We start from the raw sequence: 120,112 nt of genomic DNA, 5'->3' as shown, positions 1-120,112 counted from the left end.
GCAGGACTAAGGAATATGTAGAAAGATGTGTCAGAGGTATGACCCTCTTTAACCCTCCTCCAGTTCAGTTCTAGTGGCTGTCAGTCAGTAATCACTAAGCATTTATTCTGTGCCAGGTGACTATGCCAAGTGTTGGGCTCCAAAAAAAGGCAAGACAGCCCATGCTCTGGCATCTAGTCTAATGAGAGATATTCAAGAGAATAACAAGAACGGACTAGCATCAAGGGGAAAGCAGGAAAGGATAAGAGTGGTAGAAAGAATTCTGAACTTTTCCATTTGTAATCTAAGAGCATTGGTTTAATAAATGACTTCCTCAATCCCTTCCCTTACTCAGTCTTTAATTGTGACCCAGTGTTATGACTAGTATAAGATGTCAAAATCTGTCCCAGTTTTGGAAAATTCCCCAAGACTGGGTTTCCTCTTCTGGGGATGTGGTGAAGGGGGCAGAAGAGAGTTGGATATGGCATGCAGCAAATTTGGCATAGAGTATCAAAAAGCCTGTACTCCCCACTATAACCCTGCAAATCCTAGGCTTTAATTGGTTACAGTTCCTTGACCTCCATTAAGGACCCTAGGATTTGGGGGCCAGCCTGAGCTGAGATGATATCCAAAGAACAAGAGTTTTAAGCTCTATCTTGACTAGCAAGTTAATGACTTAAGTGTTTCCATCTGTGGTTTTGTCCTCCAAATCTGAATTGGGTGTGGGGTTCAGGAGAAATAAACTTGTTGGAGAATGGTTTCTTTTTGTTGTGCCTTTTTTAGTTGAGGTGGGGGGGAGAGAAGGGAATTCTGAGTTTGGGAAGTGCTTGTTATCTGTCATCACCAGCAGTTAGTCCCCCACCATCTTTCCCTATCCCCCTACATCTTTAGTTGTTTGTCTTGGTCATACTTCAATACCTCAAGTGTCCAAACTATAAGCTAGTGATTAGATAAAAATTACAGCTTATTGTCCATCTGATGGTCTACTGTACTAGACTGTAAAGAAACTTAGAGGAATACAAAAGAAAAAATGGAGTCATTGCCCTTTTATATCTTGCAACCCTGGGGAGATAAGACATTTAAAGAGATAGAAGTAAGATCTAAGTGCCATGATAAAGGTAGAAGGGGAACATTAGGGGTAAAGATAGCAGGAAATCTTGGGGACAAGAACAGTGAATACAATTTGACAGAAGCCTGGGACATACAAAGGGAGATGAACTTGAAAGATGAGTGCTGTGTATATAACTTAAATAAAATTTGTTTACTGTCTTGGGGAGGGGGAGATTTGTCTTTACATATAATTGGAAAAATAAAGCATTAGTAAAATTAAAAAAAAAAAGATGAATGATGGGCTAACAGTGACCAGTGAAGATTTTTAAGCAAGGAAACAATGTGAAGAGAACTTTGTTTAGGAAGCTCTATAAGATCATACTAGAGGTTATCTAGTTCAGTCTCATTTTACATGGAAACCTCTGAAGCCCAGATAGGTTGAGTTGTCCCAAAGAGGCAGTTAAATGGATCTTATATCTAGGGATTCCAAATACAATCCTTTTCCACTGCACTGTGCCTCTGATCCATCTTGCAACTGTTGGGTGGACTGGAGGCAAGGAGACTAGGAGGAGAGGTGAGATGCCCTGAACTCAACAGATAACTACTGTTGAGAAAACTTGTGAGTAGAAAGAAGGCAGATTGTTGTGAGGGGGTTAAGTAAAGGTTGGTGAGAAACCTGAAGTATTCCTTTTTTTTTTTGGAAGACAATGGGGTCAAGTGGTTTGTCCAAGGTCACACAGGTAGGTAATTGTTAAGATCAAATTAGAACTCATGTCCTCCTGACTGTAGGGCTTGGGCTCTATTTATTGCAGCACCAAGCTACCCCCCAAAGTGTTTTTTAAAAAATCTCTTTAAAAATTGATTCTAAGGGATGGCTAGGTGTTGTAGTGGATAAAGCACCGGCCTTGGAGTCAGAAGTACCTGGGTTCAAATCCAGTCTCAGACAATTAATAATTACCTAGCTGTGGCCTTGGGAAAGCCACTTAACTCCATTTGCCTTGCAAAAACTTAAAAAAAAATAAAGTCTAAATAGGGGAAAATCTGAAAATGTTAGTGGGAAAGAGCTAGCAAATGTTCTGAGATAGGGATGCTAGGAAATCACTTTCATTTTCCAATATTTCTTCCCCCTTCCAGAGGCTAAAAACTTATGGACAAAATGAACCACTTCAACTGAATACAACAGTATATGCAAATTTCTTACAGTACCCTACCTTTAAAAAGAGGAGTTTCTTTGACATATCCCTTCAGAATCATGCATGGGTCCCTGTAACTGTTTGTTTTTTTTCTTTCACTTTTATATTGGTATATATTTGTATAGTTATGGTTATTGTGCATGTTGCTTCCCTGGTTCTGCTTATTTGACTGCATCATTGACATGCTTTAGTTTTCATAGTCATCCTTTTTTATGGAGCAGTAATAATCCCTTATATTCCTGTATCAATTTTACCTGTTCCTCAATTGATGAGCACCTAACTTATTTCCAGTTTTTTTATTACTTGTTCCAAAATATTGGTGTATATTTGAACCTGTCTGATATCCTGGGGTAAGTCCCTAGTAAGTGGCATGTGGATATGTCAGTAGGTAAAGACATTTTGGTCATTCTTAGCATATTCCAAAGTACTTTCTTGAGTGGTTGAGCTAATTTGCAGATTCACTAGCAATTCAAGCTTGTCTTTTCACAATTAAGAACTATAATTTATTGGGTAACTAGGTGGCACAGTAGATAGAGCACTGGCCTTGGAGTTAGGACAGGAGTTTGAATCCAGCCTCTGACACTTACTAGCTGTGTGACCTTGGGCAAGTCACTGATTGCCTCGAATCCAGGGCCATCTCCAGTCTCCTGATTCATAACTGGTTACTGGACCCAGATGGCTTGGAGGAGAAAGGGAGGCAGGTGACTTAGCACAGCAGCCCCCCCCCCCCCCCCCCCCCAGTTCATGTGGCGTGACACTCCATGTTATGGCATCACCTCTTTGATGTTATGCTCTTCTTTGAGCACGAAGGACAAACATCACTATAATCGATGAAGAAAGGTGCTAGAGTAGGTGGAGTGTGGAGTGGCACAGCAGTTGGAGAATGGGAGGGGCTGCAAGTCCTTTTCCAGCTTTGCCTGTTTCAGTACTATCTGTCCTTTGAGACCCAACATAAAACCAATCTCTTCCACGGAGTATCTCCTAGCCAGAGAAGGGTCCATTCTACTGCCAACTTTGGACCTTAACAGAACCCCAAACAAGTGACTTGTGGGAGGCCTGGAGGCAGGATTAGGCTAGGCAAGATGAACTAAGCAAACGTAGGAAAAGGGGCCTGTCCCCGGAGATTCTCCCGTGGCCTTGTGGGAGTCGGTGCTGCTTGCAGGGAGGGACCTGGGGGTCGCCTTGAACCTCAGTCATTAGACGGGGCCCGAGGAGCAAACAGCGCGGTTGCCTCACCCCACCGTCCTGCATGCTTATTAAATTTTCAAAAAGATGCCGGCCGAGTGGGGAATTTGACAGCAGGCTCTGGGCATCTGGAGGCGCACGGGCCCGAGGGGCCCTCTGCCCCCACACTCCTCATTTTGCAGATGGGGAAGCTGAAGCTCAGAGAAGTCCCGGGCACATCTCCGTCCAGTGTGCAATGCGGAATCCGTTTGCATTTCTGAATCTGGATTTAAAATGACTGAAAGAAGCCGCAGCCAGCGCCGCAGCGCCGAGCCTCATCCCCGCACACGGGCGTCCCGACGCGCCTTCCTGCGCAGCCGGAACCACGTGTCGCCCGGTGTGGTCGGGGCCGGAATCAGTTTCCTGTCGGAAGGGAGAAGCCGGAGGCCCGGAAGCGGCCCGGAAGCGTCCCTCCGCGCTCCCCCGTCACCCTTTCCCGCCCACCCCCCTCTCCCGGCTCTGGAGCGAGGCCGAAGCCCAGGCCGCCCCCGACACTCCTTCCCCAAGATGGCAGCCAGGCCGGGCCGCCGGCGGCGACTGTTGCAGCTCCTCATGCAGTTTGGTACGGTGCTGCTCACGCGGTGTCCCTTCTGGGGCTGCTTCAGCCAGCTCATGTTGTACGCTGAGCGGGCCGACGCGCGCCGGTGAGCGAGCCCGCTCGGCCACCGTAGGCGGGCGTGCGGGCGGGGAGGGAGGGAGGGGGCGGTGCGGGGGGCGGGGGCGGGGGCGGGGGCGGGCGGAGACCCAACCGCCGCCGGGGGCACGCGTGTGCCGGGGCCCGCGGGCCCGGGACCCGCCCGGATGGAGGGTCCTGCTCGCAAGCGGGGGGCCTCCCTGCGCGTCTGCCCGGCCCCCTCGGCCGCGGCCTCCCCGGGCGCGCAGGGACCCCTGTTGGATGGGCGGGGCCGTGGTGCCCGGCAGAAGCCTGGCACAGGAACTGCCGGCTGGGCATCTCGCAGGACCCCGCGTTACTGCTCTGCTTGCCCTTCAGGAAGCCGGACATCCCAGTGCCCTACCTGTACTTTGACATGGGGGCCGCCGTGCTCTGTGCCAGCTTCATGTCCTTCGGGGTGAAGCGCCGCTGGTTTGCGCTGGGAGCTGCCCTCCAGCTGGCTGTCAGCACCTATGCGGCCTACATAGGGGGCTATGTTCACTACGGAGACTGGCTTAAGGTGAGTGGTGCCCTCCTCCTGAGGGCAGTGGGCAGAAGCAGCCCCTTCTGGGACCTAGGTGAGTGGGCGCGGTGCTCAGTCAGTCCCTGTGGGACCCATGCTAGGGCCCTTGGGAATCGAGCAGGGGCACATTTGGTATCTATAGTCAGCCCCCTCAGTGGTGTTCAGTAGAAGGGAAGATGGCTTTAGGAATCATGCTGGGAGAAGTGGGAAGAGGGATGGGGAAGGGGAAAGACTTCCCAGGGAGGAAGACGTGTGTTGGAGAGGAGAAATCGGAGAAATCGACTGTCTTGGGAAGGACAAAAGTGGAGCTTTGCCCTGGAGAGTCTTCTTTGGATAAGCTAGTTCTGATAAGGTTTCTCTTCTGTTTCCAGGTCCGAATGTATTCCAGAACCATCGCCATTATTGGTGGTTTTCTGGTGTTGGCTAGCGGGGCGGGGGAGCTCTATCGCCAGAAACCACGGAGCCGCTCTCTGCAGTCCACAGGCCAAGTGTTCTTGGGCATCTACCTCATCTGTGTGGTAGGTCAAAAGGGTTGGGATGGATCTTTCCATCAATATCCAGTCTTTGGAGAGGGAATTCCAGTTAGGTGACCAGGGTTGGGGCTTCTCCACATTTTAGTGGAGCTTTGCCTGAATTTCTGGAGGGTAGTTGGCATATTGTCCTATTCTAGGAGAGGACAGAACATCCTAAACCCTTGAATCCTCTCTCTTCAGCAGCTTGGCCTTTTAGTCAGCTTTTTAAGTGATTCAGGCAAAAATGTTCCTGCTTGCTTGGCTCTCTTTGTTCCTGGGATCAGACTGACTGTTGAGGGATTTCTTTTAGATCTGCATTGACTGCAGAAAAAAAGTTGATGCCAACCCTAAGTTTGCTTTAAAAAGTTGCTTCTTATCCTCATCCCAGCCTGAGCTTAGATTGTGCTATAGAGAATTTTAATTCAGTTCAGGGACCCACATATGGACTGACTTATATGAGGTTGTAAGTGGGGTAATTCCAGACTGATTATTCTCTGGGGCAATTACTGCTGATGGGTCAGCCTCAGAATTCTACACCTTTTACTCAGGAAAGTTGGAATATTCAATAAACATTTATTAAGGACTTACTCTATGAAATGCCCTGCAATAGACACCAAAAAAGAAAAAAAGAAAGAAAACCTGGTCCCTAATGACCTGAACCTTATGACCTAGGAAGGAGACAAAACATAAAACACTATAAGGTACATAAAAAAAGCTTTAGAGTGGGTGGGTCAAGAAAAGCTTCATTGAGGGGTAGACACCCTCTAGCTAAGCCTTGAAGGTAAGGGTGATTTATCAAGAGCACAGATGGGAGAGGGCGTTCTAGACTCTACTGGGGTTGAGGGATGGTGGTGGGAAGAATTGTTTGTATTGGGCATAATGAGAAGGCACAGGGGTGGAGATGGGAAGGCATGGCATATATTAGAGTCAAACAACTGTGTTGAAATATTTTTGGAGGAGTCCAGACCTGTGATTTCATCAGCAAAAGAAATTCTTGGTGTGGAGATTCCCTCTACCTATACAGATTACCAACACTTGTAAATTATAGCTATAGTGAATGTATAGGACACAGAGCTAATAGAGATCAAAATCAAGACTTGAAAAACCAAGTCTTCCTCGTTTTCTCTCCACTTTTATATTTTTGTTAGCTGACATCAAATTTTGTATAAGACATTACTCCTGTTTTTGTTGAATGTACAGTTTGGTTTAGTGATAAGGCACAAACAACGGAACAACTAGCCATGCTTCAGGGACGTCTGATTTAACTAGTGATTAGTTTACTGCTTCTTCTGATCTGCAGTCACTCCTCTGTGGCCTAGCAGAAAGTATTATCCAGTCTCTGGAAGAAAGATTCATCCTTGTATTCTTCATAGGATGGGTTTCTTCATATTTAGTTAGGCAGTTCCATGACCATCCATCCCCAGGCTTGTGAAGGCCTCCTTTTTGGGATGTTTCTGTGATTTTCCAAGATTTTGTTTTTAAATAGTATTTTTCCCCCCAATTACATGTAAAAATAATTTTTAACATTCATTTAAAAAATTGAGTTCCAAATTTTCTCTCTCCCTAAGACAATAAGCACTTTGAAATAGATTACATATGTGTAATCATGTAAAAATTTCCATATTGTTCATGTTTTAAAAGAAGAAATAGATAAAAAAACGAAAAATAGCATGCTTTGATTTGTATTCTGACTATCAGTTCTTTCTCTGGATAATGAGAGCATTATTTTTATCATGCAGCCTTTTTTACAAGATTTTCTGATTCTTTGAGCTGTTTAAGACCGAGTTTCAGAGAATGTACTGATTGACATTGATTGGGAAATCCCCTTCTTGAGATACTCCTCCAATTGTTGGAGCCACAGGTCTGGTTTTTTTTTTTTATTTTTTTGCTTTCCATTTTTATTTTATGTAAAGTCAGCTTAAAATGAAACAGTTGAAAGAAACATGATAAAGACAAACCACAAAAGCATCAGGTACAATAGCTAACAGTTATCACTTTGAACAATGAAGAGGCAAAATAACCACTTACACTCATTCCTCAAAATCTCCAAAAGCTATATGATCTTTGTACACACAGGTCTGGTTTAAAAGACAAAGTATGTATTTAGTGCCATCTCTTGCCTCTATGCCTTTGCCATGATTCTTGGAATGCATACTCAGATGCCTCACTATGATCCTCTGATTTCCTTGAGGGAACAGCTCAGTGTTCATCTTCTGCAAGACACCTTTTCTTGTTTAGCACTTTCTGCCTCTTAAAATGACTGCGCATTCCTTTTTTATACTTTGTATTGACATATCTGGGTACATGCAGGATTCCCTCATCCAAGGAGGATGTAAACTTCTTTTGGGCAGGAACTATTTAGTTTTTGTCTTTTTGTCTTCATAGTAAACACTTATTACATGTTTGTTGAATTGAATTGAAATATATATAAAAAAGAAGGGGTCTCAAATACCAGCCTCAGAAGGTTGGGCTTGATGCACTTGCCAGTGGAAATCACTAAGGTTTTTTGGGCAGCAAGTCATGTCAGTTTTGTACATGAGGTTGATTCCTATGGCAGGGGCAGGTAAGATAGATTGAAGGAGACAGACACTAGAGGTAAAGATAGATATCTGTTAAGTGACTATCACTTGATATCTGGATTGTGGGAGAGAAAGTGTCAAGAGTATATGAGTTTTGGGGCAGCTAGGTGGCACAGTGGATAGAGCACCGGCCCTGAAGTCAGGAGTCCCTGAGTTCAGATCCCACTTTAGACACTTAATAATTGCCTAGCTGTGTGACTTTGGGCAAGTCACTTAACCCCATTGCTTTATTTTTTTTTTTAGGTTTTTGCAAGGCAAATGAGGTTAAGTGGCTTGCCCAAGGCCACACAGCTAGGTAATTATTAAGTGTCTGAGACTGGATTTGAACCCAGGTACTCCTGACTCCAGGGCTGGTGCTTTATCCACTTCACCACCTAGTCACCCCTAACTCCATTGCTTTAAATTAAAAGAGAGAGAGAGAGAGAGAATGAATGAGAGAGAGAGAATGAATGAGAGAGAATGAATGAATGAATGAGAGAGAATGAATGAATGAGAGAGAATGAGTTTTGTGTGTAGCAACCAGGAGAAAACCTAGTACTTACAAGGTACTCATTAAGGGTGGTTTTCTGTAAAGTCATGTTTTAGAGATGTCGAGGATGAAGACAGGTTGCTATTTAATTTGGCAATTAGGAGATTATTAGTGACCCTAAGAAAATAGTTTTGGAAAGAATAGGGAAGAGGGAACTCCAGTTGCAAGGAGTTAAGTGGATAATGGGGGAGTGAAGAATTCAAGTAAATTTAGACTTTTTTTTTTTTTTGAGGTTTGTTGGTGAAAAGGAGGAGAGATTTTAAGACAACAAGAATCAGTGACTCTCTAAAGGGGTGATCAGTAGTTGAATTTGATATAGAGGGGATAGTATTCCAGTTAGGGGTAATATTGTGTCTCAGAGACTACTGACCTCCCCCTGCCCTCGCCCCAGGCTTACTCCCTCCAGCACAGCAAAGAAGATCGCCTGGCATATCTGAATCACATCCCAGGAGGGGAGCTTACACTTCAGCTGCTCTTCATTCTTTATGGTGTCCTGGCGTTGGCCTTCCTCTCTGGCTACTATGTGGCCCTGGCTGCTCAGATGCTGGCTGTGCTGCTACCTCTCATCATCCTCCTCATTGATGGAAACATCATCTATTGGCACAACACTCGGCGAGTTGAGTTCTGGAATCAGATGAAGCTCATTGGCGAGAATGTGGGCATCTTTGGGGCTGCAGTGATCCTGGCCACAGATGGCTGAATGGTACTCATTAGGGATGGGGTGAGAAGGGCAGATTTTTTTTGGGGGGGGGGTACAGGGAATTTTCTTCTACAGGCTGTTTATTTATGCTTTAAAAAAAAAACCAAAACCAAAAATCCTTTTGTGATGATTGGTATAAAAAGGGTCTTTACCTTGACCCCCTAGGAAATGCACTTTAAGAGAAAGGAAGAAGCCCTTGCAGTTGGAATGGGGTGACCCAGGAAGGGAGTATTTATTTCTGGAGAGGAACCTCTGGGAAGATCAGGAAAGGATTCTGGCAGGGGAGGTGGGTAGAGGAAGGGAGAAGCTAGATGGGGCAGAAGCAGACCAGAAGAGAAGCAGAGACACAGAAGAAGATAAGAACCAGATGTATATATTTCTTTTTATACAATATCCAGTATAGTTAAGCTCTTGAAGAAAGCATTTTGATAATGGTATTTGTGGGGGGTGGAGGTAGGGGTGGAACAGCATGGACCAGACTCAAGAATAGCCAAGGAGACTGATCCAGCCCAGTTTTAAGTTTTATTTGTGTTCTCTGGATTTCTGGAGAAAACTGTTTCTATCACTCCCCTTCACCAATTCGCTTAACGTTTCTTCTTGACCGGGCTGGGTAAGGTGATTCAGAGCATGGCTGTTTTCCAACCTATTATTTCCACTTTAATTGAAGCCTTTTTCAGGTTCCACCACATCTTTGTTCCAAATTTTGAGGTGGGTACCCTCGGGGCAAGAGCACCTTTCTCCCTTTCATTGTCCTTGCTTCCCAGTCAGCACACACCTTCCAGAAATAAATACTCTATACACATTTATGGGTTTGCTTTTCTAGTTTTCCTGCAGGCGCCTTTGATATGATGTACTGATTTTATACCTTAGATTATCTCTTCTAGCATTAGCCTCCCACTTTGCCCTCTTTTTTTAGAGATTGCATGCTAAGATACCTCTGCTTACAACTTTTGGTTCTAATCCATTCTTGTTCTGTAGTTAAGTTCTTCCTGATGGGCCACTTTGTTTTTTTCTCCTACAATTCAAATTAATTCCCCCACCCCACATTTTCCAGCCTTTTTAAAAAATAACCATTAAAAAATTTATGAAAGAATATATGGATACCTGATTTCTTGTGTAAACAAAGAGTTAGGGACTTATTTCCATCCAGATGTGCAGGAAAGGAAGGTTGACAGTGCCAGGGATGGACTCATGGCCCTTGCCTCCTCAGTGTCTATTTGCTGTTGACAAATAGTCCCATCCTCAAAAAACCAAAATCCAGCCTGTCATTTGAGTAGATGGATCTGCCTTTTCCTTTCTCTTTCAGCTGATATTGGAAGTTGATGTTACCTTAACCCTTCTTAAAGGGTAAATGTTAATTGCTCTGGAAGGGTGGTATAGATCTTGAGCTTTAGAAAGAGTAGGACCTGCTACTGTCCTGATTGGGCAGTGACTGTTTTTTGGCCTGAAGTCACTAGGAACTGTAGAGAGGATCACTTCTGCTCTTCCTTTTTCCATTAGGATTTTGTTTTCTTTATTACAATGCTTAGAGAGAGGGCAGGAGTGGAATCTTCCAGTGGTCAGCAGAGTTTAACTTTGAAAATACTCCCAGTTTGCTATTTTTCTCCCCAACTCCAGGAGCTTTTTTTGGATCCTTTTCTCTCAGGATTTTGTTCTGTCTTGTCATCTCCCTCCCCCTCCCCAACTTCCTAATGCCAATCCAAGAGCTGAATAAGCCCAACATTTAAATAAGTCTCAAGAAAAAAAAACTAGAGCTAAAGAAACGAATCTTAAGTGTGAATTTTAGGAGTGAGAGGCGAGACTAATATCTGGGGACAGGAAACCTCATCACACATGGAGATGGTCATTTTTTTACCCACACATTGGTTGTCCTTGGGTAGAAGTCCCAACAGGATCACGGTTCCCAGAGAAGATGGAAAAAAATAGATACTACTTGGTTTGGAATTTCTGGCAGATTTCTGGCCAGTTTCTCTGCCAGCAAGTCTGGGCCTGCCTCCTAACTTCCCTGGGACCACCGCTTCAGCTTGGCTCTTGGCTGCACACTCAGTTGGGCTGCGCCAAAGGGCTGACGAGTCCTGTCAGCTGCCTGGGTCAGAGGCAGGTTTGCAGAAGGAATCGGGCAGGCCCTTGGCATGGTTAACAAGCTCGTAGGAGTCCCGGATATCAGACAGGCCAAACCAGAAGAAGATCCACTGTTTGTTGGAGAAGCTGCCATCACAATTCTTAAAATACCTGGGGTGGTAAAGGAGTAGTGGTTGGACATGTCAGTGAATAGGGTCACTGCTCTCATTCAGGCTAGTGCCATGCTTCAACTAGGAGCTGGGTTTTTGTTTTGAAATACTAATGCCCCCTCAATATCTTGGTTTAGCCTCAGTGCCTCCCTCCTATCTAGGCAGGTTGTTCCCTTGAACAATAATTCTCTTGCTTCTTGCATGTGAGAAAGAATCTAGCAGAACACAGCCAGGAGCGAGGGGCAGGGCAGAGCCAGGTAGAAGCAAGATTAGGGTAGGAATTCTTAACCATTTTTGGTGCTATAGACTGATCCTGTCAGTAACAGTCTGGGTAAACCTCTTGACTCTTTAGAATCATGTTTTTAAATTCATAAAATGCAGTATATTGGATTACAAAGTAAATCTGTTAAAGAATACACAGACCTGGTCTAGAAGGATGGAAAGGAATCTTATTTGGTGGAGGAAATCGTTGAATTAGTATTAAAAAATCTCTCAGATGCTGCAAGTTTGTGCATCTGCTATTCAGCCACACACACGCACGCGTGTGTGTATTCCAGTACCATACATATATAGTATGCTTCCTAGAGGCAAAAGCTTTGAATAGAGCTAGAGTTTATTAAGTAGGAGAGTGAGTATCACAGTTGGGCTTAAGGTAGGAAGGAGTAGGACCTGGGGAATCAGAGGCACTTGGTTGCTTTCTGAGAGGGTGAGTGTAGTGTTCAGGAAAAGTTTAGCTGAGAGGGGCCAGGAGCAGAATCCAGACTTCAGAATCCAGAGATCAAGCTGGGAACAGGCTGCCAAAGTGCCTAAATATAGGTTTCTAGGCATAAGGCATCACAGTGAATATTTTCCCTTTTGCTACATGAAACTGAATTTTGTAACTATCTTGTAAGCACCAATCACTTTAGAGTCTGGCCCTTAAGAAATGTCATTTCTAGATAAGTCTATGAATATGTTGTTCCTTTCCAATAGGGATGTGAAAAGAAAGGGGATGGGTAGATGCTATGATCTCTGGAGAACCCTTGAGCTCTGGAACTGCAATAAGGATGCCTCTCTTGGCATACAGAAATGACATTGGGGTACCTGGAAGGGATGAAGGAAGTCCAGGCCATAGGGTCAATCTGAGAGGCTTGCCAGTTCTCTGATGGCAATAGTATCTGCTGCTTGAACCTGGAGGAACTATTATGGGTACAGTAGCCCATGGTATCACCCATATATAATATAGTATAATCTTAATGCATTAGGCCCAGAGGCAGGAAATTGATTCTAATTCCTTGTCACTAACTTGCTGTGTGACAATGGTTTTCTGGTATTTTGGAGTTCTTGTTGGTCAAATAATGAATCTGGACTAATTGATCCATCTAGTGTCTCATTTAAGAGTTTAAATATAAACAGTGCCTACCAGGGGTTGATGGGATTGGTGACACGGGATCGCCAGAAAAGTCGCTGCAAGTCCTGCCGCATGCACTCCCATAACATTTGGCCTGAGCCCTGGCCCTTTCGACTTGAATTCACCACAAACTTGTCCAGGTATGGGGTGCCTCCCAGAACAGGTTCAGTGGTCAGGATGGCTGCAGCATTGTACCTGGGGCCAGGGTGAGTGAGACAAAGTCAGACTTTCTATCCTTATCAACCTCAACCTCATCAGAGCTTCTTGGTGCGCTCCTTTTATTGGCCTGTGAGGCTTGTCAACATTTCCCAGGCTTCCTCAGATCAGATTCTTTACAAAGACAGTCCTCTATCTTTCCGCTCATTCTCTTTTGCCTCAGCCCCTTTCCAATACCTTCAGGAGCCCAGAATCTAGGCATAGCATGACTGCCTTGGCTCACCCTTCAGAATAGTAAATGGAGTGCAGCCGTGGTCGAAGAGAGGCCAAATAGTCATCCCGAAGCTTCTTGCCAAAACTTGCATTTACAAGATCTACCAGTCGTTTCTGATCCAGCTTCTCTAGGCTTTCTACTCGAAGCATCCGGTCAGCATTCTTAAAGAGGGTCCCTGACCCTGGAACAAGGAGATGACAGGGGCAATTAAACTGCCTACTTCCCCCTCTTCCTCCAAGGCTGCTCCCCTTGCTCTGTTATCTACTCAATGGACTACTGATTTTTCCTAACTCCTCCAGCAAGCAAATGGAATATGATGCTGATATAGCCTGAAAAAGCATCTCTCCTTAACCCCATTTCCATTTTAGTACAGCTTATCTTCCCATTACAGGATCTCCTCATGCTAGTCACTGCTTCCCCCCCCCCCCCTTGGGTTCATAGGAATTAACTAGAGTGGGAAGTTAGTGACCAAAGGAGTTCTGCCTGGTGTGTTGCTATTCATCATTGTTTGCCCGTCTTATGTGACCACTGGAATTCTGTAAGTATCACTCATACCCATATTTGTTTTTTATTTTTATTTATTTTTGTTTTTTTAGGTTTTTGCAAGGCAAATGGGGTTCAGTGGCTTGCCCAAGGCCACACAGCTAGGTAATTATTGTCTGAGACAGGATTTGAACCCAGGTACTCCTGACTCCAAGGCCGGTGCTCTATCCACTGTGCCACCTAGCTTCCCCTCATACCCATATTTGGTAGATCTTTCCTCCCTAGCTAGGCTTACCCTTGTTGCTGAAGAGTTCTGTGAGCAAGGTATTGGCAGATGTTATAACAGCTGAGGAGTCGTGGGATAGCCGGCCCAGCACATCCACAATAAGCCGAATTTGCTGCCTCTCCTTGCTGCTCACCCACTGGGCGTTTGTCACTAAGTCCAGGTCAGCCGGCAGGTTCACATTACTCAGAACCTAGTGTCCGGAGAGAGCATGACAACGACCCTATCGCTAGCTCCTTTCTCTGAGCTCCAATCTTTCTCAGGAACTTTCCACATTGATCCCTCCAAGTGATTTCCCAGTCATCTTATTGATTCCTTTTTCCATGGTGTACCCCCCCCCCATTCAAGGCTAGTCACATGATATGACAACTAGAACAGAACCAAAAGAACCATTTACATACTAATGAAAGACTGGACATGTTGGGGACTTTGGTCTTGGGTAAAGCATTTCCCTTCGTTATGAGACATGGTTGTCTTGTCGGTTCAATTAACATGCTTTTTTTTCTTTGTTATATAGAAAGGTTTGATGGGGACATAATATAGGATGTTAAAGAAAATGACTAGCATAAAAACAAAAAGCAATGAATAACTTTAAAAAAATTTAGAGGCTGGTCTGATCTTAAGTTTTCTACATGTCAACCTGACTCAGGGTGGGGTTCTGGGCATCCCTGAACCCATAGGAAACAAGTGCAAGGTGAGACATGGGAAGTAAGCAAAAGGGGCTAGACAAGGAACAATCCAAATAAGTTGTTCACTTTGGTGAACAGCTCTGAGCTGGGGATCAAGACCCAAGTTCCTGAAGTTGAGGTGGGGTGAAAAGATAGAAGAATGGAGATTTGGCAAGATGGCTGCAATCTACCTTCTGATTGGCATCCCGGAGGCCCCCGGCAGTGTTGAGGAAGATGATCTTGGTAGGCAAGAGAACCTTGGCTAGAGCAGCAGTGACCTCCAAGGAGTTGAGCAGCACAGAGCGACGGGCACCTGTCTCGCCAATAGGACACAGGATGGGGATGCTACCCGACTCCAGACACCATTTTAGCAGGTCTGTCTCCACAGAGACAATGCCACCATAGCTGCAGGTAAGAGTTGCAGTAGGGGCTCAGCTGTCTGGGGTTCCATGACTCTGGGAGCAGGAAGCACAGATGGGAAAAAGATCAAGCTCCTCTGGTGTGTGGGGAAATGGCAGGCTGGCAGGTATGTGGGCTTAGGAAGGGAGGGTCCTAGTTACCTGGTATGGCTTTGCAAAGTAGAGCTAGAGAGTGATAACTGATAGGGGAGAGACCCAGCATCCATGGACCTCAGAGGGTGGGGACTATATCTTTGGTACAGAGTCATTAGTGCTGGCTAGTAGGAAGGAAGCTTGAAGGTGCCTGGGGAGCAGTGGGTGTGGAAATGAAAGGTCCTTACGTGGCCTGGGGGGCAGGTTCAGCAGCGCTCAGCACAGACCCTGCCCCAAAAAAGGGCACAGCCGTGGCTGCGTTGTGGCGCAGGGAATCCACAAGGACCTTGCAGCTCTGAGCCATCTGGGCCTTGGCCTCCCAGAAGGAAAGGCAGCCAGAGGGTGCAGTGGGTGCTGGGAGTCCAAGGACCACAAGTGGCTTCATGTCCATCCGTTGCAAGAATGCCAGGGCGAAGGCCAGGCTTAGAACCGCCTCTGTACACCTGAACACAGCTTCATCCACCTTTAGAGGAGGAGGTGATGAGAGCTTTGAAGATGCCCCCTCCCATCCATTCTCACTCTTATGAGACCCAGTGTTGCTACTGCTTTTGGGATCCTTGATGTCTGAACCTTTCACTGTGTAATTCCAACATCCTCATTTCTCCAGATGTCTATACACCAGCATCCTCATACCTACATTCTCTCCTCTGCTGCTGTCTGTCAAGTTGTCCATTGCCATCTATACCTCTTTGTCCTGTCCCCAGTCCTTGGTGTCTCTCCTTGGAGTTCTATCCTCCCCCCAGCCCATACTATAGCCATTGGGTCCCCTTAGTATATCCCTAAGTCTCTGGAGGTTTCAGCTGCATCTTCCAGAATTCTTCCCTTTTCCTCCTCCCAGACCATATGCCAGTCCCCAGGGCTCTGATTAGTCTTGCACTTCATTCCTGAACTGCTGCTCTGCCCTTCGGTCTCCCCACCCCCCAATCTCATCCTCCTGTTCCTTCAACATTCCCCTCCCCCTTTAGAGGTGGCCTTGGACCCCATAGGGCAGAGTAGGTGGGGCACTGGTTGGGGGTGGGCCAAGGGCAGGCAGACTGTTGTTCTGTCCTGTTTTTCCTTTCTCAATTGCCAGTGCCTCTGAATCCAACCCCTTTCCAGCTCCTTCCCAACACCACTGGTTTCTGTGTTTCTCACATGGTGTCCTCTAGTACTTACCTGCTGCCTTACTTCTCCCTCCATCACTACCCTAACAGTCAGTGGTCGGCCAAAGAGATCTCTCAAGACGGACCTGCAGCTGGGATACTTTTCTACCTCCCTCACTCGGCCCGTTTGCAGGGGCCAAAGGTGCCCTGCACTCAGGTGACTGCACTAATGCCCCATGGCGACTGTTGTCTCCAAATAGCCTGTTAGGGGACAGCCTCCTTCCCTCTTCCAGCATAAGCCCCATCAGTTTTGCCCTGTTGGCCCCAAGCAGAGAGAAGCCAGGGTTTCCTGTCGCCAAACGCCAATGTCGGCTCCTTCTCACCTCGATGATGGCAAAAGGTTTGTCCGCCGAGTCGTGGGTGGTCTGAAACTGGGTGAGCCAGTGCCTCGCCTCCCCGGGGCTGGCCCCGCACTCGCTCAGGAACGCCTGGATGTCCCGCTGGACCAGCGAGCGGCTGGAGCGCGGCGGCGGGCTCACGGCGGGCGGCGGGCTCACGGCGGGCGGCGGCGCGGGCCGCTGGGCCTCGGAGCGTGGGGGCGGCAGGCGGACCCACCCCCGGAGGAGGGCCCTTGTCCCCTATCGCCCCTCCGGAACCGCGCTCGGCCTCCTCTCGCGGCAGCTGGGTCCGAACCCGGGCGGTACTGAGGCGGCGCCCGGGGCTGGCGCCCCCGGATCCCCGGCGCCTGGCGCTACTGTTGAACCCGCGGGCACCCCCCAGAAGCCGGAGTCGCGCACTTGGCCCGGCCCCTGCTCCTATCACCGCAGCCGCTGCTACTCCGGCCAGGGTCCGAGTCCCCGGAGCTGTCGCCATAGCAACCCCTTTGTCCCCCCCAGCTTGCCACAGTATGGACCCGGTACCGGCTCCCAGGGGACTCTTAATCCTCAAGGGGGCGGGGTTCAGGTCTGGAGTACCTGGAAGGCGGGGTTCTCTGCTGAGTTGGGGTGAAAGGCGGAGCGCCGATCCAGCTCCGGTGACCTATTTGGGGCGAGGTCAGGAGGCGGGGCCGGGAGAGGGGCCACGCGGGTGTCCCATCCCCGGCGCCCCTCCCCCCGAGGCAACACACAACCAAGTCCTAAGTCATGTGGCCCCTGAGATAAGGCGGGGGACCGGGGCTGCCTTTGATCCGCTGCCAGAGTCGGTTCCAGGAACTGAACCGGAAGGGAGACTGGGTCAGAAAAGCCTGGCGGCGGGGTGGGGTCGAGGGAGAGGAGATTGAGGACAGGTGCGAGAGGAGCTGGGGGTCGAAGGGGTTAAGGGAGAATTTCACAATTAGAGAAGATTAAGGGGAGACTGGGAATTGAGGACTCACCTGTTCCTGTGGACCGGGGGGAGGGGAGCAGAGTGCAGAGAGCAGAGGACTGGGACAAGGATTAGGACAGGAATCAAGGATAGGGAGGGGAGAAGGGAAAAGGATGTGGAACACAGGGAATGAGGAGCGGACCAGAGGAGAATGGCGGGGCGGGGGTGGGGGGGATTCAAAGATCAACTCTCTCCAAAGTTCTGTGGGCCTCCACTCTTCCCTGGAAGTCCGAATTGTCTGGCTGTGGGACGGCCCCCCAGGTCCTACTCTCAAAGGCTGAGTGGCTACTAGAACAATGACACGAGTCATTTCCTAAATCTCCCTGCCTTCCCCTGGTAAACATAGGTTCCAGTTTGTATTTCTATCACTTGCTGTCCTCACCTGGAGTTTAGGGAAAGGGAGGGAGAGGAGGAAGAACCATGTGGTACTTCTAATTAACTGGATTTGATTTTTCCTATTTCCTGCTTGAGAATTCAGGGAGTTGAGTAAATCATCAAGGATTTAGCTGTTAATGGTTTGTTCCCATTCTACTCATTCTCTCTCCCTTTTTCTTTCTCCCTCCTTTCTGCCCCATCCTGGCCCCCAATATACTTAGAATCAACTTGCTCCTGACCCAGACACCCATAATACTGACAATTTTGCCCCTTCCTTAGCCCTGGCCACCTCCTGCAGCTATTTCCCCCTTGTCTTAGAGGCACAGTCTGATTTATTCCCTTCCCCTGCCTGACAAACCCCACCCAGCTGGTCTGAAAACTTAGACTAGTCTTCTTTTTGAGAGTTTTGGCATCAGGTATTCCACTGTATCAGGATCCTCTTCTCCCCCTTTTCCCCAGAGTCCTGAGTCTCCCAGAAATATAATCACCTTCAGAAAGCCATTCTTGAATCCCTAAACCCTCCTTTCTTTCCTCTTCTCCCCTTGACAGGAATTCTTTGCAGTTCCTCATGCTTTGAAGACTCTCCCTCTTTCTCTCCACTTCCAGGAAGCCTTGGCTTCCTTTAATTCCCAGCTAAAATTCTTCCCTCTTTCTACATGAGGCCTTTCCCAATCCTTAATTCTAATACTTTTGTTGATTTTATTCTATGTATATAACTATAGTCTATGTACATGACTTGTTCATACCTAATTGCTTGTTGTCTCCCCCATTAGTGAACTCCTTTGAGAACGAGTCTACCTTTTGCCTTTCTTTGTATCTCCAGGGTTTAGGACAGTACCTGGATATATCTAGATATATACATATATAAACATACATACACAAATGTGTATATTTGTACATCTAATGCATGTGTATGTATTTATATTTTGCTTAATATATTTATTGACTGATGTCAGTCAATTGCCAAGACTTTATTAAATACCTACCATGTGGCAACCAGTGTGCTAAACTTCGGGGACACAAATACAAAGGTTGAAACCATTTATATTCTTAAATAGCTTATGTTCTAACAGAGACACAAGTATTTATGTCTGTATCTATGGGCAGCTAGGTGGGGCAATGGAGAGTACTGGGTCTGAAGGCAGGACTCATCTTCCTGAGATCAAATATAACCCAGATACTTACTAGCTGAGTGACCCTGGGCAAATCACTTTACCCTGTTTTGTCTCAGTTTCCTCATCAATGAGTTGGAGAAGGCAATAGCAAACACTCTAGTATCTTTGCCAGTAAAATCTCAAATGAGGTCATGAATAATCAGGCAATTAAAAATGATTGAATACACATATATACATGCATACACACTTAGATTATATCTACATATATATATTCATACTCATCTATGCACACATATGTGCAAGATAACTATAAAAAGAAGCTAGGTGATGCAGTGGACAGAGTACTGAGTTTGGAGTCAGAAAGTCCTGAGTTCAAATATAGCCTCAGATATTTACTAGCTAGTCACTTAGCCTATTTGCCTCAGTTTCTTAAACTGCAAAGTAGAGTTAATAACAAAACATATCTCTGTAAAGTGTTCAGCACAATGTATGGCAGATATTTGATGCCATGTGAGTATTAACTATTATTATTTTTTAAATAATCATTTATTTTCCTAATTACTAATGTTTGAGAAGAAGACCATGACATCAGGAAGGTAATAACATGAGAAGCATATGAATTGGATTTGAGTGAGGGGCTGCTGTGCTAAGTCACTAGCTTCACTTTTTCCTCCAGAGCCATCTGGGTCCAGTGGCCAGATATGAATCAGGATGACTGGAGGTGGACCTGGATTCGATGCAATCAGGGTTAAGTGATTTGCCCAAGGCCACACAGCTAGTAAGTGTCAGAGGCTGGATTCAAACTCCTGTCCTCCTGATTCTATCCACTGTGCCATCTAGCTGCCCAATTACTATTATTAAAATAAATGAAAATAAATAGAAGGTTGTTAAGTAAAAAGGAATGGAAGCACTAGTATTTGTAATCTGGAAAGGCTTTTCATAGAAGGTGGTACTTGAACTTCCTCTTTTTTAAAATAATATTTTACTTTTTTCCAATTACATGTAAAGATAATTTTTAACATTCATTTTTCTTAAAATTTGTGTTCCAAATTTTCCCTTTATTCCCTCACCAAGACAGTAAGCAATTTTATTTATATGTGTGTGTGTGTGTCACACATATAACACACATTTCCATATTAGTCATGAAAGAGGAAACAATTTATAAAGGGAAAAAAACACACCAAATAAAGAAAGTGATAAATGGTGTGCTTCAATCTGCATTCAGATTCCATCAGTTCTTCCTCTGGATGTGGGATAGCACTTTCCATCATGAGTATTTTGGAATTGTATTGGATTGTTGTATTGCTGAGAAGAGCTAAATCATTCACAGTTGATCATTGTACAATGTTACTGTTGCTGTATACAATGTTCTGGTTCCACTTCAATTTGCATCAGTTTAAATCTTACAAGTTTATTTCTGAAATTTGCCTGTTGAGCTTCATTTAAAAAAAAAAGTGAGGAATTCAATTGGGGAGGGGAGTAAGGGAAATTTCAAATCTATGGAGGAAGATAAAGGCTTAGAGATGAATGATGGAGTGATTTGTATGAGAAAAAGAGAGAGAAGACCAAGGGAAGTATTGTGTAATGAGGTTGGAAAAGTACATTTTGGGGTCAGGTTATTAAGGATTTCAGGAGGAAATCTTTGATCTTAATAAGCAGCCACTGGGTTTATTGAGTAGGACATTAACATATACAAATCTATGCTTGAGGAAAATCACTTTTGCAGCTGGGCAGAGGAAAGACTGGTGTAATGAAAGTTGAAGGAAGACTGCTTAGGAGGTCAATGCCTGGTCTAGTGAGAAGTGATAGGGCTTGAACTAAGTAGCTGGAAGAGTAAAGAAATGGGGTTGGATGTGAGAGCTGTTGAGCAGAGGAAAAGAAGGAAGGAAACATTTATTAAATGACTAATATTCTAGGCACTGAGTACTTTCAGATATCTCATTTGATCTTCACAACAACCTTGGAAGTAGGATGCTGTTATTTCCATTTTATATTTGAACAAATGGAGGTAGACAGAAGTTAATGACTTGCTCAGGATCACAAAGCTGGAGACCAGATATGAACTTCCTGACTTTAGGCCCAGTGTGAGAAATCTAGATTAGGCAGAAGTATCAAACACTAACATTCCCAATTACTGTGGAACCAGGTTAAAATGAAATTGGGAAATATTTAATGCAATAAATAAAAACAAGATAAAATGAGAAAAAATTACATTTTAAAATGAAGTCAACATGTGTCTGACAGGGTCCTAATATATGGATTAGTGACTTCATTTGTATTTGAGTTTGACACTATTAAGGTTAGGGACCTCAAGACTGTAACAATGGTGTTCTTTCAACAGAAATGGGAAAGTTTGGAAGTGGGGGACTAATAAATTCTATTTTGGACATGTTGCCTTTGAAATGTCTTTGGATATCAGTTTGAAATATCCTTTGGGCAGTTTCATGATTCCAGACTGAAATTCTGGGGTGTGAATGGGTTATTTAGAGCTGTTCATCATTTGCTTTAGATAATTTAAAATACCTGGGAGTTTACCTGCCAAAACAAACCTAAGGATCAATTTCATCACCTGTATAATAATATGGAAATATTGTATATGGGTAGAGGACCAATATTTTACTGAGTCAAAAAATAATAAAATTCATTTGAAAGAACAAAAGGTTAAGAATATTAAAAGAACTAATAAAAATGTAAAAGAACGTTTAGTGGTACCAGATCTTACACTATATTATAAGGCAGTAATTATCAAAACTCTATGGTACTGGGGCACCTAGGTGGCTCAGTGGATAGAGCACCAGCCCTGGAGTCAGGAGTACCTGAGTTCAAATCTGAGCTCAGACACTTAATAATTACCTAGCTGTGTGGCCTTGGGCAAGCCACTTAACCCCATTTGCCTTGCAAAAACCTAAAAAATAAAAATTAAAACTCTATGGTACTGGCTAAGAAATAGAAAGGTAGCTCAGTGGAACATCATAAACATACAATTTATAGCAGCAAATGACTATACTAACCTTGTGTTTGACAAGTGTAAAAACAAGTTAGGGTAATAAAAATTCATTATTTGATAAAGATTATTTGGAAAGCTAGAAAACAATGTGGAAGAAATTGGGCATGGACCAATATCTTTCACTATTTAACAAGAAAAGATCAACATGGATACATGACCTAGATATAGAGATATTACAAGAAAATTTGAAGAAAATGGAACCTATAACCACTACTTACCTAACAGATTTATGTGTAAGTGAACAATTTATGAATAAATAAGAAATAGCAATGTGAAGTATAAAATGGATAATTTCAATTACATTAACATAAATTAATTACAAAAATATTTTGTTCAAATAAAACAAATGTGGCCAAGGCCATGTGGAAAACAGAGATTTAGGGAAAATATATATATATATATAGGCAGTTTCTCAAAGGTCACCTATCTCATCTATAAAGAACTTTGTCAAATTATAATTTGAGTCATTCCCCAATTGAAAGGTGGTCAAAAGATATGAACATTCATTTGCATTCTGAGATAAACACCCATGAGGTCACTGAGAGTGTAGAGAGAGAAGAGGGTTCCAAAGGATACTTGTAGTTAGGGGCTGGGGTAAGAAGCAAATGATTGATTACAAATGTAAAATGTTTAGTCAAGGAGGATGACCATTGAGCAAAGACCAGGTTTTGAAATTGAGCAATCAGCTTCAGTTGAATGCTGAGGAGAGAATCCAGATCATCAAGGATTGGGAAATAAATGGAGGAAGAAGAAAAATGGCAGACACAAATTTATACATCTTCTAAAGTTTGCCTGAGAGAGGGAGGAGAAATAGCTTGAGGGAATGGAAAGGTGTAGTCTTTTTTTTTTTTTTAAGTATGGGAGAAACTTGGGTCTGGTTCAAGGTAAAAGGGGTCAACCCACTCTAGAAGGTCGACTCTTGTCTTTGTGCCTAGGTCTGTCCAGAGCAGGAATCCAATTTTCCCTTTCAGACAAGGAGCACCCTTAGGGCAGGGACCGTGCTTCCATCTTCACTCTGAGGTCTGGGATTGTTTACCTATATTCAAAAATGAAGGGAGAGGTCATTATTTTCCCTCACCCAATACAAACTCCTTGGGACCAGGAGCTATCCCCTCCCTCTCAGCCAGGAGTTTACTGAAGGCAGAGAATGGCTTCTCTAAAAGGACTAATAATGCCTATTTCCTTGGACTGGGCTACAGCTGTCTCTCTTACCAGATTGGAACTCCACCAGAACAAAGATATCTCCCCTCTCAAAATAAGAGTTTCTTGAGGGTAGAGGCTACATCTCTGTCAGACTGGAAACTACAAGGAAATTTGATGTTTGTTAAGCACTTTCTTCACTATTGTTTGGTAATGTAGGATAAGTATTATTATACAGATGATGAAACTGATCCTTAGATCTAATAACTTGTCCACAAACAAAGCTAACAAATATCCAAGTGGGCCCTTGAACCTATGTCATCTGGCTCCAAGATCAGGGGTCTTTCCACTGTACACTCTACACTTTCATAAACTTATTTTCTTGGGTTTAATTGAATTCCTTCTTCTGGATCAGTACCCAGTGACTGCCAAAGAATTTTCTAAGGGAGAAAATGCTCATTAAGGGGCCTTTTCCTGCTGTGCCCTTACCCCAATGAGTGCATATTGCTTCTGTACCTCCATCCTCCAAAAATGACCCTGAAGCGCCTCTGGTATTGATCTCTATCATGTCCCTCAGTGGGATGGCCCCTTAGTGTCCCCAGGCACAGGGTCTAGGCCTCAGCCAAGAGGGTTGTGCCCTTGGGTAGCCAATGGGAGATAAGGATGGTTCCAGAATCAATGATTAACCCTGGGCAGTTTTCTAAGCTCATAGATCCAAAGCATGCTTCCCCTCACAATATTTTTTCCTTTAGGGGGAGGGGCAGAGCTTGTTGGCCTTAGGGGTCCTTCTTACTCAATTGGTGGGTGGGTAGGTGGGGGATAGACAAAGGGGCAATTTTTCTAGTTGCCAAGGAAAACGTGAGCAGGGTTAGTGAACTTTAGTGGGATTCTCACTCCAAAGCCTGAAAGATAGATTGCTTCCCAAGGTAGTACAGTTGGTTTTCAATAAATATAAACCACAACGCAGTTTTCCTTTGAACCGAGTGTAGGGTCTTAGTTATACAGAGTCTTAAAGCAGGGGTGCTTACTATAGTTCAGAGTCTGAGAGCTAGAAGGACTGAGGTACATCACACACACCTCACCCCCAACCACCATAAGGATTTGGAATGAGAATTGTTATAGAAAGGTGCTATTGTTCAATCCTGGGGAAAGGGGGAGTAAATTGGAACAGATTAAGACCCCAGAGAACAGTGGGGAGAGGGGGAGTGTGTGGAGACACTGACAAGACATCTAACAGGATGTTAGTTCATCTAACAGGACACACACACACACACACACACACACACACACACACACACATACATTCATATTCTCTGTCTCTGTCTCTCCGGTAAAACCAGACAAGACATGCATAAACATACACAGTAGGACTGCATTAAATATCAGCTGAATTTATTGAGTCTTGCAGCAGGGGAGAGACAATGGTACAATGGAAAGAGTGTATATTGGGCATCAGAGGATGTGGTTCAAATCCTGGTTCTGCTATTTCTTACCTGTGTAACTTTGGACAAGTTGATCTCTTTGTGCCTCAATTTCCTTATCTGTAAAGGAATTGAATTAGATGGCCCTCTAAAGTGACAACTTTCAATCTGTGATCCTATATTAAAGGAAAAGAGGAAGGTTGCCACCACTGCCAGATGCTGCACAAAGGAAAAAATCACTACCTCTGGGAATAAGGAATTCTATGGTGACTTTAGTACAGTGTAATTGTAGCTTAAGAGTAGGTCTGGGAGTCAGATGACTGGAGGCTGATGGAAGGGCACCTTGGGCAGTAATGGACATGGAAGAAGTGAACTTTGGAGGAATTTGGTGTATAGAAGGTTGAAGATACAAGATGGGTTGCTAGAAGTCCAAAGTATAGGGATGCTATTTCAAAAAGGAACCCTGAATTTTATTGAAGAAAGTCAAGAAGAAGCTACTGGAGAGAGAAGTCAAGGATGTTGAAAATAGAATGATGGATGGAATAAGACTCTTTGGAGGGGGGGAAAGGAAGGAAATAAGCATTTATTAAGTGCCAGTTATATGCTAGGCACTGTGCTATGCTCTATAAATATTATTTCATTTGTTCCTTAGAAGAACCCTATGAAATAGGTGCTGTTTTTGTTGTTTAGTTATTTGGCAGGAGTATTTGACTTTTTGTAACTCCTTTTGGGGTTTTCTTGGAAGAAATACTGGACTAGTTTGTCATTTTCTTCTCTACCTCATTTTACAGATAAGGAAACTGAGGCAAATAGGATTAAGTGAATTGCACAGGGTCACATAGCTACTAAGTGTCTGAGGCTAGACTTGAATTCAGGAAGAGGAGACTTCCTGACTCTAGGTCTAGCACTCTATCCCCGTGACACCTGATTTGCCCTTATCTCTATTTTGCAGGTGAGGAAACTGAGGCAGAGAGAGGCATAGATGACTTGTTCAGGACCACACAGCTAGTGTCTGAGCAGAAATTTGAATACAAATCTTTCTAACTTCAGGACCAGCAAAGAGTGATGTGTAGAGAGAAATGGTGCTTTTCTGTGTATGTTTTGAATTGAAGAATTGTCTTTATATTTTGAGGGATGCGATATGTATCCATCCCACAGAAGAGATTAGTAATATATTTATATATTAAATTCGTAAGAATAAGGATTTATCAAGCCTTACTAAGAACCAGGAACAATGATAGACTCTGGGGATATGAAGTCAATAAACAATTATTATTCTTAATAATTTTTTTTAAGGAAAATGCTTAATTTTTATTGAGATATTAGTTTTCTGTTGCCAATGGACTAGGGGTTGTTATTACCCAATCTGGTCACATGGGGGCAATGCTAGCCCAGAGTTGGACAAACCAGGCTTCCTTCCCAGGTCCAGGATGAGTGAAACTTTCCTTTCATTACTCTATTTTTATACTATTCCAACATTTAGTCCCCAAGACATGCCTTCAAATCATGAGCTTATAAATGATGATAAAATGATAACCTTGGATAAAATCATCCAAGGCTGTTTTTTAGGGAGCCTTGTCCTTCATTCTCTTGTCCCTTCAATTCTTAGGATTCTCCTAACTATCCCCTATCATTTCCTATTTTTCATCTTCCTTGCCTACTCACTGTGATGGATGAAATCTAAAAGAACTGAGGAAGCAAAGGTTCAGGCTTCTAGTGTATTGATTTATTAAGCAATGCATGCAAATTGCATAACAAATCAAGACCAGGTCTTTTTAGTTTGGCACTGGACTCTGAATACAAGTTTTTTTTTAATGCATTAAAAAAATCAACTAATAAGATTTAAACCAGGATACAAGATGAGGTAATTAGAGGAAAGATTAGGGGCTTTCCAAGTTGGGAAAGGATGAGTGAATTTCCATAGTTGGGAAAGGACAGAGCAACAAGTGCAAATCAGAAATCAGAAAAAGAGATCTCTTCCAAGTATCTGTGTCCAATCAACTGAACAAGGAAAAAGTAACTGATTGACCAGTATGGGCAAGTTTTCAGATAAGACAGGTGGGTTGCTTGAGTGCTTGAGATGTATAATTGTGAGGAAATTTTTTTGCATCAATCTTTGAATCTGAGTTTCTGGTCAGCATAACTGATAGAGGTGGTCCAGCTTCCTTGGCACACGGGGCTAGGTTCAAATAATGCAATAAAGTTTTCTCACTATTCCCATAAATGAATAAAGTTTTCTCAGAAGACAGAAGAACTAGACCCATAATTGAATAGAAAGGGAACTAAGCTAGCTCCAGAATTGAGTCATAATATGGAGTCAGTGCCATTCTCTCCTTTTTGGGACCAAGATCAGTTCTTCAATCTAACTCTAGAGGTACTAGAATTAGAGGGATCCTGAGCAAGTAGATTGTTGACAAATGAGCCCAGAGCCAGTAGAGGGTTAGGGAAAGATATAGGTGCCTGAGTTTCCATCTTCCTAAGTAAAAAGGGCTTCAGTTAAATGGCTCTTGTCCATCTACCTAAAAGGATGTTTGCACACCCATGAGTACACACACGTGCGCGCGCGCACACACACACACACACACACACATACACATACATTTTCCTCTCTCTCTCTCCCCCTCTCTCTCTCCCTCTCTCTGTCTCCAGGAAATCCAGAGACAAGTTGAGATATGCATAAGACAGACATAGTAAGAGTCCATTAAATATTGGTTGAATTTACTAAGTCCTGTAGCAAGGAGAGACAATGTGTGTAGAACTGGGAGTAAGAGAACCTGGATAAAGGGAGAGACCAAGAATTAAATATATATAAAAGAGAATTTTCCTCTCACTCAAAATTAATTTCATTTTATACAATTCATTAAGGTTGTACAAAACTTTGAACTAGGAGCTAGGGATACAAAGAAAATAATCCTTAAACAGCATTTGCCCTCCTGGAACTTACATCCTAGAGAAAGGAGCCGTCTGGGTACATGGATAAGTAAACAGAGGCAATTTGAAGGAGTGAACACTAATGACAGGAGATGAGGAAACTTAGGAAGGCTGGACTTTAGAAGGACTTGGAATAAGCCAAGGTAGACTTGTGGAAGGAAATGGATTCCACATATCGGGGACAGCCTATTCTACCTAACTGTCCATTGCTGTGGACACCATTCAAATGTGACTGTGTATTCATTACTATTCTTATAATCTTGAAGATTATAAAGGAATTGTTTTTCAGTTGTGTCCAACTCTTTATGACCTCATTTGTGGGTTTTTTTGTTTTTTGTTTTTTTTTTAGTTTTTGCAAGGCAATGGGGTTAAGTGGCTTGCCCAAGGAGACACAGTTAGGTAATTATTAAGTGTCTGAGGTCTGATTTGAACTCAGGTCCTCCTCCTGACTTCAGGGTTGGTGCTTTATCCACTACGCCACCTAGCTGCCCCCATTTGTGGTTTTCTTGACAAAGTTATTAGAGTATTTGCCAACTTCTTTCTCCAGCTCATTTTACAGATGAGGAAACAGACAAAATATCTTTTCCAGTTAAGTGCCTCTTCCAGGGTCACACAGTAAGTATCTAAGGCTGGATTTGAACTCACAAAGAAGAGACTTCAGTTGTGATGCTCTGTCCACTTCACCAGTTAACTGTTGTATAAAAGAGTAGGCAGGCAGTAAGTAAGGATACAGTCTAATAAAAAGAAGAGAAATGTTTTTCTATGGAACCTTGTGATGGAGTAGAAAGAGCTCTGGATACTGAGGAGATTGGGTTCAAATCCTGGGTCTTCCATATACTAGCTGTGAGATATCAGTGAAACCATAACTTCCATGACCTTTGTTGTCCTTTACTGTTAAATGGGAATAATCTTTCACTCTTTCCTTTATTGTGAAGAGTGCTTTGCTGAAGAAAAGTGAATTCTTATTGTTCTTTGTCTAAATTGTGTTTTAAAGTTTCTAAAATATTTTCATATCTATTATGTCATCTGGCTTTACAAGAACTGGAGATAGGCAGGGTGAGTGTTATCATTCCTAGTTTACAAATGAAGAAACTGAGACCCAGAGAAGAAAGGGACATGCCCATGGTCACTGACTTAGAATCAGAGTTGAGATTCAAATCTAGCACATTCCTATTATGTAGTTCAAGTCTTTATTACATAATATTTCCTCAAACTTAATTTGTTGCATTATTGTGAGTAGAGATTCCATGAGAGCATTTCTAGGCAAAACATTAAACTTGTTGCACAAAAAGTTGCACAAAAAGATGACATTGAATCTTTTGTTTCTATTAAAAATACTTAATATGCTTATCCTCTCAGGAAAGGGGGAAGGAAGGGAGAATTTGGAACTCAAAATAAAAAAAGAAGAATGTTTTTATATGCCATTGGGAAAAAATTAAAACATCAAGATAAAAATAAAGGAACTAGCAAGGAAATAAACTCTTGAACCTGATGGATTGATTTGCAGGATAATCCTATTAAATTTTTAAAGAAGAGTTAGTATATATACTTCAAAAATTATTTTAAAAAATTGAGAAAGAACTCAATGAGGATCCTTTGATGAGACAATAGTGTAAAGCAGCAGGGAAAATCTATTTGGACCAATGAATGCTGAATGAGAGACAAGAAAACAACTTTAACAGTAACCACAGCAATGTAGATGGAAAGATAAAGTGACACCAAAAAGTAAAGTAATTGTATCAAAATTATCAAGATGAAAGCAGGATATGAATGAAAAGATAGGAAGCTTCCCAAACCTACCTCTTTATGGAGGTGAGAAGTTACACATTACAATGTTTTTGGAATTTTTCAATGAATTGATCATTTGTGCTGATTTTTTTCCTCTCTAAAAAAAGCTATTTGTCTATGGGATATCTCTCAGGGAGTGGAGAGGAAAGGATAGATGGGACACTCTGTGTAAGAAATAGCAAATCTCAAAAACTTTAAAAGAAGAAAAATACATAATGTGTGGGAATTTTTTCAGTATGAGAAATAGGATTAATTTTCTTTATGTTGCTGCAAAATTTTCTCAAAGGAACTTTGACCCAAGTAGCATTCTGTTTCCATATTATCCCCTTCCTCTGGGCCTAGCATCACAGATTTCATCAACATATTTCATACTCCAAAGTGTTCTATGGCCAGGTTAATTTAAGCATCATATACCCTGTCTGAGGCTGCTTCATATAAGAGGGCATAGAACACAGAAATGGTGGGGGAGAGTGAGTGATGCAGGGGGAGTCAGAAGGGAAGGAGTCACAACATTTTTCCAGAAAGAGGTCCTGAGAATTTTGCCTTTTTCATAAACCTCTTTCCTAATTCTTCTTTGTGAGTCAGGACAGTGTGGCCTCAAAGGATAGGAACCAGGACAGTGGGGGCTGGCTCTGTGAGTTCCATAGACTATAGCTACTCCTAATGAAGTTTTCTATCCCAAGAGCCTGGAGTCATTTATTACAGCACCAATGATGAGTAATTAAACAAGAGAGCTGTTGGGACAAAAGGTCTTAATGATTGTCTCATTCCTGGTGAAATTGGTTCCATGCAACCGAAATGTAACTAGATGTACATGGTCATGTAGATAGGCATATAGATAAAGGGACTCAGGAAGATACAAGACAGATAGACAACTGGAGGGGAATGCAGGAATACCTAGTTAGGAGTCCAAAGGACCCTTAAGGCACTGAACTAAGGTATTATCTTGTACAACCCTCTTATTTTTATTGTTGTTTAGTTTTGTGTCTGATTCTTCATGATCCTATTTGGGTTTTTCTTGGCAGAAATTCTGTGGTGGTTTGCCATTGTCCCAAAGCTAAGAAGTATCTGAAGTTGGATTTGAATCCAGGTTCTCCTGATTTCAGGGCCCCAACTCTATCCAGTGTGCCTCTTAGCTGTCTCTTTTTAGTTTACTGATGAGAAAACAGAGTCCTAAAGAGGGAAAACCAAATACCTAAAATCACACAGTTTAAAAAAAATGGCAGAAGTGGTATTCAAACTTAGGTCTCCTGATTTCAAATTGAGGGCATTATTTATGTGTACATGACTATAGAGGTATAGAAATACATCCAGTGAGGAGAGTCACAAGGACACCGAAGGTAGAAATGGATAAAGGCTGGGCTTTCATTGAATTGGTTACATAACCGCATAGATGTGGGCTTTGGAATACAGAGGTACTTCCAGGGACAAGGCAGGTGGTACAGTGCACTCGAGATTTGGAGAAGAAAATCAAAACCTACTTCAGTATGTTTTCTAGGAAACCCCAAAATGAAGTCACAAAGAGTTAGACATGACTGAAAATGGTTAAACCAGAATATTGCAACTGGATTGGGGAAGGCCTGAGTTCAAAACCAGTTTCAGGTACTTAGTAGCTTTGTGACATTAGGTAAGCCACTTAGCCTTTGTCTGCCTTGGTTCCTTAATTGTAAAATAGGCATAATAATACCTACATCCCAGGGTTGTTGTGAGAATCAAATCAGAATATAATTATAAATTGCTTAACAAATAGAAATGCTCTATAAATGTGTGTTCCCTTCCCCATTTTCTGGACATCAAATCTTAATCTATCTCTTTGCACTTCCTACTCCTTGCTTCTGGGGATTTATGGGGACAAACAGGACATGATAGACTTCAGCTACTTGATGACTGCTGTGATTTCTTTGGATACTTTTCAGCTTTTTAGGAGCCATAGGAAATGCTCAATCAGAGAAATATTAGGTAACCCAGAAAAAGAGACACATGTTTAGATGAAGACAACCTTAATTTTCTGTCCTGTTTGGTTGTTTCAGCCATATCTGATTCTTCAAGAACCCATTTGGGATTTTCTTGGCCAAGATACTGGAGTAATTCATCATTTCCTTCTCTAGCTCATTTTAGAGATGAGGAAACTGAGGCAAATAGGATTAAGTGACTTGCCCAGGGACACAGCTAGTAAGTGTCTGAGGCTGAATTTGAACTCAGCAAGTTGAGTCTTCCTCACATAGACCCAGCACTCTGTGCCCTACAGCATCCTCAGCTGCCCTAATATGATGTAAGTGCTAATATAGCCATTATACAACTGAGAATACTGACTTTTAAATAGTTCAAGTGATTTGCCCAGGATCACACAGCTAATAAATATTTGAACTCAAGTCTTCCTGACTTCTGACTTGGAATTCTATCTACTGCACCACCAAGCTGCTTGCCACATGTCCCAAATTTTGATTTGGGAAATATGACAATACATATGGTATTCCTTTCTTTATGCTAGGAAAAGCATTAAGCATGGATGGCAATAGCAGAGCCATGACTAAGGGGCAAGTAAGCACTTGGCACCCCAAAAGAGAAACAGGAAATCTTATTTGCCAGGGGAATCAAATCTCCATTTCTACTACCTCCATGATAGCTTCTATTCATATCTTTTTTTTTATGTTTTTGCAAGGCAAATGGGGATTTGAACTCAGGTACTCCTGACTCCAGGGCTGGTACTATATCCACTGTGCCACCTAACCACCCCTGTTCTATTTGTATCTTGATGAAGATAGGCAGCCTATCCAAGAGCCCTTGGAATTGAAGTGTGACCTAGGCAATGGACCCTGATTAAAGCATCAATTATCCCCCAAAACTGTTGATCATTTGCCTGTCACCTATAAGGGGAGGCAAGTCAGTCAGACTGAAGCACCCCAAGGGAGAGATGGAGGCCAAACCACTATCACCTTGACTATTACCTTCCCTCAGATCCAGTTGGAGATAGCCTAGAGCCCTGAACACTGCTATGATATTAGTAGAGATGACTTGATAGAGGAGGTATTGCCGCCAGCTTTGCTGTCACATTTGAAAAACCAGGGGACATTTCCATATGACTTACAGCTGAAACTTCTTTCTCACCATGTCTTCTAGTCCACTTCCTAAAGCGATTATCCCAAGAAGCATTCCTTTTGGAGATCATAGATTGAAAACTGTTACTGAAGAGATAGAAAACAAAGTTCTTGCCTCTGTCAAATGTTTAAATGCCAGAAACTGCTTAGGGAAAGGATTATTTCTATCTTGTATTTATAACTAATTATTAAATCAAGACCAAGGTTTTCTGGCTTTTCTACTTCTTCATCAACCAGTGTGGGAAATATAATCAGACAGTAAAAGAAACTCTAAGTTTAGGCTTGTGGGAGAATTCCTCTTCATTGTGTTTACTCCAACAGATCTGGAGTAGAAGTGAATTCCCTCTTTGCGCTCTCTCTCTCTCTCTCTCTCTCTCTCTCTGACCTAGAAACTGTCTCTTAAACTTTTTTCTGTCACACTGCTATGATCTTAGCGGTAGAGATGACTTGATAGAGATGTTACCACCAGCTTTGCTGCCACACTCGAAGAATCAGGGGACCTTTCCATATGACTTACAGCTGAAACATCTAATATATTTGGTCTTCCTCCTTAAAAAATGAGATCCTCGAAAGCAGAGACTATTTTAATTTTCTGTTTCTATACACAGTGACTGATTAATGCTGTTTTTATTTTTGCAAGGTAAATGGGGTTAAGTGACTTGCCCACGGTCACACAGCTAGGCAATTATTAAGTGTCTGAAGTCAGATTTGAACTCAGGTCCTCCTGACTCCTATCCACTCTATCCACTGCGCCACCTAGCCTCCCCTGATTAATACTTTTACATTTATTGCCTGACAAGGTGGGTCATACTCTTCCCTGCAGGGACAAGTTCTTTCTTAAGGTGTCTGCCATTCTCACCTTTTATCCTGAGGTGCTTTTAAAGACTATAATCCTGCATAAAACTAAAGTCACTTGCCACTTCTTCTACTTTTGTACCAGGTGAAAATATCTTGGTTACAGCTCTGGTTTGTAATGATTGTAATGATATTTTTATGTAATATTTTAAGGTTTGAAATATCATTTCATTTTAGCCTCACAACAACCTTGGCAGATAGGCACTGTTTTTATTTTCATTTTACAGATTAGGAAACTGAGATGGATGTGGTTAAGTGACTTGCCCAGGCTCACACAGCTAGTAAATATCTGATACAGGATTTGAACTCAGGTCTTTCTGAGTTTAAGTACCATACTCTATGCATTGCATCCCCTAGCTATCTCAGTTTTGCTGTTATATTTGAGTATATGTCTGTCTTAAGTCTTGCCTAATTTTTGTCCCCATTTGATAACAATTATATTATTCTCCTAGCTAACTTCTTATAATAGCTAACATTTAAATAGCATATATTATATACATAATATATAACATGTGTCAGACATTGTGAAAGGCTCTCTTGCAATTATTTTATTTGATTCTCACAACCACCCTGAGATAACTTCATTATCCCCATTTTACAGGTGGGAAAAATAGGGAACAAAAGTGACTTACCCATGGTCACACAGATAGCTGATGTCTGAATCCATTTAAATTCAAGTCTTCCTGATTTCTCAGTCCAATTCTCTACCCACTGTATCCATCACCTAGCTTGCCTTGTAACTGTTATAATTAGACATGACTGTCTTAAATTTTACTTAATGCTTATCCCTATTCTGTGAACTCAATTCCATATCAATGAGCTGGAGAAAGGGATGGTGAACTGGCAGGGTAGAATACATATGTGTGTGGTGGGAGTGGAGTGTGGAGTACTACTAATTCCTAAGAATCCTAGAACAGACTTCCAGAGTAGGAAAGGAACTCAGAGACTGGCTAGTCTAAATCTCTCACATTCAGATTTCTATTAAGAAACTGAGAGGTGGCTAGGTGGCACAGTGGATAGATCACTGGCCCTGGAGTCAGGAGGACCTGAGTTCAAATTTGGTTTCAGGCACTTAATAATTACCTAGCTGTATCACCTTGGGCAAGTCACTTAACCCCATTGCCTTGAAAAAACAAAACAAAAAGAAACTGAAACATTGAGAATTTGACTTAAATAAGAAGGCCTGTAGCATAGGGCAGTGGGGAGGTAGCTATCTTTTTGACTGATCTCAGATCTCTAATCATGGAATGGGCAGATAGTAGTGAAATGGAAGGAGCTTTCAATCAGCAAATTTGGGTTTTAGATTATTCAACTTCACTGCTAAGCAGCTGGGTGATATTGCTCAAATAATTATTTCTCTGGGTCTCAATTTCTTTTTCTGTTGGATGACATTTTCCTTAGAGTCTGTCATTTTCTCTGATATGCTCATTTTTCCCCTCCCTCCAAGATTCCTGTCTGGGTAACTCAGATCCTCATGGGCAGGGAGTATCAGGGGTGGTGATGGTATTGGTCCCACAGTAGGAATTCTAGGTCACTCCCAGTTCCTCTATCCTACCCAATTTGGTCAACTAGCCTGTTATCTCTGATGGGGTGGCTAAGATAAGGATTTTCCGGACTGGGGGGTTAATGAGAACATTGAGAGCCATCTATGAAACCATTCCAGGTGTGGGGAACAGCAAGACGGAAGGCAAGTGGGTGTTTGAGGGAGATAAGGCCAGGATGGGTATATCTCTGGTTCAGCTCTGTACACAGATACCACTTACCTTGGCAAACATATTCCTCTCACCTCAAGAAGTTCAGGGGCTCCATGGGATTTGCACAGGAGACGTCTATTTCCTCTTCCACCCTCCATTCCCCATCCTGGTCAGAGATAGATATCCTTGATTAAATAGGTTTTCAATAGTGGTAAATATCTTGGAAGAGGCCCCATTGAATATTGGGGTAAGGGCTTTGGGGACAGAGAATTATACTTAGACCAGACTCTTCTTCCAGAGACAGACAGAGACAGACAAAGACACACACACACACACACACACACACACACAGAAAAGAGAGAATTTGGGTGGTTATATATATATGTGGGACAGTATGAGTGTGTTTGTGCCCATAGGTTAGTATGAGTTTATTTAATCATATAAAACTGCTCAGGAAATGGTTTGTATGAAAGATAGTACATGCCTGAAGCCTAGATGCTCCAATTGTTGTTTGAATTACTGGGGTCTGACCTCCTGTTTTCCTAGGATACATCTAGCATGGAATCTCTTGGATACGAGAGGCATCAATTTCCTTCTCTGTTATGCCCACCAGAGAGGCCTTCCCCAACCTCCAGAGGGATGGGATCTGGGACTAGGCTTCTGGAGGTGAGGGGGAGGGTTGCCTGGCTTCTGTCCCAGAGGAGAGGTATGTATAGAAAGCCTGAGAGAAAATGAACAGGGACCACTGTTTCTTCCCCCCAGACTCTGAGTATCTGGCGGCTGAAGTCTCAGAGTTGTTGACAGTCAGGTGCGTCCTGAGAATATCCTCTGACTTTTCTTCTCCCACACCAATCTTTTCTCCATTCCCTTGCCAGCAAGCACATGAGGATAATGAGGTTGAAGAGGAGAGTTAGGGAGGGGTTCAGGTGTCATGATTAACAACCTGGCAAACCTGGAGGCCCTCTGTTCCCTTCCCAGATGTCACTGTCATATTTATCCTGGGCAGCCAGCCATGATGCAGATGGCAGGCAATTGTGCTTTTATTTCTCTCCCCCCACCCCCACCCCCACCCCCTTCCCTGATTTCCAGTTGCTGATGGATGAATCTGATCTGATATATAGTCAGGACTAATGACTTTTCCCAGGGGGAGTCAGAACTAATGGAGATGCTAACGAGGAAAAGAGTAAATGAAATGAAGTGGTTTTAATCTCCTCCTCCCTCTCCCAACACATATTCATATCCTGCTCCAGGAGATTTTATCTTCTGTGGGGAAGCAGGTAGAGAAAAGGGTGGAGGGCAGGGAGGCAGATGGATGGGGAATAGCTACAGGGGTTATAGACAGGAGAGGGAAAGAGGGAGAGGGAGAGAGATGAGGAGCAAAATTGGGAAAGAGAAAAGACATGGAGAGGGTGATTAGGAAACATCTTAGAATCAGGGATCTAGACTTGGAAGGGGTGGTTTTATAGGCCATCTGATCCAGCCCTCTCATTTAACAGATGAAGCAACTGAAGTTCTAGAAAAGCTAAATGAATTTTCCTATAAGTGGCAGAGGTGGAATTGTAACCCAAGTCCTCTGACTATCAATCTGGAACTCTTTATACTTTACTACTAGTACATTTCTTCCCAAGATTAGAGAAATCTAGAGAAAGGTAAGGGTAAGAGATGAAGAGAGAAATAGGAAGAGAAATGGAGAAGAGATAAGAAACAAATGGAGAAGAAAGGTAAGAGGTAAGGACAGAGAAATGGAGGAGAGAGATAAGAAGAGATAAGAAATGGGGAGAGATGGTGAAGAGAGAAGAGATGGAGAAAGATATAATTGGAGGAGATGAGAAGAAATGGGAAGAGATGGAAGGAAATTAAGGAGAAAGTGAGAAGAGAAAGAGATTGAGAAGAAAAATGGAAAAATAGAAAAGTGGAGACAGAAAGGAAAGAACCAGAGGTAGGAAGAAAGGAGGATGAGGAGGTAGATCAGAAGAAAGATTGTAAGGATGTGTCTATCTTCCTGTTTTCTTGTCATGTTGCTGCTCTGATTCATGTCCATCTTATCTCTTCACCTCAGCAGCAACAGATCAATAAGTCAGCATTCTTGAGCCAGATTCTTTTTGGTCAATAAAACCTACTTAACCATGGGTAGGCAGATGCTTGAGGACTTAGAGCAAAAGCAGGATGGCAATCACTTCACAGAGAAATAGAGTCTGGCTTCATCCATCTGAAGAGATAAGGATTAGGAATCTCTGAAAGCCCCAGGATACTGCTGAATGGTCATCTGAGTCCAGCCTGCTCCCTGCTAGGACATTTTTTCTTTCTGCTTTGAAAGCCATCAGAAGGCTATATATATTATAATTTTATAATTTTATTTTTTCTCAATTATAAGTAGAGATAGTTTTCAACATTCATTTCTGTAAAATTTTCTCCTTCCCTCCCTTCCTTTTCCCCCTCCCCCAAAGAGCAAGCATACTAATATAAGTTGTACATGCACAATCATGTTAAGTATTTCCATAGTAGTCATGTTATGAATGAAGAAGCAGAACAAAAGGAAAAAGCTACAAGAAAGAAAAATCAAAAATTAAAAAATGGTATTCTTTGATCTACTTTCAGAATGATCTACTTTTCTGGCTGTGGATGTCATTTTCCATCACAAGTTTTTTAGAATTAACATTGATTGTTGTATCATTGTTCTTTATTCCACAATGTTGCTTTTAATGTGTACAATGTTCTCTTGGTTCTGCTTACTTTGCTCAGCAGTAAGTGTTTCCAGGTTTTTCTGAAATCAGCCTGTTTGTCATTTCTTATAGAACAATAGTATTCCATTCCATTCATATACCACAACTTATTCAGCCATTCTCCAATTGATGAGCATCTCAATTTCCAATTCTTTGCCACTACAAAAAGAGCTGCCACAAATATTTTTCACATGTAGGTACTCTCCCCTTTTTATGATTTCTCTATCAGCAGGCATTCATGAAGCACCAGATCCTGTGTTAGGTCCTGAGGGCATAAGAAAAGGCAAAAAACATAGTATTTGCCCTCTGGGAAATAACATTCAACATGTGATTTGCAAATATGATATCTATATTCTTTTCTTGTCTCAATATTTCTACCTCCTATCTCAGCGGAATTACAGTTTCCCGGACCACTCCTTCTTGTCCCAGGAGAAATAGAGTTCCAGGACTCATTCCTCGGTGCTTCCCAGCTTGCTTGAGTAACCTGGTCTTCAGAGAGAGGACTCTTTTTCTAAATCTTTATATATCTAAATTCCCCTTCATCATGTGCCCTGCAGGCCAATTATTCTAGTTCCTTGATTATCCATTGACTGTTAACATTTGGAAAAGACACATTTAGTTATTCCATCTAGCATTTATCTCAATATTCACAGAAGAGGAATTCCTTTCCCCACATTATGGAGAGAGGATCAAGAAGCTAGTGGACAAGGGTGTGAAGATACAAGGAACTAAATTTCTCCTCTTTTCTCTTTCTGGAGTAACTCACTCTTTAACCTGAACTCATGTTGGCAGATCTGGGATTCCTAGAGGGGTTGCAAAATGGTGCAGTTCACTGTCAATGTCTTAGGGCATACACTTCTATTACTCACAGTTCTAGTGCTCAAACCTCCCCAATTGTGTTTCCTATTTAACAAATTAATCAAACTTAAACACCAAAAAAGGGCTTTGTCATATGCACAGCACAAGATAAGCGAATTCTATATGAAACTGTGTGTCTCTATATCAAATGGTTTATTTTTTTTAATACAAAAGTATATACTAAATTCTAAATGTTACTTTCAAAACCATCCTGATGGTTTGTTCTTTCTTCTGAAGTTTCTTCTTTTCTGCTACTTTTTCCTTCTTATTGTCCCATTTCCCTTGATGGTTTAGAGAATACTCTCTCTCCTTTACCATGAAGTCCAGGGTGTGCTTTAGAGAGAGTTGTGCCTAAAGAGAGGAAAAAGTACCATCCCTTCTCTTCACCTCCCCCCCCAGAATGGGGGTCAGTGAGAGGGAGTTTCTTATTAAGCTAAATATCTCCAATTTTAGCTCTCCTTTCAGAGATATATTATGTTTTTGTCATTTTCTTGATCGTCAAGTCTAGTAAATGCATCAAAAACAAAGGATAGGAAATATAGCTAATCTGGCATGACCCATTCTTTTTTTTTTTTTTTTAGTTTTTTGCAAGGTTAAGTGGCTTGCCCAAGGCTACACAAGCTAGGTAATTGTTAAGTGTCTGAGGTTGGATTTGAACTCAGGTACTCCTGACTCTAAGACCAGTGCTCTATCCACTGCACCATCTAGCCACCCCATGACATGGATAGAGTGCTGGTCCTGCCATCAAGAAGACTATTTTTCCTGAGTTCAAATCCAATGAGTTACTTAATCTCTCAATTTCTTCCTCTTTAAAATGAGCTGGAAAAGAAAAATGGCAAACTACTCCAGAATCTCTGCCAAGAAAACACCAAATGGATCATGAAGAGACAAATGTGGGGCAGTTAGGTGGTGGAGATTGAGTACTTGCCCAGGAATCAGGAGGACCTGAATTCAAATGTGACCTCAGACACTTAATAATTACCTAGCTGTGTGACCTTGGGCAAGTCATTTAACCCCCACTGCCTTAAATAAATAAATTTTAAAGAGACAAACATGACTGAAAAATGACCAAATAAGAATCTTTTTTCTGTATACTAATGAATCATCCTTTTAATAGTATGTTCTAGAATTTTGTAACTCAAACTACACTTTTCCCTTTTTATTTGAAAATCATAATTTTGCTCCTCTTCAGTCCTGTAGCTCCTCTGTTTTATCCATTTTCCATAAAGTTTCATAGATTATCAATGATGACTCAACATTAGCTTGGGATATAGTTTTTAGTACCCAGCTGGTTGTACTTCTTGAAAACAGCTGAATATTTTTTCAGGACATTATCACATGTATGGAATGTGGGGTGTTTGACTTCCACAGAATGTAAGGGGAAATTGTTAGTTTACATTACAAAGACTGGAGACTAGTGCAGGTATGTGAGTGTAAGACAAAAGAAATGACCCTGACCAATCATTGAGCTGAGTAAAGTCTCCTCCCAACATTAAGCCTCCTTAACCCAGGGGGAGGTCAAAACTAGCTTCAACTAGCCAGGATTGATCTAGTGTCCTCGTTCTTTTTGCCTATTCAATGAAGTTCATACATATCACTGTACACTCCCCAGGGTTCATTAGTATAATGAGCAGGGCAAGTAAAACATAGGAGTAAATGTGTCAATTAGATTGTGACCCTGACCAATGATTGGCATAAAAGGGAGGAACAAGCCTTTCAAACTGCATATAAGATTGTACGTTGTGATAGTTTGGGGCCTTTTCTCACTAGGAGAGCGGGCCCTTTGCAGAGTTTATTAATAAAAGCTATTTTAATCACTCTGGACTAATTATTTACAATTACAAACCATTGATAACATCACTGAAAGTTTTGGAAATAATAAGTTACAGAATTAAGATACAGAATCCTAACCTAAGCTCCTCAGTCAGATGTCTCATGAACAAGGACAAAGTTATGTGGCCTGAAACCAACCCATCATACCATGACTTATGAACTGAGACCTTCTGTACCCTTCCCTGTGGTCTCCAATGTAAGAGTTTTAGGCTTCAGTTTCATAAGGGCTCAGCTATTTTTGATCCCAGAAATATATCAACTTCTGGGGAAAAAACCCAAGCAAACCCAAAACTTTTCATTTCTATAATAACAATACTTTCCTATGCATTCTTTTCCCTCTCTTCCCTTCCCAGTAAGGGGCATCTGTGGCTCAGGGGAAAGAGTGCTAACCCTAGAATTTGGATAACCTGAGCTCAAATATAGCCTCAGATATTTACTAGCTGTGTGACCCTGGGCAAGTCCCTTAACCCCATTTGCCTCGGTTTCCTCATATGTAAAATGAGAAGGAAATGGTAAAGCTTCTCTAGAAAAACACCATATGGGGTCACAAAGACACAACTGAAAATGATTGAACATCCCTTCATGGGTGTTAAGCTTGTAAGGATAGTGATTGAAAAGACTTTTCATATATACATACTTGGATAATAAGAGATTATGAATTCAATCCTAAATAGACTTGCACTTTTGAATTTTCACTAAAAACAGAAGGGAAGGGGCAAAAGATCAAAAGAAGACTGATAAACATAATGACCTTTGTCATTAATGACCTAGACTATAAGTCTTTGTTTGGGGACTTGATTATACCTTTCTATTGAGGGTGTGGTACCTGCCCATGACAACCTTGAGGAGGGGATTAATAATATCTTCTAGATAGCTGGGATGTTTTTTTTTTGATTGGTTTAGCTGCTGAGGCTTGGACCAAAGTCTGACCATGTCACAACACATGTTCTCCTTCCCCCCATTCAGTAAACTCCAGGGGTTCCTTATTGCCTCCAGGATCAAGCAGAAAATCCTCTTACCTTTCCAGCCTTCTTATACATTATGCTGAGGCATATAGAGTGTTCAGAAACATTAGCACTTCTAGTGGGAGGGCTTGATGTTCATTCATTTTTTTTTCAGGTTACTGCAAGGCAATGGAGTTAAATGACTTGCCCAAGGTCACACAGCTAGGTAATTATTAAGTGTCTGAAGCTGGATTCAGGTCTTCCTGACTCCAGGGCCAGCAATCTAGCCACTGTACCACCTAGCTACCCCCTAGCTTGTTCATTTTGGATGTCTACCTTCTCCTAACTCAACTGTGACACCAAGAAACTGTAACATGCTCAGTGGTCACACACTGATAAACTTTCAGCAGATGGGCTAAACAAGATTGAGGGTAATGGACAAGCCTCAGACCCATCAGTGAATTAGAGCATGTGAAGACTTCCCCAGATAAAATAGGTGAATGAGAAGAATTTGTTCCAAGAAGATGGCTGAAGTGGATTTGTCTTTTAGAGCTTGGTCAAACATCACAGACACCAAGGTCATCCACTGTATCCTGGTCATGTTGACTTGTCCTGTTACTTGACTTTGACGACTCAGGAAGAGAGAGTGCTAATTTTGTGTTCTGCCTCACTTAAATCCAAGAGCAAGTCAAGACATCATCTGGTGATATCACTGCTTCTCTCTGAAAAAAAGATCTATGTAAAGACTAACAGACTATGGGGGTGGGGGGAGGGAAGCAAGAATAGGGGTAAAATTGTAAAACTCAAAATAAATAAAATCTTTCTTTAAAAAAAAAATCTAGGGGCAGCTAGGTGGCACAGTGGATAAAGCACCAGCCCTGGAGTCAGAAATACCTGAGTTCAAATCAGGCCTCAGACACTTAATAATTACCTAGCTGTGTGACCTTGGGCAAGCCACTTAACCCCATTGCCTTGCAAAAAAAAACCCTAAAAAACAATCTAACAATTTCTTTTCTATACATTCTGTAATCCAGTGACACTGGCCTCTTTGCATTTCCTTTTTTTTTTTTCAAACTTTTAAAAAAGTATTAGACATCTATTTTTTGTCTTATATTGTTGTTGGTCAAAGATTTCAGTCATATCTGACTCTTCATGATATCAGAGTCAGGAGGACCTGAGTTCAAATTCAGACTCAGATACTGACACACAGTAGAGTCTTAATAAATGCTTATTCATTTCCTTTTCCCTACTTCACCTAGCTAAGTCTAGAGAAGGGCTCATTTGAAAAAAAAAGCAAAAAACTGCTTCAAACAGCATAAACTATTTATTAGTTATTGGATGACTCCCTTCCTGCTGTATAGATAATCTTTTTTTCTTTTTAGGTTTTTTGCAAGGCAGATGGGGTTAAGTGGCTTGCCCAAGGCCACACAGCTAGGTAATTATTAAGTATTTGAGACAGGAGGGCTCCGGACTCCAGGGCTAGTGTTTTATCCACTGCGCCACCTAGCCAGCCCTAAATACTCTTACTATTCCACCACTAGTCTAAATGCTGCCAGTTCTGAAGGTAAAAGGCTATCCCAGCACATGAGGTTCAGGAGGTCTCTACTCAGACCGCACAGACCAAAGAATATATGGCTGTCATGGCGTTCCCTGGGCAGTCATTTGTTGTTGGTCATTCATTTCAGTAGCTTCTGACTCTGATTGCTCCCATATCTGCCAAGAAAACTCCGAATGTGGTTATGATGAGTTAGACATGACTGAATAACAATCCATAAAATGCACCTTCTTTTTGTTTTTTACTAGAATGTTAAAGTTTTTATATTTGTCAACAAACATTTGTTAAGTTCCTATTCTGTCTCAGACACTGTACTAATTTCTGAGCATGAGATCTTAGTTATTTGAAAACCAAAAGAAAACAATTAGGAATGCTTTGAAAAAATTTTTTAGGGAAGTAGGGCATTTAATCTTTTGCAATTAAAGAATAGTTAAAAATTTAAAAGATATAATTTATCATTATAAAGTAAAATTATATGACATGTTCCTAAATGGCCAGTTTATTCTTTAAAAAGCTATAATTTTATTATTGTTTAATCATGTTTAGCTATGTCTGATTCTTCAGGACCCCATTTGTGGTTTTCTTGGTAAAACAGAAGAATGGTTTGCTATTTCCTTTGCTTGCTCATAAGTGTAGAAATTGAGGAAACAACTAGTAAAGTATCTGAGGCCAGATTAGAATTCAGGAAGATGAGTCTTCTTATCTTTAGGTCATCTACCCACTTTGTCCATAATATATAGTTTAATAACAATCAATTCAGACAAATTGATTTTACCTGTCCAAGCATAAAAATGAATATGCTTTAAGGAATCAGAAATGCTAAGGAATGGATGTTTAGTGTATGGCACAAGTTCCCAAGCTATTATCCAGACACAAAACATACACACACACACACACACACACACACACACACACACACATACACGTACATGTGTATATACAGATATACATAAATGAATATATATATATATATATATTGTAGGCACATATAATTTAAGGGCTACATTAAGCATAATTATTTAATATTGTTGATACATTGGTGTTGGTCAATAACTGATAGAATACCTTATGTATTATTAAGTAAATAGCTCCAATATGAGAAAATTCAGGGCATATATACTAAATATAGGGGAGGTCCAGATGACTGTACTCTCTATGACTTTTGCTTAGGATCAGTTGACTGGCTCACACCATGGCCATCACAGAGGACCAATCCACTGGAGTTCTCATTACAGTTCAGTTTCCTTTGGTAGACAATTCCTTTCTTTGGATTTTTAGGTAAAGTGACCTGATTATTGCATTTGAAAGTTTCTAGAGAACTCTACTAAAATTCAGCAATTACTAACTTTTAAGAGGTAACTTCCACAGTGAGAAGCAGCTTAGAACAGGTAGTGAATAAGTTCTGATATTTAGAATTGGGAATTTTAAGTTCAAATTCTACTTTGCTTCAGTCATATGAGGCAGCTTGTTGTATAGCTGATAGAGAATTGGACCTTAAGTCAGGAAGACCTAAATTCAAATGTCTCTTTAGATACTTATCAGCTGTATGAGCCCAGGCAAGTCCCTTTGTTCAGTTTTCTCAACTGTAAAATGGAGATAATAGCATCTATCTTGCAAGAGATAAAATACTATTTGTTGGCGGGGGAAACACCACTTTGCCGTGTCTGGCTTATAGTGGATGTAATGTGAATGTTTGTTGTCTTCCCTTAATTATTGAATGGTACTGGGCAAATCACTTAACATCTTCATCTGTAAAATGAAGGGAAGAAAAGTTCAAATCTGACCCCAGATACCTACTAATTACATAATATTGGGCAAGTCATTTCACCCAGTTTGTCTCAGTTTCCTCATCTGTAAAATGAGCTAGAGAAGGAAATGGCACACCACTCCAATATCTTTGCTAAGAATACGTCAAAATTACATCACAAAAAGTTAGATACTCTGAAATGACTAAATGAAAAAGACAAAATGAAGGAATCAAATTTGAAGGCTTTAAGGTCCTAACTATTAGGAATGGGCCTGATTTAGGTAAGTACCTTGTTAGTTCAGGCCCATTGGGATAAAATGAGGCATTCCTAAATCATTTGAAAATCAACCAAAGGAGGTTCACTAAGCCATAGCATAAAAAGGATATTCAATATAAATATTCAGCATTGAGTCTGGGTAGAATCTGGCCTCCCTCCTCCTCCATATGGAAGCACATTTGGTCAACAGGATAGGGACTTAGGACTTGTGGAGTCTTGGGACAATTTCTCAAGTCCAAAGGAACTCAACTATGTGGGTGGGTCTTTTTGTGCCCTGTCAGAACAGTAACAAAGACAATATGCTCAGAGACCTGCATCAGGGGAGCACAGCTCAACTCTTAGCTCCCTGGACTAATGAAGTTCTGGGAACAATTTTGCTGCCTTTTAGGAAAAACAAAAACAAGAAAACAGCAAAAAAAAACTGGTCATCTTTCATGGAGGAGAGATTGGGATATTGTTCTCACCACATTTTCTTTGAACCTACTTTTGAAACCTCAAATTTTTTTTTTTTAGGTTTTTGCAAGGTAAATGGGGTTAAGGGGCTTGCCCAAGGCCTCAGGGCTAGGTAATTATTACGTGTCTGAGACTGGATTTGAACCCAGGTACTCCTGACTCCAAGGCCGGTGCTTTATCCACTGTGCCACCTAGCTGCCCAAAACCTCAAATTTTAAATCCATTTTTGTTGTTGTTTAGTTGTATCTGATTCATGACCCCAGTTGGGATTTTCTTGGCAAAGATATTGGAGTAGTTTACCATTTCCTTCTCCAACTCATTTTACAAATGAAGAAACTGAGGCAAATAGGGTTAAGTGACTTTCCTGAGGTCACAGAGTCTATAGGTATTTGAGGTCAAATTTGAACTCAGATCTTTTTTTTTGGATTGAAATTTTATTTTATTTTTCCAATTATATTCATTGGCAATTTTTAAACATTCATACATTTACAAATTTATGAATTCTACATTTTTCTACCACCCTCTCCATGGTTACAAGTATGCTGACAAAAGTTGTACATGAACATTTGTGTTTAACATATTTACAAGTTGGTCATATTGTGAAAGAGGAATTAGAACTAAGGGGAAAGAAAAACCATGAGAAAGGAAGGAAAAACATAAAAGAAAATTTCAAAAAGTGAACATAGTATATACATTCAGACTTTGTATTTTTTTTCCTCTGGATGTGGATGAATGGCTTTGTCCATTGCAAGTCTCTTAGGGTTGTCCTTGATTTCTGAACTGCTGGAACTCCAATCTTCTTGACTCCAGGTCCTGCTTTCTATCCACTGAGCCATGTATTTGCTCCAGGACAATAGGATTCCAGATCTGGAGTCAAGGAAGACCTAGATGGTGCAGTACTAGCTACTCTTTGGTGCCACCTGTAGTATCCATCTCAGTGTAGTGTATGTAAAGCCTCTGATATACTGTGAAGGTCTTCAGAGGCAACATGATCTTGGACTTGGGAAGATCTAGGTTCCAAGACAAACTAGGTATGTCAACATAGACATATCACTTAACTCTCCAATGCCTCAGGCTGTGTGTTACCAATTGGAATGAGTGGAGGCTGATGAATCACATCTATGGATCATTTTTCTTTTTCTTTTTACTAGGATCTTGACCACATAATTTATCTTCTATTTTTTGCCACCATGTTTTGTAACCTCCCACTGCCATTTCTGCTTTCTGGCTTCTGGCGGAGCCAATTTCTTTCTTATTCAATCTCTATCTGCCTTTTCCAGGTAATTAGCAAAGCTTTCCAGGGATGTCCCTTTTTCCTGACTTCAGACTCAAGAATACAGAATATTCTCTCCTCTGTTCTGTCCCCCCTCATATCTTTTGCTGTACATTGTGTCAGTTGCCACCTACATAGTGCCCTCTCACCACCTGCCTGCCCTTATTTTTACAAAAAATAGAAACCTAATAGCTCCTTTCATAGTTCTGTCCAAGAGAAACTGCTTATTCATCTGGTCCAGGTCCTCCTTCTACCTTATATAATGTCCTCAATGGTACACAGCTGTATGTAAAGGGGAATCCCACCAAGGCCAACTATAACTTAAGAAAGAGTGGAGACCCCCCCAGTCCATTTTTAAGGTACAGAATGACTTAGTGTGCTAGCCTGGAAATCAGGAAATCCCACTCTGACATTTATTAGCTATGTGACCAGGGTGAATCACTGAACCTTCTCTGGGTCTTAATTACTAAGTTATTTTTGACAATCAATAAAATAATTTATTAAATGCTCTGGCACTATACTAAGTACCAAGAGATTAAAAAAAAGAAAAAAAATTCCTGCTCTCAGTAACTTAAGATTCTAATGAATATTGGAGGTGATAATATATAAAAAATTTGAACATAAATACAGAATAGATGGAAACTTATTTTACTACTGTTATTAAAATTTTTTAACTGTATCACTTTTTGATTTGATCCCTGATCCCTTTTGATCTGGCAGATTGGTGACACAGTGGACAGAGCACTAGGCCTAGAGTTAGGAAGACCTGAGTTAAAATCTGATTTCAGATGCTTACTAGTTGTGAGACCTTAAACAAGTCACTTAACCTCTTGTTTTCTCACCTGGAAAATAATAATATGAGATAATATTTGTAAAGCACTTGGTACATTGGAAGGTATTCATATAAGTGCTTGCTATTATTATTATTTATTTTAAACACCTTTTTGAAAGTTATAAGCAAGTATCTACACTGATAGGAGGAGGTCCCAGACTGGGGAAATCATGGAACCTTTGAATATTGATTCTGTCTTCTAGCAAGTGAGTCAGGACATGAACAGAAGTTGCCTTTAGGTATATTATCATTTTGTTTGTGGGGGGGGATTTTCTGTGTTCCCTCTTCTTCCAATCCTTGCTTCATTTTGTCCTATTACACTTCAGGATCCCTTCCCTAATTAACCTTGCCTGGTCTTGTCACTTTTTCCTCATCATTTCCAACCCTGGCATACACAGTTAATAGTCGGTCTGCTCTTATTTCAGTGACAGTGTCTGTCCTGACTGGCAGCCCCCTGCAGGTGGGTTCCTTTATCACAGTTCAGATACTAGTACTGGACTGTGCATGGTAGATGTGTTTAATCCATATGACACAACTCACTGATAAAGAATAATTTCCAGAGAATCAGAGTGATTTGACTTGGAAACAGATAATTGAAAGGAGTTGTAGGATTGCCATTGCTGAAAAGTTTTAAAAATAGGACCACCAACAGTCATGTGTCTTGGATGTTGTAGTCACAAACTTGCCTAGGGACAGAGAGCTGTACAATACAATCCTAATTATTTCCAACATTTCTCCCTAGGGGCCGATTGTATCATGAATTAGCTTTAACAATTATTTTTTGATAACTTTATTTCAGTGTAATTAGTTTCTTTAAGAGATCCATGTATTTTATGTATTTAAAAATATTATTCTGAGAAGAGTTCATAGGATAAACTTCACCACAATACCAGGGGGATCCATGATATCCAAAAAAGTTAAGAACCCTTTACTTAGAGGACTAAAGACTTCCTAAAATCTCTTTCTTTTCCCAGAATAGGAGATTAGATGTCAACAAACAGTTCCATCTTCTCAGTCATGTTTAATTAAGAATGTGTTCTGAGTGGATAGGGCAACTTTGCTACTCAATCAAAGGATTGGAAGTAAAGGAGCTTTTGTTTGCTCCAAATCCTCTGCTCATTTACTCTCTTGAAGTAGACTGTCCTTCCCTTTCACTCTTGTGGATTTTCCTCCAATTCTATCTTTATGATTTTTGTTCCAGATATGATTCTATATCTCATCTCAGTCACTGTTTCTCTTTCTATGTGTGTGTGCTTGTGTGTGTGTGTGTGTGTGTGTGTGTGTGTGTGTGTGTGTGTGTAATACCTATCTTCAGTATGTCTTCTTGCTTCTGATCTGTTTCATTTTTTTTATTTTTAAAAATCTGGTTGTCTGTTAATTCTATTGAAATCCTTATCTCTTTCTCCATTTCTCTACTGATTGACAGATACTTGGTTTCTGCTCTCCATTTCTCTTAGTTTATTAGTTCTGTTCATTTTTTCTATCTGGCTGTGTCTTTCTCTCACTTTCTGTCTTTATCTTGATCTCTCTCAATCTATTAACTCTAGCTCTGTCCCTTTCTATCAGCTAGGAGTCTGGTTCTATACACAGGAAGTCCTAGCAAAATGGAAAATGGAAAACAATTATTTTAATATAATTATTATACTTTCTAGGAATTCAATGGCTGCTTTGGTGTCAGATAGATACACACCTATGGTCTCTTTATGTCACCCCACCTTGTTCAAATCTTCCATGGTTCCATAGCAGATGCTGAATTTGCCATCTGGCTTCTCCACATAAGTGGGATTTTCTTACTTAGAAACTAGGAGAAAAGGTTTCAGACTTCTGTTAGTGTGATGCCACTGATTGAATGGTGGCATGATCTCATAAACATTTCTGATGTAATTCTTGTTTTCACCCTAATGTAAGTTGGGATAAATTGAGAAGTGAAGTGAGGAAGTGGAGAGAGCCATCTCTTATTCTTCATAAGACTCGGGGGATATCCCAAGTATCTGAGTACTTAACTCTGTCTCCACTGATGTATTTGAATCTTAGATAGAAAGCATTCTTCCCTTGAAAAGGGAAATATTCTTGGTTCCTCTTGCCATTCATTAGAAATGTAGTGTTGAATTGATGAGCTTTGAGAGTTTGTCTTCATCTCTAAACAATTAAGACTCAAATCTTCTCTGGGAGGAAGCAATGACATTTATTAACAATCAGACAATTAGACTCCTCCCATGAGAAGATAGCAACTTAGTGAAAGTGAAGCAAGACAAGGGTTTTTAAATGACCAAAAGGTATTGTTTTCAAAGGTAGTCCAGGAGAGTTCTATATAGCTTTGATGGAACAGTGCATTTATCCAGTTATTCAGAAAAGCCCATTTACTGGATATTAATGTATGATAATGATATTATATTTAGCTAGATTTTGTCATATTTTCACCAAAGGACAGCAAAGAAAGTTAGTGCCCATGTGCTGTTCTAGGGAAAGTCTCTTCTATGATTTATGGTCCAGGGTTCTGGGTCCAAATTCCACTGTTTTCTAATTTTTTAATTGAGATTTTATTTTATTTTTTCAATTACATGATTTGGTAGTTTTTCAACATTCATTCATTCATTTGTAAATTTATAAATTAAACATTTTTCTACCACCCTGCCCTTGGTGGTGAACAGTATATTATACTTGTACATTTCTGTTTAACATATTTACACATTAGTCATTGTGTGTAAGTGGAATTAGGACTAAGGGAAAAGAAAGAAAAAATAGAAAGGAAAAACATAAGAGAAGTTTTTAAAAAATGAACAAAGTATTCATTCAGATTCTGTGGTGTTTTTTCCCTTCTGGATCTGAATGGCATCATCCATAAAGGGTCTCCCAGGGTTGTCTTTGATCTCTGAACTTCTGAGAGGAGCTGCATCCATCATAGTTGATTAACTCACAATGTTGTTAATTTGTACAATGTTCTCTTGGCTCTGCTTCCTTCACTCAGCATCAGTTCATGTAATTCTTTCCATGCTTCTTTAAAGTCTTTTTTTTTTTTTTAGGTTTTTGTAAGGCAATGGGGTTAAGTGGTTTGCCCAAGGCTACACAGCTAGGTAATTATTAATTGTCTGAGGCCAGATTTGAACTCAGGTACTCCTGACTACAAGGTCAGTGCTCTATCCACTGTACCACCTAGCTGCCCCCACTTCTCTAAAGTCTGACTAGTCATGGTTTCTTATAGTACTCCAAAACATACATATACCATAACTTGTTTAGCCATTCTCCAACTGATGGGCACTCCCTCAATTTCCAATTCTTTGCCACTACAAAAAGACTGCTAAAATATTTTTGAACATTATTTTCCCATTTTTTAATAATTTCTTTTGGATATAGTCCTAGTATTGAAATGGCTTGGTCAAAGGGTATGATCAGTTTAATTGTTCTTTGGACATAATGCCAGATTGTTCTCCAGAATGGTTGGAACAGTTTTCAACTCCACCAACAGTCCATTGTCCTACATCCTCTCCAATATTGATCATTTCCTTTTTTTTTGTCATTTTGTGCTGTTTTCTAAATAGGAGTTAGGACAAGGCATGTTTGCTATTCTCTTCTAATGGGGTCCTATGGGGAAGTCAGGGAATTGGAGTTGGGGTACATTCCATCAGAATGACTAGTCAGACAGCATTCCAATCATTGACAGCCTCTTTGTTCCCCTTCTCTGACTTGAACCTGAGTGGCAGCTGTTTCTGAGAAACTTGTAAAGTTGATTATTGCGCACTGTATATATCTTAGTAGATGGAGAGGGAGAGGTAGAGGAGACTACATGACACAGTGAATAGAACGCTAGATCTGGAGTCAGGGAAAACTAAGTTCAAATGTAACTTCAGACTTTTACTAACTGGGAAAGTGATTTAAATTCTTTTTGTCTCAGTTTCTTTAATTGTAAAATGGGGGTAATAACAATGCTTATTTCCCTCATGGACATCAGTTAATAGTATTTGTGATGCACTTACCACAGTGCCTGATCAGGGTTTAATAAATACTTGTTTCCTTTTGGAGAGCCTCCTTCAAGCACTTCCTCTTTTCCACATGATGTCATGAGGCCACCCTCAGTGTAAAGGGCTTCAGTGATGTCTCCCACCTCTCCTAGTCCCAACCCCAGAGAGTTCTATTCTTTCTCCTTTCCCTGGACTCCAGGGCACTCAATAAATGATGGAATGAGACCTTAGAAGCCTCCTAGGTTGGTCCCTTTTCCTCCTCTGACCCGGTGAAATCTTTCTGGGTAGGGAATTATTTCTGATCAGCTGAAAGTAAAGTCTAGATGGACACCTCTGGTGGGGGAGGCAGGTTTGGCAGGGATGGATGCATATCAGGGCCCTCACCCTCTAGATGCTAAAGCCTAACTACACCTGGGCCTTTCTTTGTTCACCTGAATGGAGCAGCTAGGATGAGAATAGGGGCTCCTCTCCAGAGGGATCTTTGTCCTTGTATCTGTCACTCTACCTTTCTCAGTGTTGGTGAAGAAGTCAGGTGACTGATCCTGTTAGATGGGGAGTGAGGGACCTCCTCCTCTCTTTATTACCCCCCTTTTTCCCCTCCCTCTCTCTTAATCACCCTCTCCTTTCCCCTCCCCTCTAATTTCCTAGACAGTAATATAAACCCCAGGAGGACAGAATCCAGGAGGGAGGCAGCTGGACCCAGCAAAGAGCTAAAACCCTTCACTGGCTCCATTCTTGCTTTATCTCCCTCTTGATCCCAAACTCCTATATTAATATAGTGAGTACTTAAAGAAGGCATAAATAAGGGAGGGTTTGGAGGTAGTGGCAGAGGTGGCCAAAGGAGACCACTATCTCCAAAGAAAATTGAGGGTGGGTGGCAAGGAACTAAGGGGGGGCACTTAGTCCTGAGAGATTAGGAGAGTAATGAGAGGGAGGGATCCAGGTCTAAGACTCCACTATTAGTCAGAGCCAAGAGGACGGAAGACCTTAATAGAGGACAGGGTATTCAGGGGATAGAATGGATCTAGATGATCCTATTGTAGCCCCTGAATCTGGGAGTCTTGCCATGTCTGGTCTGAGAGGGAAATGAAGATGTATCAGAGGCTGCCAAAGTTGTGGTAAGGTTGGCCAAAGAATGTCCTAGCCAATCTCTGACAGGTTATTTTCTCATAAGGTCCTCTCATTCCTTTTTATAACAAGGATTCTGTAGGGGGAGGGTAAGGAAGAGCCAGGGCAGTGATGGGGAGGTGGGCAGGTAAGTCAGCTGCTACACCCCACAATTGTCCCTGCTGTGATTGGGAAAACAGCGAAGAGGGGTATGTGTATTAAGGTGTCTGTTTCAATGACTCCACAAGTGTTTGTTGTTACCAGTATGACCTAGGACCAATTGGAGGGTTGGACTCTTATGATCCTAAAATCCTTTGACCTGTCCTGGAGGGGCGAGTGTCAGCGGGGGAATGGGGAAGGGAGTTGGGAAGGTGAGGGAGGAGATACGTGGTGGGGAGACTGAGTCAACATCTCCCTCTGCAGATGATGACTATTCGGAAGTCAAGAACGATCTCGACTGCAGCGCTTCTGGCTCTGCTGGTCAGCCTAGGGGCTCTGGTGGAGGGCTACCCCTCCAAGCCCAAGGCCCCGAGTGGGGACGCCTCCCCGGAGGAACTCAGTCGCTACTACGCTTCCCTTCGGCATTATCTCAATTTGGTCACCAGGCAGCGGTGAGGGTCCGAAGCTGTGTACCCGGGAGCGGTGTGTGTGTGTGTGTGTGTGTGTGTGTGTGTGTGTGTGTGTGTATGTGTATGTGTGTGTGTGTGTGTGTGTGTGTGTGTGTGTGTGTGTGTTACACTCCCACGGATGCAATCTATACCTTGCACGGTTGAGAGAACACTAAACGAATCGGACAGGATCCGGGAGGGACATACTTTGAGGCCCCCCCCCCCCCCAATATCTCCTCATTTTTGTCAACTCTCACCCATCACTGTCGGGTTCTTGGCCAACGATCGTCCCCCCAAATCACACCATCCAGGACAGCACCACCAAGACTCTCCCTGTGAAGAAAAGGACAAGGGAGGTGGGGGGTGGGGGAACAAGCTCTGAGCCCCTCCCATCATCTGTCTCTTTTTGCTCTGCCTCCAGGTATGGGAAGAGGGATATTATTGAAGCCGGGCTAGTTGAGAGTCTCTTTCCCGAGAGCAGCAGAAACCAGAAGGACAAGTCTGGGTGAATCCTCCCCCCATTCTATTTCCCCCTCCCCTCTCACCATTGGAAGTTTCTTGAAGGCAGGGACTTGTCCAGTTCTCTTTGGTGCTTAAACGCAGGACTATGCACAGGACAGACTTTTTGTAGATTTGGCGAAAACCTACTGCCCCCTTTCCCCGTTTTCCTCTGAAGGACTCTTTCAGGGTCTAGACAATTCATTCATCTATTTTAGGAGCAATCATTAAGTAACTGTATTGTGGAATGGTCTCGTCTAAGCAATAGAGATATGGTCCCTGACTTCTAGGAATTAGAAGGGTCAATCCCGTGCCTCCACCTCCTGAACCTTACCATTTTTCTTCATTTTTCCTTTCCCCAAGACTAGGATTCTGTATTTCTGCAGTGCTGGCTTCCCACACCTCCTAACCCCTCCCAGTCCCCCAGTCTTTTCTTTGACCAGTCTCAGATAATAATCAAAACTTTATCTCTGATCAGATCAACCCCCTATTTAGGAGTCTTCCCCTCCTTCTCAGGTCATACATCCAATCCTTAATTCTAGCTGGGAAATATCCTCCCTTTCAGTCCTCCCCTCCAGGTCAGAAGAGCCTCATGCCTGGTGAAAGTCCCATCTTCTCAGTGATCTCTTTTGCATACAGAGAACTTCCCTCATGCCAGGACATCCTGCTCTGCTGAGCCTCTCACCTTGCCACTCTTGGAGACAGCATCTGGGGGCTTCCAGTTTGGCGAGCTCTAAGTCCTGTACCTTTGGACCTGCAGAAGAGCTCTAGTTGACTGCTTCCTGGCTCCTTAATAAAAAGCAAGTTTCATGAAAACATTGTGTCTGTCTCCTTTTAGTGCTTGGCATTAGTCCTTGCCTGGTCCCCATGCTCCCCATGTTGGAGGAGATAAATGTCAGAGAAGCCTCACTAAAGCAGGTTGAAGCAGGTTGAGGGAGTGGGGACAGGGTTTCAGTGAGAGAAAATTGAGATTGCCCTCAGTCAGTCAGCTGATCAGTGATATTGAACTGACTCTTCAAGGGGAAAGGAGGAAGAAAAATTTGTGTAAAGGGGAGATAGATCTGTCTGGTATTATAAGAGCAGATACTGTAACTATTCCTGCCATCCTTCTTCCAAGCTCCCACTCTAATGGATACAAACATTATTTTTTTTTTTCCTTCTAAGAGTTCTCATAGTTTCACAGAGAAGCCATATACCCAGATCTCAGGGAATGAGAGATAAGGACACACTCAAGTAAACTAAAATTCTGGAAATCAAGGCTGGGGGAATGGGGAAGGGATTAAAGGTAGGACAAATGGAAATAGAGTTAGAGAACCTACCTGGAGGGAGGATGGAAGAGAGAAATTCTGAGTGCTTTAGCCCCTATGGGGAAGAGCTTTATGAAGACTTGGAGGGCATGGGGGATGGACAATAGAATGTCTAGTGAGAGAAACAGAATGAAAGGAGCTATGGAGTAAGAGCTATGGGACTAGGAGGAGGAGGAAAGGAAGTGGCAGTAGATTACGGGGAGCCGGGTGTGGGGGGAGAGGAAGATTTATTCAGTGAGCAATGTGAGCAAATAATGAAGTTCCCTCCTGCAGGAGGAATAATACACTTCACAGCTATTTTTAACTTAAATGATCCTGGGAGACTGTTAAAGTCCTCTTTGAGAATGAAGACAAACAAGAACAAGAATTGTTACCAAGAAGTGAATCACTTACAAACTCATCATCAGTATGAGATATTCAGCAACAGTTCTGAGGAGCATCTGCCCATTGCAACTAACCAGTAGGACCCATATACCATAAAATAGTTTCAAGAATGCCTCTTGCCCTGCATCACAGAACTACTTTCTTTCTTTGAATAAGGAGGAATTAGGAAAAGACCTGTGCTATAAGAAATAATGAACTGGTTGACTTTAGAAAAAAAGGAAAGATTTATATGAAATAATGAAAAATGAAATGAGCAGAATTAAGAGAACATTGTGCACAGTAACAATTGTACTGTTCTAAGAACAACTTTGAATAAGTTATTTTGAGATAATTACTCATATCAACTACAAAGGACCTATGAATAAAAATACTTTCCCATATCCAGAGAAAGAAATGATCAACAGAGGTATATATATAGTATGCTTTTATATAAATATACATTTTTGTGCCTAATTGTGGCCTTCTCTAGGGCAGGGTGGGGAAGGGAGGAAAAATGCATAGTAGACAACAAAGAAAACTTAGTTGGAAGCACAGAAAAGTAGGATAGCTTTGAAAAGGATACATAGTTTTAACAAAAAAAGTAAACACTGTGAAATGGAAATTCATTGTTTTATATTGAATCCTCTTTTTATAGTATGTTGTGAACATGGAAATATTTTCCTTTTTGTCTTTTTTTTGTATTTAATTCAAAATAAATAAATGTTTAAAAAAAATCCAAGAAAATGGAGGGATTAGTCTCTTAGAGTCCTTACCTCCCTGATATTCTAGTTAATGTTTCTTCCAGTCATAACATTTTAGGTTCTAAGATACCTTCCAGCTCATATTTTCTATGTTTTAAGGGTCCTTTCAATAAATTAAACAATCATGAACTCTTTATTAAACACTTCCCAGCACTGGACTAGGCAGTGAGGTTCAAAACTCAGTGGTCTGCATAATTCCTTCTATTAGGAAAGATTTGATATTCCTTTATATGGAAGGAGGAAAAAATGGGCATATATTTATATTTACCAAGTAAATATAAAGAGAATTAAGAGAAATAGAAAATTGTTTAATATGAGGTAGTTTGGGAGAAAGGCTACTAATAATTTGGGGATTAGTAGAGACTTCCACCATGGAAGAGTTGGGACTCCAGATGACCTTGAAGGATAGATAGAATTTGGCTTATAGGGTGGAGCAATGGATAGAACACAGGCACAGGAGTCAGGAGTATCTGAGTTCAAATCCGACCTCAGACACTTAATAATTACCTAGCCGTGTGGCCTTAGGCAAGCCACTTAACCCCATTGCCTTGCAAAAAATCTAAAAAAAAAAAAAAAGAATTTGGCTTAGACTGAAGAGAGGGAAAAGGTTGTTGGGGAGAGAAGGCAAAGGAAACGAGGTGAGAATGAGTGTGATGTACCTGATGTAAACAGTGAAGAAGCAGTCTAGCATTCAGAAAACCATCCCTGATGAGGGGCAAAGGAGTCCCCTTCAACTTCTAGGAAGGGACTAGAGTGCAAAGGGAGCCTTAAAAATCCAGAAAGAGTAGTCCATCTTTAGTCCTGTTGGTATCATTTCTCCTCTTGCATGGGAGGTCAGAACCCCCAACTCAGATCTCCTAATTCCTGGTTCAGGAATCTTTCTACTAAGTATTACTGAAGGAGTCTTGGAATCCTTGAACTTTAGAATGTTGGATTTGAAAGGAACCTTACAACAGAAAACAAAGATCTCTAAAACAATAGATTTTTATTACTGTTTTTTTATATTACCTTAGTTTTTCCCATTACTCTTCCTTCTTCCTCTCTGAGTCATCCAATTTAACAAGTGGTACCCTTTAAAGACAGGAAAAAAAAGAAGTAAAAAGTGGAAAAAAAAACAGCATGATTGATTAATACATCAAAAAAGTCTCAAAATACCTGCAATGTATCTTTTGAGGGATTACAACTCCACAAAGGGCTAAGTTGGAAGGGGGAAAGTAAGAATGTTTTCTCATATCTCTTGTTTTGAGTCCTGCTATAAGATAAAATTTCTTTTAAAAATTTTTAAAAATTTACTTTATTTAAATATAAATATATAGAAATTTAAATTTTAATTAAAATTAAATTTTAAAAAAGTTTATTTATTTCATTAAATAATTATCAATTATGTAAAAATATTTAACATTCATCAAAAATTTTTGAGTTTCACATTCTGAGAGTCTGTGGAGCATATTCTTTTTTAAAAAATTTATATATTTTATTTGTTTTCCAACTACATGTAATAGTGCTTTTAACAATCTTGTTTTTTGTAAGGTTTTGAGTTTCACAATTTTTCTCCCTCCCTCCCTCCCTGCCCTCTTGCCTGCCTGTGGAGCATATTCTTAGGCTTGGATAATGCTCTCTCATGTGGTGAGGCTTCCAGATCATTTCCAGATTCAGAGCCTATCAAAGACTCTGTAAAATGCTGGATGCTAGAAGAGTCTTTTTAGTCCTCTAAGTATGAAATGAATAATAATGGATAACATTTTAGTCTTGGAGTTTCAAAAATTTAGGTTTGAATTCAATATGTGACCCTGGGCTAGTTATTTTGTCTCACTCAGCCTTTGCCCATTGAACTACATAAAAGAAACATGCAAGAAAGAGTTTTTATAAAAAAAAAGAGAAAAATGGGGGAGACTCTTAATCAGTTGGAGAATGGCTCTTATTTTGACTCCTTCATTAATATTTATGTAAAATGAGACCTTTAAGCAGAGGAACTTTGTATAAACCTTTTTGATATTACTTCAATGTCTGTGGTACATTTTTAGCAAAATGTAGTTTCCTTGATTATCTCTTCTTTGTCTGAGATCATGATTCCTACTTCTGTCTTTTTTATTTCAACTGAAGCATAATAGATTCTGCTCCAGTCCTTTTTATTTAAATTTTGTATGTCTTTTTATTTCAAGTGTGTCTCTTGTAATAACATATTGTTAAATTGTTCTCACAGTTCATTCTGCCAAATGCTTCTCTTTTATAGGTGAGCTCATCTCAATCATATTTGCAGTTATACTTGTATGTATATTTCTGTCCATCCTATTTTCTGCTGTCTATCTTTTCTCTTTTTTTCATTTCACCTCAAAGTCTGTTTTGCTTCTGATCACTACCTCTCTTAATTTACCATCTTTTTAAATCATTTCCTCCAGCATTTTCTCTTATCCCCTTTCCCTTCCATTTCCTTATTGTATAAGATATATTTCTATAAACAACTGAATATATATATATATATCTATATATATATCTATATATCTATCTATCTATATATATATATATATATATATATATACTTACCTCTTTGAATACTTCTAATGAGGGTGAGGTTCAAGTATTAGCCTGTACCACCCCTCCCCCATTTTCCTCTTTTTTATAAAAACTCTTTCTTGACTGTTTCTTTTATGTAGGAAAAATTTCCTTACTCTACTTCTTCCTGCTGTCTTCTCCTAGTCCACTCCTCTTTCTCATTCTTTCATCTTTTTTTGGAGACCATTCCAATAAATTGATACACCAGTGCCCTATATCCATATAGGTTTCTCTTAATTGCTCTAATAATGATAAAATTCTTAGGAATTACACAAATGTAAACAGTTTTATCTTATTGAATCCCTTCTGATTTCTCTTTCATATTTGTCTTGTATTTGAATGACAAATTTTCTATGAATTCTGCTCTTTTCATCAAGAATGTTTGAAAGTCTTCTACTTCATTAAATATCCATCCCCCCCCCAAAAAAATTTTGCTGGGTAGATTATTTTTGGTTGTATTCCTACCTCTTTTGCCTTCTGGAATATCGTATTCTAAACCTCTGCTCCTTTAATGTGGAAGGTACTAAATCTTGTGTGATCCTGACTGTGGCTCCAGAATATTTGAATTGATTCTTTGCTTCTTGCAACATTTTCTCTTTGATCTGGGAGCTCTAGCTCTAGCAATAGTTATACTATTCCTGGGAGGTTTCATTTTTTTATCTCTTTCAAGAAGTGATTGGTAGATTCCTTTAGTTTCTTTTTTACTCTCTAGATTTTAGATATCAGGACAGTCTTCCTTAATAATTTTTTTGAAATATCATTTCTAGGTTCTTTTTTAAAATCCATGATTGATTGGTAGTTCAATAATTCTTGAAATGATCTGTTTTTCAGGTCATTTGTTTTTCTGATGAGATATTTCAGTTTCTTCTTTGACTTTTGGTATATCATAGAGTTATTGGTTTTTTCTTGTCCAATTCTAATTTTTAGAATTAGGGAATTATTTTCTTCAGTGAATTGTTTTTTGCATTTTGATTATATACCTGGACAATTCTGGTTCTTAAGGAGTTATTTTCTTCAATGAATTTTTGTGTCTCTTTTACTGTTAGTAGCTATTTTCTTCAATATTTTTTGCATCTCTTTTGCCTAGCTGTTTATTCTCTTTTCTAAATTTTCTTGCATCACTCATTTCTTTTCCTAATTTTTCTTCTTTCATTCTTATTTCTCTCTTTAACTCTTCCAGGAATTATTATTGAACTTGTGTTCAGTTAAATTTTTTCTTTTGATGCTTTGATTGTAGCTGCTTTTATGTGTGTCATCTTTTTTTAAAAGTCATTTTTTTTTTTTTGCTAAATTTTCTAGCCTTTTTCTTGATTTTTCAACTTTATTTAAAAGTTAGACTCTGTTTACCTGAAGGTGGGGAGATACTTTCCCATGCTTCATGTGTTTTTTATGTTGTTCTTTTCAGAGTCTGTTCTGGTAGTCTGTAAGTTTTTAGTGCTTTCAAGTTAGTGTTGTAATCTAAGGAGCAGTGTGATCCCTGTTGTTCTGATCTGCATTCTGGTCTTTACCTAAAAAAAGTTCCTTCCTCCTTGAAGCTATAGGCTAACTTATGTTTGGTTCTTTATTGTGACAGAGGTCCCCTACTCCCTTGTGACTGACCAGAAGTACTCCTCTCTACTCTGGAACTACAACTCATTAGAGGGCACTCAGTGCTAGCTTTATCCAGGGTCAGCAATAGATTCCCCATAATCTTTTTTTTTTTTTTTTTGCAAGGCAAATGGGGTTAAGTGGCTTGCCCAAGGCCACACAGCTAGGTAATTATTATTAAGTGTCTGAGACCAGATTTGAACCCAGGTATTCCTGACTCCAGGGCCAGTGCTTTATCCACTATGCCACCTAGCTGCCCCACCCCCATAATCTTTATGAATCATTGTCTGACTCTCTTACCATCTCTGGGTTGAGACCTCCCAGCACTTCTACTGTTGCTGACATGGGGTGTTTGCACTCTGGAAAAGTCTTCATCCTGGAATCACAAACATCTTCTGGAGGCTAGTTTTCCTAGGCTAAAAAAAAATCCACTCTGACCTTTTTTTGGCACTGTCATTTCAAAATCTGATACACACTTAAATGATGACACTAACATAAAAACAGCTCTAATAATAAAATAATAAAGCCTCAAAGAAAAATTTAACTGGACACAAGCCAAACAAAAATTCCTGGAAGAGTTAAAGAAAAGTAAGAGTTATAGAGGAAAAAATCAGAAATGAAATGAATGATGCAAAGAAATTATTTTAAAGTTGTATGGAGGGAATTTTTGAGAGTTTAGTTGTGTTGCTGCCTATAATCCACTATTCTAAGACCCAATCTCTCCAATTTATATTTTGTCACTTATATTCAGGAAAGCAATCTAAGACAGAAGCTGAAATAGAGTTTTAAGATACAATTTCAAGTTTATGTAGGCCAACATTTGCATTGGCTCATGTTTGAGCAGTTTGTCATTCTACTAGATTGGGTAGGGTACCTTTTCAATGAGAAGTCTGAAAAGTCCATAGGAGAATAATTCTTATATTAACTATTTTATAATATAAATTATATATCAAGTACTTAATATATAACATATAACTTAAATTATATATATAATATAAAGTATGAATAACAATAGTTAGATTTATATAAGTGCAGTAAGATTTGTAAAGTTCTTTGAAAAAGTATCTTAATTTATTCTCACAACAATTCTGAGATGCAGGTGTCATTTTATACTCTTTTTTCAGATGAGGAAATTGAGATAGACAGAAGAGATTTGCTCAGGGTCATACAGCTAGTTACTCAATATTTGAACTCAGATCTTCTTTACATCAGGTTGAGTGCCCTATCCATCTACCATAACCAGGTGTCATAGTGTATAGGGAGTCTCTGGACCTGGAGTAAGGAAGACTAAGTTCAAATATAACATTAGACACTTACTATGTGACACTGGACAAATTAGTTAACTTCTTCCTGCCTCAGTTTCTCTAACTATAAAACAAGGATGATGATAATAGTACTTCCCAGTTGTGAGGATTCAGTGGGATATCTGTAAAGAACTTAGCACAGTGTGTCACACATAGTGGGCTCTTAATAAATGCTTATTTTCTTCCCCTTCCCCACTTTGCCACCCAACTGGACCTAGAGGTTGGGGTCATTTTCTTCAAAAACAACTTTATATTGCCTCCAACCAGGTCTTTCCCTTTGAATAATGTCTTCTCTTTTGTCCTGAATCCCAGACATTTTTTTTTTTTTTAGGTTTTTGCAAGGCAAATGGGGTTAAGTGGCTTGCCCAAGGCCACACAGCTAGGTAATTATTAAGTGTCTGAGGCTGAATTTGAACTCAGGTACTCCTGACTCCAGGACCAGTGCTCTATATCCACTGTGCCACCTAGCTGCCCCCCAGACATTTTCTAAGGATTGACTCAAAACCTTATATGAGTCACTAATCTTTTCAACTGGGGCTCTGACCCTCACTTGGGACCCCTCCTTGTTCAAGCCCATACAGCTCCAGGTCTTTTTGCCTGTCTGCTTGTCTCTAGGCTTCAGGCTGACTTTGCTTGGGCAGTTAGCTTTGGGTTAGATCTCCCCTTAGTGGTAGACTTTGGATATTGCAGGACTTTGTGTTTCCAGGGACACAGGTAGGACCTGGAGTTCAGAAATTTTCATTCACTTCAGTTCCAGAAGCATGTATGAATTGTCTGTGCACAGTATTAGACACTGGGGATGCCCTCAAGGCATCTCTCTGGGAGGGTCTTCCTCTCTTTCTCTTCCAAATTCTCTTTTTGGTTTCTTGTTTTCTTCCCTTCTCCTTTCTCATTCCCTTAACCTGCCTCTCCCCTTTTTATACATAAAATATTTCTGCTCCCTTAAGGGTGAAGGGAATCAAAGAGTTCAATGGCTTCTGTTGGTGGCCCTAGAAATAGCCTATGTTTTTATGGTGACTCAGCAGTTGGAAATCTATAGTCATCCTGAGAGGGGCAGACTAGGGGACTCTTACTCTTCTCCCCAACCCCTGCACCTGAATCCTGTGACCTTTGACTATGAGAGGAAGCTGGGGGAGATGATGAACAGGGTCCTTGGATAGAGAAACAAATACCTTCTCAGGGGAAGACTGCTTCTTCAGGAGGCTGGCCAGGCTTGGGGGAATGGCCTGGAACCAGGAGAGGGTGGTCCCCTAGGTTCAGTTATTGTTACACAGTCTAAGGGCCCATCAGTTTTTCCTTTTATGGCTCTGTCCCTCCTCTTGGTGGTTATTGGAGAGGGGTAGGTTGGTGAAAGGAGAGGGATCATGAAGGTGAGGAGGCGGAGACTTTGGGGAGGCAGTCAGGGAGGAATATAAAAAGGGTAGATTGAGTTGTGGGGAAGACCCCATCTGATCTGAGGAAAGGTACCTTGTACTTCCTACAACAGCAGGTTAGCTCAATTGCCTGCACTCAGGGTAAGTAGGCATAAGGATGAAGAAACCCAGGGGTGATGGTTTTCTCCCTTGGGTTTAATAGACCACTTGGGTAGGGATGCTTTTGTGGGACTAGAAATGAGTATTGGAGGCTGAAATAGATGAAAGAAAATTGGAACTGTGGCAATGGTTCAAAGGCAGGACACAGGGATATTTGGATGTGAGAACCGGATTAAAGAGGACCTTCTATAGAGTGTAGTTCTAGATTGGGGGCTGAAGTTTTTCCCTTGGACCTTCAAGAAGCCCAGTTCTTGCACAAGCTGCCCTGTGTTATGTGATATACCTACCTTAAGGGCTCTGGGGGTGGTGGTGATTAGTGGTCAGTCTTTTGAAGAGAATATGTCCAGGTATGTTCATATATCTTTGAGTATATGTGAAGTGTGCCTATATATTGCAGAGAAATTCTGTATGTGTGTGTGCCTGTCTAACTGTGTATCACAAGGGATGGAAGCCAATATCAAGGTCAGACATCCATTTCCTCTTAAAAGCTTCCTACAGTTTCTCCTTCTTCAGGAAGTCCTCCCTGGAATGAGTCGATGTGGACCCATGTTCTCCCATCCCTGATTCTTCACTTTCTGGGTATCATTTAATCCACTTTCTTTTGCAGGATCTCTTACTGTTGGGTTGCCCACATGTCCATTATTCCTTACTTAACCCAGTGTTGGGGTTAGTCAGTCTGAAGCAGAGCTAAAACTAGGAAATCTGGTATTGAGAACAAACTCCATACAACAATCCTCAAATCAACTACAAGACTAATTCATTTGGGAGAGAATTAAACCTGTTAGGGATGCCAGGGAGGACAGCCTCCTGAAGAAGCACTTTTCCCCTGGGAATATATTTCTGTTTCTCTACCTAAAGACCAGCTCATTATCACCCCAGCTTCCTCTTATAGTTAAGGTCACTGGATTCAGGTGAAAGGGTTAGGTGCTGGGTAGAAAAATGAGATTCCAGTTCCAGGGTCACATTTCCAGGTCAAATTTCCAGAGAGACTGGTGCCTGAAAGATTGGTGAACAGGACCCCCCTGGGGTGAATCATCAGGTTGGGGGGAGCCTGCTACCTTGAAGCTTTCTATTTGAACAAATGATTCTTGCTGTTTAGGTAAGATTGCTACTAAGTATGATTATTTCTACTCTGTTTGCTCAAGGACTGATTATGAGTGCTCTTGGAGCTCTCTGGATTTCAGGGACCTGGATAAAGCCCTGATTGTCCCCCCCCCCCCAGTTATGGCTCTCCATTTGAGGCAGGGAGGGTCTGTGCATGTGTCCTTTGTAATGTACAATGCAGAACCTGGTCATGCACCAAGTACTTTGGAGAGTGAGTGAGGCTGGGTGGAAGTTGAGGGGAGGTGGGGAGATGTCAGAAGAGCTGGGCAACTGGAAGTTCTGCTATTCTCTATTTGGAATGACCATTGATCATTTAGTTGACTAGTGTTCTCTAGATACCCAGGCATCTGGAACATTCTTATATTTCTCTCTCTGTCTCTGTCTCTTTTTGTCTCTGTCTCTGTTTCTCTGTTTCTATTTCTCACCCTTGTCTCTTCTGTTCCTCTTTATTCCCTCCCTCTCATTGAATTCTCCCTTTCCTCTCCTTTCATTTCTCTTTTCTCTTTTCCCTTCTATTCATTTCTCCCTTATCCTGACATCGCATTCTCTTTCTGTCTCCTTTTCTCTCTTTCTTTCCTTATTTAAAATCTCCATTTCTCTTCTGCTTCCTCCCCTGGCCTTTTCTTTCAACTTTTCTTTCATGTTCTTTGTTCTTCAGATGGCTACCTCTCAATATTGGCTCTCTCTTCTGGTCTTTTCCTCCTGTGTGGCTCTCTGGTTGATGCCATGTGCTCAGGGGATTCCACAGGAGCCAGTGTACCCTGGTGATGATGCCACCCCAGAGCAGATGACTCTTTATGCTGCAGAGCTGCGAAGATATCTCAATAAGCTCACTCGGCCCAGGTGAGTGAGAATCAGTAGGATGGGTCAGGGCAGGGCTGGGGTCTGTGAGTCTGAAAAATGGCAAAGTGAGGTAATGAAGCCAGTAAGTTCCTCTTAGCCAGAAGATCTGAAAACAGAAGTTTTTTGTTCAGTACATTGCAGTCTATCTTAGATGGGAAATCTCTGAGGTCCTTTCCAAGTTGGCAGTTCTGGGAATATGCACAGCCTGCTCATCTATGTATGTGAGTGAATGTAAGCATGTGAGTCTGAACTAGTTTACTTAGCAGTGAGACCTTAAAGTTAATGTGAACAGATTTATCCAACTATAGTAAGAAAAAAATCCACAAATTCCCACCAACTCTGATCCTGGGACCAAATGACAGCCCTAACACATTTCTCTATTAGATATACAACTCAAACCTTACCCTTCTGTCCTAGGTAGGGATTAGTAATGTCATTCTCAGATTCAAAGGAGAGGTGGGGTCTATGTGTGTGTCTAGTGATTATATCTCTGAGGTTGTGGGACTATATGTTTGTATGTGTATGAGCGTGGCCTTGTTGAGTGGTGGGGGTGTGAACAGTTCTGGAGCCAGATCAATTTCCCTCCTTACTCTGCAGGTATGGGAAGAGGTCAGTGGGCCAGAGAATCTATCAGGATGGAGTGGATTTCTTGGAATAGATGGTTCTGCTGCAGTATTTCCCAGGTACCTAGTTCCCCTAAATCAGAACTTCTCTAGATGGCAGGGAGGAGGGTTGAATATGTTTCTGTGTCTGTCTGTATGCCCTTCAGAACTAGGGAAGTAAAAGGTATGGAGGAAGGAAGGAGACAATATCAAGTGCAACAGAACCCTCTGGCCCAGGATTAGGGTTCCTTGTAAAGAATATGGGCACATCGGGGGTGGCTAGGTGGCGCAGTGGATAGAGCACCGGCCCAGGAGTCAGGAGTACCTGAGTTCAAATCCGACCTCAGACACTTAGTAATTACCTAGCTGTGTGGCCTTGGGCAAGCCACTTAACCCCATTGCCTAGCAAAAACCTAAAAAAAAAAAAAGAATATGGGCACAGTCCCTGGGGATGCAGATAAGATGTGATGCTAACTGGGAGGGTCCTTGTCTTTCTCACTCACTACCCTGGTACCCTTTCTCTTTTCTTTCAGGACACCCAATCAACTGAAACTTCAGTGCTCCTGGCCTGTCCTCCTCTCCCCATTTCCAAAACTCTGTAGGCTGTTCTGGTTCTAATTCTTATGGGCTCTGTCAGAGGCTGAACCATAGAATTCCATCCTCAACCCTAACACAGGCAAAATAAAGCTGAGTCTAAATCATGGCCTCTTTGTCTCTCTATGGGTTTCTTTTTATAAATAGATTCCTTACAATTTAGATATTATCTGATTTGATCATGAGGTAGACAGAGCAGGTAGAATTCCTCATTTTACAGATAATTATACTGAGGCCTAACAATGGTTAGGATCCTTTCCCAAGGTTTGTCAATGAAAATGTAAGGATTAAAATCCACGTTTCCTTGGAGTCCTTGAAGGGCAGCTATAGAGTAATGGAAAGACTTGGATTATGGGGATATGGGGACATGAAGAAACAGGACTTCAGTAAAGCTCATGAGGTCTATTTTGGGGATATGCTACTGGAACAACTATGCTCCTGAATATACAGAAAACTCCCTCTGGAATCCATTGCTACCTTTCTCAGGTTCAATGTGATTGTGTAATTCATTGGACAAACCATAATCTCGTCTATTGTAAGAATAACTGATTTACACACAAAAATATAGTAATATAAATAATGCACATATACATGCACATACTTACATACAAACTATGCACCAATGTCATATAACCATAAAATATCCAAGATAAAAAAGACCTTTGAGTTAATTTAGTCACCTTTCAGGTGTTTTTTTTGCAGCTAGGTAGCTCAGTGAATCCCTGGAACTCTTAATTTGGAGGCAGGAAAACACGAGTTTCAAACCACCTCAGAAACTTAATAGATCCTAGACAAAGCAATTAATCTTTCTCAACCTTAACTTTCTCAACTGTAAAATGAAGATAATATTAACCCTACCTCCTAGATGAGTATGTGATGAAAGGATGAAATGGATGATATTTGTAAAGAACTTTTCAAAATCTAAAATGCTATATAAATGCTAGCTACCATTATTATTGTATAATGGGAGAAACTGAGGTTTTGAGAAAAGAAATGACTTGTTCAAGATCACACAGTAGTCAGTGACAGAGTTGGGACTAGAGCTCAGGTCTCCTGACTCCATGTCATTTTTTTTTCTACTATTCTATTTATTCTTTGTGTCTCTATCTCTTTCTCTCTGTCTGTCTGTCTGTCTGTCTGTCTGTCTCTCTCTCTCTCTCTCTCTCTCTCTCCCCACCTCTTCCTCCCCATGTTCCTTTCAAGTTATTTTCTTCTTCTAAAGCTAGGTATCTTCTTGACTGAAAAGGAATTATCTTCCTCAAAGCTTGATCTTCCTTCTAATATCTACTTGAAAAATCAATGAAGAGATGAACAAAACTAAAACCAATAGTAGAAACAAAACTTGTATTTTTTTTAGAAAAACAAAAGAAACCAATAAACCATTAGTTATTTTGATTGAAAAAATGAAAACTAAATTACCAATATTAACAATAAAAAAGGAACATTCACAGGAAATGAAAGAGAAGTAAAGATTATCATTAGAAACTATTTTGTCCAACTATATTCCACAAAAACAACTTAAATGAAAGAAATATTTACAAAAATATGAAATATCCAAAAACAAGAAATAGAAAATATAAAAAATTCAATGATCGAGGAAAATAATGAACAAGTTGATAGATGAACTTTCAAAGGGGAAAAAATTCCAGGATCATATGAATTCACAGGTGAATTCTAGCAAAAAATTGAAGAAAAATTAATTCCAATATTAGATAAACTGTTTACAGGACAAGCAAAAGAGAAAAATCTACTAAATTCCCACTGTGACACAAATATGGTCTTGATACATAAAACAGGTAGAATCAAATCAGGAAAAAATCCCAGAACTATAGATTCTTATTCCAAATGAACATAGACACAAAAATTTTAACTAAAATATTAACAAATAGACTCAAATAATATATCCAAAATATTATATACTAAGTCCAGGTTGGATTTATATTACTAAAATAGAATTGATTTATTATTAGGAAAACTATAGACTTTCCTCCCATATTAACAACAAAAGCACAGAATTATATTAAATACAGAAAAAATTTGTCAAAACATTTATCCTAAAAACTATAAAATATAAGCATAAGTGGACCTTTCCTTAAAATAATAAATAATATATATTTAAAACCAAGAGCTCTCATTTGATGCAATGGAGTTCAAGTAGAATGTTTTCTAATAAAATCAGGGATGAAACAAAATGTTCCCTGTTAGCAGTTCTAATTAACATAGTATTATTAATACTGGCAATAAGAGAAGAAAAAGAAATCGAGGGAATAAGCATGGGTTAAAAAATAAATAAGATTTTGCAGATGATATGATGGCATATGAAAAGAACCCCAAAGAGTCAATTAAACATTGAATGAAACAATTTAATCCTGCAAACTTTCAGGATATAAAATCAATACATAGAAATCCCCAGCATTCCTATATAATACTAATAAAGGTTGACAAGAAGAGATGGAAAGAGAAATCCCATCTAAAATTACTACAGAATGGAGTCTCTCTTTGCAGATACACACAAGAACTATCCAAATATGATTGCAAACCACCACAACAATAAAACTCCACTAGTAGATATTCTTGCAATGTTAAGAAAAAAATTGAGGAGGCTCCTAGCACAGCAGTTGGAATTTATGCAGTGAATTCAGGGCAAAATATAGTAAGAGTTATCCAGGATGAGCATATATGAGATCTGCATTGTTGAAAGGAATACCCATAATGAGGAGACTGATTTGAGTATTTCACTATGCAAAGAAGATGAAAATTATCGTAAAATAAAACTGAGTTGGTGTTTTCTCAATTTGTACTGTTAATGCTTTTTCTAAACAGCCTTATCATTAGTAATGTGTAAGTCTGGAAAGGGATTCTAACATAATTTCTCATTTTCATACCTTCATATTTTCTGGACAGTTCCTCATGACTGGTAAGGCTTTTCATAAGCAACAAAAACATGAAGAGTTCATTCTTTTAGAAATATGTGCATCACATTTATATAGCATTTTTTTGCAGTGAAAACTGTCAAACATACCTACAATCTCTAGGTAATGTTTTTCTAGGTTCTCTCATTAACCACTGACATTTCCTATGTTACGCTCTTCTTGTTGTACCCATGATTTTATTGAGATAGGAATGATGAGGTCTATAGCCTCAGCAAACTGGTAAGCAACTTTCTTTTTTTTATTTTTACAGTATTTTAAGATATTTATTTATTTTTCTGAAAATATGAAAAGATAATTTATTTATTATAGTTATTTAATGAATGCATTAGAAAAACACTTTTCTCACTCCCACTCTTCCCTCCCTCAACCTAATCACACTGTGAAAGAAAAATTAGAACAAAAAGGGAGAAACCACAAGAAAGAAAAAGCAAAAAACAAATGAAAAAAACTGAAAACAGTATGTTTTGATTTGCATTCAGATTCCATAGTTCTTTCTTTGGATGTGGATGGCATTTTCCTTCACAGAACTTTTAGAACTGTTTTTGATCATTGCAATGTAATGTAAAGTCTATCATAATTGATTATCACATAAAGTTGCTGATAAGATATACAATACTCTTCTAGTTCTGCTCACATTACTCAGCATCAGTTCATGTAAATCTTTTCAAATTTTTCTGAAATTTGCTTGCTCATTGTTTCTTATAAAACAATAATATTCCATTATATTTATATACCACAATTTGTTCGGTCATTCCCTAATTGATTTACATTCCCTCAATTTCCAATTCTGTGCTATGAATATTCTTTTACATGTGGATCCTTTTCCCTTTTCTGTGATCTCTTTGGGATACAGACCACGTAGTGCTATTGCTGGATCAATGGCTATGCAAAGTTTTACTGTCCTTTGGTCACAGTTCCAAATTGCTTTTCAGAATAATTGAATCAGTTCACAACTCCATCAACAGCATATTAGTGTCCCAGTTTCCCCACATTCACTCCAATTTTTATCATTTCCCTTTTCTGTCATATTAGTCAATCTGGTAGATGAGTGGTAGTACCTCAGAGTTGTTTAAATTTGCATTTACCTATTTAATAGTGACAAATCATTTTTTCATATTACTAGAGATAGCTTCAATTTCTTTATCTGAAAACTGCCTGTTTCCTTTGACCATTGGTCAATTGGGGAATGACTTGTATTCTTATAAATTTGACTCAGTTCTCTTATTTCAAAATGAGGCCTTTATCAGAAATGTTGGCTGTAAAATTGTTTCCCAGCTTTCTACTTTCCTTCTGATCTTGGTTGTATTGTTTTTGTGCAAAATCTTTTCAGTTTAAGGTAATTAAGGTAATTAAAATGATCCATTTTGCATTTCATATCTCTTATTTGTTTATAAATTTTTCTATTCTTCATAGATACAACAAGTAAATGGTTCCTTTCTTTTTTAATTGGCTTATGGTATCATCCTTTAGGTCTATCATGTTGCCATTTTGATCTTATCTTGGTATTAGTTGTGAGATGTCCTATGCCTAGTTTCTGTCATAGAATTTTCCAGTTTTATCAGCATTTTTTGTCAAGTAGTCAGTTCTTATTCCAGTCTTTGGGTTTATGAAAAAGTAAATTATTATAGTTATTCACTACTGTGTCTTGTGAACCTAACCTATTCTACTTATCCATGGCTCTATTTCTTAGCCAGTATCAAATAATTTTGTTAACTGCTACATTATAATATAGCTCTGGTATGGCTAGATCATCTTCCTTTGTATTTTTAATTTTTTTTTATTGATTTAAGGCAATGGGGTTAAGTGACTTGCCCAAGGTTACACAACTAGGCAATTATTAAGTGTCTGAGATTGGATTTGAACTCAGATCTTCCTGACTCAAGGGCCAGGGCTCTATTCACTGTGCCACTTAACTGCTCCTCTTTACATTTTTTTTAATGACCAGTTCCCTTGATATTTTTGATCTTTGTTCTGCCAGATAAATTTTATCATTTTTTTCTAGTTCTATAAAATAATTCTTTGGTATGTTAATTGGTATGTCATTGAATAAGTAGATTAATTTAGGTTAAATTGTCATTTCAATTAACTTGGCCTACTCATGAGCAATTGTTTAGATCTGAATTTATTTGTGTGAAAAGTGTTTTTAATTTTATTTGTATATTTCCTGCTTTTGTCTTGGCAGGTTAGCCTCCCATATATTTTATATCATCTGTAGTTATTTTAAATGGAACTTTTTTCTCTTTCTTGCTGTTGGGTTTTGTTGATAATATATAGAAATGCTTATGGTTTATGTGGGCATATTTTATAGCCTGCTACTTTGTTATAGTTGTTAATTGTTTCAAGTAGTATTTTAGTTGATTCTCTATAATTCTCTAAATATGCCATCATATCATCTGCAAAGAGTGAGAGTTTTATTTCTTCAATGCCTATTCTAATTCCTTTAATTCTATCACAATATTGGATAATAGTGGTGATAATGGATATCCTTCATGCCTGGTCTTATTGGGAATACTTCTAGCTTATCCCATCGCATATCATGCTGATGGTTTTAGATAAATACTGTTTATCATTTTAAGGAAAATATCATTTATTTTTATGCTCTAAGATGGTTTTATTGGAATGGTTGATGTATTTCTCCTGATCATGGTGCATTATTCTGGTGATAACTTATGGTAGTCTCTTTGTTAATATTTTACTTAAAATATGAGTCAATATCTAGTAGAGAAATTGGTAATTTCCTTTCTTGATTTTGGTTCTTCCTGGCTTAGATATCAGCACCATATTTGGGCCATAAAAGGAATTTGGTAGGACTCCTTTGTTTATCTTTCCAAATAGTTTATATAATATAGGTAGTGTTTTTTCTTTCAAGTTTCTGGTAGAATTCACTTGTGAATCCATCTAACCCTGGAGATTTTTTCTTACAGAGCTCATTGTTGACTTGTTCTTTTTTTTTTTTTTTTTTGCTGTTTGAAAAGATTTTTAATGTAACCAAAATGTTTTTATTTGGGGGAAAACTAATAATTGTTTTAAATCTTTTTATTAACCCAAATAAATTCATTATCTGAAATCCAAAAATTTTGTTTTTCCCCCAAAATACATATACATATAAAGAGAGAGCCATCTGAATGTACACTTAAAAAAACCCATAATTTTTCATGTCTTAATATTGTCTTAATATTGTTTTTTAAATTTTTAATAGACACTGATAATGTATCAAAAAAGGGAAGGAAAATGAGTTGCATGAAGCAAGATAAATCAATGGAGTGGTTTACAGGAAATGAATGAAATGGCTCAACTAAACCAACTTGGAATCATTAAATACAAATGTCTGAATGTAATTTCAAGATAAGTGTCAAAATGAGGTAATATATGGTTTGCTTTTAACAGTTGCACGGTTGCCTGTTCATTTAGCTTTCATATTTTAAAATTTGTATGTAATAAAGATTTGTAAATCAAAGTAATAAAAAAGATAAAACAACAAATTTATAAATGTAATCATTTACAATATTAAGTTTATCTTGGTACTTTGCAATCTTGAAATTAATTGAAGTCAGTCATCTGGAGTTAATATTCTTGGTTGAACTTCCTCAATTTGACAAGAAAAGCTGTGTGATTAGATTGACAATGAAAAGGTCTGGCAATGTAGGGAATTGAGCTATATGGGAAACCAGAAAATGATTCACCATAATCATTTTCTTATACATTCTCACTTTCTTCAGTTTCAATTTCCCTTTGAGGATGTAACTTTAAATCTATATTGGGTTTAGGCTCAACTTTTTGGGCTAAAGTGCCATCTTTCCTTTTTGCTGGGCATATTAACCAATCTCTAAGAAGAACTTCTCTTATCTGTTCACATGAGAGTGCAAGTTTGCAGATAGTATTCCTTCTAAAAGTTCAATTACCTGTGTGATATTTGCTAGATATACTGCACATATGCCACCTTGCTTAAGATTTGGATATATAACAGGCAAAGCAATTTGAGGATTTAACATGTCCAAAGCCACCCCATCCAATGTTATGGATTCTATGTCCTCAGCAGCTTTTAAAATATCTTTATTAAAGAAATCCACATTATCTGGCCATTCTTCTACATGACTAATCTTCCATGGGTCCGGCCAGCACTTGTAGTTCTTAGCCTGGTTGTGGTGATCTTTTCTAATTTCAAAACTTTTAACTCGTCCCTGTAATCCAACTGCTTGTGATAAAAATAAACTCAGAACCTGAGCCAACATCCAAAATGATATCGCCTGGTTTGACATTCATCATCATCAACATCATATTCATATCCTTCGGATACGATATTGTAGGCCCTCTTTTCATCAATAATACAAATTCCTCCAGTGCTGGTCTTCTCAGCATAAAATGGTGCCCAACGGAGCTCCTTAGTACCTGGCCGGGCAACTTCCCAATCATTTCTGTGTGGGGGGATCGCACCCCAGTTACTGCTCAATTGCCCTGCAGCCTCCAACTTAAACAGTCTTTGAAATGTGTTTTCGCCTCTTCGGAACTCGGCGTAAAGAAGGTCCCCGGGCTGGAAGGGGTGCTCCCGGGGCCTCGGCGGGGCGGCGTCGCGGCACTCTGCGCGGCCCCTCGTCCGGAGACACTCGCGTGGGCTTCTCCCCGGGCCACAAAGCGCGGCCGGCGGGGGCTGGCACGGAGGGCTCCTCCCGGAGGCTCCCATCCTTCCCCCGAGTCCCGCTCGCTCCCCCCCGGCCCCCGGGGTCCCTGGGGCAGGAGGCGCAGACCCGGCGTCCAGCTGCTCCCGAGGGGCAGCCCGGGCTTCGCCTCGGGCGAACCGGCCGGCGGGGGCCGAGGCCGAGCCCAGCGCCCGGCAGCGCGCGGGGCAGCAAGCGCTTGACTTGTTCTTAAGTGGGATTATTTAAATATTTTATTTCTCCTGTTAATCGGGCAATTTATATTTTTGTAAATATTCATTCATTTTACTTTGTCAGATTTATTGGTATACAGTTGGGGAAAATTGCTTTACATTATTGCTTTATTTTCCTCTTCATTGGCGTTGAATTCAGTCTTTTCATTTTTGATATTGTTATATGATTTTTTCTTTTTAATCAAATTAATCAAAGATTTATCTATTTTGTTGTCTTTTTTCATAAAAACCAGCTATTAGTTTTGTTTGTTAGTTCAATGATTTTCTTGCTTTCAATTTTATTAATTTCTCATCTGATTTTTTAGGATTTCTATTTTGGAGATTTTTAATTTGTTGTTTTTTTTAGTTGCAAGTCCAATTCATTCATCTTCTCTTTCTCTGTTTTATTCATTTATTCATTATTCATTATAGCATTTAGAGCTATAAAATTTCCCCTAGGAATTTCTGTGATTACATCCCATAAGTTTTGGTTTGTTGTCTCATTATCATCCTTCACTTGGATGAAGCTATTGATTGTTTCTATGATTTGCTGTTTGATTCACTCATATTTTAGGATTAGGTAATTTAGTTTCCAAATAATTTTTAATCTATCTTTCCAATGTAATTTTAGTGCATCTTGATCTGAAAAACTTGCATTTAATATTTCTGCCTTTTTGCATTTGATTGTGAGATTTTTTATGGTCTTTTTTTTGTGTAGGTGCCATTTTCTGTTAAGAAAGATATATTCTTCTGTGTTTCCTTTCAGTTTTCTCCAGAGGTCTATGATATCTAACTTTTCTAAGATTCTGTTTAATCTACTTGACTTTTTTCTTGTTTATTTTGTGGCTAGATTTACCTAATTTTGAAAGAGGGAACTTGAGGTTCCCACTAGTTTAGTTTTGCTCTCTATTTCTTCCTGTAACTCACTTATCTTCTCCTCCAAGAATATGGATGATATACCATTTAGTGCATATATATTTCTTCTTGATATTACTCCATTGTCTGTGGGGTCTTTTAAGAAGAGGTAGTTTTCTTCCTTATCTCTTTGAATTAGATCAATTTTTACTTTTATTTTGTATGATCAAGATTGCTACCTCTGCTTTTTTTTTTTACTTCAATTGAGGCATACTATATTCTGCTGTATGTAGCTCTCTGCTTCAATTGTGTTTCTTGTAAACAACATATTGTAGGATTCTAGTTTTTAACCCATTCTGCTATCCACTTCTTTTTTATGGGACAATTCACCCCATTCAAATGATTATGAACTCTATATTTGTCTCCATCCTATTTTCCCCATTTATATTTTTCTCTCTTTCACCTATCCCTCCTCCCAGTCTTTTGCCTTTGATCTCCCCAATTTACCTTCCCTTCTTTCAGTTCCCTCCTTCTTCTCCATATGGTAAAATAATTTTCTTTTTCCCATTTATTTTATTTTATTTTTTAAACCTTTATTTTAATTTTGCAAAAAAAATTGTCATATGTGCAGCAAAACACAAGTGTTCATACTTTAAAGCAATAAATTTCAATTTCAAGAAAGCCTATATAATGTATATTATACATTGAGTTCAAAATTATTCATCTTCTCTTTGTTTTCTTGTAGGTTTTCTTCTGTTCTCAGCTGTGCAATGTTTACTTATATTTTTTCCCTTCCACCTCCTTCCAGGAGAGCTGAGCGCATATATATATATATTTAATATATATATTCATACATATGCATGTATGCATATAGACATAAACATATCTACACCATTATTTATATACTCATATATACATATATATACATATATGCATATATTTTTGGTTTGTGTGTATCTATCATTTTTATAACATTTCCTGAAAAGCTTCTGCTTACTTTGCCCTCTCATTCCTTAATCAACAACCTGTCAAAGAATTCCTCTCTTCCATACTTTTCTAGACCTCTCTTCCCACTGATCTATACATCCTTTAAATACCCTCATATCCTGTTCCCTTATCCTATAACTCATTACCCTCCTTATCCTGTTCTCTTATTTCTTTCTGATTGAGAGTAGGCTTCTTGAGCTACCAGCTCTCCTTCTCTATCTAATTCCTGTGTATCAATTCTTTTTTTTTTTTGCAAGGCAATGGGGTTAAAGTGACTTGCCCAAGGTCACACAGCTAGGCAATTATTAAATGTCTAAGGCTGGATTTGAACTCAGATCCTCCAGATTCCAGGGCCAGTGCTCTATCCACTGCACCATCTAGCTGTTCCCGTGTGTGTCAATTCTTTTCAAACTTCATTTGTATAAGATAGTAACTCCTTTTTTAAAAATCTTTTCCTAAACCATCTTAAGTTCTAAAAATCCTATCCTACTAGTTCAATCAAACCATTACAAATAACAATCTTGGATGTATGGTTTATATTTCCACATATAGATAGTAAACAATTTGTCTTTATTGAGTCCTCATAATTAGTCTTTGATATTTACCTTATATTTCTATTGTTCTTTTATGTTAAATTTTCTATTAAATTCAGGTCTTTTTGCAATGAAATCCTGAAAGTCTGGCAATTCATTGAATGTCTTTTTTGTTGTTGTTGTTGTTGTTCAGGATTATGCTTAACCTTGCTGAGCATGATATTTTCAGCTGCAACCTAGTTCTTTTGCTCTTCAATACATGGTGTTCCAAAATCTGTGGTCTTTTAAAGTAGCTGTTGCTTCTTCCTGTGTAATTCTAATTATGGTTCCACCATATTTGGTTTTTTTTTTTTTACCTTGTTGCTCTCAGTATTTTTCCCTTAAACTGGGGTTTTGGAATTTAACTATGTTATTCCATCAGTTTTCTTTCTAGGGTCCCTTTCAGGTAATGATCATTGAATTTTTTTTCTATTTCTACTATCCCCTCTTGTTCTAACACTTCAAGACAATTTTCTTTATTTCTTGTCTCAAGATTCTTTTTTTGATTGTAACATTCAGGTGGTTCAATTATTCTTATGTTTTTTCTTCTTGGGCTTTTCTCCAGCTTACTGTTATAGTCTCCTCTAGTCCTGGAGGGAGGGGAACTGTGCCTCTGACCAGAAGCTTTGTTCTGGGCTCAATATGTTCATTCCTTTTCCCCTCCAATCCACAGCTGGGGCCCTTCGGCACACTCAGCTATAACCTTCAATTTTCCCCTCTGGCTTAGACCCACAATCAAGGACTCAGTTCTCTTGTAAGAGTCAACAGCCAACAGCAACCAGGTGCCATTGCCTCTGCACTCACTGGGTGTGTGCTGGTTCTTTCTTGCCCAGGACCTTGTCTCACCTGTACAGCTGGACCTGGTGTCCTTAGCAGCAGAGGTTCCATCCTCTCTTCCCCATCTCAGATACCCCACATTGTCCAGGAAATGGAAATTTCTATGACTGAGGCAGAGAACTGCCTCCCAACTTGGCTGTCTCTAAGGCTCACTACTTGCTGTTGTAGGGAGCTAGCCTGGAGGTGTTTGCGCTTTACTCAGGCAGGAGAACCTTGGTCCTGGATTCTCTCTCTTTGGATTTTCTCTGGTTGTTCCAGAAGGAACAGTTTTATTTCAACTTTTAGTTGTTTTTACTATTCTATTTTCACCCCGAGATTTTTTTTTAACTTGTTAGTGGAAGAAATCTGAAGAGTTTGGAATTTACTGACCTACTTCACCATCTTCCAGAATTTCCAGTAAGATAATTTTCTAAACCCAGTTGAGAGAGTATATTATTCCATTTTTGAGCCAAATCCTTGAGAATAAGATTCAATCAATGCTCACACCCTCCCTTTGTTTCCTTTACTATAATAGGTCCTTTGTTCCTCTTTATGTGATATGATTTATCCTCTTCTGCCTCACCCTTCTTCCAATACAATCCTGTTTTTAATTTTAATTGTTTTTTTAATATCATCACATCATAATTAACTTTTGTCTATACTGTTTGATTAAATATACTCTTTCTTTCTAATAGAAATGCAATTCTCAAGAGTACTATTATTATCTTCCTGTGTAGGAATGCAAATAGTTTAGTTTTATTGAATAACTTTTTTCTTTCCTATTTACATTTTTATGCATCTCTTGAGTCTTGTATTTGAAGATTGAATTCTCTGTTCAACTCTGATCTTTTTATCAGGAAAGTTTGAAAATCCCCTATTTTGTTGAATTTCTATCTTTTCCCTGAAAGATTATGCTCAATTTTACAGGGTAGTTGATTCTTGGTTTTAATCCAAGCTCCTTTGCCTCTCTGAATATCATATTCCAGGCCATCTGATTGTTTAATGTTGAAGCTGCTAAATCCTGTTGACTGACTCCTTGGTATTTGAATTGTTTCTTTCTGGCTGTTTGCAGTATTATCTCCTTGAGCTGATAATTCTGAAATTTGACTACTCCTTGGAGTTTTTATTTTTGGGATCTCTTTCAGGAGATCATCAGCGGATTCTTTTGTGGACTATTTATCCTCTCATTCTAGGATATTAGGACAATTTTCCTTGATAATTTCCTGAAAGATATTGTCCAGGCTCTTTTTTTGATCAGTCTAGTCATTCTGAGATTATCTATTCTGGATCTATTTTCAAGTTCGGTTGTTTTTCCTATTAGATACTTTAATTTTTTGAGGAAATGAGTAAACAACAGAAAAATAAGAATCTGATCAAAGAGAATTATTTTAGTCCCAGAGAAGATCAAAACACATACTCAGATGATGACAAATTCGAAGCTTCTGTATCCAAAACCTCCAAGAGAAAGAGATACTTTATATTTTTTTCTATTTTTCTAGTTTTTTGATTTTTTTTGCTGGATTCTTGATGTCTTATAGACATATTAGTTTCCACTTGTTGAAAAATTGGGAAGTAATGAGAGAAATTCAGGAAAATCATGAAAACCAAGTCAGCGGGGAGCTAGGTGGTACAGTGGACAGAGCACAGGCCCTGGAGTCAAAAGGACCTGAGTTCAAATCCAGTCTTAGATAATTAATAATTGCCTAGATGTTTGACCTTGGGAAAGTCACTTAACCCCATTGGCTTAAATAAATAAAATAAAGAAAACCAACCCCCCCCCCCCCCACCCCAAGCCAAGTCAGGAACTTGGTGAAGGAGATACAAAAGAAACATGGAAGAAAATAATATGTTGAAAACCAATTTAGGTCAAATGGAAAAATCAATTCAAAAGACAAATGAGAATAAGAATGCCTTAAAAGCCAGAATTGGCTGGTTGGAAAAGGAGATAAAAAAGTTCTCTGAAGAAAATAACTCCTTCAAATGTAGAATGGAACTAAAGGAAGCTGATGACTTTGCAAATAATCAAGAAGCAATAAAACAAAATTAACATCTAGCCTCAAGTCTTCTGTGTTTCATGTTTTGCTGTTGTTGTTGTTGTTGTTTTGTCTGGTCAAAAGAACATTGGAGAGCCTGATTATTTTGTTCTCTCCCTGGATCTGGATAACATGTTTTCACCATGAGTTCTTTGAAATTGTCTTGGATTGTTGTATGATCAGAGTAATCAAGTCTTTCACAGTGGATCATCAGTACAACATTGCTGTTATTATGGAGCGTGATCGCCCAGTTCTTCTCACTTCACATTGCATCAGTTTGTATAGGTCTTACCATGGTTTTCTGAAACCACATCCCTCACTATTTTTTATAGAACAGAAGTATCCATCCCACTCACACTACAATTTGTTTAGTCATTCCCCAATTGATGAGCATCCCTTTAATTTTCAGTTCTTTGCCACACAAAGGAACTGATATAAATAAATCTATTCATATAAATTCCTTTCTCTTTTCTTTGATCTTTTTAGGGTACAGACCTAATAATGATAGCTATGGGTCAAAGACTTTGCATAGTTTGATAACTCTTTGGGCATAGTTCCAAATTGTTTTCCAAAATGGTTGCAGCAGGTCACAAATCCACCTACACGGAAGTGTATTATTTTTCTATATCCCATCCAGCATTTTATAATTTTCTTTTTCTATTGTGTGAGCTGATCTGATTGATGTGTAGTGGCATCTCAGACTAGTTTTAATCTTCATTTCTCTAATCAATAGTAATTTAGAAGATTTTTTCTTATGACTATAGATAGCTTTGATTTTCTCTTCGAAAACTGCCTATTGAGATCATTTGACCATTTATAAATTGGGAAAGGTTCTTATTTTGTTTCTTTCCTCAATATTTTTGAGAAATGAGACCTTTATTAGAGATACTTACTTATAGTATGTTTTTAATATTACTTCATTATTTATGGTACTTTATTTTTTAGCAAAATGGAGTTTCCTTGATTATCTTTTTTGTTTCCTTGTTTTGCAAGGCAATAGAGTTAAAGTGACTTGCCCAAGGTCATACAGCTAGGTAATTATTAAGTGTCTGAGGGCAGATTTGAACTCAGGTCCTCCTGACTCCAGGGCCAGCGCTCTATCCACTATGCCGCCTAACTGCCTCTCAATTTTTATTTTTGCTTTGTCTGAGATTGTAATTGCTACCCCTACTTTTATTGCTTCAGTTGAAGCATAACAAATTCTGCTCTAGCCCTTTCTTCTAACTTTGTATTTATCTTTCTACTTAAGAGTGTCTTGCCACACCATATTGTTAGGTTCTTGTTTCTAATCCTTTATGCAATCTGCTTCTGTTATATGGGTGACCTCATCCTATTCACATTCACAATTATAATTACTGTATTGGTATATTTCCTTCCAGCTCATTTTCATTTGTTTATTCTTCTCTCTTTTTTTTATCCTTTACCTCCTCAAAAGTCTATTTTGTTTCTAACCACTGCCTTCCTTAATCTATTTTCCCTTTTATCACTTTCTCTTATTCTCTTTCCCTCACATTTCATTATTGTATAAGATAAATTTCTATATACAACTGAATGTGTTTATGTATCCTTTCTTCTTTGAACCACTTGTGATGTGAGGTTCAAGCATTGCCTGTGCCACCTCCTCCCCCATTTCCCTCTATTGTAAAAGCTCTTTCTTGTATACTTCTTTTATGTAAGAAAAATTTCCCCACTCTGCTTTTCCCTTTCCAATATAATTGACTCATATCAATGCCCTCTGTTTATGTATTTTCATTTTAATGACTCTAATAATGATAAAGTTCTTAGAAGTTAAATGAATCCTCTTTCCACACAGGAATGGAATAATTTAGACTAATTAAATGATTTCTCTTTCATATTTCTCTTTTTTATGCTTTTCTAGTCCTGTGTTTGTATGTCAAATTTTCTGTTCACCTCTGTCCTTTTCATCAGGAATGCTAGCAAGTCCTCTGTTTCATTAAATATCTATTTTTTCCTTTGAAGGATTTTACTCAGTTTCACTAAGTATGCTATTCTTGGTTGTAATCCTATCTCTTTTGCTTCTGGAATAGCATATGCTAAACCCTCTGTTCCTTTAATGTGACAGCTGCTAAATCTTGTGTGATCTTGACTGTAGCTCCAGAATATTTGAATTGGTACTTTCTGACTGCTTTCTATATTTTCTCTTTGACCTGGGAGTTCTGTTTGTGCCAAGACACACTGAAGCAGAAAGACAAAGTTAAAAGAGTTAGAGCAGAATCTTTTATGCTTCAGTTGAAGCAATAAAAGTAGGGGTAGCAATCATGATCTCAGACAAAGTAAAATAAAAAATTGATCCAATTTTAGCCATAAATTGACCTAATATAAATCATAATATTCATGGAACATATCATTTTGGGATCTTTGTTTATTTTATATTATTGCAATAATCTTGTTGTGAGAGTAATCATAACCCCCTTCCCCCCAAAAGAGATGAGAAACCTCAATAATAGTGAGAGAGAAAAAAAGTGTATTTCAGTCTGTGTTCAGATTCCTATGGCTCTGCCTCTAGGATGAGTTGCCTTCCCCATCATAGACTTTGGAGAAGTTGCTTCAGTATTTTTCCCACAGCTGCTATCACTAGCTGTATTTCCCTCCACTCTATTCCTTCCCACTCTCATCTATTCCATTCTCTCTCTCCTTTAATTCTGTTCCTGTTCAGAAGTGTGTTGTATCTGAGTACCCTCTCCTACAATCTTCCCTCTCTTCTATCACCTACTATATCCTTCCCTCTCCCTGTTTCCCCTTATCCCATCCCTTTCTTCTCATTTTTCTCTAGGATAAGATAGATTTCTATACCCTATTAAGTGTGTATGTTATTTCTTCTCTGAGCCATTTCTGATGAGAATGAAGGCTCACTCATTCCCCTCTCCTTCTCCTATTCCACTCCATTGTAAGTTTTTTCCTGACCCTTATGGGAAATATCTTAACCCCTTCTTCCTCTCTTTTCTCTTCCTCCAAGTACTTTCCTTTATCACCCATTGACTTCATCTTTTTACTATATTATACCATTATATTCAGCTCCTTCCTGTGCCTTGTCTATATATGATCTTCCTAACTGCTCTTATAAATGAGAAAGTTCATATGAGTTATCAGTATCTTCTTCCCTTGCAGGAATACAAGCAGTTCAACATCATTAAGTTCCTCATAATTAGTCCTTCTTGTCCATCCCTTCTATGGTTCTCCTGAGTCCTCTACTAGGAGATTAAACTTTCTGTTCAGCTCCGGTTGTTTCAATAGGAAAGTTAGAAAGTCCCCTGTTTCATTGAAAGTCCATTATTTACCCTGAAAGAGGATGTTTAGTTTTGCTGGGTAGTTGATTTTTGGTTGTAAACAAAGATCTTTTGCCTTCCAGAATATCATATTCCAATCCCTATGAGCCCTTAATGTAGATGCTGCCAGATCCTGTGTAATTCTGACTGTAGAGCCACGGTGGCTAAATTGCTTGTTTCTGGCAACTTTTAGTATTTTCTCTTTGACTTGGGAGTTTTGGAGTTTGGCTATAATATTCTTGGAAGTTTTTCTTTTGGGATCTCTTTCAGGAGGTGACCAGTGAATTCCCTTAATTTCTATTTTACTCTCTGCTTCTATGTTCTCAGGGCAATTTTGCTGTATTATTTCTTTTTTTTTTCTTTTAGGTTTTTGCAAGGCAAATGGGGTTAAGTGGCTTGCCTAAGGCCACACAGCTAGGTAATTATTAAGTGTCTGAGACTAGATTTGAACCCAGGTACTCCTGACTCCAGGGCCGGTGCTTTATCCACTACGCCACCTAGCCACCCCTGCTGTATTATTTCTTGAAAAATGAAGTCTAGGGTCCTTATCCTGTTTGTGGCTTTCAGATAGCCCAATAATTTTTAAATTATTTCTTCTGGATCTGTTTTTGAGGTCAGTTGTTATTCCAATGAGATATTTCATATTTTCTTCTAATTTTGGCTTTTTTTGGAAGAGTTTTATTTCTTCCTAATTTCTTGCAAAGTCATCATTTTCCTTTAGTTCCATTCTACATTTGAAGGAGTTATTTTCTTCAGAGAGCTTTTTTGTCTCCTTTTCCGGTTGGCCAGTTCTGCTTTTTAAGGCATTCTTGTCCTCATTTGCCTTTTGTGTTGCATTTTCCATTTGGTCTAAACTGGTTTTTAACATGTTATTTCCTTCAGTAATTTTTTTGTATTTCTTTTACCAAGCTGCTGATTTGGTTTTCATGATTTATTTGCATTGCTCTTATTTCTCCTCCCAATTTTTCCTTTATATCCCTTAATTGCTTTTCAGTCTTTTTTGAGCTCATCCTTAGCCTGAGCCCATTTTCTATTTCTCTTGGAGGTTTTGGATATAGAAACTTCAATTTTGTCATCTTCTGAATCTTCCATGGGACCAGAATAATTTTCTATGGTTAGATGCTTCTTTTTCTTTTGGTTTTGTTTACTCATTTCCTCAGCCCATGACTGATTTACTGCACTTCCAAGGCTTTGGATTGTTTTTGGGACACCCCACAGGGACCTTAATTTCTCCAAGGTCTTATGAGAGGTTATGACTGCTTTCTTGCCTGTGCTTTGATATGTGGATGACCATAGGCCCTCCCCTCTGCCCTGGAGCTATGAGGAGAGTCCTTGCTTGGCTACCATAGTATGGAAGACCAAACTGCAACCTGAATCTGAGTCTTGCAAAAGCAGAGTCTTGCTCTAGGGAGAGCAGAGAGACTTTTATAGTCTCCCCTGACCCCCTTACCATCTGTGGTGTTCACTCTGGAGGTGCAGGCTGGCTTCCCTAATTCCTTCTGCAGATTCTCACCACAGGGCTGCTCTGAGGCCAACGCTTACTCTGTACTCATTCTGGTGCAGCAGAATTCTCTCACCACCCCTTCAAGCTGTTCCTGGTGATCTCTGGGCTGTGTTTTGCTCTGACTGCAGCTTTTCCCAACCCTGAGTCCCAGTGAAACAGACCTTTCCTACAGAACTTCTAAGTTGTTTTGGACTGGGAAATTCTTCCCCTCTAAATTTTGACTACAGTCATAATTTGATGGCTTTTGGAGTATTTTTGGGAATGAGTTTCTGGGAATTCCTGCATCCATGCTGCCATCTTGGCTCCACCCCACTCTAATCTCTTGATATTAATTCTTCTAATAGTCATTTTGTCTTGGAGTCACTCCTTTGATTAAATGTGAATATTTAACCTGGAGAGGATGAGTTGGGATAAATTTGCCACTCTGCACCACACATTGCATTTGTCACTCTCACATTCTCCCCTTCTCTTCTTACAATCACATGAGAGTGTACCCAGGAAGTTTTATTGCATTTAGGTAAATGGAAGACAGTGTTTGTGATGAGAAGGTCATGAGATATGCAAGTCTACAGTAGTAGGTGATCATTGCTGTTACTGTTTCCACTCCATTCCTCCTAAGGATTCACTTTTAAGTCTGGTATTCTGAGCCTACTCTAGCATTAAAATCACCCAGAATTAAAAGCTTGTCCTCTTTTGGTACCTTGATGATAAGGGTCTTCAGGTCTTAATAAAACTTTTCTTTGACTTCATCAGGGTTTGTTATGGTGGAAGCATAATGATGTTGGAAGCATTGATGATGATGGCATGACATTTTCTTGGAAGTAGCAATCTCTTTATTGTGAGCCTGTCATTCACTCCTTTTGGTAGACAATCAAGCTTATTGACTAGATTAGTTTTAATTGCAAAATCTACCCCAGTTTCACAGTGCTTCCTTCATTGTAGCCTCTCAGGAAAAATGTCTATTTAGCTTCGACTTCAGTAAGCTCACCTTCATTCATCAGCCTTATTTCACTCTGGACTGCTATTTGATATGATACCTGCTGAATTTTCTTGCCAACAGGAACTGTTCATCTTTCAGGTATATTGGATCTTGTATTGTCTATAAGTTTGCACACATTCTATGCATCGATGGTGAATGGAATATTCTTTGAAGAGGTTTTTGTAGATTTTTTTGTACCTCAAACTGGGATCTCCACCTGTCACAGTACTCAGGCCAGGGTTAGGTAAGAAGATAATTTTTAGGGCACCTTTTCTAGTCCCTTCCTCAACCTGAGTCAATACATATCACATTCCTTAAAAGGATCTGCTTAGTCACTCAGGGGGCTGCTAAATCGCACTGCAACTTTCAGTGAGGAAACAACCCTATGACCTGGGCTGCCTGTTTGCAGGGTTGTGACTACAGCTCCCAATGTATCTGTACCTGCTGCTTCATCCCTTGCCTATCACCACAGGACTTTGAGGGATAGTAAAGTGGTATGGGTGATGTCTTTTGGTGTGTGTGTATGTAAATTGAATTTATCTGAGGTAGAGTTGCACAAAGTTATCTACCTCACTCTCTTCTAAAATCATTATAATTCATCATGGCAAGACAGAGTCAAGACAACTGGTGATGGATCTAGATGCAGTGGATGACCTTGGCGTCTGGTGTCTAACCAAGCTTTAATCTCTCCATAGAACCTGCTCCAGCTAGCTTCATGGCTGTTGGAATGAAGAGTTCTCATCCACCCATTCCACCAATGGAAGACATTACATGCTTGGGCTAGACACTATTCACAACTCACTGATGAGTTTGAGACTCCCTTGGTAACCCTCAACCTGGTTTAGCTTGCTTACTGAAACAGTTTACCAGGGTGTGGCCACCGTGCATGCTACAGAGCCACAGGTGAGAGTTAGGTGGCTCAGATGGACATCAAAGGTGAAAAGCAGCCCTGAAAAGGACTTCAACAGCCCTCACATTAGAGGTGCTAGTCTTCCTTGAATATACCCCCAAGTTAGCAACTTAGTAAAGGTGAAGAAAAGTAAGGGTTTTTAACTGGCCAGAAGGCATTGTTTTCAACAGGTAGTATAGGAAAGTATCACATAGCTTTGGTGGAAAAGTGAATGTAGTTACCCATAATGCATAGAGAAAAGCCCACTTTCTGGGTACTAATCTTTGTCAATGATATTATGTTTATCTAGACCTTGTCACATTTTTACCAAAGGATAGCAAAGAAGTTTAGTGTCTGTGTGCTGCTCTAGGGAAAGTCCCTTCTGTGATTTATGGTTTAGGGTTCTGGGTCCAAATCCCACTGGTGCTGTTTTTGACTTAAATAGGAGTTAGATCAAATGTACTTGCTATTCTCTTCTAATGGGGTCCTTTGGAGGACAGCTAGGGAATTGGGGTTGGGGTACATTCCATCAGAATGGCAGATCAGACAAAGTTCCAATCATTGACAATCTCATTGGTCCCCTTTGCCTGGCTTGTATCTGGCTTCCACCAATTTCAGCCAACATGCAGCTATTTCTGACTACAAGGATTCAGCCCCTAATGAGTTTCTTGCTATCCATAATCTGAGGAGGAGAAAAGGAAGATGGTATCAGGGGCTGGTAAGGTTGTGGTACGAATGACCAAAGAATGTTGGGCCAAGTCTCTAGCTGGCTATTTTCTCACAGGATACACTCCTTCCTTCTGACTACAAGGATTCTGTAGGGAGAGGGTAAGGAAGGTCCAGGACAATGATAGGGGCAGAGGAAGGAAGGCCAGTAAGCCAACTCCCACACTACTCAGGGAGGTCCAAGTTGGGATTGGGAAAACAGTGAAGTTGAGTGTGTGTGTGAGTGTAATTAGGTGTCTGTTCCTAAGTATGCATAAGTATAACTATAGTAAAGTCCTTGAGGGCAGGGACTTGTCTAGTTTTCTTTGGGGCTTAGTGCTGGACCATACACAAAATGGACTTTATGTCGGTTTGGTGAAAATCTTATGCCTCCTTTTCTCCTTTGAAGAACTCTTGAGGGTTCTAGATCATTCATTTGTTCGTTCAAGGAACAATCATTAAGTAACTATATTGTGGAATGCCCTTGTTGAAGCATAGAGGTGATGTGGTCTCTGCCTTCTTGGAATTAGGGGGGGTCAATCCTCTACCTTCACTTGAGAAGCCTCATCTTTCTCCATTTCTCCTCTACCCAAGGCCAGGATTCTGGTTTTTTTTTCTGCTGTGCTACCATCCACCTTTCCCCCTATTCTCCAGTATCCTCCTTTGCTCAGTTTCAGAAGGTAATCAAAACTGTTTATCTCTGATCAAGTCAACTCCCAATAAAGGAGTCTGCTTCTCCTCAGGTCATACATAAATCTCTAAATCCAAGCTGGAAAGCATCCTCCTTCTCCCTTCTCCACTTCAGATCAGAAAAGCCTCATGTTTGATGAGAGTTCTACCTTCTCAGTGATCTCCTTTGCATACTCAAGAACTTCCTTCATGGCCAGGATTCCCTGCTCACTGAACCTCTTACCCTGCCACTCTTGGGACAGCAACTGGGGGTTTCCACTTTGTCAGACTCTAAGTCCTGCACCTCTGCTTACCCAAAGGCTCTAGGTGACTGTTTCCTGGATCCTTAATAAAAAGCAAGTTTCATTGAAACAATGTGTTTGTCTCCTTTTGTGTGTCCTTCTTTTGCTTGGTCTTTGGTTCTCCATGCTGGAGGAGATAGATGTCAGAGAAGTTTGAACCCAAGCAGGTTTAGGAGTGGGAACAAGGTTTCAGTGAAAAAAAGTTGAGATTGCTCTTAGTCTGTCAGCTGATCAGTGACACTGAGCATCCCTGTGAGCAGAACTGACTCTCCAAGGGGAAAGGAAGGGAAAAATCTGTGTAAAGGGGAGCTAGATCTGTATCCTCTGATAAGATCAGATACTGTCACTATCCCCTCCCCAAACTCTCAGTCTAATGGATACAAACACTAATTCTCCCTTCTAAGAACTCTCAGACTGATGGTTCACATACTGACCCTGTTGCCAGTGAACTCATAGTTTTTTCCAGAGAAGTCATAAGCTCAAATCTCAGGGAATGAGAATCAAGGACATATTGTTGAATAAAATAAAATCCTGGAAATCAAGGTTGGAGGAATGGGGAGGGAACTGAGGGAAAACAAATGGAAGTGAGTAGAGTCAGAGATATTTCATGGAGGAGGAAAGAATGGAAGAAAGGAATAAAGAATGCTTTAAGTCTATAGGGGAAGAGTTTTATGAAGGCTTGGAGGGAATGGGGGGATAGGTAAAGGGTACTTATTTAAAGAATGGGAAGAGCCATGGAATAAAAGCTTTGGGACTAAGAGGAGAAAGGGGAGTGGCAACAGATTTCCTGGGAGTTGGGGGTGGGGGAGGGGAAGATTTATTCACAATCAAATGTGAGCAAATAATGAAGGTTCCTGTTCCCTCCTGTCACCATCATCAACTGCAGGAGGAATAACATCTCGGAGCTGTTTTGAACTGAATTGAGCCTGGAAAGTCATCATGGTCCTCTTGAAGAACTAGGGACTAGTAATAACAAGAATGATTACCAAGTAGTGAATTACCTTCAGATCCATCACCAACATCAGGTATTCAGGGTCAGCCATTCTGAGGAGCATCCGCCCAGTGTGACTGTCCAGTCACATGTCATAAAATAGTTCCAAGAATGGCTCTTGCCCCTAATCACAGAATTGTTTCTTCCTCTGAAAATGGATGGATTAGGAATACTCCTGTGCTATAATTAATGATGAACTGGTGGATTTTAGGAAAACAAGGAAAGACTTGCATGAAATAATGAAGAGTGAAATGAGCAGAACCAAGAGAACATTGTACACAGTAACAGTCATACTGTTCTAAGAACAACTTTGAAAGTATAAGTTATTTTGAATAGTAAAAATACTCAAATCAAGTACAAAGGACTTATGAAGAAAGATATTTTCCATATCCAGAGAAAGAACTGAGCAATAGAAGTATGTATAGTATGGTTTTTCCATAAATATACATTTTGTACCTAATAGCTTTCTCTAATGTGAGGTAGGGAAGGGAGAGGAAAAAAAAATCACAGTAGATAGCTAAAGAAAACTTAGAAGGAAGCACAGAAAAGCAGGATAGCTTTGAAAATGATGTGCAACAGTGTGAAATGGAAATTCATGGATTTATATTGTATCCTCTTTTTATGTTGTGCTGTGTACATGGAAAATATTCTCTTTTTCGTCTTTTTCTGTGTAAGTTCAAAATGAATAAAAATTAAAAAACCCTAAGAAAATGGAGGGATTAGATAGTCTCTAAGAGCCCTTGTCACCCTGATATTCTATTAAAGTTTCTTCCATTCCTAACATTCTACGTCTAAGATCCCTTTCATTTCCTTCTTTCTATTATACTTTTCATCAATTAAATCATCATCACATCTTTATTAAACACTTACCAGACACTGTGCTAGGCAGTAAGCATTAAAATGCAGTGAATCTCACAATCCCTTCTTTGAAAGGAAGAACCTGATCTTTGAAAGGGGGAGGACATGGACATATACTTATATGTACCAAATAAACACAAAGAGAATTAATAGAAATAAACAGAAAATTGTTCAATACAAGGTAGTTTGGGAGAGAGGGTGACAGTATTTTGGACATCAGAAAAAATTTATGAAAGTGGTGGGACCTAGAAAGATAGAGTGGATTTGACTTAGACTGAAGAGAGAAAGGGAAGGTTGTTGGGGAGAGAAGACAAAGGAATGGAAGTGGGAATGAGTATGATGTTCCTGATGTATACAGGGAAGAAGCATCCTAATCTACAGAGAAGCATCCAGGATAGGGGGCAGAGGCAGGGACTGGAGTGCCAAGAGGACCTTGAAAAGACAGACAGAGGAGTCCTGATAAGTTCTGTTGTCATCATATCTGCTCTTCCAGAGGGAGATCAGATTTCCCCAAATCAGGTGTCCTGGTTCTTGGTTCAGGAATCTTCGGACTAAATATCAGTGAAGGAGATTTGGAATCCTAGAACTTCAGAATGTTGAACTGGATGGAACCTTAGAACAGAAAAGAAAGACTTTTAAAAATATATTTTTATTGTGGTCTTTTTTTTTTACATCATCAGTTTTCTGGTTACCCTTCCCTCGTCCTCTCCAAGAAAGTCATCCAATAACAAGTAGTACTTTTTTAAAGAAAAAAGAAGAAAGAAGTGGAAAAAATCAGCATGATTGATCAATATATCAAAAAAGTTTCAAACTACCTGCAATGTACAACTTTTGTGGGCTTCTCACCTCGGCAAAGGGGAAGATGGAGGGAAGGAAGTAAGAACGTCTTCTCATTTCACTTCTTCTGAGCTCTGATATAACATAGACTTTAAAAATATTTTTATTCATTCCATTAAATATTTCCCAATTGCATATAAAAAAATTTAACCTTCCTCAAAAACATTTTGAGTTTCAAAGGCTGAGAGCCTAGAGGACTCTGGAGAATGAAGATTCTCTCATGGAAATCACAGAGCTTATCAGACTCTGGAAGATGATGGGTGAAGGAAGAGCCTTATTATCCATCTAGGCTAGAAGTGGGGTAATAATGAATACAGTTTTAGACTTGAAGTTCCCAAAACTTGAGTTTGAACCTTGTGTAAGACACTTGCTCAGTGTGTGATCCTGATCTCTCAGCCTCAATTTTCTCATCTGTAGAATGGGGATATTAAAAACTCCTACCTCACAGGGTTGTGTAAAGATACAATGAGAAATAAAAGTACACATGTGAAACACTTTGTGAACCTCAAAGTGACTACCAGCCATGTGACCTTGGGCAAAGTCACTTAACTTCTCCCAATTTGCTTTACTCATCTGGAAAATAAGGATAAATAATACCTGTAGCATTTATCTCATAGACTTGATAGGAGCATAAAATGAGATTGTGTTTTATATCAAGTACTTTGCAAACCTAAAAAAAAATTTAATCCCTTTATTTTTACAGAGGAAAAGAGACTCCAGGGAAGTAAAGTGACTTGTGTAAGGTCACTCAGCAAGTTAGTATCAAACTAACCTTAGAGCTTCTGTCTTTCAGGTTAATGCTCTTTCTACTCTACCATAGTTCTATTGACAGATACAGATACAGATATAATAGTGATAGTGCTGAGTCAAAGGGTTTGAGTAGTTTGAGTTCCACATTTTTTTTTTCCAGAATGATTGGACCATATCACAAATGCAACAACAGTGCATTTATTATTATCTTTCAGCATTTATTATTTTCCTTTTCTATTGTGTGGGCTTAATTGATTGGAAAGAGGTGGCACCTCAGAGTTGTTGTACTTTGCATTTCTCTAATCAATAGAAATTTGAAGCATTTTTTCATAATACTATGGATAGCTCTGATTTCCTCTTCTGAAAACTGCCTGTTGAGATTCTCTGACCATTTATCAATTTGGGAATGACTAATTTTGACTTGAGCCTCAATATTTTGGAGAAATGAGGCCTTTATAAGAGAAATTTTCTTCAAAACTTTTTGATATTACTTCATTGTCGATGGTATATTTTAGCAAAATATGGTTTCTTGACTATCTCTTTTAATTAGATCTATTTTTGTTTTTGCTTTGTTTGAGATCATGATTGCTAGCCCTGCCATTTTTACTTCAGTTGAGGCATAATAGAGTCTACTCTAGCCCTTTTTTTGACTTTCTGTTTCAAGTGTCTCTTATAATTACATATTGTTAGATTTCAGTTTCTAATCCATTCTGTTAGCTTCTTATGTTATATGGGTGAGCTCCTCCCATTCACAGTCACAGCTATAATTACTGCATCTGTGTGTTTTCCTCCATCTCATTTTTTTCTTTTGTTTATTTTTTCCCTCTTTTTCTCTTCTCTCCTCAAAAAGTCTATTTTGCTTTTAACTACTGTCTCCTTTAATCTAACTTCCCTTTTATCATCCCCCCACTTTCTCTTATCCCCTTTCCCTTCTATTTCCATATTGTGTAAGATGCATTTCTATACACAGCTGAATGTAACCCCATCTGATCACCCCTCCCCATTTCCCTCTTCACTGTTAAAAACTCTTCCTTGCATGCTGCTTTCATATAAGAAAAATTTCCTCACTCTACCTTTCTCTGTCCCTCCTAATGCATCCTTTTTTTGAATTCCTTTTTTTGAAATCATTTCAATATGATTAACCACATTAAAGTGCTCTGCCTATACAGATTCCTTTTAACTGCTCTAATTATGCCTATGTTCTAAGGAGTTACATGAATCATCTTTCCATATAGGATTGTAAACAGTTTAACCTTATTGAATCCCTTATGATCTCTCTTCCATGTTACCTTTTTAAGCTTCTCTTGGGTCTTGGGTTCTTATTTTTTCTTCAGGAATGCTTGAAAGTTCTCTATTTCATTAAATGACCAATTTCCCCTTTGAAGGATTATACTTAGTTTTGCTGAGTAAGTTATTGTTGGTCATAATCTCAGCTTCTTTGCCTTCTGAAATATCATATTTCAAACCCTCTGCTCCTTTAATGTGGAAATTGTTAAATCTTGTATGATCCTGACTGTGGCTCCAAAATATTTGAATTGTTTCTTTCTTACTGCATACAATATTTTCTCTTTGATTTGGGAGGTCTGGAATTTCTGGTCTGGGAAGTTTCATTTTGTGATCTTTTCCAGGAACATTTCTTTCAATTTCTAGTTTACTCTCTGGATTTTAGATATCAGGACAGTTTTCTTTGATAATTTCTTGAAATATAATATCTAGGTTTTTTTTTTAAGTCATGACTTTCTGGTAATTCAAAAATTCTTGAAATAATCTCTCCTCAATCCAGGTCAGTTGTCTTTCTGATGAGATATTTCACTTTTTCTTCTATTTTTTCATTCTTTAACTTTGTTTCTTGATGTTTTATAGAGTTAACTTCTTCTTGTCCAATTCTAATTTTTATTTTTAGATTTTTTTCAAGGCAATGGGGTTAAGTGGCTTGCCCAAGGCTACATGGCTAGGTAATTATTAAGTGTCTGAGGTTGGATTTGAACCCAGGTACTCCTGACTCCAAGGCTGGTGCTCTATTCACTGCGCCACCTAGCCACCCTCCAATTCTAATTTTTAAGGAATTATTTTCTTCAGTGAACTTCTGTATTTATTTTTTCTACCTGACCAATTCTGTTTTTTAAGGAGTTATTTTCTTCAATGGATTTTTGTGCCTCTATTTCCATTAGACCTTTTTTTCCAAAGCATTAATTTATTTTTGTCTTTTTTTAGGTTTTTTTTTGCAAGGCAATGGGGTTAAGTGGTTTGCCCAAAGCCACACAGCTAGGTAATTAGTAAGTGTCTGAGGTCGAATTTGAACTCAGGTACTCCTGACTCCAGGGCCCGTGCTCTATCCACTTCACCACCTAGCCACCCCCTAGCCATTCCCTTAAAGCATTAATTTCTTCAAAATTTTTTTGGCCTTTTTTTAACCTATCTATTCTCCTTTCTTTTTTTTTTTTTTTTAAAGTCATGGTTGTTTATTTTTTCCAATTACATGTAGAAATAGTTTTCAACATTAATTTTCACAAAATTTTTTTCATTCTTCCTTTCCTCCCCCTTCTCAAGATAGCAAGCAAGCTGATATAAGTTATACATACACAGACAGTCATGATAAACATATTTTCATGATGTAAAAAAGAATAAGCACTAAAGGGGAAAAGCATGAGAAGAAAAATCAAAATTCAAATTAAAACAGTAGAAATAATAGGGTTTGATCTGCATTCAGACTCTATAGTTCTTTCTCTGGATATGGAGACCAGTTTCCATCATTTAAGAACTGTCTTTGATCATTGTACTGCTGAGAAGAGCTAAGTCTATCACAGTTGATCATCACACAATGTTGCTGTTAATGTGTACAATTTCCATTTAAGATTGTCATTTGATCACTTATGTTCAGGAAAGAAATCCAAGATAGAAACAGCAAATAGGGTTTTGAGATACATTTTTTAAACAAGGCAGTGGGGTTAAGTGACTTGCCCAAGGTCACACAGTTGGTGTGACCTTAAATGTCTGAGGCTGGAATTGAATTCAAGTTCTCCTGCCAGTGCTCTAGCCACTTCACCACCTAGCTGCCCTTGTGATACAATTTCATAGTCATGTAGGTCAGCATTTGCACCGGCTGCCATATTTAAGTAATTTGTCATTCTTGCTGGGTTGGGTACCCTTCCAATGAGAATTTGAAGATTTCAGAGAGAAATATTATTACTATATTAAATGTTATATAATATGAATTATATTGAGGTATAATATATTATAAATAATATAGGGTATAAATATCAGTAGCTAGAATTTATGTAGTGTTTTTAGGTTTGCAAAGCTCTTCAAAGAAAAATTCTCTTAATTTTTCTTCACAACAGCCCTGAGAGGAAGTGTCATTATACTCAATTTCCAGAGTAGGATATTGAGATAGAAGGAATTTCCATATACCTTAGCTAGGTGGCACAATGGATAGGGAGTCTCCTACTTTGGGTTAACCTTGTCATATGCTAGTTATGTGATCCTGGACAAGTCAGTTATCTTCTTTCTGCCTCAGTTGCCTTAACTAGAAAATGATAACAGCACTTTCTTCCCAGGTTTGTTGCAAGGATCCAATAGAATTATATCTGTGAAGAGCTAAGCACAGTGCCTTACACACAATGGACTCTTAATATTTATTCCCTTCCTTTCTTCATTTTGCCATTCAACTGAGCCTAGAGGATGGAATCATTTTCTTCAAAAACAACTTCAAACTGCCACCAACCAGGTCCTTCCCTTTGGATAATGTCTTCTCTTTTGTACTGAATTCCAGACATTTTCTAAGATTGACTCAAAATATCAGTTGAGTCACTTATCCTTTCATGTGGGTCTCTGACCCTCACTTGGGGACCCTCTTTGATCAATTGAATTTTGCTGTAAGTCCTCTTGCCTGACTGCTTGCCTTTAGACTTCAGGCTGACTTTTCTTGGGCACTTTACTTTGGATTAGATCTTCCCCTTGTGGTGGACATTGGATATTGCAGGACTTTTTGTTTTCTGGGATTCAGGTAGGACCTGGAATTCAGAAATTTTCTTTTATTAAGGCAGAAAAGCAAGTATGAATTGTCTGCAAAGTGTTAAACACTGGAGATAGCCTCAAGGCATCTGTCTAGGAGATACTTCCTCTTCTTTCTTTTCCAAATTCTCCTCCAGTTCTTCTTCTTCTTCCCTTTTCCATTCTCATTCCCTGAATCTGTTTCTACTCCCCCTCAAATAGAATATTCTGCTCCCTTAAGGGTGAAGGGAATCGAACACAGGAGAATCACAGGAGAGACTAATGAAACCCTCATTCTTCTTCTCCCACAGTCCCCTAACCATTGCACCTGAATCAAGTGTTCTTAACTAGGAGACAAGCTGGGATACCTGTCGTGAATCCTCGTACATTGTTTTCACTTTTTTTCCCATGCCTAGAATCTAGAAACTAAATTACTATTAAATTCAATTTACATGTCATATTAATCCATATAAAGTCATTATTCTCTTACTACCATTACTTGAATGGTGACATGACCCCTGAACATTCTTGGTGTAATTCTTTTTGTTTTTTTTGCAAGGCAATGAGGTTAAGTGACTTGCCCAAGGTCATACAGCTAGGCGATTATTAAGTATCTGAGGTGAATTTGAACTCAGGTTCTCCTGATTCTAGAGCTGGTGCTCTATTCACTGCACCACCTTACTGCCTGCCTTGGTGTTATTCTTGTTTTTAGACTCTAATATATATTCTGATTGATTGTGAAGTGAGGAGAGGGACTTGAGATAGTAATCTCTTATTCTTGATATGATTTTGGGGGGGTTTCTAATGTATTTTGAGTGCTTAGCTCTCTCCATTGCTGTATTCTTGATTCTTAAGTAGATAGCACTCTTTCCATGAAAAGGAAAGTATTCTTGATTGACCTCCCTACTCTTTAGGAAAATAGTGTTGATGAAATTTGAGTGTTTGTCCCTGTCTCTCAAGAATGAAGTCTCAAGTTGTCTCTGGAACCAAGCAATAACATTCATTAATGACCAGTGGACTAGACACCTTCCCCCTGAGAAGTTAGAAAGGCAAGGGTTTTTAAAGACCCAGAAAGCATTGTTTCAACAGGTAGTACAGGGGTGGTTTGTTTCCATGAGAAGGTCATGTAGTGTTGGTGGAATTGTGCATGTGGTTACTCAGAATACATATAGAAAAAAGTCCACTTAGGGAGATATTAATATATGATCATGATATTATGATTAGCTTTACTTCCCCATAAGTTCACCCAGGGACAGCAAAGAAGGTTAGAGAGCATACACTGCTCTTGGGAAGTCTCTTCTGTGATTTATGATCCAGGATTCCTCATCCAAATCCTGGTGATGCTATTTTCTTCTTGACTGACCTAAACTGGAGTAAGGTCAAGGTATGCTTGCTATTCCCTTCTCATAAGGTCCTATGGGGGAGTTGGGGAATTGGAGTTGAGTATATTTCATCAGAATGACTTATTAGGCAGGATCATTGACAATCACTGATAGCCTCTTTGGCCCCCTTTGTCTGACTTGTACCTGACTGGCACCAGTGTCAACTATTTCTAGGAGTTGCAACTATTTCTAAGCTGTTAACTGCCCACCACATATGTTCTAGTAGATAGAGAGGTAGAGATAGGGGAAGCTAAGTGGGAGAGTGGGTAGAACTGACAGGGAGACCTAAGTTTAAATCTAGCCTCAGACTTTTACTAACTTGTTATCCTGAGTAAGTCACATATGCTTCCTGCCTCAGTTTCCTTAACTGTAAAATGGGGATAATATTAGCAATTACTTCCCTCACGGGGATCAAATGAATAGAATTTGTGATTCGCTTAGCATAGTGTCTGGTTGGGGTATAATAAATACTTGTTTCCTTGTGGAGAAAGGACATCTACATGAAATCTCCTTTAAGTACTTCTTCTTTTCCACATAAAATTCTTGGTGTAAACGATCTTCCTTTGTCTAGGTCTCAGTGATGGCCCACCTAGCCTCAATCCCCCAAAGTCTCTGTTCTTTCTCCTTATCCTGGACTCCAGTGTGCTGAATAAAAGGTGGAATGGAGAAGCCTCCTAGGCTGGTCCCTTTTCCTCCTCTGATGGGGTGGGAAGGGAATTACTACTAAACAGATGAAAGCTATGTCTAGATGGGTCTTTCTTTGTTCAATTGAGTGGAACAGATAGTATGACAATGGGGGCTCCTCTCCAGAGGGACCTTTGTCCTTGTCTCTATCACTCTACCTTTCTCAGTTTTGGTGAAGAAGCCAGGTGATGGATCCTGTTGGAAGAGGAGGGAGGGACTTTCTCCTCTCTTTATTCCCCCCTCCTTTCTCCTCCTCCTCTCTTAATTACCTTCTCCTTTCCCCTTCCCTTCTTCCCAGGCAGCCATATAAGCTTCAGGAAGAAAGAACCCAGCAGGGAATCAGTTGGACCCAGCAAAGAATTAAACAACTTCTTGTTTTATTTCCCTCTTGTTCCTAACCATTTAACATTAACACAGTGAGTACTTAAACAAAGTACAAGTAGGGGAGGGTTTGGGGGCAGAGTGCAGGGGTGACAGAAGGAGACCACAATCTCTAAGGTAAATGGAGAGGAACTGAGACTGAGGAGGGGACTCAGGTCTGAGACCGGACTATTAACCAGGGGCAAGAGGAGGGTAGTCTAATAGAGGCCAGGGTATTCTGGGGATGAAGGAACTAGATGGTTCTATTGGAACCCCTGAATCTGAGAGTCTTGCCATGTGTGGTCTGAGGAAAGAATAAAGAGAGTGATCTCAGGAGATGCAAGGTTGTGGAAAGAATGCCCAAAGAATGTTCTAGTCAAGTCTCTGGGTGGTTCTTTTCTCATAGGATTCCCTCCTTCCTTCTGACAGCAAGGATTCTGCAGGGAGAGGGTCAGGAAGAGCCAGGATAGTGTTGGGGGGTAGGAGGCAGGAAGGCCAGTAAGTCAGTAGCCACACTACAGGTGTCCAAGCTGAGATTGAGAAAAGAGTTTGTGGTGTGTTTGAGAATATTTAGGTGTCTGTTCCTTACTCTGCGTTTGTTATTGCCTGTGTGACTTGGGGTAAACTAGTTCTCTGAGTCTCAGTTGCCTCATCTGTAAAATGAGAGGGTTGGACTCTCAGGGCCCTTCCAGCTGGGAGTCCTAAGATCCTTTGGTGGCTCCTGGGGGTCTCTGAGAGGGGAGGATGGGGAGGGGAGTTGGGGAGGCGAGGGCAGAGATGTGTGATGGGGAGCTACCTCTCCCTCTGCAGATAATGACTATTCCGAGGTCATGGATAATCGCAGCTGCAGTGCTATTGGGTCTGCTAGTCTGCATGGGGGCTATAGAGGAGCACGTACCCACCATGCCCCGGACCCCACCTTCGGATGCCCCCCCGGAGGAGATCAATCGCTTCCTTGACTATCTTCGGCGAAATATCTGTGTGATCACCTGGCCGGCGTGAGGGTCCCAGACTGTGCACCCGGGATTCTGCGTGCTTGTGTGTATCTGTTTGTGAGTAGGAAGCACGCGCGGGGGCCCTCTACACCTGGGTGGAGGGACAGAGACAAGGCAGGACATACTTTGAGCCCCCCCTCCAATATCTCCTCATTTTCTTCAACTCTCCCCCATCACTCTCGGGGTCTGGGGCAACGACCCTCCCTCAAGACTACACCAGTCAGGATAGCACCACCAACCCTCTAAGGGAGGAGACCCGGGCGGGACAGGTGCCAAGCCCCTCCCTTCCCCTCTTTTTGCCCCTCCTCCAGGTATGGAAAGAGGGACATTCCCGAAGCTGGGCTAACTAAGATTCTCTTTCCGGCAGCGGAAACCAAAACAGCAAGTTTGGGTAAATTTACCCCACCTCCTTCTCTTCTAACCACCATCTCACCATTGGAAGGTCCTTGAGGGCAGGGATTTGTCTAGTTCTCTTTGACTTTTAGCACCAGACCTCTCCCAAAGACAGGCTTTATGTAGGTTTCCTGATTCTCCTGAGCTACTCTTGCGGGTTCTAGATCTTTCATTCGTTCGTTCACGGAGCAATCATTAAGTAACCGTATTGAGGAATACCCTGGAATACATAATAGAGGAAATGTGGTCCCTGCCTTCAAGGAATTAGAGGTATTAATCCACTGCCTCCACCTCCGATGTCTCACTTTCTTTCTCCATTTTTCTCTCCCCAAGTCTAGGATTCTTTATTTCCACTGTGTTGACTTCCCCATTCCCCAGTCTCCTCTTTGGCCGGTCTCAAATGGTAATCGAAACTGTTTATCTCTGATACATTCTACTCCCAAATCAGTTCGACACTTCTCCCCGCGTCATACACCCATCCCCTAATCGTGACTGGGAAGCATCCTTCCTCTTTCTCCTCCCCTCCAGGTCAGAAGAACCTCATGTTGGGTGAGAAATTCCATCTTCTCAGTGATCTCCTTTGTAAACCAGAGAACTTCCCCCATGGCCAGAACACCCTGCTCTGCTGAACCTCTAATCCTGACACTCTTGAGAACTGCACCTGGGAACTTCCTGTTTGACCAACTCTAAATCTTGTACCCTCTGCACCTGCAGAAAGGTTTTAGATGACTGCTTCCTGGCTCCTTTAATAAAAAACCAAGTTTCTTGGGGGGAAAAAACCGTTCTTTCTCCTTTTAATACCTTGCAATAGTCCTTCTTGCTTGGTCCTTGGCTGCTCAGGCTGGAGGAGATAGATAACAGAGAAGCCTGAAGCAGGTTGAAGTGAGGGTTCCAGTGAGAGAAAGCTGTGATTGCCCTCAGTCAGTGACACTGAACATCACCTGTATATTGAACTGATTCTCAAAGGGGAAAGTTGGGGAGAAATCTGTGTAAATCTGTCTCCTCGGTTCCCAGTAGAAATTGTCACCTCCACACCCTCCATATCAAGCTCTTTCTCTAAAGGGTACAAAACACTATTTCTTCTTTCTAAGAGCTCTCAAACTATGGGTGAACTCATTAGTTTGACAGGAAAGACATTTGCCCGGATCTCAGGGAATGAGACAAGGACGCACTTCAGGCACAACAAATTTCCGGAAATCGGGGTTTAGGGAATTGGAGAGGGGATTGAGAAGAAGCAAACGGAGGTTAAGTGGTGTCAGAGAACCTTACCGACTGGGGTGGAGGGAGTATGGAAGAGAGAAATTAAGAGTGCCCTAAATCTATAGGGGAAGAGCTTTACAGAGACTTGGAGGGGATGAGGAATGGGATATAGAATGTCTAGTTAGAAAAGTAGAATGGGAGGAGCTGTAGAATAAGAGGTTATTGGATTAGAAGGAGGAAAGGGAGTGACTGCTTGCAATATTTTCTCTTTGACCTAGGAGCTCTGGAATTTAGCTAACATATTCTTGGTTTTATTTTGTGATGTCTTTAAGGAGATGTCTGGTAGAGTCTTCCAGTTTCTATTTTACTCTCTGGATCTCAGATATTAGGATAATTTTCCTTGATAATTTTTTGAATTATGTTGTCTAGATTATTTTACTTTTTTGGGAGTTCAATAATTCTTGGAATGATCTCTCTTACATCTAATTTCCAGGTCAGTTGTTTTTCTGATGAAATATTTCACATTTTCTTTTATTTCTTCATTCTTTGTCTTTATTTTTTCCTTTGATGTCTCATGGAGTTAACAGTTTCTTCTTGTCCAATTCTGATTTTTTAGGAATTACTTTCTTCGGTACTTTTGTAATTCTTTTCTCTCACCTAGCCAATTCTGTTTTTTTTTTTTTTGCAAGGCAATTGGGGGTTAAGTGACTTGCCCAAGGCCATACAGCTAGGTAATTATTAAGTGTCTGAGGCCGGATTTGAACTCAGGTACTCCTGACTCCAGGGCCAGTGCTCTATCCACTGTGCCACCTAGCTGCCCCTCTAATTCTGTTTTTTAAGGAGTTTTCTTCTCCAATGAATTTTGTGCCTCCTTTACTATTAGGGTAATTCTACTTTTTTTTAATTCCAATTCTGCTTTTTTAAGGTGTTATTTTCTTTAATTTTTTTTTTTGCAGGAACTTTTGTCAAGCTGTTAATTTTCTTTTCATAATTTTCTTTTTTAAACCATTGTATATTTTTTTCCATTTGCAGGTAGAGATAGTTTTAAACACTAATTACAAAATTTTTCCTCCATTCCTCCCATTTTTCCTTTCAAGACAGAGGGGCAGCTAGGTGGCACAGTGGATAGAGCACTGGCCCTGGAGTCAGGAGTACCTGGGTTCAAATCCGGTCTCAGACACTTAATAATTACCTAGCTGTGTGACCTTGGGCAAGTCACTTAACCCAATTGCCTTGCAAAAAAAACCTAAAAAAAAGACAGAAAGAAAAATGATTCGCACCAGTGCAGTAGAACTGATTCCTACTTTTATGTTGAGTTTGGCAAACCAGTTGTTAATTTATTTGAATACCATCACTGTGCATATACAATCATAGAAAACAATTTCCATGAGTCATGCTGTGAAAGAAGAATCAGAATAATGCAAACAATGAAAAATTAAAAAGTGAAAATAGTGTGCTTTGATCTGCATTCACGTTCCATTGTTCTTTCTTTGGATGTGGATCAAATTTTCCTACACAGATCTTTTAGAATTGCCTTTGATCTCTTATTGCTGAAAAGAGCCAAATCTTTCATAGGTGATCATCAAACAATGTTGCTGTTACTGTGTATAATGTTCTCCTGGTTCTGCTCACTTCACTAAATATCAGTTCACACAAGTCCAAGTTTTTCTGACTGCCTGCTCATCTTTTCTTGTGGTACAATAGTATTCTAGTATATTCGCATATCACAACTGTTTCATTCATTTCCCAATTGATGAACATCCCCTCAATTTACAGCATAATTTTGCCAGGAAAAAGACCTGCTATAAGTATTTTTGAGGTTTGTCTTTTTTCATTTTTTGATTTTCATGATTTTCTTGCTTTACTCCTATTTTTTCCTAAATTTTCTTCTACCATTCTTTTTTTTTTTTTTTTTTAAGGTTTTTGCAAGGCAAACGGGGTTAAGTGGCTTGCCCAAGGCTACACAGCTAGGTAATTATTAAGTGTCTGAGACCATATTTGAACCCAGGTACTCCTGACTCCAGGGCCAGTGCTTTATCCACTACGCCACCTAGCTGCCCCTCTTCTACCATTCTTATCACGTTCTTTAACTCTTCCAGGAATCTTTGTAGGGTTTGTGTCCAGTTAAAATTTCTTTGAGGTTGTGGTTGTAGCTGTTTTCATGTTAGGGTCATTTTCTGAGTTTGTGTCCTGGACTTCCTTGTCGCTGTAGTAGCATTTTATAGTTGAGGGCTTTTTTTGGTTTTGCTAATTTTTTAGCCAATTTCTTTCTTCCTTTCTTTTTCTCTCTCTCTCTCTTTCTCTTTCTTTCTTTCTTTCTTTCTTTCTTTCTTTCTTTCTTTCTTTCTTTCTTTCTTAAAGAGAATGGTTTTTTTTCCTTCCTAAATTGAAGGTAATAGTCTTTGGTCTTTGTTCAAACTCCACAACTCCCTTTCCGGTTACAGATGGTAGTTCTCCATTGCAGACAGCCCAAAATTGTCCCTGATTGTTGCACTGATGGAATGAGCAAGTCCATCAAGGATGATGATCACCCCCATGTTTTCTAGCCAATTTCTCTAGGACTCTTATCATCTGGGTATAGGGAAGAACTCTCCTAAGCTTCAGGTTTTTTGATGCTATTGTTTTCAGAATAATCATAGGGATCTGCAAATTTTTGGTGCTTTCTAGTGGGTAGTGTAATCCAGAGAGAGTTGTGGTCCCTGTTCTTCTGGTCTGCATTCTGGTCTTTACCCAAGAAGGGCCCTTTTTCTTTTGTAGCTGCAAACCAAGCTCTGTTTGGCCCTGAACTGTGATGAAAGCCCCCACTCCCTTGTGACTGACCAGAAATTCGCCTCTTTATCCTGAAGCAACAATTATATATGGGCAATAGAGTTGCCAATCAATGTCAGCTGTATCCAGGGTCAGCAACAGGTCCTCTGATATCTCAGATCAATTGTCTCTTGCCTAAGAACCCCCAAGCTACTGCTGTTTCTGACACTGGTTGTTTTACATTCTGGACAGACCTCCACCCGGGAGTCACAGAAATTTTCTGAAGAAATCTCAAGTTTTCTTACACCAGAAAATTTTTTTTCTTTGAAGCATTTATTGTTTTCATATTAGAGTCACTTACTGAGGATGTGTCCTTTCCTTTCTTGTCTTTGTAGTAGCTTTTTATAGTCAAGTTCTTTTTATTTTTTTAAAATTAATTTTCTAGCCTATTTCTTGACTTGGAACTTTATGTGAAAATTAAACTCTGTTCAGCTGGGTTTGGAGAGGCACCCTTCTAAGCTTCAGACTTTTTGATGCTACTGTTTTCAGAGTTAGTTCTAGGGGCCTACAAGATTTTGGTGCTTTCAAGGTTACCATCTTGAAACAGTGTGGCCACTGTTCTTCTGGTCTAATATTCTGGTTTTTATTCAAGAAGAGTCTCTTCTCTCTTTTAGCTGCAAGCCAATATCCGTTTGACCCTGGTACTGTTAAGAAGGACTCTTGTAAGGGGCGGCTAGGTGGCATAGTGGATAAAGCACTGGCCTTGGAGTCAGGAGTACCTGGGTTCAAATCTGATCTCAGACACTTAATAATTACCTAGCTGTGTGGCCTTGGGCAAGCCACTTAACCCCGTTTGCCTTGCAAAAACCTTAAAAAAAAAAAAGAACTCTTGTGACTGACCAGAAGTGTTCTTTCTGTACCCTGAAACTACCACTCAGAACTGGTCAATAGACTAGTATTTTGCCAATCAGTGCCAAGTGGACCCTGGGTCAGCAGTAGGTTCTCTTTAATCTCTTTCTAACTAGTTATCCCACCGTCTTACCATCTTTGGGCAGAGAGCTCCCAAAGCTGCTACTGTTGCTGAAACTGTTTCCAAACTGGCATCCACCCTGTGGTCACAAAGGACTTCTTAAGTTTTCTTAGGCCAGAAAAATATCCATTCTGACTGGTTTTTGACCCTTCCATTCCAAATTTGACATCATATATTATTTTAAAGTTGTATGGAGGGAAATGTTGAGATAGCAACTGGGTTGCTGCCTCTAATCTGCCATTTTAAGATCTAAACTCTTTTTTTTGTGAGGTCAAGGTGACTTACCCAAGGGTCACACAGCTAGGTAATTATTAATTATCTGAGACTAGATTTGAACTCAGGTCCTCCTGACTCCACGTTCCATGCTCTATACACTGTGCCACCTAACTGCCCCAGATCTAAACTCTTGCACTCAGGAAGTGACCACCAAGGATTGAAATGTTCATTTTAAGATTATCATTAGGTCACCTTTGTTCAGGAAAGATATCCAAGATAGGAGAAGCAAATAGAATTTTAAGATATCATCTCAAGTTCATGTAACCAGTTTTTGCATTGGCTGCCATGTTTGAGCAGTTTGCCATTCCTTCTGGGTGAGGGGGGCATCCTTCTAATGAGAAGTTTGAAGAGTGCAGAGGGGAATTCTTCTTCTTATTCATATTAAATATTAAATTCTATAAATTATATAAAATATAGAATATGTTATGCATAATATAATTTACAGCATGTAAAAATAATTGAAATTATTATTGTTTAAAATTTAATTAAATTAAAATTAAAATAAATAAAAAATGAAGATAATAATAGCTAGAATTTATATTGTATAGTACCTTTAGGTTTGCAAAATACCTTAAAATTTTTTCTTAATATATCCTCATGACAACCCTGAGAAGTAGGTGGCATTATTATTATACTTATTTTACAGATGAGGACATTGAGATAGACAGACAGATTTCCTTGGAGTCAGACAATTAGAATTTGAAGTGCTGAAGTGCAATTAAGTGGCTCTGTGGATAGAACATTGACCTTGAAGTCAGGAGGATGAAAGTTTGAATCCAGTCTCAGACATTTGACTCTTACTAGCTGTTTGACTTTGGGTAAGTCACCTAACCCTGATTGCCTCGAATACAGGCCTATCTCTAGCCATCTTGATTCCTATCTGGTCACTGGACCCGGATGCTCTGGAGGAGAAAGTGAGGCTGGTGACTTAGCATAATATCCCCTCACTCAACTCCAGTTCATGTGTTTGTTATGGTATCATCTCCATGGTGTCATGGTCTTCTTTGAGAATGCAGGACAAAAAAAATCAACCCCCCCCCTCCACCAAATAATAGCATTTGAACTCAGGTCTTCCTTATTCCTGTTCTACTGCCCTAACAATCCACCTTAGCTAGGTGGTACAATGGTGAGGGAAGTCTCTGGGTCTGGAGTAATGAAAAATAAATTCAAATATAGACTCAGGCACTTACTAGCTATGTGACCCTGGACAAGTTAGTTAACCTCTGCCTGGCCCAATTTCCTTAACTCTTAAGAGGAGCATGATAATAACATTCCTTCCTAGACTTGTTATGAGAATCCGATAGGATACTATCAGTAAAGAACTTAGCACACTCACATGCAGTGGACTCTTTTTAAAATTTTTTTTATTTACTTAAGGCATTGGGGTTTTTTAAAGTGACTTGCCCAAGGTTACACAGCTAAACAATTATTAAGTGTCTGACGGCATATCAGAACTCAGGTCCTTCTGATTCTAGGGTTAGTGCTCTATCTACTGTACCACCTAGCTGCCCCCACACCATGAACTCTTAATCAATACCTATTCCTTTCCTCTTCCCCACTTTGCCACTGAACTGGGCCTAGATGATGGGGCCATTTTCTTTCTTTTTTTTCTCTATTGTATTTTTACCTATTTTCTAACTAAATTTTATTTTATTATTTATTTTTGATGTTTGTCTCCAGCACTGATTGTTTTTGATGGGGTCATTTGCATCAAAAATTGCTTCAAAGGGCAGTTGGCTGGTGCAGTGGATAGAAAACTGGCCCTGGAGTCAGGAGGACCTGAATTCAAATCCAGCCTCAGACACTTGATACTTAACTAGCTGTGTGACCTTGGGCAAGTTTCTTAACTCTATTATCTTACAAAAACAAAAACAGCTTCAAACTGCTTCCAGCCAAGTCTTTTCCTTTGCATAACATCTCCTTTTTTGTACTGAATCAAAGACATTTTCCAAGGATTGACTCAAAACCTCAGTTGAGTCACTTATCCTTTCATCTGGGACTCTGACCTTCACTTAGGACCCCTCCTTGCTCAAACCCATTGAACTCCAAGTCCGTTGACTGACCTCTTGTCTTCAGGTTTCAGGTGGACTTGCTTAGGCAGTTAGCTTTGGATTAGATTTCCCTCTGGTGGTGTACCTTGAATATTGCATAACTTTGTGTTTCTAGAAATTTTCATTCACTTCAGTCCCAGAAGCATGTATGAATTGTCTGCACAGTGTTAGACACTGGGAATACCCTCAAGGCATCTGTCTAGGAGTTTCTTCCTTTTCTTTCTCTTCCTAATTCTCTTCTGCTTCCTCCTCTTTCTCCATTCTCATTCCCTTAACCTGTCTCTTCCCCTCTCTCATATATAATATTTCTGCTCCCTTTCTGGTGAAGGAAACCAAACAGTCCAGTGGTTTTTGTAAGCAGCCTTAAAAATAACCCATGTTTTTAAGTTGACTCAGTAGTTGGATTCTCCAAGTGTTGAAAACTTATGGGCATCCTGAGAGTGAAGACAGAATTTGGAAGAGAAAGAAGAGGAACAATCTTGTGGACAGGTACCTTGAGGGAATCCCTAGTGCTTAACACTGCAGAATTTCAAATGTTTTTTTGACTGAATAAATGAAAATTTCTCAACTTCAGGCCTTACTTCTTGTTCCCATATTAATACAGTGAGTACTTAAAGACAGTACAAATAAGAGAAGGTTTGAAGGCATGAAGCAGGGGTGGCAGAAGGGGACCATTATCTCTAAGGAAAACTGAGAGTGGAATGGCAGGGGACTAAGAAAAACTCTGAAAGCTAGAAGATTAGGAGTGTGATAAGAGGAACTAGGACTGAGGGGGAGGGACCCAGGTCTGAGACTGAACAATCAGCCAGAGGCAAGAGGAGGGAAGTCTAATAGGGGACAGGGTATTCTGGGGATGGAGGATCCAGATGATCTTATTGGAACCTCAGAATCTGAGGGTCTTTCCATGTATGCTCTAAGATGGAAACAAAGAGTATGTTTTCAGGAACTGGCAAGGTTGTGGTAAGAATGACCAAAGAATGTCCAGCCAAGTCTCTGACTGGCTAATTTCTTGCAGGGTACCCACCTTCCTTCTGACAACAAAGATTTAGTAAAGAGAAGATAAGAAAGAGCCAGGGTAGTGATGGGGAGATAGACCAGTTAATTAATCAGTTGCCACACTACCCAAGTGTCCAAGCTGGGATTGGAAAAAACCAATGTGGGTGTGTTTGTGGGTATATTAAAGTGTCTATTCCTTACATCTCTTTTCCCCTTTCCCTTCTCCTTTTCTTTCTTCCTCTCCTTCTTTGTCTTCCTTTCTTTTTCAGCTTCCTCCCTTGGCCTTTTGTTTCAACTTTTCCCTTTCATTCTTTATTCCTCACATGGTTGCCACCCAATATTGGTTCTCTCTTCTGTCTTCTGCTTTGTGCTTTCTTTCTGCCACCATGTGCTCAGAGGTTTCCACAGAAGCTGGTGTACCCTAGGTGAAGATGCCACCCCAGAGCAGATGCCACCCTGGAGCAGATGACTCTGTATTCTGCAGAGCTCCAAGGATACATCAATAGGTTGACCTGAGTCAGGTGAGTGAGAATCACTAGGATGGGTTGGGGGCAGGACTAGGATCTGTGGGTCTGAAAAAGGGCAAAGTAAGGTAATGAAGACTGTAAGCTTCTCATAGCCAGGAGGTCTGAAAGCAAAGATTTTTAATTAGGGATATTGCAAAGGTATGTGTTGGATGGGGAATCTCTGAGGTCCTTTCTAACTTGTCATTTCTGGGTATGTGCACAGCCTGCTCATGTATGTATGTGAGCAAATGCACACATGTGAGTCTAAACTAGTTTACTCAGCAGTGAGACCTTAATGTTAATATGATCAGATTATCCAGATTATAAGTAGGAAAAAAATCCACAAATTCTCACCAACTCTGATCCTGGGGACAATGAGAGCCCTAACCACATATTACTCTATCACACAACTCAAATCCTGCCCTTCTGACTTAGGTAGGAATTAGCAATGCCATTCTCAGATTTGAAGGAGAGGGGTTCTATATGTGTATCTAATGACTGTATGTCTGAGGTTGTGGGACTATATGTTTGCGGTGGGAATATGGACAATTCTGGTTTCAGGCTGATTTTCTACCTTATTCCTTTTTTTTTTTTTTAGTTTTTGCTAGGCAATGGGGTTAAGTGGCTTGCCCAAGGCCACACAGTCAGGTAATTATTAAGTGTCTGAGACCGGATTTGAACTCAGGTACTCCTGACTCCAAGGCCGGTGCTCTATCCACTGCGCCACCTAGCCATCCCTCATCTTACTCTTTAGGTATGTGAAGAAGTCAGAAGACCAGAGAATTTACCAGGATGGGGGTGGATTTCTTGGAGTAGATGATTCTGCTACAGCATTTCCCAGGTGCCAAGTTGCCCCAAATCTCTGAACTTTCTTGATTGGGGGAGGAAAGCTGAGCATGAGCTTGTGGTGTGTATGTGTGTGTATGTGTATACGCCCTCCAGAACCAGGAAAGGAGAGGGGATAGAGGAAAGAGGGAAAAGCTGTAGGTGGTCAACTAGACCCTTAGACCCAGGATTAGGGTCCCTTGGGAAAGAAAATGGATATAGTCTCTGGGGATGCAGACAAGATGTATGCTAACTGGAAAAGTCTCTGACCCACCTCCCTGGTAGCCTTTCTCTTCTCTTTCAGAACATACAGTCAGCTGAACCCCGTCCCCATTTCCAAAGCCCTGTAGGCCATCTTGGTTCTGACTCTTGTGGTTCTGTCAGAAGCTGTCACAAAATTCCAGCCATATCCCTAAGCCAGGCTCAACAAAGTTGGGTCTAAATCACAGTCCCTTTGTCTCTCTGTGGATTCTCTTTATAAGTCAATTCCTTACAATTTATATAGTGATTTCACAGACATTATCTGATTTGATCATAAAGTAGACAGGACAGGTAGAATTTCTCATTTTATAGATAATTAAAATGAGGTTTATCAAGGCTAAGATTCTTGCCTTTGGTTTATCAATGAAATCCTAAGAACTAGTATCCAGATCTTTGTGGGGTCCATGAAGGGTGGCTATAGTATAATGGAGATACTCAAGGAGTGTGGGGGACAGGAATAAATGAAGCAAAAGGACTTTAGTAAAAAAGGTGAGGTTCATTTTGGGGGTATGATGTTGAAACAACTGTGCTCCTGAATATTCTGAAAATTGGCTCTAGAACTCCTTGTTGCCTTTCTAAGGTTCAATGTAACTAGGTAATCAATTGGATAAGCCATGGTCCATGACCTCATTCAATATAATCTTATCTATTAAAAGAGTCACTGATTTACACACAACTATATAGATATATAAACAATGTAAATAATGAGAAGGAATCAAGTAGGAAAATCATTCTGTATTGCATCCAACCCCATTTACTCCCCCTCCTACCTGACATACATTTACACACAAACTATACTCTGAAGTCATATAACTATAAAATGTTCAAAGTAGAAAAGACTTTTGAGTCAATTTAGTCAATTTTTTTGCAACTACATTGTTCAGCGGATCCTTAGAACACTGGATTTGTAGCCAGGAAAACAAACTTACTTAGCTTATATATCTTTACTTACTTACTTAGCTTATATATCCTAGGCAAATCACTTAACTTTTTTTAGCCTCAGTTTTCTTAACTGTAAAATGAAGATAATAATAGACCCCTACCTCTCAGGAGAGAATATGATTTAAGAATGTAATGAGATATTTGTAAAATACTTTTCAAAATCTGAAGTGCTTTATAAATGCTATATGCTATTATTATTATTATACAATGAGGCTTTGAGAGAAGAAATGAATTATCCAAGGTCACACAGCTAGTTAGTGGCAGAATTGGGACAAGACTCTAAGCTTCTGACTCCAAGTCATATTCTTCCTACTATCTCTTTATTGTTTGGATCTCTCTCTCTCTCTCTCTCTCTCTCTGTCTCTCACTCGCTCGCTCTCTCTCTCTCTTGCTCTCTCTCGCTCTTTCTTTCTCTCACTGTATCCCTTCCCATGTTCCTGCCAAATTGCTTCTTCTTCTTCTTCCAAAGCTAAGACTCTTTTAGATTGAAGAGAGATTATCTTCCTTAGAATTTGATCTTCCTTCTTAAGTCCACCTGAAAAATCAAAAGAGAGATTATCAAAACAGAAAATAAAACCACTTTACACAATAATAGAAAAGAAACTAGAAATTTTTTTGGAAAAAACAAAACCAATAAATCATTAGCTAATTTTATTAAAAAGAAGAAAACAAGATTATCAGTGTCAACCATGAAAAAAGAACATTCAAAAAAATGAAAGAAAACTAAAGGATATCTTTAGATACTACTTTGTCCAACTATATCCTAACTTAAATAAAAATAAAACAAAAAATATAAAATATCCAAATTAACAGAACATGGAAGAGAATATAAGTAACTGAATGTCAGGGGAAAATAATGAACAAGCCATAGATGAATTTCCAAACAGGGAAAAAAACCAGGATATGTGAATTCACAAATGAATTCTATCATACAATTAAAGAAAAATTAATTCCAATATTAATTAAACAATTTTGAACTAGTTAGAAAAAAGAGAGAAAACCAGAAATAAGCAGAGTTGAAATTCTTGTCAAGGTCTTTTACTTCTAAATCAATCCACAAATAGTAACTCTCATGAGTCAGAAGCTGCCCACTCTACCACTCTGTCTCTTGCTTCTTTATTGTGATAGCTATATTAAGCCCTGAAAGCTGATAAAATCTCTTGGATAGATATATAATTTTTTTTTTAAGGTTTTGCAAGGCAATGGGGTTAAGTGGCTTGCTCAAGGCCACACAGCTAGGTAATTATTAAGTGTCTGAGGACGGAGCTGAACTCAGGTACTCCTGACTCCAGGGCTGGTGCTCTATCCACTGCACAACCTAGCTTCCCCTTAGATACATAATTCCTTAAAAGTTTGGACCTGACTCCCTACAGAAGAAGCTAAGTGGCACAATGAATAGAACTCCAGACCTGGATTCAGGAAGACCTCAGTTCCAATCTGGTCTCAGATACTTACTGTCTGTGTGAGCCTGGGAAAGTCACTTCATCCTGTTTGCCTCAGTTTCCTCATCTGTAAAAATGAATTGGAGAAGGAAACAGCTAATGATTTCCAGTATCTTTGCTGAGAAAACCCCAAAAAGAATCACAGAAAGTTGGACATGACTGAAAAATCAACTGAGCAACATTGATAAAGCTTCATTAGTAGATATCCTTGCAATGTTAAGAAAAAATCAGGAAGACAGTGAATTGAAGTCATAATATTGGTAAGAGTTTTCTAGAACAAGTAGACATTAGATTTGCACTGTTCTAGGGGATGCTCATATTGATGAGATTGATTTGTGTATTTCACTATGCAAAGAAGAGGAATAAGTATTGTAAAATAAACCTGATTTTTCTTTTGCTCTGATAGAAGTTTCCTTATTTCCACCTGTTAGTGCTCTGTCCAAACAGCCTTGAAGCAACAAATAGAAAGGGACAGGTAACATAATTCACCATTTTCACCTTCACATTTTTTCAGAAAGCTATCCATATCTGGTAAGACTTTTCATAATCAAGAATAACATAAGAGTACATTCTTTTAGAAAGGTGTGCATCACAATTATATAATACTTTTTTTTTTTGCAATGGAAACTGTCACATATATTTCTGATCTCTAAGTGATGTTTTCCTAGCTTCTCCCACTGGCCCCTGACAGTTCATGGATTGCACTCTCCTTCCTGTGTATCTTTGATTTTGTTGAGACAGCAATGAGGAGTTGTATGGCCTCAGCAAACTAGTGAGGAATTATCATTTTTATATTTTCATTGTGTTTTTAAAATTTTAAATATTTTTCCAAGTATATGTAAAGATAATTTTCAACATTCATTTTTGTAAAATTTTCTCCTCTCCTTCTTTCCCTCCCCTCATCCTAGGCTAACAAGTAATCTGAAATAGGTTATACTTGTATTATATATACATAATATATTTATTATATTATATATGTATACACACATTTCCATATTAGGCCCACTGTGAAAGAAGAATCAGAGGAAAAAGGAGAAGGGGGGGAAAAAAAGCAAAAAACAAATTTAAAATGCTGAAAATAGTATGCTTTGATCTGCATTCAGATTCCATTGTTCTTTCTCTGGATGTGGATGGCATTTTCCATTGCACACATTTTAGAATTGTTTTTGAGCACTGTATTGCTGGAAAGAGCTAAGTCTATCATAGTTAATCATTGCACAGTGTTGCTATTATGGTTCTCCTGTTTTGTCTCACTTCACTAAGCATCAGTTCATGTAAGACATTCCAGTTTTGTCTGAAATCTGTTAGTTCTTTGTTTCTTATAGGTCAATAATATTACATTATATTTATATACCTCAACTTGTTCAATCATTCCCCATTGACATGTATTCCCTTAATTTTCAGTTCTTTGATATCACAAAGATAGTTGCTATTATTATTCTTGTACATGTGAGTCTTTTCCCCTTTATTGTGATCTCTTTGGGGTACAGACCAAGTACTGGTTTTACTGGATCAATGGGTATGCAAAACTTTATTGCCCTTTAGACATAGTTCCAGATTGCTCTCTAGAATGGTTGGATAAGTTCATAATTCCACCAACAGTGTATTAGTGTCCCTTCCAACAATTATTTCCCATTTCCTTCATATTAGCCAATGTGACAGGTGTGAGGAGTTAGGTTAGAGTTGTTTTAATTTGCCACTCCTCTTATTAATAGTGACTTAGAGCATTTTTATATGACTATGGTAGCTTTAATTTCTTAATCTGAAAATTACCTGTTCATATCTTTTGAATAGTTATAAATTGGGAATGACTTATACTCTTTTAAATTTGACTCAGTTCTCTATATAATATAGAAATGAGATTTTTGTCAGAAACTTGAATTGTAAAAATTGTTTCCCAGTTTTATGCTTTCTTATTTATCTTGGCTATATTGTTTTTGTTTATGCAAAAACCCTTCAATTTAATTTCATCAAAATTATTCATTTGCATTTCATAATGTTCTTTATATCTTGTTTGGTCATAAACTCTTCTTCTCTCCTTAGACCTGATAGATAAATTATTTCTTGCTCTTCTAATTGACTTAGGGTATCACCCTTTATGTCTAAATCATGTACCCATTTTTTTGGGTGTTCTATGGTTTATTTATTTTCATTTTCATATTATTACAATAATATGTTGTGAAAGTAAATATAAACTCTTCTCCTCTCCCCAAAGATAGAGAAACCTCAAGAGAAATGAAGTAAGAGGAAAATAAAAGTGTACTTCAGTCCATGTTCAGATTCCATCAGCTCTGTCTCTGAGAAGAGTTGCCTTCTTTATCAGAGAAATTGTTTCAATATCTTTTCCTATAGTCACTATTTCTAGTATTTCCCTCCATTCTATTCCTCCCCACTCCCATTTATTCTATTCTTTCTCTCCTTTGACCCTGTCCCTGCTCATTGTGTTGTATCTGGGTACCCTTTCCTACGATCCTCCCTCTCTTCTATCACCTACTCCCTTCTCCCCTCCCCCTGTCCCCTTTCTCCCATTCCTTTCCTCTAATTGTTCTCTGTGGTAAGATAGATTTCTGTACCCTTTTGAATGTGTATGCTATTTCTTCACTGAGCCATTTCTGATGAGAATGAAGGCTCACTTATTCCCCCTCACCTTCCATCCTTCCACTACATTGTAAAAACTTTTTCTTGACTCTTTTATGTGAAATATCTTAGCCCATTCTACCTCTCTTTTCCCTTCCTCCCAATATATTCCTTTTTCACCAATTGATTTCATCTTTAAAATATATTATACTTTCTTATTCAACTCCCTATGCTCTTTTTAAATGCTCTTATAAATGAGAAGGTTCATATGAGTTATCAGTATCATATTCCCATGAAGGAATATCACACAGTTCAACATCATTAATTCCTCATAATTATTCCTTTCTGGTCATTTCAACAGGAAAGTTTGAAAGTTCCCTGTTTCATAGAAAGTCCATCTTTTCCCCTGAAAGAGAATGTTCAGCTTTGCTGGGTAGTTAATTCTCAGTTGTAAACCAAGCTCTTTTGCTTTCCTGAATATCATATTCCAAGCCCTACAAACCCTTAATGTAGACGCTACCAAATCCTGTGAAGCTTGACAGGTTATTGAATTGTTTGGTTATTTGAATTGCTCATGGTTATTGAATTGTTTCTTTCTGACTGCTTGTATATTTTCTCTTTGACTTGGGGGTTTTGCAGTTTGGCTATAATATTCCTGGGAGTTTTTCTTCTGGGATTTCTTTCAGGAGGTGATCGTTGGATTCCTTTAATATCTATTTTACCCTCTGCTTCTGGGATCTCAGGACAATGTTGCAGTATTATTTCTTGAAAGGTGAAGCCTAGGTTTTTTTCCTGGTCATGACTTTCAGGTAGTCCAATACTTTTAAAATTTTCTCTCTTGGCTCTGTTTTCTAGGTTACTTTTTTTTCCCCTAATGAGATATTTCACATTTTCTTCAAATTTTTCCTTCTTTTGGTATTGTTTTATTGTTTCTTGATTTCTTGCAAAGTCATCAGCTTCCTTTAGTTACATTCTGCATTTGAAGGAGCTATTTTCTTCAGAGAGCTTTTTAAATCTCCTTTTCCAGTTGTCCAGTTCTGCTTTTTAAGGTATTCTTGTCCTCATTTGCCTTTTGGGTTGTTTTTTTCCAGTTGTCCTAAACAGATTTTTAACATGTTATTTTCTTCAGTATAAACTATTGACTTGGTTTACAAGATTTACCTGCATTGCTCATTTCTCTTCTCAATTTTTCCTCTATCTTTCTTAATTGCTTTTCAGTCTTTTCTGAGCTTGTCCATAGCCTGAGCCCATTTCATATTTCTCTTGAAGGTTTTGTACATAGAAGCTATGACACTGTCATCCTCTTTGCATTCTTTTCATTAATTCCTTTGATATTCTTAATCTTTTGTCTTTCCAGATACATTTTGTTATAATTATTTTAGCTCTATAAAATAAACTTTTGGTAGTTTGAATTGTATGGTACTGAATAGGTAGATTAATTTAGATAAAATTGTCATTTCTATTACATTAGTTCTGCCTTTGCTGGAACAATTGATATTTTCCAATTGTTTAGATCTGACTTTATTTGCATGAAAAGTGTTTTGTAATTGTATTCCTATATTTCCTGGCTTTGTCTTGGTAGGTAGACTGCAAATATTTTATATTGTCTTTAGTTATTTTGAATGGATTTTTGTCTCCATAGCTGTATTCAAATTTTAGGTAGATAAGCCCTATTCCCTTGAAAAGGAAAATATAATTGATTGGTCTCACCACTCTTTAGGAAGGTGGTATTGAATTTATGAGACTTGAGAGGTTTTTTTGGTTGTTGTTTCTAAAGAATTAAGACTCAAATCTTTTCTGGAATCAAACAATAACATGTATTAATGATCAGTATGCTAGACTCCTCCCATGAGAACTTAGCAACTTATAGTAAAGCAAGGAAAGGATTTTTAAAAGGCCAGAAAGCAGGGGCAGCTAGGTGGCACAGTGGATAGAGCACTGGCCCTGGAGTCAGGAGGACCTGAGTTCAAATCTGACCTCAACCACCTACTAATTGCCTAGCTATGTGACCCTGGGCAAGTCACTTAACCCCATTGCCTTAAATAAAAAAATAAAAGGCCAGAAAGCATTGTGTACAATAGGTGGTAGAGGGGCATTTATTTCTATGAGGGGACCATATAGCAATGGTGGTTAACCAGATTATATACAGAAAACCCTCTTAGGGAAGTCTTAATGTATGATAATGATATTGACTTCCTTATAAGTTTACCAGAGGACAACAAAGAAGGAGCATGCTCTAGGAAAGTTTCTTCTCAGATTTATGAGCCAGAGTTCCGGGTCTAAATCCTGGTGCTGCTGTTTTCTTCTTGGCTGGCCTAAAGAGGAGTCAGGTCAAGTTGTGCTTGTTCTTCTAATATAATATGGTACTGGTGTACTCAGGGAATTTGTAGTTGGAATGGCTGGTCAGCAGAGCTGAACAGAAAATTTGATCTTCAAATACAGGACTCAGGTGAAGCATAGAGAGGGTGGAGATGGGAAGGGCAAATTCTGAGGGATTTAATGATGTTGAACTGCTTATATTCCTGCTTGGGAAGAAGATACTGATAACTCATATGAACCTTCTCATTGGTATAATATATAATAAAGATGGAGTCAATGGGTGAAAAAAGAATGTACTGGGAGGAAGGGAAAAGAGAGGTAAAATGGGATAAGATATTTCATGTAAAAGTCAAGAAAAAGCTTTTGAAATGGAGTGGAAGTGGAAAAGGCAAGGGGGAATGAGTGAGGCTTCATTCTCATCAAAAGTGGCTCAGAGTCAGGAGTACCTGGGTTCAAATCCAGTCTCAGACACTTAATAATTACCTAGCTGTGTGACCTTGGGCAAGCCACTTAACCCCATTTACCTTGCAAAAACCTAAAAAAAAGTGGCTCAGAGAGGAAATAAGATACACACTTAATAGGGTATAGAAATCTATCTTACCCTAGAGGAAAAAGGAGAGGAAAGGGATGGGAGAAAGGGAACAGGGAAAGGGAGTGGTGTAGGTAATAGAAGAGAGGGAAGATCATGGGAGAGGGTAGTCAGAAACAACATACTTTTGAGGAGGGACAGGGTGAAAGGAGAGAGAGAATAAAATAAATGGGAGTGGGGAGAAATAGAATGGAGGGAAATACAGTTAGCAATAGCAACTGAGGGGGAAAATATTAAAGAAACTTTTCTGATGGACTTAAGATAAAGAATGTGATCCATGCTAGAGACAGAACTGATATCTGAACACAGACTGAAGTACACTTTTTTCTTTTTATCTCACTTCATTTTTCTTGAGGTTTCTCTATCTTTGTGGGGGGAGAGGGGGTTATGTTTACTTTTACAATAAGACTATTGTAGTAAAGTGAAAAAAAATTAAACAATTTTAAAGAAAGAATGACTGGTCAAGCAGGATTCCTATGACAGACCCTTTGCCTGACTTGTATCTGGTTTGCACTAGTATCAACCAAGATGTAACTATTTCTGTGAGCAGAAATTTGTAAAACTTAATACTGCCCACCATATTTATTCTAGTAGATGTAGAGGCAGAGTAGGCTAGGTGGGAGAGTGGTAAAGCCCTAGAGCTGCAGTCAATCTAGCCTCAGACTTTTATTGTCTCTGTGACCCTGGGCAAATCACTTAAACTCTGAGGCTTGTTAAAGAGAAGGTTTTCAGTGACTTAAGTTTTCCCTTCACTGAAGGGAACAATGCTTTCTTTCCTTAGCCTCTGAGTACCATTTATTAAAGTTGTCCCACTCCCAAGGCAGAGTTTCCTTTTCCATTAACTCCTGTCTTACTTTAAGTTGGTCTGATCTAAACTTGCCCAAAGAGCCAGCAAAGTTTAGGGTCATCACTAGTCAAAGCAACCAAACTCTTTCTGCCATGAGAATGAAGTCTCACTCATTCCCCCTTGCCTTCCCCACTTCCACTCCATTTCAAAAGCTTTTTCTTGACTCTTTTACATGAAATATCTTATTCCATTTTACCTCTCTTTTTCTTAAATGTAAAATGGGGATAACAACAGCCCTTTCTTCCCTCAAGGGGATCAAATGAATAGGTTTTGTCACACAGCACAGTTTCTGGTCTGGATTTAATAAATACTCAATTCCTTTTGGAGAGAGGATATCTATAAGGGGCATGGGGTCAAACCCCACCCTAAATGTAAACAAGACCTTCCTCTGATCAAGTCTCAGTGATGCCTCCCCTCTAGTCCCCACTCCCCAAAAGGCTCAGTTCTTTCTCTTTACCCTGGACCCCAGTGTGCTGAATAAATGGTAGAATGAGATCTGAGAAACCTCCTAGGCTGGTGTCTTTTCCTCTTCTGATGGGGTGAGATCTTTCTAGGAAAGGAGTTATTACTGATTAGAGGAAAGCAATGTCTAGGTGGATACCTCTGGTGGGGGAGGCACATCCCCCTTCTTCTGCTATTTGTGATGCCAGCCCACCATTGAGGCTGGTGTTGATTAGTTGGGATTGCAGGGAGAGTCCCTCATTCTCTCCCGGTGGTTATTCTCTTTTTTCTTTTCCAGTTCTACCATTATCCCCCTTTTATCAGTGCCCCAATTTTTCTTCCTGTGGCCAGGTTTTCTACAAATAAAGTAAACTCTTGATCTGCTTGATACAGGGGACAAAGGAACATATTGCTTGGGATGGTAGAGAATGGGTACTTTTACCTGCAGAAGACTTGCAAGAAAAAGGTCTTTTTTTGCTTCATTAAGTCCCTTTTTTCTTCATTTAAACCTTCTCTGCTAGAGTGACTGCCAGAAGTGATAAAGTCTTAAGGAGGAACCCAGTGACTCAATGTTGCTAATCAGAAAAAGTCAACTAAATTTTCTTAGACATGGCTGGGTGATGTTATGCTGGGAGGCCAGAATTGGCATAAGAAGCTTGGGTGAGTCGATCAGAAAACCGATCCCCCAGAGTTTTGTTTAGTATATCAAACCTTTTTAAAATCAATTGGTTTAGGGTAGCAAGGGATATAGCCTCAAAGAATTTTCCAACCTTAATTTGGAGGAGTTGGTAATTCTCTTTTTTTTCAGCTCTCCAGGTCCCAATGAATCTTTAGGTGTTCTGGTTCTTCTCACCCAGCTCTCTGGTATCAATTATTCATCTTCCCCCTTCCCTTCCAAGACAATTAGGAATTGATACAGATCTGAAAACCTGGGTTTGTATGAATATAGGATGGAGTAGAACTGCTCAGCACAACCTCTGGGATCCTCCCTGGATTTGGGATAGCCTTTGGAGTCCTCTATATTCCTGGGGCTTGAAATCATAAAGTCTGATTCAGACTTCAGATTGTTTCCTGGGAAACATTTGACCTTTACTTTGAAAGGGAACATAGAAGCTGAGAAGCTGATGGAGTTTTTTGGTAAGGGTCGATATATTCTAGGTGGTTGGGGAGTTTGAGGCTTGTTAAAGAGAAGGTTTTCAGTGACTTAAGTTTTCCCTTCACTAAAGGGAATAATGCTTTCTTTCCTTAGCCTCTGAGTACCATTTATTAAAATTGTCCCACTCCCAAGACAGAGTTTCCTTTTCCATTAACTCCTGTCTTACATAATTTAAATTGGTCTGCTAAACTTGCTCAAAGAGCCAGCAAAGTTTAGGGTCATGATTAGTCAAACTAACCAATTCTGGAAGTGTGAGGTATACTCAAGACCAATTTCTTATACATCTGAAAGGCATATATTCTTTCTGGGGTCTTGCAAATAGAACTGTTGTATCTTCCCTTTTCCTTTTGTAATACTACTGTCCCATTTTAAAGACGTACACTGAAAGATAATAAAACCACTAAACAATCACTCATAATAGAGGTACACTATAAAGAATAAAACAATAAAACAGCACAGATATAGAGATACACAAATACAATTAATCTTCACATTGCTAGTCATCCATATAAATTCTGAGTTAATAAGCCACAACCCTAACCAAGCAATCAAATAAAAGTGTAAATTTGAACCATTTCCAAGCACATAAAAACAACTGAGGAAGTAAGTCATTCAAAAATTTATGCATTTTGCTTATGAAAAGAAAAAAAATAACTCATTCAAAAACCTCCCTAATCCACATGCCAAATGTCAGAAGGAAGAAAAAAACAGCCTTACCTAGAGTGATGCTGGTCAAGAACAGGGACCCTGGAATGGTCCTCACAATGAAAGAAGGCCTAATCAAAGACTGGGCCAGATAGTGGAGTGGGAATCAGAAACAATGAACTTACTAGATAGGGGATCTGGGACTCTGGAATAAGTCTCAATTGAGATATTAGATATCATAGGGTTGACTGAAGTGCTTAAACTGGACTCTGAAATGAAAAGTTAAGTGTGATATTATAACACCTAATTTTATGTGGAAAGAGGCCCTCAACAGAGAATTAATGATAGAAGCCTGTTTTTTGCAAACTGACCAAAACAATGAAACACCAAGGATAGAACTCAACCTTGCTCCTTATCTCTACAATCCCTTGTTTCCCTTTCCTTTTCTGAGAAACTCCTACCTCCAAAGACTTTGCAAATAGAAAATTCCCTAGACTAGGAGTTCCAAATTTTTTCTTTATAAGCAATCCCCTTTTCCCCCCAAAGTCAGTCATCTGG

At 39.6% G+C, this 120,112-nt stretch overlaps 3 protein-coding genes, 1 long non-coding RNA gene and 1 pseudogene across 10 annotated transcripts; 3 read left to right on the top strand and 2 right to left on the bottom strand.

The window, feature by feature from the left end:
• Positions 1–2,959: 2,959 nt before the first annotated feature.
• Positions 2,960–54,387, top strand: TMEM101 (transmembrane protein 101). Of its 4 annotated transcripts, none has more exons than XM_074224268.1 (6): positions 2,960–4,090; positions 4,438–4,618; positions 4,993–5,139; positions 52,830–53,017; positions 53,436–53,519; positions 54,078–54,387. In XM_074224268.1, exons 1-6 carry the CDS (start codon positions 3,681–3,683, stop codon positions 54,133–54,135), a joined length of 1,068 nt encoding a protein of 355 aa, XP_074080369.1. In that variant the 5' UTR covers positions 2,960–3,680; the 3' UTR covers positions 54,136–54,387. The 4 variants fall into 4 exon arrangements, with proteins under 4 accessions (XP_074080369.1, XP_074080371.1, XP_074080370.1 ...); XM_074224270.1 differs by having other exon boundaries at positions 54,152–54,377; XM_074224271.1 differs by having other exon boundaries at positions 3,955–4,008; positions 54,078–54,367.
• Positions 9,048–17,553, bottom strand: NAGS (N-acetylglutamate synthase). The gene is given in 8 exon segments (XM_074224267.1): positions 9,048–11,173; positions 12,575–12,757; positions 13,002–13,173; positions 13,771–13,951; positions 14,618–14,831; positions 15,166–15,440; positions 16,443–16,632; positions 16,634–17,553. Coding segments are annotated over 8 exon segments (1,668 nt in total). The 5' UTR covers positions 16,933–17,553; the 3' UTR covers positions 9,048–11,019.
• Positions 15,198–66,154, top strand: PPY (pancreatic polypeptide). The gene is made up of 4 exons (XM_074224277.1): positions 15,198–16,276; positions 64,682–64,866; positions 65,464–65,549; positions 66,002–66,154. The coding sequence occupies exons 1-3, from the start codon at positions 16,112–16,114 to the stop codon at positions 65,522–65,524; spliced, it is 411 nt and encodes a 136-aa protein (XP_074080378.1). The 5' UTR covers positions 15,198–16,111; the 3' UTR covers positions 65,525–65,549; positions 66,002–66,154.
• A 6,126-nt stretch (positions 66,155–72,280) lies between these two features.
• LOC141512066 (tRNA (adenine(58)-N(1))-methyltransferase, mitochondrial pseudogene) lies at positions 72,281–77,164 on the bottom strand (annotated as a pseudogene).
• An 11,193-nt stretch (positions 77,165–88,357) lies between these two features.
• LOC141511386 (uncharacterized) lies at positions 88,358–99,477 on the top strand. 4 transcript variants are annotated; one of them, XR_012475317.1, is made up of 5 exons: positions 88,358–88,485; positions 97,254–97,371; positions 98,126–98,363; positions 98,622–98,701; positions 99,232–99,477. It is a non-coding gene; the product is annotated as an uncharacterized LOC141511386 (long non-coding RNA). The 4 variants fall into 4 exon arrangements; XR_012475318.1 differs by having other exon boundaries at positions 88,358–88,866; XR_012475319.1 differs by lacking the exon at positions 99,232–99,477 and adding an exon at positions 99,037–99,072.
• The last annotated feature ends 20,635 nt before the right edge of the window (positions 99,478–120,112 follow it).

The sequence above is a fragment of the Macrotis lagotis genome, chromosome 2, assembly GCF_037893015.1.
Source record: "Macrotis lagotis isolate mMagLag1 chromosome 2, bilby.v1.9.chrom.fasta, whole genome shotgun sequence".
NCBI classification, from domain to species: Eukaryota; Metazoa; Chordata; class Mammalia; order Peramelemorphia; family Peramelidae; genus Macrotis; species Macrotis lagotis.
The sequence above is the reverse complement of the archived record's forward strand: the minus strand, read 5'-3'. Positions and strand labels throughout refer to the sequence as shown.

Excerpts from the sequence above, each read along its gene's own strand:
- PPY (XM_074224277.1), top strand. The coding sequence starts at position 16,112 with ATGGTGTCCTCTAGTACTTACCTGCTGCCTTACTTCTCCCTCCATCAC. Across the intron at positions 16,277-64,681 it reads CAAAGGTGCCCTGCACTCAG|ATGGCTACCTCTCAATATTG; the intron begins GTGACTGCACTA and ends TTTGTTCTTCAG. Across the intron at positions 64,867-65,463 it reads AATAAGCTCACTCGGCCCAG|GTATGGGAAGAGGTCAGTGG; the intron begins GTGAGTGAGAAT and ends CTTACTCTGCAG.
- TMEM101 (XM_074224268.1), top strand. The coding sequence starts at position 3,681 with ATGACTGAAAGAAGCCGCAGCCAGCGCCGCAGCGCCGAGCCTCATCCC. Across the intron at positions 4,091-4,437 it reads GAGCGGGCCGACGCGCGCCG|GAAGCCGGACATCCCAGTGC; the intron begins GTGAGCGAGCCC and ends CTTGCCCTTCAG. Across the intron at positions 53,018-53,435 it reads AATTTGGTCACCAGGCAGCG|GTATGGGAAGAGGGATATTA; the intron begins GTGAGGGTCCGA and ends CTCTGCCTCCAG.